This window comes from Cryptomeria japonica, chromosome 3 (assembly GCF_030272615.1).
Source record: "Cryptomeria japonica chromosome 3, Sugi_1.0, whole genome shotgun sequence".
Classification (NCBI taxonomy): Eukaryota; Viridiplantae; Streptophyta; class Pinopsida; order Cupressales; family Cupressaceae; genus Cryptomeria; species Cryptomeria japonica.
This window is the reverse complement of record NC_081407.1, coordinates 812,341,916-812,486,094: the sequence shown is the minus strand read 5'-3', so window position 1 is coordinate 812,486,094 and position 144,179 is coordinate 812,341,916.

The window sequence follows — 144,179 nt, the reverse complement described above, 5'->3', positions numbered from 1 at the left end:
GACCCCTCACCACTGGAGCTGCTCTCTCCTGTCCTCCCTCCCTCCGAGGTGCCACCTGCCTCTCTCCCACCACTCCCCTCCACCTCCGCCGGCCCCTACCTCCATCCCCTCCTCCATCATCATCATCTCCTCCACCCTCTCCATCCACTGGCTCTGCTGGATCTGTCAATCTGGGAAATGGATGCTCTGCCCAGTACGCAGAGTACTCTGCATCCATCCCTGCATCATCTACCTCTGGCCACATGTCCCATGGCATCGGCATCATCTCAGCTAACTATGTCACTGCCTGATCATATGATAACAGTGGGCCAAACTGCACCTGATCTCTGACCGTCCGGGCATACATGCCCGAGCCTCGTGGCATCCGCTGAATCCGCTCGAACTGCCTGCACACCCTGTCTACCAGCTGCCTCTCTAGAATATAGGGCGTCCGCCCCATCAGATACCTGCTCCTAAACACATATGGTAGCTCCAAGGCATCGTCCTCCCACTCCTCGCACCCCAGGTACGGCCTCCAGATCACCATGTCAATATCATCAATGACTCGCCTCCAATGCTCTAATCTCCCAATCCGAGGCTGGGATGTGATCATGTCATACAGGGGCACAAAACTCTGTCCCTGTCCTCTGCCTCTGAAATGAATGGGCCATGTGATGGGAAGGTGCTCATAGGCCCACACCTGCAAGAGAGTCACGTCGCAGCCCAAACCCACTGATCCGTGGTACACAAACTGATGCAGCTCATAATACAAATGTGCCAGGACACATGGCCCCCATGCATATCTAGTGTGCTCTGCCATCAGCGTCTCCAATGCCCCTCCCCAGCCCACTGCTAATCCTCGTGTGGCCCTGTCTGGACACAAATACCCACTGATGACTCCCCCAACAACTGCTGGCAATGCTAAACCTGTGGCAGTCATGGTATCCCAAGCTACATGACCTGCTCGCATCTCCAAATCGGGATCCTGAAAAACCCGTCTCAATGCCTCCCTGTCACCGTCACGGTCGTAGGGAATCAACTCTTCATCAATAGAAACATGCAGAATCCTATATACATCCTCTAATGTCACTGTCATCTCACCCATCGGCAGGTGAAACGTGCATGTCTCTGAGTGCCATCTCTCGGCCAATGCAGTCAGCAACCCCATGTTTGCCCGAAACTTGGGCACATAGAGCATATGTGTGAGACCCATCTCCTCAATGGAAATCATGTCCTGGATCGACAACTCTGGTCGCAATCTCTGAGTCGACGGGAATCTCTCCCGTGACTCTAACATCGGCAAATACTCCTGCAGTCACACAATCAATCTTGTCAGTTATCGTGGCATTCACTGTTTATCACAAAATGCTACTTGCTACCTAAATGCATCTGGTTATCTATCCTAGTGACACTCACTGTTCATCACAAAGTGTTGCTATCTACCCTAAGTAGTGCTCCCTGTTCATCACAAAGTACTACGTGTATGACATTCCCTGTTCAGCACAAAGTGTCACTCACATTCGCACTCCCTGTTCATCACAAAGTGCTGCCTATCTTGGTGCTCCCTGTTCATCACAAAGTGCCTGGATCTATCCTAATCTTTCTAGAGGACCTGCTTGAGTGTATCCTCTCAGCAGCTTATCCAATCGACAGCGTATGTTCATCACAGAACTGCCGATTTGACCTAAAAGACTAAAACCATGCATTTAAACACACAAACGCACTTTTACAACACACACGCGCTTTTAACTCCTAAACGCGCTTATAGACTGCACAAACGCGCTTCTGAAACACAGACGCGTTTTATGAACACAAACGTGCCTATGCCAGACACAAACGCGACCAGGGAACACAGACGTCCCTACATGACATAAACGCTCCTATAAAGCACAGACGCTGCTACATTTCACAAACGCGTCCGCATTCAACACAAACGCGGTTCCAGGCACAGACGCGCCTGGACCCGACACAGACGCGCCTGTTGGACACAGACGCGCCTGGCGCTGACACAGACGCGGTTGCGCGTTTTTGCACTTTTTAAATATCCTATTCCTAGCGCATTTATTGCTCCTAAACATGCATTTATGACAAAAACTTGAAATGCGTGAAAGTACGAGGAGGTTTTCGGGTACTTACCGGCTCTCCTGCATCGGCTGGTCACTGGAATCGACAGACACGGTCGAATCTATGAATGAATGCCATCGCTGCTGACTGCTGCTGCTCTTTTCTCGCTCTGCACTGTGATCTTCTAAGGGTGTGGATGACAATGAGGATGTCTTTTGCCCGTGGTCTATCTTATAGCCTACCCTGGCCCTGGCCTTCATTTCCCGAGTCAGTCTTTCTCATCCCGTGACTTTGTCACTTTATCCGATCAGTCCATTCTATCTCGTCTTTCTTATCGAGAGATTGTCTGCACTCTTTCCAGACTTTTTCATCCAATCTCTCGAGGGGGCATATAATTCCTTATTTTGGGGCAACTTTGTATCAGTTCATCTTATTTTCTTTGAAACAACGCGACAAGCCGCATTGTCTCAAAGAGGGGCAAAATGTAGACACTCAAAATTGTCATGTCTAATTAAATAAATATTTTATTTATTTAATTATCTAAGCCTAATTCTTCTATTAATTAAATAAATTTTTATTTAATTAATTCATTTATCCTCTTCTAGCCTTATTTCTCATTTAAATAAATATATTTATTTATTTAAATTATCCCTTTCCTAAATTAAATAAATATTTTATTTATTTAATTGTCCTATTTCTTCTATTAATTAAATAAATCTTTATTTATTTAATTAATTCATTATCTTTTTCTACACATGACACATGTCATTCATCTCTTATTTCCTACACTACCTACCTCTTTCATTATTTTGGTATTTCTTATACCTACCCTCTAATCCTAGCCGACCTCTCTTTTTACACCTCTCAATCTTAACCCTCCATTTCTTATTGTGTCTTCTATTTAAGGAGATGCTTTCTTCATTGTCAAACCCTAATGACTGATTTTGGAGTACTTGGCTACACTACAATTCCACTTGCAACCACATTCCGTTCTTTGTTGAGCTCTTGTGCATACAAAAATCTGAGAGCAAGTATATCAAGCAAGATCAATGGAGATAGGAAGAATGGAGATCAAAACCCTATTGGACATGTGATGGTATAATCTTTGTGATTTTTGAGTTATTTGCATTGTCTTAGGTTATCTTCATATGTTATGGTGGATCTTTGTTCATTGTTAGGCTAGGGTTTGGTGGTTGAATCCATTTTAGTCTTTCAATATTGTTATCATTGTTATCCATTTTCACCATATACAATATCTTCATCTCTCAAAGGCAATTATCCAAGTCCCCACATGTTCCACAAATTCCTTTTGTGCAATCTACTTGACCGATTGCATTATCATCCGATTTATCACATAAGATGGATCCTATGAATTGACTTGATCACAGGAGGAGAATTTTCATAACCATCACTATCTTCTCTAATCTTTCCAAACACCTGATAGTAGAGATCAAATTCAATGTGATAACGACAACAAGTTTCAAAGACTTTGTTTACCTTCACATAATATGACCTTAACCTTTCAAACATTGTTTGTCCAATCTTTATATGAGGATTTGATTTAGTAAAAGACACATACAATACATGTTTTTTTCTGTCTAACCAATGTTTTACATGAAGATCATAATGACCAGGGTCAATCCTATGCTTGATAACATCTCTATTGGTTGATGAGGATGAGTATTATCATTCCAAAAACTTGACACCAATTTCCTAACAACATCTTCAATCCTATCAGAACGAGGAGCTCTGCACATAATTGCTCAATTCCCTTATGAGGTAGTATCATCCAAAGTCTTTCTCATTTTCACATATTTTGATATTGTCCTTCTACTAAAACCAATCTCAAAAGACAAGAAGAGATTTGTCTTTTTTGAGACATTCTTTAATTTAGTATAGATGTCAACATCAGTCTTCTTGACATGGTCTTATCTACTGTTCGAGATTTTTTACCAATGTTCACCAAACCTTTCTTAACATTTTCAACAATAGCTTTTTGTAGCTGAGAAGTTTTCCTCTTTTTATTTGTTGTTTCTATACCCAAATGGATCTATTAACTCATTATGAGTAAGTACAATTGATAAAAATTGGGCTTTCTCTAGTGTAGTATCAAGATTATTGAAATGAGACATTATTTCTTTTGCACTTGTATTCATTGACCTCCTTTAAGTATGTCTAGGTTCGTCAATGAGATGTTTCAACTCATCCACATCCATTTCAAGTAAATGATCTAAATTTTTTATAAGATATGTTTCTCTTCAACTTTTTAGCTAGATCCACAATATTCTCATCCATACCGGTAGGAGGTAATGACATTGACCCCTCTCCTTTGACCTCCATTGATTCAACTTGGGCCTCCCCCCTATGTTCGTCAACTATAATGTGTTCTTCAACCTCGTTTGCCTCAACTCTCACTTGAGAACTTCCATCTTGTTGAGCTTGTTCTGCACACAAAAGATCACACACACACACACACACACACACACACTTATAGTAAGATAGAGGTTCTAAAAAAAGAGATCAAAAAAAGACTTAAGGATCTAGAGAGAGAGAGAGAGGTATTAAACACTTTTTAATGCATCAATTCCAAGTATAATCTGCTAATCTAGATAAAGGTCCTAGTAAAGAGATTCTAAAAAAGAAAGATCATAAAAGGATTTAAGGATCTAGAGAGAGGGGGGGGGGGGGTCTTAGAGACTTTTTAAAAGGTGAGATAAGAGAGAGAGATTCCTAAGAATACTTAAGGGGAGAGAAAGGGGTCCTAAAGATCCAAGTTAAATTACAGCTATCTATTATTTTTAATCCACCAAAATTTCAAATATAAATTGCTAATCTAGAGAGAGGTCCTAATAAGAGATCCTAAAAAGAGAGGTCCTAAATGGAATAAAGGGGAGATAGAGGGGTACTAAAAAGAAATGAGAGAGAGAGAGAGAGAGAGAGAGAGAGAGAGAGAGAGAGAGAGAGAGAGAGAGAGAGGTTAAAATAAAACAAGAATATTTTTAATGCATCAAATCCAAGTATAATTTGTTAATCTAGATAGAGGTCCTAGCAAAGAGATCCTAAAAAAGAAAGATTGTAAAAATATTTAAGGATCTAGAGAGAGGGATAGAGAGAGAGAGGGGGGTCTTAAAGAGTTTTTTAAAAGGACAGAGAAGAGAGAGTTGTAAGAAGACTTAAGGGGAGAGAGAGGGGTCTTAAAGATCTAAGTTAAATTAGAACTATTTATTATTTTTAATCCACCAAAATTTCAAATATAAATCGATAATATAGAGAGAGGTCCTAAAAAGAGAGGTCCTAAATGGACTTAAGGGGAGATAGAGGGGTACTAAAAAGAAATAAGAGAGAGAGAGAGAGAGGTTCTTAATGGACTTAAGGGGAGGTAGAAAGAGAGAGAGTGAAAGAGATGTTAAATTAAAACAAGAATATTTTTGATGCATCAATTCCAAGTATAATTTGTTAATCTAGATAGAGGTCCTAGTAAAGAGATCCTAAAAAACAAGGATCATAAAAAGATTTAAGGATCTAGAGAGAGAGAGGGGGGGGTCTTAAATAATTTTTAAAAGGAGAGAGAAGAGAGAGAGAGTTGTAAGAAGACTTAAGGGGAGAGAGGGGTCCTAAAGATCTAAGTTAAATTAAAACTATCTATTATTTTTAATACACCAAAATTTCAAATATAAATTGCTAATCTAGAGAGAGCTCCTTATAAGAGATCCTAAAAAGAGAGGTCCTAATGGACTTAAGGGGAGAGAGAGGGATACTAAAAAGAAATAAGAGAGAGATAGAGAGGTTCTAAATGGACTTAAGGGGAGGTAGAAAGAGAGAGAGAGTGAAAGAGAAGTTAAACTAAAATAATCTAATATTTTTAATGCATCAATTCCAAGTATAATTTGTTAATCTAGATAGAGGTCCTAGTAAAGAGATCATAAAAAGATTTAAGGAGAGAGAGAGAGAGAGAGAGAGAGAGAGAGAGAGAGAGAGAGAGAGAGAGAGAGAGAGAGAGAGAGAGAGAGAGAGAGGTCTTCTTGAGACTTTTAAGGGGGGAGATAAGGAGAGAGAGAGAGAGTCCTAAGAAGACTTAAGGGGTGAGAGAGGGGTCCTAAAGATAAGTTAAATTAAAACTGGATTAATTTTAATGCACCAAAATTTCAAATATATAATTTGTTAATCTAGAGAGAGGTCCTAATAAGAGATCCTAAAAAGATAGGTCCTAAATAGACTAGAGAGAGAGAAAGAGAGAGAGAGAGAGAGAGAGAGAGAGAGAGAGAGAGAGAGAGAGAGAGAGAGAGAGAGAGAGAGAGAGAGAGAGAGACTAAATTAAAACAAGATTATTTTTAATCCCATTTCCAATTTATGTTTGTTACTCTAGATATAGAGGTCCTAATTTAAAGACATCCTAGAAAAAGAGAGGTTGTAGAGAGAGAGAGAGAGAGAGAGAGAGAGAGAGAGAGAGAGAGAGAGAGAGAGAGAGAGGTTCTTCAAAAAGAAAGAAGATAGAGATATATATTCTAAAAAGACATAAGTAGAGAGATAGGAATTATAAAAAGATTTAAGTAGAGCATGATAGATTAATTTCAAATTTGAATTTTTTTTAATGCATTTATTCAAAATGTCTCATAATTTAAAAAAGAACAAACACACTTGAAAATATTTAAAAATTATTTGAAAAGTTGATTTAATTAAATTAAAATTATTTAAAATAATTATGATAAAATTTTATGACAAAAAATATTTAACTAATCAAATAAACACAATTTTAGTTACATAATACATGTAAAATTAAATATAAATTAAGTAAAGATACATACATCCATAATATCTTTGCATTCTTCATTCTTGATATCTTTGTTCCGCGTCGGCTAAATACTTCCTTGAAGTATTATTTTGCATTGTCCTCTTGTTCCCCATGCCTTTAAAATGACCTTCAAAACCTTCAAATGTCTTCAAATGACTTAAAATTGTTGCCCTTAAAATGACCTTCAAATGTCTTCAAATTGTCGCCCTTAAAATGACCTTCAAATGTCTTCTTTCACCAAAAAATACGAATTACTTTGATAATTTGTGTTTGAAAAACTGAAATAAAGCATTTCTATTTATATGAGATTGTTAATTGTAAAAAAAATTTAATTTTGTGTTGGCTGGGGTTTGTACAAACGTCGACCGTTAGAAAAAGCCATGTTTGTACAAATCAATCAATTATGTGGTTGTTTGTGCCAATAGTGTTCGAGCGAACTATTAGTGGTTCATTCAAACCCACTTCGTTTGAAGGGGTGTTCGAACGAACCCGCTTTCTAGGCATGTCTCCCCCAATCTCTTCAAACTTTTGAGAAATTTTGGCCTTGAAACCTCTGCTTCAAGGCTCAATCGAAAAAATCTTGACAACCCAAAATGTAGGATGGTAGTGCTCAAAGTAAGCTTTCCAATGACATAATTTTATTATATTGTGAGTTTATTATGATATTGTTTTTTAAGTTTTACAAAATATTGGTTTTTTACCGAACATGAACTTCTTTGTGCAACACATTGGGGAAAATAGTAAACTAATTCAGAATTTTTTTGAAAAATATCTATGCACTACGTATTGATGCCTTCTTTTTAACAAAAAAACATTTGAATTTTGATATTTATAGAAAAAGTTATGTCTTCAAACATACACATATGTCCAAATTACAATTAGTCGGACTTCAAAACTTCATAGAATGAAAAATATTCAACATATCACTATCAAACCAACTTCATGTAGTGGATATTGGTGTTACAAACCAAAATTCGAAAGAACTGAGTTTTTGTCATTTTTAGAAAAAAAAGTTATGCATTTGGGGATGAACATAACTCTTAAAAAATGTTGTTTGTTATAAAAAACTATTTTTCAAGGGAGATGGAAAAATCAATACAATTTTCTTCAAAAAAATTAAAAAAAATATTTATATAATCTACACACAAGATGTTACAAATTACTAATTTACATCATCTTCAAATTCTTAACGGTTTAAAAGTTATAGGCATCAGAAAGTGAAGATTTTTTTCAAAATGTTCATCTGAGTGTCAAAGTTGGCAAAAAAGTGGGAACCATTGTTGTCAGTTCACCCTACTAGGGGTCTTCTTCTTTAATGTCCTTATCAAAATCATCCAAATGACAAAAGTAAAAAGTTTTTCTTTGATCAATCACTTCATGACTATCTTCTATTTGTTCTTTTCCTTTCCCCTTATTGGAAAACATATAACTTCTTTCAGAACTAGTATCCTCTAATTGAATTGTCTCCACTTTATTTTCTTGTCTTGTTGAAGGCTTTCTCTTTCGAAGGCGAGTAGACTTCCGTCAGGAGCTTTGTTTAGCCTTGGCACCTTCAACCTTTTTCTATGGTCGAGATTGTCTCTTAATTTTTGAAGGCCTACATTCTCCTACTAGTTTCTTCTTTATTTCCAAGTCTTTTGTTTTCTCCTCTACCTTCTTTCCCTTCTCCATCAAGGATGTCTTCTGAAATTGCCTCACTACTTTTTACCTTGTAATTAAGCATTCCCCCATGGTGGAAGGAGAAGCAGGTTCTTTCCTTTTCTTCAGTGAGGTTTTCTGTTTCAATGGCGGGGATTTTGTTTCTTGTGATGCTGCATGCACTTCCTACATTGTTGTAGGTGGGTTTTCTGGCTCGTTAATATCAACATTCCCTTGTTCTAAAATTGTTTATTGTTGAATATTATATTTATTGGAAGAAGAATCATTCACACCTCCAATTGTAACCCTGGAGGGTTCTCCAACTAGGGTTTTAGTTTCTACCCTAGACTCTTGTTGTTCTTATCCTTTGTAGGCTCTGGAGCATACCTTAATAGTCTATTGTGAATATTGTCATATTCATTGAATTCTTCTCATGTCACATTAGGAAACTAAGATGATTGACCCCTTTTTATCAACAATGCCACTAAACAATAATGTGATAAAGAGGCGAGTTTCCTTTTTTCCTTGTATTTCATTGATATAATAGTAAGCATACGATACAAATAATTGGGAACATTCACTAATCTATTATGTCTCAAGTGTCTTAACAACTTAAAATGAACATTATATAGCATAGAATGGCTATCGTCACAAGTGAAATATCGTATGACAGGAAGCACAACTTTTTGCCACAATTCAGGTTGGGAGAAACGTGTCATACCTTGTGAAGTGGACTGAAAAACTTCATTTGGAAAGGCAAATTCAGCTCTCACTGACTTGGGATCAGAGGAAATTGGAAAATTTTCCCCTATTCTTGGAAAACTGCTCACTTTCACAATTGTAGCTTTAGAAGCATATACACTTAATCCCCTTACCATTGCTTCATCATTTATCAGTGTAGAGGAATTTTTTTTTGTCATTTCTTCATTGAATTCATAAGACATAGACAATAATGAATCCAACCTACTCGCTCAAAAAATGAAAGATTATCCGCATCCCTGAGTAGTAGGGTATGATTTGTTGGATCCTGCCTAATAGGATCTCCTCCCATTATTTCCCTCGGCTAAAAATGTTGGTTTCACTGAATAGTTACTGCAGAAATTGCGAAGATTCTTTCCTATGGCAGCAATTACCAACAATTCTATCCACTTCCACTTCTCAAAATGATCGCAATCCTCTACAAATTTTAGGAATGCCTTTTTGGAAATAACTAAATGACTATACTAAAAGCATGTGTCTATGAAACTAACACTTAGTTCTATTCCAATGGATGATAATGACCTCTTTAAAGAAATCAAACTCATATGACTAGTCATATCATTTTTTGCATTATAACAAGTCATACCAAACAATAATAGCAATCAATTTTTTTGAAATACTAATAGGACAAGGTGTAGATAATAATGACATTGAAAGTATAACAATGACATAAAATTCACATCAAATGTGTTATAACCATAGAGTCACATCATATATTACACCAATTCCCCTCCCCCCCCCAACTTAAATTCCTATGTGTCCTCTATGTGAAGAATTATAAGTAATATACAATGTACAAAATGATATGCTTAAAATACACTAAATAAAGTAAATATTTGGTTTATGTGGTACATACCTATAATATTTCCAAGACACATGCAGATGTATATGCAATTATGATGCATGTGAATGATGTGAGAGAAGGCAACAAATTTGAATATTGAATGAAAAGACAATGATATGGTTGATATGAATGGAATGACTACACGGAAGAATGGCTTGATGCAAAGAATACGTGGTCTGCAAAAATGAACCAGGTCCCGCTGCAAAATAGAATTAGGTCCCACTAATGTCTTGTTGTAACCAAAAAGTGAAAAGTGAACTAAAAAGAAATGAGTGTAGTGTGTGCATTTGAGATTAAGAAGTTATTATGTAGAGGGAGTAGTTGTGGGTGAACTAGATGGTTCATCAGTAGATGGAAAATGGTCCTCTATTATTGATGGAATGGATGGTGTGGAAGATGATGCATGATTTGGGATAGATGGAAATGTTGGAGGGGTGGGTGATGGAAAATCCAGTTGAGTGGGTGAATCAGGTATTGTAAATTGTTGGTGAAGAGCCTACATGAATTATGCTTTGTTTAAAAGGTTTCTTGTATAACTTTAGTCTATGTCCATTGACAATCAATTTAAGCCTAATAGGATCAATGGTGATCAGTTGAACAACAACGTTAGGGTAAGTGTTTGTAATTTACTTGTGATATCCTTGTACTGTGAATTATATAACAAGGACCAATCACCCTCGGTGATTTTTTTTTCATGTATTGGTCGTGCCATTTTATCCTCTATTTATGTACCAGTTCAATATGTTGCAGGGATTCTATCCTCATCTCATCTAGTGCATTAAGTTGATGTAATCTATTCTATTGTGCTTGATCAAGATGCATCCCAAGTTCCATATCTATTCTTAAGGTTTTATATTCAAACTCAATAGGGATGAGTGCCTTTGCACCAAACATCAACTCATAGGGTGTAAACCCTGTAATTGAATTCCATGTAAGTCAATATGCCCATATTGCTTCTGAGACTCTGGATGCCCAATCTCTCCTATGTACCTATATAGTATTTGTTAGAATTGCTTCCAACTCCCTATTAGTAACCTCCACCTAACCATTTTACTACATGTGATAGGGAGTGGTCTTCCTATGATGTATCTCATATTCTTTAACCAACTTGGAAATCAGATCATAGGTAAATTGTGGTCCTTGATTTGTAACCAATTCTCTAGGTACTCCATATCTGAAAAATATGTCTACATACAAAAACCATGCTAGCTTGACATCTCTAGCATTCCTAAGAGCTTTTACTTCAACCCATTTAGTCAGGTAGTCAATACAAACCAGTATGTATGTCTTACCATTTTATGTTGGCTCAATAGGCCCAATAAAATCTAGGCCACATTTATCAAATGGTGCAAGTGAAATATGTGGATGCAAGGTTGGCATCTCATCACTTCTTTTAGGTATTGATCTAGTGTATTGAACTACGTCCTTGTGTATAGTGGGCCAATAATAGCCCGAATTAATTATTTTCATAACAATCCTCTCAGTAGCAAAGTGTCCACCACAAGGCTCATCATGACAGACCCTAAGTATGTCATATGTTTCATCCTCTCTTAGGCATCTCCTCATTACATTGTCAAGCCCGGTGTGAAATAAGTATCCAACTATCCAGCAGTAGAAAAGATTGCAATGTATTAGCTATCTTTTCTCCCTAGGAAAGAAATGTTGAGGTGTCCTTCCCACCACCATATAGTTGGCAATATCTACATACCAGGGTGAGTAGACTAATAAGGAAAATAGGTTTCCATTAGGGAATTATTTATCTACAAATTAATCCCCTGCAATATTAGGAAATCTTGAAAGAAAATTTGCAACAACATTGTCTTTCCCTAGTTTATCAACTATAGTGACATCAAACTCCTGAAGTAAAAGCAACCACCTTACAAGTCTACTGGAGACCACTGGTTTATTCATTAAATATGTAATGGCTACATGGTTAGTATGGGTGAAAACAAAGTATCTTGTGATGTAATGCCTAAACTTATTGATTGCATAGATAAAAACAAGCATTTCTTTCTCTATAATTGTATATTTAGCTTTAGCACCTTGAAGGTTTTTACTAGCATAATAAATTGCAGCTTGCCTTCTTTCTATCCCAATACTGCATCTACTACAAAGTCAGATGCATCAATGTGAATGTGGGAAGATAGATTCCAACCAGGTCGTCTTAACATTAGTGCTTGCGTGAGGGAAGATTTGAGTGCATCAAATGCTATCTGACAATTGGGGGTCTAGTTAAATTATAAATCCTTTGTAAGCAAAGCATACATTGGTGAAGCTATATTGCTTAAATCTTTGATGAAACGCCTACAGTATCCAATATGGCCAAGAAACCTTCTGACATCCCTCTAATTCTATGGAACTTGCAACTCTGAGATTATAGAGATTTTAGCTGGGTCAACTTGAATCCCATTGGAAAAGATAAAGTGTCCCAATACAACTTCTTCCATCATCATAAAACACTTTTCATGGTTGAGGGAAAGGTTATGATCTTGGCATCTTTGTAATACCTTTTCTAAATTGATCAATTCTTCATCATAGGTATTACAATAAGTTGTGAAATCATCCATATAAATCACCATTGCATCATTTGCAAAATCAGAGAATACGTTTAGAACAACTCTTTGAAAAGCGGTCAGTGCATTGCATAATCCAAATGGAAGAACTGAATAATCATACATTGCCCAGTGAGATTTGAATGTAGTCTTATCTTAATCCTCAGGTACAATTTTTAATTCATTAAATCCATTGAAACCATCAAGAAAAGAAAAGTATCTCTTACTATCCAATGAGTCAAGAACTTGATCAATGAAGGGAAGCGGAAAATGATCTTTGAGTGTAGTAGCATTTAATTCTATATAATCAATACTCACATGCCATTTACCACCTTTCATAGGCACAATAACTAGAGCTGAAACCTACTCGCTATCTAGGATAGTGTAGCATCATAAAAAGTCACCGGGTCAATTTACACCTCATGTTTGTGCCCCTACTTCAGTGTGTCTCCTTCTCATCTCCTATCTAAGTCTGTTTAGTGCCTTAACTCTAATTTTTATGCCATATGCACCTACAAAATGATTCTCTCGAGGGGTGTCCTCTTCTCTAGGCCTTAATTTTGGTCCCTAATTGAGGAGGACTAGGGTGCTGGCATCTTGGTCCTAGGACTAGAGTGCCCATCGCCCTGGTCACCCTTAAAGGGGCCCAACTTTCTCTCTGACGAGAAATGAAATTGGTGGCTTTATATGACCATTGGAGGTCAGACTAATCGAAAAATTGACCTAGATCCTTGTATATAAAAAAAATTGATCAACCTAATTTCATCCTAGAAAGCATTATAAGTCTCCATATCCAATGAATCAAGCATTAAAGCATTGAAGTGTTCATCATCAATAATTTTAAGAGATCTTCAAGGCTACCTTTCTTTCATTCAACCATTGTGGAGCAAAATTACATCATTCATATGGAAGCATGTGTGTGTGATTAGGGTTTTGTCATGTTCATGCAATTTCATACAACATATGTGATTACATTTAAAAAGAACAGTATCATTATCAATCATTGTAGATCTGAGGTATATCTTTCCATTGTTTATTTCAATATTTGCTATATTTCATTCAAGGTTAATTCCTAAACTGGGGTTTGACTTAGACAAACCCCTATTCCCAACCTATTTCCCCTTCTTTCTATGTGTAGGAAGTAGGTACAGAGTTGTGATCTTCAAGATAAGCTTTATTTACAGAGACAAATAGATTCCCCTTTGGACGAAGAAAAGTGTGGAGGACCGGTGCGACGAGCATACCGGTCCCAACATTTTAGGAGCTCGTTTTGGGAATAGATCTGAATACACTTACATTTCTCAGATCTAGGTTTGTGGCTCGCTCTAATGATTGAAACTCACTTTTCACACATAATTACTTCAATTCTAACATATTTGCCCTACTTTCAATATTTTCACAATTTAACTTAAAAGAGGACAGTCAAGTCAGATACAGTAAAACCAATAGAATTATCAGCCCTATCCTTACTGATTTGTGGCTAGATCCATTGGGTTTACCCCTCTTTTAATGCAATGGTCCCTAAGTAAAAATTAGTGGTTTTCATATATCTAATTGTGGAAACCCTAATATTTTCACCATTATAGATAGGATAAATGAATCATGTATTCAATTTTTTTTGTAAATTCAGCTTGCACTATTTCTTGGAGTGCTGGATTCATGTGCCTTTGTTGTTGTGTAACTAGTCCATATCCTTTATTGATGTAAATTTTAAGCATGCAGAGGTCTAAATAAATGTCATTCATATCTTGGTATTCCCATGCAAATATTGAACTATGGTTTTGCAACATCTACAACAATTGAGCTCTTTGTTGTGTTGTTAACTTGTTACTAATATTAAGTGTTCTTCCTAGGCTAATTTCTACAATAGTAGCAGCTCCTGAGATAGAAGAAAGGTCAAGACCAACAATTTTAGGCTGCAATTATTAGGTAACACACTTGTCATCATAGATGATTCATCGTAATCCTCATTTTGGGTAAAGCTATGGACTAGACATGTGAAAATTGACAAGAATTATTCTTTTTCTAGATCTAATCCATAAGAATTCTGAATATTCTTAGCAAGAACAGTGTCCTCATCCTATGTTTCCAGCATTGGCATCCTATCTATCACCATGAGTTTACAAAGTGAGCATTGCTCATCTTCTTCCATACTAGGCCAAATTGCTTAGTCTGAGTCCACATAAGGTTGAGTTGGGGGATATAAAATTATTTGTTTTGTTTTATCCTAAATGGATATGATATGCAACCAATAAATGCATCAGTTGTTGGCAACCATGGTCTTCCTAAGATCAATGGACACCCCCTCAAATGGGCATTAAGTTTTAGTACCACAAAATGAGTAGGATAATAACAAGAATCTATGATTATTATTGTCTTAAATAATTCCTTGTAGCACAATTGGAGTAGGTGTAATGTTGTTCAATTGCAAATCATCCATTGTTTGCTTGGTCATGACATTGATGGCTACTCCGAGGTCTATTAAAGCACCTTTTATAAGAGTTCCTTTTATACTAATGTCAACAATAAGACTTCCTAGATCTAAATATTTTGGAACTATAATGTTTCCTAACATGATTTTGGCTAATTGCCCAATAACATGAACTGTCTTAGGGTCCTGTTTCTTCCTGCCAATCTTGTTAAGACACAATTCCCTAATGGATTTAGTGTAAATTGGGACATCCTTGAAAGCTTGTAGGAGAGGTATTTTAACACAAACATCTTTAGGCTATCCTAAGAGATCAAATTCAGTTGTAGTTGGACTTTTCTCAATGGCTAGCCTCTCAGGAAAAGGTGATCTTTACAAAGGGTTTCCTCATGTAGTTGAGTCTTGCTCAAATCTTCTTGAGTGGAAAGTTGCACATCATCAAATACTTCAATAATTTGTGGCAGAATAAGACTAGTAAGAGTCTTACCTTAACATAAATGTACATTACTTACTTCCAATGTATAAGTTGGGTAATGCATTGGCTCACTTAAAAAAGGTTGATGAGAAGGCTTATTATTAGGATTAGGAACTAGTTGAGCAAGCAATTGGGGTGATCTAGGTGTAGCAAATGAAGGTGGAGCTAGGTTAGGTATTATAGCTTGTTGTTGTGGGTATGCACTAGTAAGTAAAGCAAATTGCTAAAGTAAATTCTATGGCAGTTGTGGGTAATTGACAATGGGTTGGTGCCAAATTGTTGATTCATGTGCCATGGTTGGGACCATGGAGTTTGAGAAGCTTGCCAATAATTAGAAGCATGAATTTGGTTTTTCAGGTGGCCAATTATTCCGTTGATGCATCAAATTTGATGAATTACCTTGCCATGGTTGATTTTGCACTATATTCCAAGGCTGAGAGTTTTAATTTACAACATTGTGCTAAAATTAAGAAAATGAAGGATTAAAAGATAATGGGTTTGTAGCATCCTAAATTGTACTCCCTTAAAATATTGTCCTCACTTAGGCCCTCACTTTGTCTTTCATTCCCTAAGGCCTAATTGAAGCTCTGATTCTGCTCACACCTATCACCAAACTCAAATTTGCATCATCTACATTTCTCTCCCTAAGATCTTGTGACCCTGATGTCTAAGACCATGGCGCTAGGCTCTATGGCCCTCCCAAAAAAGGATCCATTTTGGGGCCTCATAACGCTACACAAATTGAGCGAGAACCTAGATCCCGTGTCAGCCTGTGTCAAAAAAATAATTTTTTTTGACTAGAAAGTATAAAAGGAGGTCTACCCCTCTCACTTTGATATATACGACACATTCATAATTCAAATTCACCATCAATCAAAATTGAGATCTACATTCAAGTGAGCAAGCAAGTGGTATTCTATAAAGCATTGGAGCAGAAGTAAAGTCAAGATTCAAGCATTGGAGACGATATTCATCTTCTATATTTTACGAATATTATCTACATGAAACTCTAATTCATTGGGAAGACGAGCAAAACTTCATTAAAAGGTATTTCATTAGTGCTTCAAACATTTTTAGCCTTTCCCTCAAAAGGAAAGCATTTCCATTACAATACTTTATTTACATTTCAATTCTATTTCATGGTTGATTCCAAAACCAGGGTTTGACCTAGGGAAAATCCCTATTCCCAACCATTTCCCCCTTTCTACTATGTGTAGGAATAGGTATATAGTTGTGTTTCAGAGGATCAACAAGATTTGCAAAGATGAACAAGTTCCCTTTTGGATGGCGAAAATTTTGGAGGACCATGGCAACCATCACCATAGTCCTGACAATTTAGGTCAAGTTTTTGGGAACAAATTTGAATCTTCATCTACTACTCATATCTAGGTTTGTGGCTCTGTTTGATGAATGTAGCTCACTTTTCTTGCATAAATGCTTAAATTTTTACACATCTGCCCTAATTTCTGCATCTTTAATTAATTCAAATCAATTTAAGGGAAAGAAGAGTTTTTACTTAGGAAACCAAGAATTTGATTAGAATCAAGATCTATCAAGGCTAGATCTATCAAAATGATATCTCTCCCTAATGTAATGGTCCCTAAGAAAAAAATAGTGGTTTTACTACATCCCATGGTGAAACCCTAATTTCTCACCATAACAGGATCTATAGGCATACCTTGTTTTAGTTGTCATGGCTCACGTTGGGCTATGCAGAATACTTGTCCATTATCTGATAGTTCTGATACTTAAAGATAAGTACAGATGCCAAGCTAATAAGATGAGAGGGGGGGGGGTGAATCATACAAACTTAATCTTCCATAAAAACATCAGATTCAACCTCGGTAACATATACTTTAGTAATATACCCAAAACTGGTAAACATGCAAACTCAAAAGCATATAAACATCATAACACTCATAACACCAGATTTAACATGGAAACCCAAATAGGGAAAAACCACTGTGGGATTTCAGACCCACTAAGAAATATACTCTTCTAGAGTATGCTCAGTTAAAAGCAAATCCTGTTAAATATTACAAACACATTGCTAGTGTGACCCAATTAAGGGATTTCCCTTAGATCTGCTAGGATCTTCACCTTGTTAGAAGTGACCTTGTTAAAGGATTTCAAACACTCAATCAGAATGTCACCTTGCTAGAGGGTTTTACAAATAAGACTGTTAAGTCCACTCGGTTAAGAGATTTTCTGTCTCTTTCACAAAATAACAGTAATAAAAATCTATCTGCAACTTCACATCTAAAAATGCTAAAGCAGATTCTTATTTGCTCAATACAATATAGACATAGAATTAATCTTGTCCAGCTGCTGGGCTCTATACTCTGTTTATTCAAAACAAGTCTTCAAGCTTCTGTGCTCAGTAATCACTATGTAGCATCCTTGTGCATACACTTGCCCGCATACATTGTTTATCAACAGTTCCCTATTTATAAACAATTCGCCAACCGCTTAATCTCCTTGATCACATTTCCCATGATCAATCATAGCCATCAGATCTTCAAACTTTGTCCAGGTTCAATGTATCCTTCGATCTGAAAATGTTTTACCCTGCCTTGGAACTTGCATAAATTTCTTGGAACTAGTGCTAGGGTATTGCGGTTCAATCTAAGCTATAGATCTTCCTACCGATTTTCCTTTGCCATAGATTCTTTAACAAACTTTATTCATGACATACTAATCATTTAATCATGGCCAGCTCATCAGCTTCCTTCATTAAATAACGCTTGTAATCATTTAATGCATTCTGTTACAGCTCGGTTACAACTCGGTTACAACTCAGTGAATACTAAACTTTACTCGGTAGACATTCTGCCTTCATTAACCGATAGTGATAACCTTAGGGTTTATCGACTAGGTTCTTTGCTCGGTAACATAGTATAGTATTAACCTTACAATTAATACAATATGTATGATATCAAAACAATCTAAACATCATGATCTCATCATTGTCTAACTCGGTAATAGTTTCCCATTAAATAACTTATTTCTCCGCTTATTCATCATATTCTTTCTGTGTCTTTTACTGACATCTTTATACTCATCAAATCGTACTTCTCAAGATATGGCAACATCATACTGAATTAGAAAATCAATTTCTTGACATCAATGACAAAATAATAATATTAAGACAGTAAACATCCTTAATCAGTTATATCCATAATCATCAACAACCTTCTCAATATCCTTATTGAAATGCCAACAATCTCCCATTGTCTGTTATAATGCCAAATGCCAACAATCTCCCCCTTTGGCATTGATGGAAAAACCAATTGATTTGACCTAATTGATTCGGATTGCTGTGCTGAAATGCTCTCCTTCTGTCATCAGAATCCTCTCCCATACATTAGTCTTCTCCTCTTTTCTCAGTATTTATTTTTTGCTTTTCTCCAGACTTCTCCAGTCTTCTCCCCCTTTGACAACAATGCCAAAATGTAAAGAACTAAAACATAATTTCTTCCTATATGAAGTGATTTCTTGCTGTGATGTGTCAATTTTAGTCTTGGTCAGAGCATTTTGTTTTCAATTCCTAGTCCTTGTATTGTTTCCTATACTGCACACCTTTAGAAAACATCCTAAAGTGTGTAAATCAACATCAACTCATAAAAGATATTTAATAGAGTCATTGAATTGATGCTTTCACTGAACTCGGTCAGTGAGTAGAAGATAGGGGTAGGACCTCTAACTTACTTCTGAGATACTCAAAAGTGTCCCTTGGCAATGGCTTGGTGAAGATATCTGCTATTTGTTCCTTTGTGCTAACATACTCCAACACCACTTTCTTCTCTTGAGCTTCTTCTCTAAGATAATGATATTTGATAGAGATGTGCTTTGTCTTAGAGTGCATAACAAGATTCTTTGAAATGTTAATGGCACTAGTATTGTCACAGAATATAGTTGCTGGCTTGGTAACTTTCTAATGTATACCTTCCAACAATTGTTTGATCCATGCTATGTTGGTACAATTCAATGCTGTAGCAACGTATTCAGCTTCTGCTATTGACTGTGAAACACATCCTTGTTTCTTGCTAAGCCAACTCACTAGTCTTTCTCCTAAAAAGAAAGCTCCTCCACTTGTGCTTTTTCTGTCATCAATGTTGCCTGCCAATCAACATCAGTATAAACTTTTAAATCAAAATCATTTCTTTTCTGATATACTAAGCCATAATCTTCAGTGCCTTTCAAGTATCTAAAAATTCTCTTGATTGCTGTCATGTGTGTTTCCTTAGGATCTGCAAAGAATCTTGCAACTATACCTACTGCATGTGCTATGTCTGGCCTGCTGTGAACAACATACTGTAGCTTTCCAATCATGGATCGGTAAAGTGGCTCATCAACAAATGCAGATTCATCATTCTTTGATAGTTTACAGTTGGTAGTCATAGGAGTACTTACTGGTTTTGAATCCTCCATTCCAAATTTCTTCAAGATTTCCTTTATGTACTTGGATTGAGTAATGAAAATCTCATCTTTCATTTGCAGTATCTGTAAACCTATAAAATACTTTATCTCACCGATTAATGACATCTCAAATTCTTTGCTCATTTCATTTCCAAAGTTTTTACATAGAGAGTCATTCCCACAAAATATAATATCATCAACAAATATGGTTGAGATCAGTATTCTATTTTCATCATTCTTCATGTAAATATTGTTGTTCTCACTTGTCCTTATAAAACCAATCTTAATCAAATAAGAGTGAAATCTTTCATACCATGCTCTAGGTGCTTGTTTCAGACCATATAAAGCTTTGTTCAATTTACATACCTGATCTTTATTATTGTCTTCAGCAAATCCTTCAGGTTGTTCAATAAAAACTTCTTCTTCTAATACTCCATTCAGAAATGCAGATTTGACATCCATTTGATATACCTTGAAATTCTTGTAAGCAGCATATGCCAACAATGTTCTTACTCCTTCAAGTCTTGCCACAGGTGCAAAAGTCTCACCATAATCAATTCCTTCTTCTTGGGCATAACCTTTGCAAACTAGTCTTGCTTTATTCCGAATGACCTCTCCTTTTTCATTCAGCCTGTTTCTGAAAATCCATTTTGTACCGATTATATTTTTATCCTTCGGTCTTGGGACCGATGTCCATGTGTCAATATTCTTGATTTGATCAATCTCTTCTGTCATAGCATTTATCCAATCTTCACTGTTAAATGCCTCTTTGACTATTCTTAGTTCAAATTCAGATATCAGACATGTGTTCTGTCTCAGTTTGTTCCTTGTCATCACTGGATCATCCTTATCTCCTATAATCTGACTTGGTGCATGATGTCTTCTGACAGGCTCAGTAGGCTCTGTATGATCTTCTTCATCACTTGGTAACTAGATATTCTCTTCATTTCCTTCTGCAGTTTTCTCGGTAGGACTTGTCGGTTGAACATAGACAAATTCATCATAATCTTCTGGTTTCTTGGAATTTCCTTCATCATTTCTTTCTGCAAATTCATCAATTTTCACATTTGCACTTTCTACTATTTTGTTAGATGATTTGATCAGACATTTAAATGCTTTACATCTAGAAGAATAACCAAGAAATGTTCCTTCTTCACTTTTCTAATCAAACTTTCCATTTCTATCATCCTTGTGTACATAGCATCTACTTCCAAAGATTTTAAAATAACTTACATTAGGTTTCTTGTCATACCAGATTTCATATGGTGTCTTCAAAGTATCATTCTTCAGTTGTAGTTGGTTTAGGGTGTAAACTGCTATGCTTATTGCTTCTCTCCAAAATGTTTGTGGCACTTTCTTTTCAATCATCAGGGTTCTGGCACAATCCATAATAGATTTGTTTCTTCTCTCAGCAATTCCATTTTGTTGTGGAGTTCTCGGTGCAGAGACTTGTCTTTTTATACCATGATCATTGCAGAATAACTTGAACTCATCAGATGTGAACTCTCCTCCTCTATCTGATCTAAGACATTTCAGTTGTCTTCCTGTTTCATTTTCAACTCTTGCCTTGTACCATTTAAACATTTGAAAAGCTTCTAATTTTTCTTTTCAAAACATTACTGACATCATCCTTGAGTAATCATCCACAAATAATATGAAATATTTGTCACCATAATAACTTTGAACTTTCATAGGACCACAAAGATTAGTGTGCACAAGATCTAAAATTCCCTTAGAGGTGTAAGACTTACTTGTAAAGCTTGATCTTGTCATTTTACCCATCTGGCATCCTTGACACATAGCATTCTCAGGTTTTTCAAGACTCGGTAGACCTCTTACTCGGTGCTTCTTGCTTATTTTGATCAGATTATCAAAATTTACATGACAAAAAATTTTATGCCATAACCAGGTATCATCTATCTTTGCATATAGACATTTATTCCGAGTTGAGTCAAGGTGAAATGTGTTACCTTTTGTTTGTGTCCCAGTAGCAGCTAACTTTCCATGCTTGTCATGAACTTTGACAATTCCTTTCTGAAATTCTATTCAGTATCCTGTATTGTTTAGCTATGCTACACTCAACAAATTGTATTTCAAACCTTCAACCCAATAAACATCATTGCATCTTGCATTGTCAAGAAGTGTTATGGATCCTTTACCTCTTACCAGACATGGTGCATCATTACCAAATCTTACATAGCCTGCATCATAGTCTTCTAACATAAAAAACTTGTGTTTATCACCTGTCATGTGATGTGAGCATCCACTATCTATGATCCAAGAATCATTAGTATTTATGTGAGATATTAGGGCTTTTTCTTCATACCTTTCTTCATCTGATCCATCTTTGATAGCCACATAAATTACTTCCTCTGAATTAGTTTCATCTGATTTATCATCATTGGATTCCTCATCGACTATTAAGCATGACTTTCTATCTCTTCTTCTGAAGTCTCGGTGTCCTCTGTAATGATTATTTTTCTATCTATCATCTCAGTAATCTCTCTTTTTAGTAGATTCTTTGTCAGGACATTTAGAAGCCATATGTCCTATCTTATCACAATTGAAACATTTCAAAGATAGTTTTCCTTTATACTTGCCTTTGCCTCTCAGTAACCTTCTGGCTAATAGTGCTTCAAACTCTTCTTGCTTTCTGATTTCCTCATACAGTTTGTGTACTTCCTCCATGTTCTTGCGAAATCTTTCACTTGCTCCACTGTGATCTCCTTCAGAGTACTTATACTTTCTTTCATTGTAATCATTAGATTCATCAAGATGAAAAGAACTAAATGCAAATTCAACTTTATTTACCGATGACCCACTGTTATCAAAGTTACTTAACTCAAATGCATGTAGCTTACCAATAGTAGAATCTAAAGAAACTGACATATTAGGTACAAACCTCAATTCATTGATTGTAGAGACTCGGATTGCATAAGCCGGTAGAAGGGTTCTTAACAACTTACTTGTTATATCCTTTTCTTCAATAGTTCCACCTGCTCCTTTGATTTGATTGACAATCTCCTTTAGTCTTGTACTATACTGGGTTATGTTCTCTCCTTCATTCATCCTCATAGATTCAAGTTGTCCTCTTAGACTATCCACTTTTTCTCTTTAAACATGTTCATCTCCTCCATACACTGATATGAGCTTGTCCCACATTGCCTTTGCATCATTGCAACCTTCTAGATCATTAAACTCTGAATCGGTCAATGCAGATGTTATTTCAATCATTGCTTGGATATGTTCTTGCTTTGCCTTTATCTCTTCCATTGTCAATGGATAGGTCCTTGGTGTAATGAAATCATTCTCTAGATAATATACATAATATTCTCCAACTCCTAATAGGTGCAGCTTCATCCTTTTCTGCCATGTAGAGAAAATTGATTTGTTCAGCTTCGATGCATCCCTCTTATACATCTTTGGATCTTTGCCTCAAGTACCCTTAAACTTTTCCTTCCGGAGTCCAAAGCTTTGATACCAATTGATAGTTCTGATACTTAAAGATAAGTACAGATGCCAAGCTAATAAGATGAGAGGGGGGGGGGTGAATCATACAAACTTAATCTTCCATAAAAACATCAGATTCAACCTCGATAACATATACTTCAGTAATATACCCAAAACTGGTAAACATGCAAACTCAAAAGCATATAAACATCATAACACTCATAACACCAGATTTAACGTGGAAACCCAAATAGGGAAAAACCACTATGGGATTTCAGACCCACTAAGAAATATACTCTTCTAGAGTATGTTTGGTTAAAAGCAAATCCTGTTAAAGATTACAAACACATTGCTAGATGTGACCCGGTTAAGGGATTTCCCTTAGATCTATTAGGATCTTCACCTTGTTAGAAGTGACCTTGCTAAAGGATTTCAAACACTCAATCAGAATGTTACCTTGCTAGAGGGTTTTACAAATAAGACTGTTAAGTCCACTCGGTTAAGAGATTTTCTGTCACTTCACAAAATAACAGTAATAAAAATCTATCTGCAACTTCACATCTAAAATGCTAAAGCAAATTCCTATTTGCTCAATGCAATTTAGGACTTATCTTGTCCATCTGTTGGGCTCTATACTCTATTATTCAAACAGGTCTTCAAGATTTTGTGCTCGGTAATCACTATGTAGCATCTCTGTGCATACACTTGCCCGCATACATTGTTTATCAACAGTTCCCTATTTATAAACAATTTGCCAACTGCTTAATCTCCTTGATCACATTTACCATGATCAATCATAGCCATCAGATCTTCAAACTTTGTCCAGGTTCAATGTATCCTTCGATCTGAAAATGTTTTACCCTACCTTGGAACTTGCATACATTTCTTGGAACTTGTGCTAGGGTATTGCAGTTCAATCTAAGCTGTAGATCTTCCTGCCGATTTCCTTTGCCATAGATTCTTTAACAAACTTCATTCACAACATACTAATCATTTAATCATGGCCAACTCATCATCTTCCTTCATTAAATAACGCTTGTAATCATTTAATGCATTCTGTTACAGTTCGGTTACAACTCGGTTACAACTTGGTGAATACTAAACTTTACTCGGTAGACATTCTGCCTTCATTAACTGATAGCGATAACCTTAGGGTTTACCGACTAGGTTCCTTAGGGTTTACTGACTAGGATCTTTGCTCAGTAACATAATATAGTATTAACCTTACAATTAATAGCATATGTATGATATCAAAACAATCTAAACATCATGATCTCATCATTGTCTAACTCGGTAATAGTTGCCCATTGAATAACTTATTTCTCCCCTTATTCATCATATTATTTCTGTGTCTTTTACCGACATCTTTATACTCACCAAATCATACTTCTCAAGATATGGCAACATCATACTGAATTATAAAATCAATTTCTTGACATCAATGACAAAATAATAATATTAAGACAGTAAACATCCTTAATCAGTTATATCCATAATCATCAACAACCTTCTCAATATCCTTATTGAAATGCCAACAATCTCCCATTGTCTGTTATAATGCCAAATGCCAACATTATCATCTTCTACTGCATGGAAGTCTGGATGGACAATCTTCTCTTATAATATTGTAGCAAGATTTTTATCTACAGTTGGACCATTTTTGTCTATAATGAGCATAGTATTCTACAAGTGTTGAATCTACTTCCTCTTGCTTCCTTTTAAGATGAAGAGTGTCCAACTTAGTTGTAAGATGACCTATTATATATTCCTTCATGTTGAACAATAGGTTACTTAATTCCACTCTTGAGACACTCGTGGTTGTCTTGGGAAGCAGCCTAAAACTTCTATCCTTCCTTAAAGTGGACCTAGAATAATTCCTTGCCAACTTGCACATATCATCAAATTTGCTTTTGTGATGTCACCTCCACCCATAAGATTGAGTGAATCAATGCACTCATCATTTAAACCCCTGAGAAATACTAGGTTCAAAGATTATGGAGTACTTTTGTTTTGTTTAGACTTTTTGAGACATAATTCAAATCTTTATATATAATCTTCTAGGGGCTTATCCTCCCTTTGAGACATCCTAAAGATGTCTTCTTTCCTTGTGTCTCCACCCCTGTAGTAATCTTGATACTTCTATAAGAATTTATCCTTTATACCTATCTAAGTAGTGATAGTATTACTTCCTGGCTCCATGAACCATCTCACTGTTGAACCTTTCAAGGTGGCTAGAAATAGCTTTAAACGATAAGTGTCAGTCACATAATCATAGCTTCTACAAAGCACACCAAACTCAAACATAAATGTATTAGGATCTTAGGTGATTGATCCATAAAAATTAGGAAGGGAATTGGGAGGTATATTATATAATTGTGTACCCCTCTCTTGGTCAAAAATTGGGAATGCAAAGGTAACTGGTGTGTCAATATTTTCTACTATAGTTTTAGCATCACCCATGGTTGGCACTTCTTTTTATGGACAAGTAGGCTCTTCTTGATTAGTGTTGAATCTATATGAACACTTAATTGATCTTATGATATCTTTGTTGTATCTGTGGACTCTTTCTCTCCCTCTATTAAAGCAAAGGAGCCTCCTACATGACTATTGTAGGGAAGAAACCTTCCTCAAGCATCCCTCTTTCGGTGCATGCAATGGTAGTACCAAGCTTGTAGTTGTATTTCCTGCACTTGTTAGTGAAAAATTTGATTCCAAATTCAATTACCTAATACTTAATAATAAAAAAATATTCAAGAAAACAATCTTAAACTCGCAAACCCTTAAACTTAGCACCATCCTCGGAAATAGTACCAAAAATGACTGGTCTCCACTATGTTCAATTGGTTTGGAACATTTTACCATGTACTCAACCTGGTTGAAGTGCTCAAGGGGTAACTAACTAACTTAAATAAAGGCTCATTTAAATTATTGACCAAGGATGTATCTCAAAGATGGTATTGGCACCATATGTACAGTGAAGGGTTCCAACTCTTATCATGGCATACAAAAAGTACATTACATATAAATAAGATTAAAGAAATTGAAATTAATTGGCCAACATTAGCTGCGGGTACTTCTGTAACAACACAGTAGTGGTTACAGGTGCAAAAATATTCCTAAAACTAAACAACTATGCAACTATGGATGGTTGAAACCAAATTAACTAACTATACCAACTTCATTATCAACAAGCTAAAGTTATAACAACTGTAGATCAACGTGAATTAATCCTTTCATGCATGCAAACAAACAAATGAAAATAAAAAGGAGAGTTCCATGTTACCTCAAGTGGTCTGCTTGAGTAATGTGGTCCCTCTTTGAGATAAAAATACTACTTATGAAACATTCACCAATTCCTTATTATAACATCTGTGTAAAGTAACATCAAAATAGTTACAGAGAATCTAGATCAAAATATTTTATTCATTCTCATAAATCTGGTAATAACTGAGTACAAAACAAAGTGAAAACTAACAAAATAAGTCCTCTTTCTTTCGTATCAACTAATTGTTTACATAGAACAACATATCTCAATTTAAACATTGAGGAAGAATTTAATCATTAACTATCATTTATTTACTATTAGCTACCTATCGCTTGTGTTGAAGACTCGGGTGACTTATTCAAAAGAAGGAACCAAACTAACTATGGAAATTTTTGTTAGACTTGTGTGAATATTGTCATTGTTGTCAAACCAATTATCTGGTTTGGTCTGGATGATACATATGTTGGATGATATATATGCAGATGAGATGTGCAAATGATGTATGTAGTTTTGGTATTACTGGAAGTTAAGTATGAGATATGATGCATAGATATTCTATTGAAGTGATTTCCAAAGATTAGAAAGAAAAATATGTTGTAATATTGATGATCTGGAATCTCATGTGGCTAAGGGAGAGTTGGATGTTGTAGAGCCAAAGAAAAAGAATCTGATGATGAGTCAAATTTGCTAGAGATTGTTGGCAACGTTGATGAAATTAGGAAAATTGGTAAGATGTGGCTGACTTTTGTTGAGTCAGATAGGATTGAGAATATTGTGATAAACCATATGGTCCAGAATAGTATCAATATTGAAGATGTTACTAATGTGATTTTGAAGTCCCTGTGTGAAATTATTAAGGAGAAATTGTCTAAGCAAACTGTTGATGATGAGGTTTCAAAAGATTAAGGTATTGATATGCAAAGTATACAAGTATTGTCTTTCATGGCTGACAACTATAGTAAAGCACAAAGCTAAGATTGATGTTGTTGAGAGTGAATTAAGTTCATTAGGAAAATCTTTTGATTTTCTGAGTGACAAGGATGGAGAGTAGAGGAAAAGGATAAATCCTCTTCAAGATGAACCATTATTTCTGCAAAGAAAAAGAGAAGATTTTGTGAGCGTAATCTGGAAAGTAAAGAAAATTGCTGAAGCAAAAGTGGATCACTTTTCAACATTGCTTGATAGTGCAGTTTAGTACGAGCAGAATCCATTTTCTCTGAAATTTTTTTCCCATGCTATTGATTTGCTGGTAGAGTGCAAGAGTTGGTCAGTTAGCATTAAATTGGTTGTGAATTCTTGGGAGGTTCTTCTTCTATAACTAAAAGAGAAGTACAAGCTAATCTTTCAAAATTAGAGCAGTTGAAAATTCCTTTGGGTTGGTATGCAAGTTGAAAGTGTTCAAATCATTTTTTCTTTCTTTCTTTTTCATCAAAGACACCCTTTCACCTTGATTTCATAGGGGGAGAAAGGTAATTGGAGAAAGATTTTTGGAGTAGGAGATGTAAGGAGATATATGAGTTAGGGGGAGCTGTATGCAGATATGTTTCTTTTTGAGATGTTTTTCCATCAATGGCAAAGGGGGAGAATCTTAGACTTGTGTGAATATTGTCATCGTTATCATTGATGTCAAACCAATTATTTGGTTTGGTATGGATGATCTTAGACTTGTGTGAATATTGTCATCGTTATCATTGATGTCAAACTAGTCATCTGGTTTGGTATGGATGATATATATGCAGATGATATGTGAAGATGATGTATGCAATTTTGTTATTGTTGGAATTCAAGTATGAGATATGATACATAAATAATCTACTAGAGTGATCTCTGAAGATGGAATCCCAAGTTATGCTTATTTTGGTATCAGTTGTGTGTTCCAGTATCAGCTATTTTAGTTATGTCAGTTGTATCTTTCATGTCTTGTGGTTTGGTATATGTGGTATGCATGGTATTTGTATTTTGGAGTTGTTATGCGTGGAGTTTTGTGTTTATGGTTTAGCATCTATGGGTCTGGTTGACCCTTGTTCTATTTCGGTAATTAAGGTATATGCATCGATGAATAAATTGTGTAAAGGAAGCGTGTAGAGATCTTATGGAGGTCAACTTGGTTATCATGTTTTTTTGTTGTCTTTAGTGGATAATGTGTTGATTCAAGCAGTGTATTACTTGTGCTTGGATGACATATTATCCCGGTGTGTAAGCTTTCTGGTATATATGTAGAACTATATGTATGCATAGATTAGTGTGGTGTGGACAACTAAGAAGTAGCGTGTGAAGTGTAAGTTGTGGACAATGAAGCAGTTGGATCAGAGTTAGAGTGCAGACAGTATTGCAATAATCCCTTACTAGATTTGGTGGAGGTGTGTGTGGTCTATGGTACAAAGATCCTTTACTGTATCTACTGTGAGTTTTGTGACTTGTAATATGAGCTTAACCTGGTGTGTCGACTTGAATTTCATCATCAGGATGCTACTCGCAACATGTTAGTTTCACAAAATACAAAGGAAATGCTACAGAAAATCCAAACTCAACCAATGAAACTACATGAAATTGATATTAAAATCAAAACACTATTATTACCTTCATGATTTATGTCTCATTGTGTCCTAACTCCATTGTTCCTGGTTGCAGATGGTGTGCTCTCAAACAAGCACTGATAGCTTCCAAGATGGCATATGAAGAATGGACTGATAACTGATAGTTAACTGATACTATGATATGCAATGCTAAATGATTATGCTATTTGCTTCAAGATTAAAACTCATGGATGCATACATTTTCACAAATGATTAGCTTGCAAATTCGCTTGAAGACTAACTCTCTCTCAACTCAAACTCTTGATTTTATAGACTTTGAGAGGATAAGATGATGTGGCTCAAATCAACGGTCATGATCAGATCTGCAGATTTGGATGGTTGTGAGCAAATGTGAAGGTTGAGAGAAAGAGGGAAGGAGAAGACAAGTGTCACTCATCTCACCTTGACTGGGTTGTTGACCGAGGGAATCTAGGGATGGTTGGAGAAAATTCAGGGATGAGAGGACAAGTGGACTCAAGTCCTTCCTAAGATGTAGGGATGTTGGAGAGAATATAGAAGGAGGTTATGAAATATGTGTATGTACACAATATTTCATTAAATTTGGAGGTTGGAGATAAATGATGAATTAATATTTTCAGAAATATTAATATCTTTAGCCACGTGATTAATGCGTTGGCAAAGGAAAGATGAAGTGGAGATGGAAGGTGAGTTGGATAAGGGATTAAATAATTTAAAATAATTTAATATTTGAGACTATAGGATAGAAGAATAATCATTGGATATTAGATATTCAAATGACTGGAGGAATAATTAAATATTTAGATATTCAATTAATTGATCAGAAGAATAATTAAATATTGAATATTTAATTAATTAGAGGAATAGGATAGATGAATTAATTAATAGAATATTTCAATTAAATTAATTAATAGAAAGACACGAAATGAATTAAATAAATTAATCTTTTCAAATTAACTATTTAATAGAAGAATAAATATTAAATAAATATAAAATATTTATTTAATTGCTCATAGCCATTTTTATGTGTATACATTTTGCCCCTCTTTGAAATGATGTCGAGATAACATTGTTTCAAAGATTAAATCAAGTATTGATAATGTGCATGATGAAGATTGAAAATCCTGATTGTGTGCCCCAGATATTGTTTTTTGGATATTGATTTGATGATGATGCCCCCTCAAGAGATCGTTTGTGCATTAAAGGAATGAATGATCTCTCAATAGAAGAATAATGTTATATGAAAGATAGATGAGTGAATAGATTGCAGACTGATAAGATGAATTAGATTGACAAGATTGATTGGATTGAGATCAAGTCTGGTTTCAGGAAGGACACATCCCGTATAAGACAAAAGATGATCAAAACGTCTGGTTTCAGGAAAGATACATCCTGTATAAGACATGATAGATGATCAAAAAGTCTGGTTTCAGGAAAGATACATCCTGTATAAGACATAATAGATGATATTCGAATGAACGATGAAGATATTAAAGTGAAGAATGATTCCATTAGATGATGATGTTGGTGCAGATGCTGCAGGGGATCTAGGTGTTAGACCCACAGGTTTTGAGAGGTAGTCATGATTGTTGACTTGATTTGTATTGATGGGACTTTGTACATCATTGATTTGATATCATTGTATACATGGACTTTTTATTGTTTTATGATTACCTAAATGCAGACACGGACTCTATATGATGATCTTTTATTATGCATGTTATTCTATATGATGATGTTCTATATGCATGTTATATGGATGCAATGTTTAGATGATGATGTTATGATTGTTTTTTCTTTATTATGATAATGCTTTATATGATGATGCAATGATAAATATTTTTATTTTTTATTTTTGAATTTGATGACCTTGGATGCAACTGAAAATGATTACTAACTTAAATGACGCAAATGCAATGATCTATATGGAAATGCAAATGAATGATTATGCAATATGTTTTTCAAATATTTTTTATTTTTTATATGTAATGCTTATAATGATTATGAATATAAGTGCAAAGATGCAACTAAATAAGCTTAATAAACTTTCATGATAATGCAAATAATAATGATGATACACTACATGATTAATGAAATGCACTTAATTAAATGCAAACTAATGCAATGCTTTAAATGCAACTAAATGAAATAGATGATGATAAAAATGATTCTAAAAATGAATGCACTTGTAATGATCAAATGCAAATTGTTTTTGTTTGTCCAAGTATACTCAATCTTTATTCATGACCGTTGATCTGTGAATGAAATGAGATGTTTATAATGCAACTGATATTGAATGCTTATAATGCAGATGAATAATGAGCTAATGAAATGAGTGAACTAAAAATGATACTGCCATTCTTCATATGTTGTCTTGTAACCGTGCTTGATTTCATCATTGAGCTTTAAAATGTTGTAAGAAAATACAAGCAACTTGTGATAATGATCCAAGCTGACCTGAGTATTTCTTGCATGGATTTTGATATAGCAAGTTAATACAAGCAACTTGATATAACGAGTCAAGCTGACCTGAGTATTTCTTGCAGAACAGACAAGGATTATCTCCTTTCATGCATGACTTGGAACATCCTCCTTGATCTTTTGCCGATCATATCCTAAGACAAGTACATACCTTAATAAGAGATAAACCACAAACAGAAATCAAAGAAAAATAATCATGCTCCATCATAGCTTCTCTAGTCATGGAAATCCTCGAGTCGCATAGAGTACATGATTAGCAATAAAATCAAGATATAAACATTGAATCTTGTATGTCATTCTCATGTTCTTATGGTCATTAATTGATATAATCATCTTGACGAATGATCTTTGATAATACTTTATTACTTGTTGGTTGATTCTTCGGTTTTGGAGTTTCACGATTTAGTTCTTATAAGATGCCTTGATCTTCATTGCTTTGTTGCTCATTATATGTTTTAAAACCCTAGGTGTTTTTTATTTTTCTAAGTTTTCCAAATGTTTTGGATTTTCAAAGATTTAAAAGATCACCTTAGCAAAAGGAATTAGGATTTTGCCGCCAGCGGAAATAAAACTTTATTTGGATGTATGAATTGATAAAGATCCAAACCATGGCGGGATACAAATGCAGATTGATTGATTATGATAAAATCTAAGATAGTGACTACGACAAGTGTGTCAAAGATTGATAATTGTTGGTAAGCTGCATATTTTCTTGCTAAATGATTTAGAGCAATGGATGAGAAAGATGGAATGGATAAGCTAAGATAGATGGAAGTGATAGATGCAGTAGGAGCGGATAGGATGGAGTGAATAGGTGCACAAAGCGATCTCATTGATGGAGGAACTCACTTTTTAGATAGCGCCTGTTTACTAGGTTTTCACCATCTAAATTTATTGCATTTTTTAATTATTTATTTTGATTTTTTTGATTGATTTTTTGATTTTTCACTGTTTTTTTTCTTTTATCTCTTTTATGTTTTTTTGGGATTTTCTCTGATTTTTACTGATTTCTTCAGGGCTTTATATGCTTTTTATTGATTTTTTCTAGGACTTTATATCTCAAGCATAGAATTTATTGAGATGAATAGAATTGATAGGTTCATCAAACCAATCACCTTCAGGGGTAGATAACTTGTATGCTCCTAATCCATATGTTGCTATTATGACAAAAGGTCCTAGCCAATTTGGTTCAAATTTTCCCTTCTTTTTTCGGTCTTGCTGATTTCTTGGATTCTCCCTTAGAACTATATCTCCAATTTGAAAAATGTGCGGCTTGACTCTGTGGTTATAACTTCTTTCCATTCTTTGTTGGTATACTTTCAAATGATCTGTTGCATTTTGGTGACATTTCTGAATCGGTTCAAGTTCTTGGAGCCAAGAGACTCATTGCTCTTCTTTTGGTATAATACCTTTCAAGGATACTCGTAGAGAGGGTATCTCTACTTCTATAGGTAATATGGCTTCTGAACCATAGACCAAACAATATGGAGTTTCCCCCATGGAGTGCAGATGCTGGTTCGGTATGACCAAAGAGCAGGATTCAACTGAATGTGCCAATCTTTTCCAGCTTCATTGACTGTTTTCTTTAAAAATTTTAAGATAGTTTTGTTTGATGCCTTAGCTTGACCATTTCCCTGTGGATAATATGGAGTAGAAAACCTATGTTGGATATGAAATTTTTCACAAAGATCCTTCACATCTTTATTCTTAAATGGTCTTCCATTATCAGTGATATTGGTCATAGGAACTCCATAGTGGCAGATTATATAATTCAAAATGAATGATGATATTTGTTTTCCTGTCACTGTTGTTAGAGGTACTGCTTCAATCCATTTAGTAAAATATTCAATACCAGTCAAAATAAACTTATGTCCATTAGAAGATGAGGGATTTATCTTTCCTACCAAATCAAGGCCCCATTGAGTAAATGGCCATGATCCTATCATAGGATATAATTCTTGTGCCGGTGCATGAATGAGATTCCAATGGATCTAACATTGTTTGCATTTCCTAGTATATGTGAATGAATCTCTCTCCATAGTAGGCCAATAGTAACCCATACGAAGAAGTTTCTTAGCCAGTGTTAAGCCACTTGAGTGTGTGCCACAAATACCTGCATGAACTTCATTGAGAACTTTCTCAGCTTCTTCTTGTTCAAGACATCTCAATAAAGTACTATCTAGACCTTGTCTATATAGGATATCTGCAATAATAGTATAGCGAGAGGATTGATGGATAAAATTCCTTCTCTGATTGCAGGATAGGTCAAGAGGAAGGATATTCTATTTTAAGTACTGATAAGTTTGACCGTATAAGGATTGACTGGTTCCCAATATATGACAAATTCGGTAGATATGATGGGATTGAATGGTAGGGGTTAAGATATCTTCCATGAGAAATTTGTAATGATGTTGATTCTCTTGATTTTGCAAGAGATATGCTATTGTAGCCATTGCATCTGCTGCTTTATTCTCATTTCTTGGAATCTGGGTGAATGATATTTCTTTAAAGTGTTCTTTAAACTCCTCTACCAGTGGTTTGTATGGTTCTTTAAATGATGATTATCATCCTTAGTTTGATAATCATCATTTATTTGGCTGATGATAAGTTGTGAATCACCATAGACATGTAATTCTTTGACATTCCATTCAATGGCCATTTTAAGCCCAATAGTCAATGCTTCATATTCTGCAATATTGTTGGTGCATGGAAACCACAATCTATATGATTTCAGAATTGTGTGTCCTTGAGGTGTGATGAAAAAGATTCCTGCGCTTGATCCATATTGTGTGTAAGAACCATCAAAGTACAATTCCCAAAATTTTGTGCTTACTATCAAAATGTCCGCATCAGGAAATTCAATGTGCAAAGGCATGTCATGTTGTAAAGGTTCTTCATCCAATTGATCAGCAATGATTTGTCCTTTGATAGATTTTCGGTCAACATACTCTATATCAAATTCACTCAATATTATAACCCATTTGGCTAGTCTTCCTATCAAGGTTGACTTGCTCAACAAATACTTTAGCGGATCTATCTTTTCTATTAGTTTCACGGAATGAGTCAACATATAATGTCACAGCTTCTGAGTTGCAAACACAACTACTAGACATGTCTTCTCTATTGAGGAATAATTTAGTTCATAGCCGACAAGTGTTCTACTGATATAATGCATTGCTCTTTCTTTCCCTTCTTCATCATGTTGAGCTAGGAGAGCTCCTAATGATACATTTGTCGTTGAGATATAGAGCAACAATGGTTTCCCTTTGGTTGGTGATACTAGTATTGGAGGATTCATAAGATATTCTTTTATTTGCAAAAAAGCTTGTTCACATTTCTGATCCCATTTGAATGGAATATTCTTATTTAGAAGATGGGTGAATGGATGACATCTATTTGCTAATTGAGAGACAAATCTCTTGATTGATTGCAATCTTCCTTGTAAAGATCTCAATTGACTTATGTTCCTAGGTGACTCCATTTCCATGATGGCTTTGACCTTTTCAGGATCTACTTCAATTCCACGAGCTGATATAATGTACCCAAGAAGTTTTCCAGAGGTTACTCCAAATGCACATTTCTTTGGATTTAATCTCAACTGATATCTTTCCAGCCTGTCAAAAATCTTGCTTAAGATATTCAAATGTTCTTATCTTGTATGAGATTTTGCAAGTATATCATCTACATAATCTTCCATAAATGTATGCATCATATCATGGAAAATTGTCATCATAGCCCTTTGATAAGTCGCTCCTGCATTCTTAAGCCCAAATGACATAACATTCCAACAATAAGTTCCCCATGCACAGGTGAATGTTGTCTTTTCTTGATCTTTAGGTGCAATTATTATTTGATTATATCCCAAAAAGCCATCCATTAATGAAAACATCTCATGTCCTGCTGATAATTCCACAATTATATCAATGTTTGGTAGCGGGAAATCATCTTTGGGACATGCTTTATTCATATCTTTGAAATCTATACAAACTCTTATGCTCTTATCTGGCTTTGACACTGGTACAATACTTGAAACCCATTCTAGATAAGCAACAGGTCTTATGAAACCCACATCTAATAGTTTCTTCAGCTTGGTTTTTACAAGAAGAGCAATGTGTGGATGCATCTTTCGTAGCTTTTGCTTAACTGGTTTTGCTTTTGAATCCACATTAAGATGATGCATGATAAGATCTGGATTAATTCCTGGCATGTTTGTATAGGACCAAGCAAAATTTATTTGTCTTTGTTTAAAGAATTCTATATATTCTTTCCTCTCTTCATTTGATAATGAGGCAACATAATGAAGTATCTTAGTATCCTTTGATGTACCAATGTTTACTACTTTTGTTGGTTCTATTAGGATAGCAGATCTCTCCTGAAAAATATGCAAGAAGAATGTCAAAATTTCCATCTTCTGGCATCTCAAAGAGGTTTTTACCATCATATACGTCCTTTATTTTCCCTTTTGATTGATCTAGTGTTGCCATGAAATGGTTTTCAACAGTAGGTCTCTTTCCTTATTTTATTTCAATTTTGCGACTGGAAAGTTTGACATTCTCATGACTACAAGAAACGTTACTTGATTCTGCAATGGAAGATATCTTAGGTGTTATGGGTTTGATAGCATTAAGATACACGACTAAGTCATGATCATTGGAAAAGACATCTAATTCGGGTTTTCTAAATTATCCCAATCAATTAGTTCATGATGAAGAAGGGTTAAGTCATAATCATTGTCATCGTTAGGTGCTTCAAAGTTTATGACATAATGATCATAATTTGGCATAGTGTAGGTAATGTCATAGATTGAATGATTTTGAGAATTATCTCTCCCAAGTGTCTTCCAATTAGTTCTAACAAAATCAATATTAGTATTTTGTAGTTCACACTCAAATGGTTCTTCAGCTGATGTTTGTCCCTTAAATGAATGGATTATATCAACACACACGTCTTTAATATTGCAAATTCCATCTTGATTATTTTCAATGACTTAATTTGCATTTTGAATTTGACATACTTTTGTACATGATAAAGAGGATTCTTTTGCTATATTTTGTCTTCTTTCAAACTCAACTTCTTTTGGACTAATAGTCAATCCTACTTGACTATTTCTTAATTCTTCTATGTTTCTGCCACATCTTGATATATCGTGTTCCTTATTTGATAAAAATTTGATATTTCCATATGCTTGATCTATCTCTTTGTACTTCTTGTGGCGTTACTTATTTGTCTTTGTCATTCCCTTTCCTTTGTTGTTTTGTATATGCCTCTTTTCTCTGAATTCTGAGTTCTTCTCATTTTCTTTCTAACTCCATCTTTTGTTTTGTAATAGACAAGTCTTCCTCTGTAATAATTGTTTGTTCTTCATTATTTTCTTTACTTGATGTACTAGATAAGACATCTAGACCCCATTCATACTCATTTGAATCTGTCTCTGAACCATGGTCTAGGACTACCCCACTATACCATACGAGAATGTTGTATGGTGCAAAAAGTTCCCTGATTTCTGCCATCTCTATTTTCATTGCAATTGGAATATCTTGTTCAAATTCTACATTTTCTCATATTTCTTGAACTTGTTGACAAGATTCTTCTTTTCCTTTGATGGTAATCTCTTCTTCTTGCTTTTCATGTTCTTCTTATTTCTTTTGTTTATTGGTTACTATTTATGCTGCTTGATGTAGCTTTTCTTGCCAATTTTCTTCTTTAGAGACTGATTTCTTTCTCCACTTTGATTGTTGATAATTATGGTGCTTTTGATTTGACTTTAGGTATCCAAGTCATGACTTATCTTCTTTAGATTGCGACTGGGGACAAATTGGTTCTAAAATACCTTGATGTCGTTTACCAATTGGTCCTTTTCCTTCATATCCCATTTTTTGCACGATTTCATAACTTTTGCCATATTGTTTTATGGGAATATTAACTTCTGCAACTGTTGCTATAGTTTCATTTTCATCCTTATATAGCCAACAAAGAATGTCCTTGTCTTTGATTTCTTCATCAAGAGTTCCAGCTCTAACAAATGTTTTGTTAAACATATCTTTTGATCTCTCCGAGGTCTTTGATTGGATATTTGTAGGCTTTCCATATGACTTAGGGGAAAGTGGAAAATTATGCAAAGAATATTTTCCCATTCCTTCATCATTTAATTTGAGCTTTTTCTCAAAGGTTTCCCATAACTTTTCTTGAATTTCCTTGGTAGGATATACTGATTCTCTATTATGTGGAACTCTTGTATCTTGTGTTGGCTTCAAATTATTGCAACATTGAATAGAGTCTGCAATTATAGTGATCTCTTGTCCTTCATGAGGAAATTTTACAAATTGATGATACGTAGAAGGAACTACTTGCATATTGTGAATCCATGGCCTTCCCAGAAGAATGTTGTAAGAGCGGTTCAAATCTAAAACCTAACACAATATATTCCTTTCCACAAGTCCTATTTTACTTGGTAGCACCACAATTCCTTTAGAAGAACATTTTTCTTCATCATAAGCCTTAATGGTTATTTTCTTCTTTGGATCCACTACATTTTCTGAATATCCCAAAGCTTTTATCAAACTTAATGCACAAATGTTTAAGCCGACTCCACCATCTATGAGTACGCGTTTGACATGTTTTTTATTAATGGTGACTTCAGAATGTAAGGGAGCATTGTGAGGATATTGTAAGGATGCACCATCATTTTCAAAAAATGATAAGCAATGAGGGGCTATAAGGTGTCCCACCATGTTTTGGAATTGATCTATATCCAAGTCTTTTGAAACTGTTGTTTCCACTAAAGCTTTTTCCAAAATTTTCTTATGCATAGGTGAAACTTTGAGAAGTTCCAAAATTGATATTTGAGCGGGTATTGTTTGTAATTGCTCTACTAAATTGTATTGTTGTGAAGTGGATGTTGGGTCTTTTGTTATACTTGGAAAGGTAACCTTTGCAATTGGATCTGAAGGTGGATTATCTTTAACAATGATAACATTTACCACATCATCATATGTATAAGTGTAGTTCACTTTGTCTTTTCATTTGTCATCTTTTAATTGGGATGGTTCACCTTTGTCATAATTCAAAAGTGGAGTTCTGAAAGCTAGGTGTGATTAATTTGTCTTGTGGCTATCCACTATGATAGTTCCATTATCGATTAGATCTTGGATAAGGTGTTTCAATCTTTGACAATCATTTGTTTGGTGTCCTTTATTCTAATGGTAATTACAAAAATGATTGTCATTCCACCAATTTGACTTGACTTGTGGTTCATAGCCTCTTGCTTCTGGTAACACAATCAGTTTGTTGGCAAGAAGAGTTTTTAAAGTTGATTCCAATGGTTCTCCAATGTTTGTGAATTTCCTCCGAGGATTGGAGAAGAAGGACTTGGTTTTATTGTTTTCTTGATTGTTATTGCTTGGGATTTGACTTGATAGATTAAAAATTGGTTGTTGTTGTTTTATGGCACTATTATCGTCATTTCCTCCATTGCTGACATTCCTATTCTTTGACCAGAACTTGGGTTTGTCATTGTTGCAATTGTTGTTGTTGTCCTTGTAAGAATTATTGTAAAGTTTTAGCTCTCCTTTCTTTACCATCGCATTCTCTATTTTCAGACCATTCTCAATCATCTTGGCAAAGAAGGGAGGACATTGCATTCTTAGTCGATAACTCATTTCACTGATAAGATTATCGATGAATATGTCCATTTTTTCTTGATTAGGCACATCTCTTGGATACCTATTAAACATGTGTTTCCATCGCTGTAAGAAGATCATAAAAGATTCACCATTCTTTTGTTTAACATTGCATAAATCCAGCATTGTTATCTCATTCCTTACATTGTAGGAGTATTGTGAAATAAATCTATTCACGAGTTCTTCAAAAGATTTGATTACGGATGGTAATCTTGAAAACCACTCCATTGATTGTACATTTAAACTCCTAGGAAAAAGACACATCAGGTAAGTTTCATCATGGGAAAATTCCATACTCATAGTACAAAACTCCCTAATGTGATCCTGAGGATCAGATTTTCCATCGTATTTGTCATATTTAGGGATCTCCCAATGTTGTGGAAATGGTACCATATTCAAATTTCTATCGAAAGGATATGGGAAGATATCTTCCAATGAATACTTCTTGGAGCTTGTTCCATTTTGCATATCTTGCATCTGTTGTTGTAGAGTTTTCATTTTTTGAGTAAGGTTTAACAATAGATTATCCATATAACTTCTCTTTATTTCTTCGTAAGTTCTTTTATCACTATGCTCTTTTCTTGATCATCGCGTTCTTTTCTCGTCTCTTCATGTCCTTCTTTGTTTAGATCTTTGTTGTTTGAATCATCTGTGTTTTGGGTGTTACTTGTCTCCGCATCTTGTTTTAAGCTTTCTATGTTAAAACCTTGTGGCAATTTAGCTCCAGATTTCACTAACATCAAGAGATATTTCTCTTTTTGTTTTGCCAATAATTTTTCCATTATCCTATCAAATTTGAAATCTTGCTCAAGGTCTTTAATGGTATTATTGACTGCTTCTTCATCAACAATGGTATACCCAAAAGTTTGGAATACAAGGTTATCTTCTTCCTCCATTTATTTTTGTTGTTTTCTAGGTTGTTCATAATCAGCTCTAGTCCAAACTAGCATGTGATTATTTCAAAAAAATTGAAATTTCCAAAGGACAAAGTCAATAAGTGATTATTGGTTTATGAAGATATGCTTTGTTTATTTTACCACTATTGTTTGTTCGTTGTGATAAAGCATCTCTTTGTTGAAAAGCATGTCCTTACAAAATTTTTCCGTCAAACTCTGTCCCGCAGCCACGTAAATAGTGACGAAAATGGTGTAGGAATATCCTATGTTTTAATAAGATCTTGCGATTGATATACAAGAATCTTATTCTTTTCTGAGTAGCTTTATAACTGGGTTTTATTTTCTTAAGGCGATACTTAAAAGTCATATAAGCATCTGACAGTTTACAAGTTTGTTTGATTCCAATGTTGGTGCAATTCTGATTTTGATATAACCTAGTTTCAAAATAGGAAATATATATCCAAGATTATGAATATAGGATAAATTGATCAAGCTTCGTGATAGAGGATTTGATATGTCGTGATGAGAAACTTGACAATGATGCTGATCTTTTTCACTTAAGATGTTTGAATCAATAGCTTGTTGAATTTTTATGCTTATAGAAACCTTTCGGGAATAGCCTATTGGATTAGTGACCCAGTTGTTGAACTAGTTTGAAAATGTGTGATGGTTTAGAGACAAATCTACTCAACTAGTGTTTTGATACTGATGTTTTGAAACTTTAGTTTGATCTGGTGTTTAAATGTTGGAAAGCCTTTGTACTACCCTTTTGATCAATTTTTCCAGCAATTGGTTGGATTTTTGCTCACTCTTAGATGATAATTTTCTTCAATTTTTGATAATTTGGAGCATGTTATAGACATCGAAGACACAATGTTTAAGAAACAAAATGTATAAGCAAGTACAAATCTTATGGCAAGCTAAGGCAATAATTGTTGAATCTCACATGGGGTTTCCCTCGAGGCTACGCTATACAAAGCAAATATTTAGATGCTTGACCCCACTGGCTCCACCCTCGGCACTCACTTCTCCGGGGAAGCCAAGCACCAGTTTCCATGAAAACTCCCCATGAAAAACTTTATATCTCTACTAAGAACCATATGTGTGTGAGCCTCTTCAGAGGTCCGACCTCCTATGCCAACAACTAGAAGGATTTTGGCAACTAGTACAAGTGGTTTTTAGTAAAGGCTTCCAGTCATGTGGCCATACATGTGGCACTTTTAGCTCTGTAAATACAAAAGGTTCCTAGCCTATAGAGGTTACGCTCCATAGGGTTTATGGGGAAACATGGTGTCGGTATAAACTTATCAGCATATGTTGTTTGGGACTTTCGTCACAAACACGATTTATTTAGAGTGGATTGGAAGGACCTGGTATTAGCCCGTTTCCACTTTGGGTCATTCCCCTCTCACTAGCCCCCTCAAGGTAGGCCCTCTAAAGGTTATACATAAAAGAAAGTAGGTCTGGTTTTCTGATCATCGTATGATGGTGAGAGCATACTTACCTACTAATTCATCAAGCACATAAAACACAAGTTTATTTTAACCTTTTAAAGTCTATGTGCAACTATTTTAAAGAAGTCACTCAAAATGCAAGTTTCATGCTGTCAATTTATCCCCTTAGTTAAACTAAATGAGCAAGACATGATGTGTTACTTTCCAAAATAGAGCTCTTAATTAACTAGGTGAAAAAATGCATAAAATTTGCTTTAAACACAATCCTGCACATGCATGTCAGTAGTTTGAAAAATTTAAGCTCTTGGACATTCAAACCTGCAAGGAAATTCTGTCAGTTGCAAATGAAAGCACTATTCTAACAAATGTGCTATCTTTCACCCCAGAAGTGCTAATCTACAGGGCAAAAGCACTAACCTGCACTACAAAAGTGCTGCTCTATGGACTAAGTGTTACTACTTATCAAGTTTCCATTAGTTTTATATTCAAAGTCATACTATACATTCTAGTCGGTTAAGCACTACCGAATCATGCAGTCGGTATACACACAGAGAAGTCGGTATGCACAGTCTAGTCAGTTACAGAAGAAAGCAGTTACAGAACGCAATATACACCGAGCTGTCTACCAAGTATCTTTTTGAGACTACTGAGCAGTAAAGATGACACACCGAGTTGATATTCATCGAGTGAAACGTGTTACTAGATACATTGAACCTGGACATGCATATGAAAACATGTTACAAGATCGAGGCACATCTAACCATTATTACATTGGAAATTGCACCAGAAGATTGTGTATGATTACAAGGACAATCTAACCAGTGAAATATTTTGTATAGTTATTCATTCGATAAATCTTGTTTGTAAGATCGAAGCAATGAATTGGATCACCGTTTTAAGAGATCTATTTATACAACATGAGTTAAGAGCAAGGTGTGTGCATGTATGAATGAAGGAAGATTATTACAGAGACACAGAGGTCACCAAGAAGGTTTTTAGAGAACAGTCGAAGAACAGAGTAAACAGAAGGGTTTACCGAGTTACTATATGGGTTACCGAGGTATGCTATAAGCAAGGTAATCTTATTCTGAGCACATAGAATCTGCTATAACATTTTAGATGTAAAGATGCAGATATTTGTAATGATTTTATTGTAATATTGTGAAGTTGAAAGAGAAACCTTTAACAAGGTAAAAGACTCTAACCAAGTCTATAAATTGTAAAGCCTCTAACCAGGTGCAGCATTTAGAATAAATATTGTAAAATCCTTTAGCAAGGTAGATCTAACATATCTTGATACTCCTAACAGGGTAAGCTATTAGAAATAGCTAAATGTAGCTCTAACCGAGCATTCTTTATTATTGCAGTAGTGAAGTTGTGGGTGCCATCCCCAATGCAGTTTTTCTCTCTAACCAAGAGTTTATGCGTAACCAAAATATATGTGTTATGGAGTGAATCATGTATGATTGTTACCTATTTGTTTTAACTTTATTTTATGTTATTGCACTATTCGGTTTATGCATAACAGTAAAGTTATTATTCAAGAAAATTTTTGAAGTACTAATTCACCCCTCCCCTCTCAGTACATTAGCTTTCCATATTGGGCCTAACAATTGGTATCAGAGCTTGAATCTTGAAAAGGGTTCAACTACCTAAAGAGAAATATCTTATCAATGGAAGGCTATAAACAATCTCAGAGGATTGTATATCTACAAGAAGAGATGGATCATGCAAATCGTGTGATTGCAGACATGCAAAGGCAAATGTAAAAATCTCTGAAAGTAAGAAGAAGATTATCTGATGACTTGCAGGATTCTCAAGAGTTAGTGGAACCAATTGAGACATCATCTGAGAACAGTATATCTGAAGAAACTGAAGAAATGATTGGAGTATTGAAAGAAAAGAACAAAGCATTGGCTGATCAACTAAAAGAAATGAAAAGAGAACATGAACATTTCAACACACAAATGACTGAAAATCTAGATGCATTAAGGATAGTTGAGGATAAAGCAAGAGATCTACAGAGAGAGAAACAACAACTTGAAGTCTTAGTATCTGATAAGAATGATGAAATCATAAGGTTGATTGGGATTCAAAGGTTGACTGGGATTCAACAAAATATGACAGATCAACTAGGCTATGCACATCATGAAGAAATTCTAAAGAATGATGAGAATCAAGCATTGAAACTTGAAGTATCAAGGTTGACTGATGAACTTGAAATAGAGAAGAAATCCAAAGAAACATTGAAGAAGAGTTATGAAGCATCAAAGATGTTGGATGAGCAACTAAATACAAGAAGACCCAACAAAGATGCAGGACTCGGTTACAAAGGAAAAGACTCTACCGAGAAAGGAATTCATACTACCGAGAGAGGAGAATCATCAAAGCAAGCTGAAAATAGGAATAAAATCAAAAGAAAGAAGCCTATTTGCTACTACTGTGGAAATCAAGCTCATGCTGCCAACATATGCCAGATCAGAAAAGGTAAGCAACCAAATATCACTAAGTCAAATGAGTATTGTTACAATTGCAATAAATATGGTCACACATCTAATCAATGTAGGACAAAGTCTATTAACAACCATCAGAAGGCAAAATTCAAAGGGTTTTGTAAAAACTGCAATAGATATAGACATAGTACCGAGAACTGCTAGTTTAAGCAAAAGAACCACATATGGTCTGCACACCGAGCAAACACTAGTGGTTACCGAACTCACATAGATCCTTACCGACAATATGCAACAATACCATGGGATTACAATACAAGGATATGGTGCGAATGTTGTGGAAGGTATGGACACATTAGTGCTAACTATTTTATAAGGTTTGGAATGAACAATCGAAGATCATGGAGAAATCCTGGTATGGCATGTTTTCATTGTCACAAAGTTGGACATTTAGCTGGAGATTGCAGAGATAAAAGAAAAATTCAAGATGATTTGGAAAAAGAAGGAAATCATGTCAGATGAAGAAAGCACCTTACCTACCGAGTTAGGTGCACCTATTCCAAATTAATCAGAAAAGGTATGAAGGGACTGCATTCTCTGAAGGGTAAAATCATAATAGTTCCTATTCTATTATGTACTAAATTCAAAATCTGCATATTTAAGATGCATTAGTAAGTTTGAAATTCTATCAAAAGTACTTTACAGAAAACCTGTCAAGTCGGTAAACAAGGAAATTTGGTTACTCGGTTAAAACGAAAGAAAAGAGAGTAAATTGGTTAAAGGTAAACCGAGTGCATTTAATGTTTTGACCTAACCCGCATGAAGACCGATAAGGTATTTTGTGTACTTAAAGGTATTTTCGTGTTCATTTTCATTCACCAAGTTTTCAAGAGAGCAGAGCAGAGCGAATCAAGGTGATCAAACTTCATTCAAAGCGAATCCAAGGTATTTACATCAAATCTCATCGCATTGTCAAGATGGTTTTCCGATCTTTTCAAATTGCTATTATCTACCGAGTGTGAATTGTCTGCCGTTTGTAAACCATCAAACCCTAAGGATGGTTTGCTAATTTTTATCTGAAATTTACAAATGGCACCCAAGATCCAAGATCCTATAGTTGTCAAGAATGTGGAGAAGCCCTCACTGAAATACACTTTGACTCCTAAAGTCGCCTCTGAACCGGATGACAAAACTGCCTTTTCACTTATCCCAGATCGAGTCTTGTTAGTCAAAGATCTTAGATTCTTCACCAAATGTCGTGTTGAAGAACTCGGTCATGTTAAGATTAGTGACACATATGATGAGCTATGTACTGATGGCAAAATGGATAGCAAGTTCGAGCATATCAAAATCAAGGGATTAACTGAAGCCCTAGCCTATCCCCATGTGTTCAAACCCCAATGGGTTAAGTTTGTTTTAAGCAGAGTTCATGATGATTTTATGTGGCTAGAGGAGCAACCATTCAAAATCACTAAGGAAATCATTCATGTGATCACCGGATATCCTATCTATGATCATGCACGAGCACAGAAAATGATATCACAAAAGGAGTTAATCAGTTTAACTAGAGTAGAATCTGATTACCAAGGACTGAAACTTAATAATGTCACTGATGCAGAACTTAAATTTGCAATTAGAGTAATTGGTTACTATTTCTTCCAATCAGCAAGGGAAAATAGTGTACCCTATGCAACAGTTGACTTAGCCTATAAAATAGTGAAAAAGGGAATGAAAGTAGATTTATGTGAAGTGTTATTGAAAAAATTGTTTATGAACCTGAACACAATAAGGAAGCCGAAAAAGAACAACTCGGTAAATACACTGAAGTTTGGTTCACTTCTTGTATGCATGTTTTTCTACTTTGAGAAGTTCTTTCCCTCAGTCGGTAAAGTAGTTTGGGAGCTACACCGACCTATCACCCATCAAATTAATGACTTTATCAAGAAATTGAGAGATAATTTTAATGATATCATGGATGACTACTTCAACAAATTTCAAGAAAAGATGCACAATAGGTACCAAATTCCACCATAGCTGGTAGAGAAATATAAGGATGATATATGTTTTGAGATAGACACCGATTACTGCTATGTGAATGCTGTAGAACCTAGGACTCAATCTTTGTCACCAATGGGTTACGAGATTGACTATGATATCACACAACAACAAATTGATGCATATCTTACACTGCCAAGGCATGCTACTGAACTAAGATATGGAACGTATGAAGAAGTTAAGGAAAAAGTGAAAATGAGCATTGTAGTACCTAAAGCTACAAGAAAGGCTACAAAGATGATAAAGGTTTTATCTGAGAAATTCAGAGAAGAATCATCCTTTACACCTATCAAAGGCACTCTTGCCATTATCGAAGAGGAATCTGAAGCTCAAGAGGCAGCAATAACATTGAGTACCAAGTTGCCTAAGGGGAAAGTTTTGAAAAGAAAGAAACTGGACACTACAAAGGCCCTACCGACTCCACCAACAAAGAGACCCAACACTAGAGCATCAGCTGCATCACCGAGTAAGAAATAAAAGAGTGTTACTGTTCCCAAGGTAACCAAAACCTAAAAGAAATCTACTCAGAGACTCATTTTGACAAAAGAGTCTAGTGATACAGAATTAGAAGATGCCAACAAATTCCAGATTGTAAAAAGCAAGAAGGTAAATATTCATAGTGTTGAAATTTTTTGTGCCAATCTTAAAGAATATGGTGGATTTGCAGGATTTAGATATGTCAAGTATGAGACTAGGTATAATGATGAGAAGTGACAAATTGAAGAAGCTGTCATATGCACACTTCTAAAGTTTTGGCTAGCTCCATTAGAACTAGTAAAGTCACTTCCGAGTGAATTGTACTTACATATTGATAATAGGAGGAAATATGCAATGGACTCAGAGAAACAAATTAGAGAAAGAAGTCTAGTCCATCTATTTCCTGATATGTCTGTAGCAGAAATAAAGGAGCATTTGACAACCTACAATTCTAAATTTCTTGTCAAACAGAGAGCCTTAAAATTGATGAATGGGCTATACATTGATGTAGAAAAGGAGACAAAAGCAAAGTGGCAGGAAATCTTCAAACTAAAAGATGTCGGTGAACAATCTCAAGTTGAAATTGTTGATGTCATCGAGCAAGATCCCGATGTCACCGAGCAGGGTCCTGATGCTACCAAGCAAGACCCGACTGACACTATTCAAATTGATGAAGATGTCATGGATGCAGAAGCACCGGAGCAAGAAATGATAGAAGGCACTACCTATGCAAAACTTGTATCTAGTGAATCTGTGATAGTACAAGTTTAGCCTTATCCGCCGATCAAGCCACCTATCTCTACCGAAGCTCCTAAAGATACAACACAAGGCACCGAAGGTCACAAGTCTGAAGCAGCAGAAGGTACAACTAAAGACCAGACCTCTCAAGCACTGTCAAGAATTGAAAATGTTACAGCTAAGACCCCCAATACCAAGACACCCAAGGACACCACAACGACTATAGGAACCGACCAAAGTGTTGCCTCTATCGAGCAACCTACCGAGGGTCAGCAAGCCTCACAAGCAATTGTCTTGGTACAGCCAACCAAAGGTAAAGAGAAGAAAGTGAAAAAGCATATTTTTAAAGTTGATTTAACTAAACCAATAGTGTTGCCCAATGTGGATATCTCAAAATTAAAGGGGCAAGCACTTATTGATTTCGGTGAACTATGCAAAGCAAAGGTCGAACAAGAAAAATAGATGGCCATTCAAAAGAAGAATAAAGTACTATAGAAGGTGAAAACACTGCTAACAGAAATGCTACCATCAACTACAGTGTCAATCGATGCAGCCATCCACATTCAACTGGATGAACTCCTTAAGCAAATAGAAACATCTGGAGTTGATGCATCTGAGTACTTGAGCAAGCTAAAAGATAAAGAGGTTACTGCAAAAATGATAGAAGAGGTACAAAAAGCTCTAGCTATAGGAAAAGTCAAGCTTGTCAAATTCATTGCTGAGTTGTCCCCTCAACTCAAGCATATTCTTTATTTATTTCAAAAACTTTGTACATTTTCCTTATTCATTAAAGATATCAAGAATAAAACTGATGCAATTGAGAAAGAGATCACCGATCTCTCAACTAAGTTGACCACAGAGCCAAATTCAGTTCAGAATTTTTATACCAAGCTTTAACAGCTCATGGCTCAACAGTTAGAACTCAGAAATGAAGAGCATAAGATTAGGATGGATATAATGACCCTCTAGACATTATTCCTTCCTCATCTTTCATCAGTTTAAGAACAAATTCACTGAGCTACACACCTATCTACTACACAAGAGGGAAGCACTCTTGATGGCTTAATATCACTATTGGCTGATATTCAAGCACAAAATTCTTTAATGGAAAATGTAAAGGATGCACTCTCAGTCGCACTCACTGACGCTCGGAAGAAGTATAAATCTATTTTTGATTAGTTACCACCCCCGGATGGAAATTAAGTTTTTAATGTTTGTCAAAAAAGGGGAGTAATATACTATATTTAGGGAGTGATACAGTTTTGATAATACAATTTTGAGTATTGTATACAATGGGAATACATCGAGCAGAGTATACAGAGTATGTAGAGCAAGCAGAGAGCACACAAGCACAGAACTGAGCATACAAAATCAAAGTTATGTATAGTATAATGATAAGGGGAGTATATCTGATTATACTATTTCATTGACTATTGTATATATTGTCATTTATAGTCATTTTGCAAAGTATATAGATTTTTGAGTTATGACTTTGAAAGTAGTTTTTGTCAAACATCTCAACTAATGTCAAAAGGGGAGATTGTTACTGTATATGGTGAAAATGGATAACAATAATAACAATATTGAAAGGCTAAATGAATTCAACCACAAAACCCTAGCCTAACAATCAACAAAGATCCACCATAACATATGAAGATTACCTAAGACAATGCAAATCAAATGAAATCACAAAGATTATACCATCACATGTCCAATAGGGTTTTGATCTCCATTCTTCCTATCTCCATTGATCTTGCTTGATATATTTGCTCTCAGATTTTATGTGCACAAGAGCTCAACAAAGAATGGAATGTGGTTGCAAGTAGGATCGTAGTGTAGTCAAGATGATCATTAGAATGCTTGATTAGAATCCATGATTAGGGTTTTGATAGTGAAGAAGACATCTCCTTAATATAGAAGACACAATATGAAATGGAGGGATAAGATTGAGAGGTGTAAAAGGAGGTCGGCTAAGATTAGAGGGTAGGTATAAAAAATAGTAAAATAATGAAAGGGGTAGGTAGTGTATGAATTAAGAGATGAATGACATGTGTCATGTGTAGAAAAGGTTAATGAATTAATGAAATAAATAAAGATTTATTTACTTAATAGTAGAAGTGGGATAATTAAATAAATTAAATATTTATTTAATTTAGAAAAAGGATAATTTAAATAAATAAATGTATTTATTTAAATGAGAAATAAGGCTAGAAGAGGATAAATGAATTAATTAAATAAATAAGGATTTATTTAATTAATAGAAGAATTAGGCTTAAATAATTAAATAAATAAAATATTTATTTAATTAGACCGGACAATTTTAGGTGTCTACATTTTGCCCCTCTTTAAGACAATGCGGCTTGTCGCGTTGTTTCAAAGAAGATAAGATGAGCTGATACAGAGTTGCCCCAGGATGGGAATGATATGCCCCCTCGAGAGATTGGATGAAAAAGTCTGGAAAGATTGCAGACAATCTCTCGATAAGAAAGAAAGGCTAGAATGGAATGGTCGGATAAAGTGACAAAGTCACGGGATAATGAAGACTGACTCAGGAAATGAAGGCGAGGGCTAGGGTAGGCTATAAGATAGACCACGGGCAAAAGACATCCTCATTGTCATCTACACCTTCACGAGATCACAGTGCAGAGCGAGAAAAAGAGCAGCAGCAGTCAGCAACGATGGCTTTCGTACACAGATTCGACCGCGTTCGCCGATTTCAGAGACCAGCAGAGGCAGGAGAGCCGGTAAGTATCACCAAACCTCCTCGTACTTTGACGCATTCAATTTTGTCATTAATGCATGCTAGTTAGCAATAAATGCACTTAGGAATAGGGCACAAAAAAAGTGCAAAAACGTGCAACCGTGTCTGCGTCGGTACCAGGCGCGTCTGTGTCTGCCAGACGCGTCTGTGTCGGTGCCATACGCGTCTGTGTTTGGAACCGCGTTTGTGTCTAATGCGGGCGCGTCTGCGTCCTGAAGGGGCGTTTGTGTTGCAAAGTCGCGTTTGTGACAAATGTAGGCACGTTTATGTCAATCAAGCGCGTATGTATTGTTCAGGCGCGCTTGTGCAGTCTATAGGCACGTTTGTGAGTTAGAAACGCGTTTGTGTCTGAAAATGCAAGGTTTTGGTCTTCTAGGTCAAATCGGCAGTTCTGTGATGAACATACGCTGTCGATTGGATAAGCTGCTGAGAGGATACACTCAAGCAGGTCCTCTAGGAAGACTAGGATAGATCAAGGCACTTTGTGATGAACAGGGAGCACCAAGATAGAGTACTTTGTGATGAACAGGGAGTACCCAAAGTATGAGCAACACTTTGTGATGAACAGGGAGTGCAAAATGTGAGTAACACTTTGTGATGAACAGGGAATGTCACACACGTAGTACTTTGTGATGAACAGGGAGCACTACTAGGATAGATAGCAACACTTTGTGATGAACAGTGAGTGTCACTAGAATAGATAACCATATGCATCTAGATAGCGAGTAGCATTTTGTGATGAACAGGGAATGCCACCATGACTGACATGATTGATTTGTTTGACTGCAGGAGTATTTGCCTATGCTAGAGTCACGGGAGAGATTACCGTCCACACAGAGGTTGCGACCGGAGTTGTCTTTTCAGGATAGAGCTGCCATCGAGGAGATGGGTTTGAGACACGTATTGTATGTGCCTGAGTTTCGGGCAAACATGGGTTTGCTGACTGCGCTGGCCGAGAGATGGCATTCAAAGACATGCATATTTCATTTGCCAATGGGTGAGATGACAGTCACCCTCGAGGATGTCTACCGGATTATGCGGATACCGATTGATGGAGAGCTAATTCCATATGATCGTGACGGAGACAGGGAGGCTTTGAGACGAGTGTTCCAGGATCCCGGACTAGAGATGAGAGCAGGACATGTGGCATGGGATACCATGACTGCGACAGGGTTAGCTTTGCCAACTGTGATTGGAGGAGCTATCAGTGGGTTCCTGTGTCCGGATAGGGCGACACGGGGATTGGCAATGGGCTGGGGTGGAGCATTGGAGACATTGGTGACGTAGCACACCAGATATGCATGGGGTCCATGTGTTTTGGCCCACCTATATTATGAGCTTCACCAGTTTGTCTACCATGGATCAGTGGGACTGGGTTGTGGAGTGACACTATTGCAGGTTTGGGCATACAAGCATCTGCCTATCACGCGGCCGATACATTTCAAAGGCAGGGGTCATGGATGGAGTTTTGTTCATCTGTACGACATGATCACGTCACAGCCTCGGATTGGCAGGTTAGAGTATTGGCGGTGAGTGATAGATGACATTGATGTCGTCATCTGGAGGCCGTATCTAGGATGTGAGGAGTGGGAGGATGACGCAGTGGAGCTGCCTTACACCTTCAGGAGCAGATATTTGATTGGGCGGACGCCCTATATATTAGAGAGACAGCTGGTGGATAGGGTTGGCCGACAGTTTGGCTGGATCCAGCAGATGCCATGAGGCTCGGGTATGTATGCCCGTACAGTTAGGGATCAGGCGCAGTTCGGGCCGTTGTTGTCATATGATCAGATAGTCACACAGCTGGCAGAGATGATACCCCTTCCTTGGGACATGTGGCTTGAGATTGAGGACATCGGGATGGATGCAGAGTATACAGCGTATTGGGCCGAGCATCCATTCCCCCAATTGACAGATCCAGGAGAGCTACTGGATGGAGATGGAGGAGGAGATGATGATGACGATGGTGGGGGTGATGGGGGTAGAGGCCGACGACGGTGGAGGGGAGTAGTTGGGGAGAGGAGGGTGGCACCTCAGAGAGAGGGTGGACAGGAGGGATAGGCCCAGGTGGTGAGGGGTCGCGATGGAGTGCCCCTGCAGGTACCAGCATCATAGGGTCCTAGAGCACAGGGAAGAGATAGGGACAGGTGCAGGGACAGGTGCCAGTACAGGCACCGGGATAGAGACAGGTACAGGGACCTAGGCATGTACCGAGACAGGTACCTGTTCAGGCACTAGTACAGGTACAGGGAGAGGTACAGGGGCAGGCACCCGCAGAGGGAGAGCCACGGGCAGAGGCAGAGGCAGAGGGGGGTGACCCAATGGAGGCTGAGCTGCTAGATCTGAGGGAGATCTGCCAGGGCCAGGCATATGAGATTCAGGATCTAGAGAGGGAGAGGGATCGGCTCAGGACCAGGTTCAGGGATATTGAGCGAGAGTGGGATCAGGCTATCCAGCGCTACACAGAGGCTGAGACAGCGCTGAGGGCAGGGAGGCAGGCGGCGGAGGACACAGGAGTAGGCTACGCATATGTCCTGCGAGCCGGAGAGGAGATTGCCTACTAGAGGGACCTGTATTATGGTGCCGTGCCAGCAGATCAGCGGGCGAGGAGCTTCCATAGACCATCGCAGACAGCGACAGCTACGGGAGGGAGCCGAAGGAGACAGGCATCGAGTGGTGGGGTCATGGGTCCTCCACCACCACCAGATAGGCAGGGTGATCCTGGAGCGGGTCCTTCTAGGGCTCAAATTCCGTCGAGGCCAGGCGGCTCCGAGGGAGGGAGTTCATCATAGCCATAGAGGGCTCCCTTGTATCAGTATTTGTACCATTTTTTGTATTGTAGACACCTGCAGGTGATTGTAGCCATATGATTTTTTTGACATCATTGTATCATGACATTTTTTATTATATATATATGAGAGATGATTCATTTTTGCGGCAGTTATATGCATGTGTACCTATGTGATGAGATGTTCTTATGTGATGCTTATGATATGGATGCAAATATTTACATGATGCAATGCAATATTTTTGTTCTTTTATGATTCTATATGTTATGCTAATGCAAATGTGAATGTATGTAATGCAGATGAATATGATAATGCAAATGTAAATTGTGCTAACAGGTGTTGTGTGCAGGATGTGATGCAATTGTGATATCTATATGTATGTATGAAATACTTATATGTGGTAATGCAGGTGCAACTACATGAAATGCAAATGTTTTTGGTGTGTCATTATACTTAGTCATGTGATAGTAGGCTACGCGGACTCGAGAAGGACGCTGGAAGTCAATCAAGAAAGGGGGGATGAAAGATAGAAGATATGAAAGTGAAAGAGCTTCTTGTGCGTTATCATCATTGAGCTTATTATGGCAAGTAGGTTATGACAATCGAGGCATGTGTTTGACCCAGAAAGTCATTGTACCTATTTGCATGGAGATAAGACAATCACAAACAAGGAATGCCCCGGTTCATACTAGACTCACAATGTCCTCATATCCTTGGACAAGTCATAGCATTACTAAGAGACAATCCACAGACAGCAAATACAAATAGGTGACGATACCCCATCCTCGCCTTTCTAGTCAAAGACATCCTGGAGATAGAATCTTTAGTCAGAGACATCCCGGAAAAGCTAAAAGACATGTCACCAAAAAAAGATGAAATCAAAAGAAAGCCAAGACTCGACACCAAAATCCACTGTAGTCCTCAAGTTTAGTGTCTCTTGTCACTTGTATAAGTCGTATTTGATTGTGGTCACAATGTTTACTTTCACAGAAAGGATAGCTAGCACTGAACCATAATGTTGTCTGAGTCTGTTGAAAGATTTGATTTGTTGAAGCCCATTGTTGCTGCTGTGTCTCATCTAAAACTGACTGAATCCATGAAACCGATACTTTATTGCGGATCTGTGATGCAAATGTTGCTTTATTGCGGATTGTGCGCGGACAGATTGAAGGAAGCTGGAAGAAACTGTACTCCTCGAAACATGTGATGTTCTCAGTTCCACACCCATCACTAGACGTAGGATTTGCCTTAGCCACAGATAGGGTCTGATTTGTTATGGATGGAAAGGGATGCGAAAAGGGGGGTTTATTATGAATGGCTAACCAATCTTAGGTAGATCAATAACAAGCCATGATGGGACTGGGTAAGTTTATTATGAACGAATTGGTCGTGAGTGTGTGCAAAGTGAAAGGATGAAAGAGAATCCTGAAGGAGGGAGGAACAATGTCTCTACGCATGGCGCTGGGAATCCAGTTTTCACCATGGTACTTGCCCAGGGTGCCACCGAAGTGGTTTTCACCGTTGGATGAAATTATTTCTCTTTACTTTTTGATTTTTTCAATGTTTTTTGTGTCACAAGGCGCCTGTTTGCCAGGTTTTCACCAAGTAACGATTTTTTTGTTTTTACGATTTTTTTTTTTTGTGTTTTTGAATTAGGATATTTCGATGAGCTATGTGTAGAACCTGCAAAGATGCATGCTATTGATAGGATCCTCCAAAGGTTCACCTTCTGTAGTAGAGAGCTGATATGCCCCAGAGCCATATACTACTGTGATGATGTAAGGACCAAGCCAGTTTGGTTCAAACTTACCCTTCTTCTCTTTGTCTTGCTGATTCTTGGGGTTTTCTCTGAGAACCAAGTCACCTACCTCAAATGTGCGAGGCTTGACCTTGTGATTGTAGCTGCGACTCATTCGTTGTTGGTAAGCCTTGAGATGATTAAAAGAAATTTGTCTCCGTTCATCCAGCAATTCTAGTTCTTGTAAGCAAGAGACCCTGTAGTCTTCATCAGTGATGATGTTTTGCAAAGAGACCCGTAAAGAGGGTAACTCGACCTCAATAGGCAAGATGGCTTCAGCGCCGTAGATAAGTGAATATGGTGTAGCTCTTGTAGGTGTTCGGACACTTGTGCGGTAGGCCCAAAGTGCAGGATTAAGTTGGATATGCCAGTTACGGCCAGCGTCGTCGACTGTCTTCTTGAGGATTTTAAGGATTGTTTTATTAGATGCCTCAGCTTGGCCATTACCTTGGGGGTAATATGGTGTGGAGAAATGATGGGAAATATGGAAGCGGTCACAGAGTTCACGAACATCCTGATTTTTGAAGGGACACCCGTTATCAGTAATAATGGACTTAGGAATACCATATCGGCAAATGATATAGTTAAGGATGAAAGTAGCAATTTGTTTTCCAGTGACTTGTGTGAGAGGCACGACTTCAATCCATTTTGTAAAATACTCTGTGGCAGTGATAATGAATTTATGACCATTGGAAGAAGGAGGGTGAATCTTGCCTATGAGATCGAGTCCCCACTGACAAAAGGGCCAAGGAGACGCAAGTGGTTGTAGTTCTTGTGCTGGCGCATATATGAGGTCTCCATGAATTTGACATTGCTTACATTTCTTGACAAACTGATATGAGTCTTTCTCCATATTGGGCCAGTAATATCCAATCCTGATGAGTTTCTTGGCCAAGGTAGGACCACTAGCATGTGGACCACATATGCCTTCATGCACTTCACGTAACGCAATCTGAGCTTCGTCGCTTTCTAGACATCTAAGAAGAGTGCCATCTAGACCTCGTCGGTATAGGATATTAGCTAGAATGACATATCGAGAGGATTGGCGAATGAAAGTGCGGCGTTGGTTGTTTGATAGATCAGGAGGTAAGATATTGTCGCGAAGGTATGTGAAGATGGAGCCATATAACTGGGATTCAGGACCAACAACGCATATCATTTCAGTAGGAGTGATCTCATATGAAGGAACCAACAGGTTGTCTACCAAGAACTCATAGCAGGTCTCATTTTGAGGTAAATCAATTAGTGAAGCAATTGTAGCCATGGCATCTGCAGCGCAATTCTACTCTCTTCGTATCTGCTCAAAGTCTATCTTTGTAAAGTGTTGTTTCAGATCATCCACCATTTGCTTGTAAGGCAGTAATTTTTCATCTTTTGTTTGGTAATCATCAGTTGCTTGATGGATAACAAGTTGGGAGTCTCCAAAAACACGAAGTTCCTGGATCTTCCATTGAACTACAATTCGTAATCCTGTTGTTAATGCCTCATATTCCGCTATATTGTTAGTGCAAGGAAATGATAAGCGGTATGATTTTGGTATAGAATCACCTTGAGGAGTTATAAAGAGAATACCAGCTCCTGCCCCATGCTGTGTGTATGAGCCATCGAAGTACAGTTGCCATGGCTTTGCACGTGACACTGTTAAAATGGATTCATCTGGAAATTCTGAATTTAAAGGAACATCTTCTATTATGGGAGCATCTGCTAATTGATCTGCGATGGCTTGTCCTTTTATTACTTTTTTGTCCACATACTCAATGTCGAATTCACTCAGGATCATTACCCACTTGGCCAGTCACCCAGTAAGTGTAGCTTTGTTGAGAAGGTATTTTAATGGATCAATTCTTGCAATCAACTTAGTCTTGTGAGTGAGCATATAATGTCGTAATTTCTGTGAAGCAAAGACCACAGTGAGACATGCACGCTCGATTGGTGTGTAGTTTAGCTCATATCCCACGAATGTGCGACTGATATAGTATACTGCTTTTTCCTTGCTGTCAGCAATTTGTTGCGCTAAGAGTGCCCCCAGTGCTGTTGGAGTAGCTGAAATGTATAATAACAGTGGTTGATCTGGAACTGGTGGCATCAGAACTGGTGGATTTAGGAGATAGTCTTTGAGTGTCTGGAAATCCTGTTGACAGTTATCATCCCATTTGAATTTGATGTTTTTATGTAGCAAGTGTTGAAAAGGATTGCACTTATCCGCCAGTTGTGCTATGAATCTTCGGATGGACTGGAGTCTGCCTTGTAAGGATCAAAGTTGACTGATATTTCTTGGTGGTTGCATTTCCAAGATAGCTTTGACTTTTGCTGGATCCGCTTCAATTCCTCTTTTGGACACGATGAATCCTAGGAGTTTCCCGGAGGTTACTCCAAAGACACATTTCTTGGGGTTTAATCTTACCTTGTACTTTTCCAACCGATCAAAGGCAACTGAAAGTATGTCCAAATGTGTATTTCTGTCTATTGATTTGACCAAGAGATCGTCAACATAATCTTCCACAGTTACATGCATGAGATCATGAAAAATAGTAGTCATAGCTCTTTGATATGTAGCACCTGCATTTTTCAGCCCAAAGGGCATGACATTCCAACAGAAAGTTCCCCACGAACAAGTGAATGATGTTTTATGTTGATCCTCGAGTGCAATTCTTATCTGATTATAGCCAGAGAATCCATCCATTAATGATAGCATTTCATGACCTGCTGTGAGATCAACAATCAAGTCAATGTTTGGTAATGGGAAGTCATCCTTTGGACAAGCTTTGTTGATGTCTCTGAAATCTGTGCAAATTCTAATGCTGCGATCTGGTTTACTGACAGGTACCAAATTGGAGATCCATTCGGGGTAATCAATTGGGCGTATGAATCCGACATCGAGTAATTTCTCAAGCTCTGCTTTGACTAGTAATGCCACTTGTGGATGCATTTTCCTTAATTTCTATTTCACTGGCTTTGCCCCCGGTTTGACTGTCAAATGATGCATTACCAAATCCCGATCCAGTCCAGGCATATCAGCGTATGACCATGCAAAGTTGATTTGTTGTTCTTTGAAGAAGCTTATGAATTTTGATCTTTCGGACTCTGTTAATGATTGAGCCAGGAATATGTTGTGTGGAACCTCTTCTGTACCAATGTTTGTTTTGATAGTCTCCTCTACCAACATGGATGATTTTTCCTCATATGATGCTGGGAGAATGTCGAGCCTTCCATCTTCGAGCGCCTCAGAGAGGTTTTCACCCTCAGATACATCCTTTCTTTTTACTTTTTTGGGATCAGATAGCGCCACAGCGTGGTTTTCACCATAAGACCCTTGATTTGTTCTTATTTTCACATTTTTGCGACTGGAAGGTCCGACACCCTCACCAAAATATGCCATGTTGTTGAGTTCTATGGTGTATCCTGCTTTGTGGTCCCCAAGGGGAAGATCATCTCGTATGCCAAGATAGTCAATAATAGCTTCGTCATTCTGAAATGTGTCAAATTGTGCTGGTCCTTCATAATCCCAGTCAATGAGTTGGTGGTGAACAAGGGGAAGGCCTTTAATGTTTTCAGAGTTTGCGGGTCTAAGAGTGAAGATGTGGTTATACTCGGGTATATTGAGGCAATCGTCGAGGTCATCGATGGCACTCTCCTCATCAGTCTCGATCACGAGCGAGTCCAAATTATCATTACTAGTAGCGCATTCTGGAATAGGTGTTCTCATCCTATGTGATTTCAACCTAGAACCTTGAGACAAGGACTGTGTAGACTCCTCATGGGTTGTTTCTTGACCAACTCTGAATTTGTTATAAAACTCCTCCTCTTCTGTGGGTTCATCTGGCTCTCTAAATGTCTCGGTGAGCTCGTAGTCATTGGAGGATTTGTCTGAACCCCATTCCCATTCATTGGAGTCTGTGGAATAGCAATCCTCTTGTTGAATTTTGGCAATTTTGATTCATGATGCCTCTTCTGTCCTTTTAGTGTGGATCTTGGAAGTTAGAAAACCAAGTCCCTTTGAGCGTTCTCTTCTTATAGTCAATTCAGGTTGTAGGGGTTCCATGACGCCTTCTTTGTGTAACCCAAGAGGGCTTTTTCCATCATACTCGAATTTTTGTAGAATCTTGAAGCCTTTGCCATATTTCTCACAGGGTATATTGATCTGATCTTGTGTGTCATCTTCAATGTCTTTGTAGAGCATTTTGTATAAACCCTCCTCTTCCAGTTCGCCCCATCTTTGAAAGGTAGTAGGATCCCATTTGAGCGTCATGATGAATGTTTGCTTTTAGGATGTGGCCTTCCAAATTCTTTTGGAGAGCTCATGACTTGTCGTAAATACATGGTCTGATTTAAAGTGTATTCTCCCATGCCCTTGTCCTGAAATCTGCCTTTAAGTTCACCTTGTTTTGATGTCGAAGGTTTTAATGACTCAGGGTCAATGTATGCCGAAGAAGGAACAGCTTCACGATTAGTGGAAATGATGGTCTCCGTATGTGATCTCAGGTTATTGCAATATATGAACGGATTAGGATCACCGTTAGCTGTTACCTCGACTCCATTATGAGGAAACTTAATGCATTGGTGAAATGTCAATGGGACTGCCCTCATTTCATGAATCCAAGGACGTCCTAGCAATATATTATAAGTGAGATCTAAATCCAGGACCTGACAAACCACATCCTTCGTAACTGGCCCAATTCTTAGAGGTAAGGTAACCGTGCCCTTGGATGAGCGTTCTTCATCATCATATGCCTTGATGGTAATTTGATTCTTTGAATTCATAGCTTTATCGGAATATCCTAATTGTTTAATGGTGCTCAATGTACAAATGTTTAGACCAGCTCCTCCATCTATCAGGACTCGCTTTATTCGATGCTTGTGTATGAAGGCTTCAATATGTAATGGTGCATTATGTGGCTGACTTATGGAGGCGTCATCAGCTTCTGTAAATGTAAGGGAATGTGGAATGGATAGGTATCCCACCATGGCTTGAAACTGGTCCACGTTCAAATCAGTAGGAACGGCGGTGTCTCTCAAGATTTTGTCAAGAATAGCTTTATGAGTGGGGGATATGCGTAAGAGCTCAAGGATGGAGATGAGCGCGGGTGTCCTCCCTAACTGTTCTACAAGGTCATACTCAGGTTTAGTAGATGAAGAAGAGGTGTTTTTAGTGGAGGCACCTGGCAAAGTAATTTTACCTTGATGAGTTGTAACATGACATTCAGAGGCAGGCTCAGAAGAAGATCCAACACCTCTTAGGACAATCTTGGGTCTTTGAGGAGGATTCTCAGGATTTTTGTTCTTGATGGTAATAGTAGAGATATGATTATCCATTGAGATGTGATTGATAGTTGAGTCATAGTTGTAAGGTGCTCTAGTATAGTTGGCCTGATCATCTGTGACTTGGGCTTTTCCTTTGTCATGCTTTGGGAATGGTTCCTTAAACATCTCATGTTCTTGATTAGACGAATGTCCCTCAATCTCAATGTCACCTCTATCAATGAGATCTTGCACGATATTCTTCAGTCGATGGCAATTTCCTGTCTTATGACCCTTGCTCTTATGAAACTCACAATACTCATCATCATTCCACCAATTTGGTTTGACCGTTGGTTCATATGGAGGAAAATCTGGAACTGTGATCACTTTGTTTGCCACTAGCTTTTTGAAGACTGATTCAAGTGGTTCTCCCAATGGAGTGTACTTCCTTCGTGATCTGGAAGTTGTTTGAGTATTCACTTGATTGTTTGTAGAACTTGATCCTGAAAAGATGAACTTGGGTCTCACTGTATTGGCATCAACAACGCCATCATTGACTGTGTTCTTGTTTTTATTCCAAAATCTTGGCTTGTCTTTTCCTTTAAAGTCATCTTTGTTTTCCTTGAATAGCTTGATGACTCCTTGTTCAATTAGGACCTTTTCTGTTGCTAAGCCCTTTTCAATAACATCCTTGAAGGTGGACAAACAAGCTTTCCTTAGATCATAGCCAATATCCTTGTTAACATTTTGAGTGAACATTTCTACCATTTGTTTTTGGGGAATTTCACAAGAGCATCTGCTGGCTAGATTTCTCCATCTTTGTAAAAATGACGCAAAAGATTCTCCCTCCTTTTGCTTAGTATTGCACAAAGTAGTGACTGAGATATCTGTTTCTATGTTGTAGGAGAAATGCTAAATAAATGCCTCTGCTAAGTCACCCCATGACTTAATACCAGGAGGTAATTGAGAGAACCATTCCATAGCTTGATCGCCTAAGCTTTGCGAGAATAACCTCATCAAATATGTTTCTTCTGCCGCTACCTCTATGCAAGCTGTGAAAAATTGTCGTATGTGTGCCTTGGGGTCTCCTTTTCCTCTGTACTTGTCAAATTTTGGCCTCACAAAGTGTGCCGGAAATGGAGGCATTGGAATGCTCTTATCAAATGGATAAGGACATATGTCTCTCATAGTGTATGTTGGTTTTGGTGTACTCATGTCCTCCATTTTCTTTTGTAAATCTCTGATTTGTTGCTCCAAATTATTCTTAGGTGGCGATCGATTTCTTGTAGCATACCCCATGTTTGGGACACCAATTTGAGGAGGAGCTTGTTGCATGTATGGATGATATTGATCATAGACATGTTCATATGGAGGAGGCTTATATTGATGCAGCATATAGGGAGCACTTGGTATAGCTTCATGTTGAGGAACCCCATATCTATTTTGTGCATATATACCATATTCTATAGGCACGTTGGGTTCTATTGTGTTGCCCCCAAATTTGACATGAGGTTTCCTTGTGTCCAAATTTTGAGCATGCCTTTGAGTGTCCACTTGTTTTGATTGATCCATAGCTTGAGCATGTGATTGAGCATATCTATCTGCATAAAGCTTCCATAATGGTCTTCGAAGGTAAGTATCATATGTTTGACCATGTGTATGTGAGACCTCTGGTTTTTGAAGCAAAGCTAATGGTGATTCAGGTACCATGTGTGGTTCTCTATTTCCTCCACTATTGGGTCTCCTTTGATCCATGTTGGAGTGAGTTTGTTGCGAGGTTCGGTTTTCCATAAGTTGAGACATGTCAAAGTCATGAGGTATTTTAGCTCCACTCTGTGCCATCATGTGTAAGAAGTATTGTCTATCCCTCTTCATTATCTCTACAACCAATCTATTGAAATGAGGATTCATTATGGATTCTTCTATATCTGCTGATTGTATTGAAAAGTTGTCCACATTGTCATTGTGTGTAGCCTTGTTGTCTGTAGTGTCTGCGTTTTCCACATTTGGAATGTGTCTATAAACATCCATGTCAGGCAATGTAGTGTGCTCAGGATTGAAAAATAAATCATTGTCATACTCATAAGAACTCATGTTGGCGGACCCTTGAGCTTCTTTATCTTTTCTCCTAGATTTTTGAAGACGGGTTTCAACCATGAACTAAGTGTTTGACCAAGATGTGTAAGATTAGATGAATAAAATGGAAAGAGTATGGAAGACCAAGAGTTGAATGGAATGTAAATGAGTCTGAAGTGTACTTGCAATGTCCAAAGTGTAAGACCAAGTATGTAAGTAGTAGAGTAGGTGTGACTTCCAAAGAGAGGATAGTTTCTCTTGATGAGGTAAGTTGACCTTGACTCTAAGTAAAACCAAATGAGACCCAAAGGTAAGAAACCTTGATGAGGGACCACTTAGCAAAGTGTAGTTGTAGTATGTTGACAAAGTATGATGAGGACAAGCAAGTGACCTTTGGACTCAAGTTTAGACAAGTATGAATGTAAAATGAGATGTGAAGCAATGATGGACTGTATGAGACCCAGAGACAGGTTGAATGCTAGATGAAACCTGAAGAAACAACCTAGGAAGCTCAAGTATTCCGAAACTGATTTCTCTTGTTTGTTGGACTCTGAAATTTTCTTGCAATTTTGAACACAGACGCGACTGTATCCTTCACAGACGCAGTTTCTGGACACAGACGCTACTATGTTTAACCCAGACGCGCTTCTGCGATTTTCTTGTTTATGTTTACTGGACTGTAAAGTTTTTGCAATTCTGGACACAGACGCGACTGTATACTGCACAGATGCGGTTACCCGACATAGACGCTACCCTGCTTAACACAGACGTTGTTATAAACACAGATGCTATTCTTCACAAAAGCGCTTAGACAACACAGACGCAGTTAAAATAGACACAGACACGTTTCTGTAAACTTCGTGTAATTTTTCCAATCTGTGAAGTTGTTTTGTTGTGACCAAATCCGACTGTTTGACTGTTTTTCGTGACAAGAGGACACAATGTTGATGAGGACTCAATGTTTGCAAATGTTTAGACTCCAAAAGTGTGTTGTTTGATGTAAAATGTTTTGCATACACTTGAAGACACAAAAGACACAATGTTTTTCTATTTGATCTTGAATGCTTTGAATGTTTAACATAAGTCAAGCACAATTCTTATGGCTAGCCAAGACAATAGTTGTTGATCCCACATAGGGTTTTACCCCCGAGGCTACGCTATTCAGAGCGGATACTTAGATGCTTGACCTCACTGGCTCCACCCTCGGCACTCACTTCTCGGGTCAGCCAAGCATCAGTCCCCACGAAAACTCCCCGTGGCGAACTTTGTATCTCTACTAAGAACCGTATGTGTGTGGGCCGCTACCAGAGGTCTGACCTCCTGCCCCAACAACTAGAAGGATTTGGGCCTCTAAAACAAAATGGTGATAGTAAGGGCATCCGCTCGTGTGGCCATACATGCGGCACTTTCAGCTCTGTAAATACAAAAGGCTCCCAGCCGGTAGGGGTTACGCCCTACAAATGATCAAATAAATTTGATCAAACGGGTTTATGGGGAGACATAGTGTCGGTATGAACTAATCAGCACACGTTATCCATAGTTTTCACCATGAATACATTTGATTATAGTGGTTCGGATGAGGTGGGTTTTCCTCACTACCACTTGGGTCGTTCTCTTCTCACTAGTAGTCCTAATGACCACACGGGAAGACAGACCCTCTAAAGAATAAACAAAAAGAGCCTATTGCTCAAGACACAAAAGACAATGATTCAATTTTAGTGCACCAATGGAAGTGTTTGCTAGTCTATGAAAACAAGTCACACAACAAAATTTCAAAAACCCTAGCCAAGGACCTGCAACAAAATTTGTTAGTAGTTTGGGTTGTTTCAAATGATCACCCCTTCCTGCAAGCACACAAGTTAGGTAAATTTTAGAAACCCAAAAGACTTTGTGAAAGAGGGGCCTTCAACCAAAACATTTTAGCTTCCAAGGCGAGCTGCACCAACTTAGTTAGCTAGATCTGAAAGGGTTAGTCCAAAAATAAACCAGATCTGAAACCCTAAGTACGAAATCCGAAAACCGAATCAAGGAAAATTTGAAAATTTTGAAACATTCAAAACACAGACGCTGTTACCTAAAACACAGATGCGTCTGTATGACACAGACGCTGTTACCTAAAACACAGATGCATCTGTATGACACAGACGCGGTTCTGTGACTCACGGACGCGGTCAAAAATCACAGACGCCCTTATCGGACACAGACGCGATCAAAAACAACACAGACGCGCTTAGAAAATACAGACGCCCCTGTCTGAGACCTGCAAAATAAAATTTGTCAAAAACACAGACGCGACTCCAGTATCTGCAGACGCTCCTGAAAATCAGAGACGCGATCCAAAAGTTCGCAGACGCGAAAAAAACCTAAAATGTCGTCGAAAAAAGTCCGATCTGCAACTTCAAAAATGCAAAATCTGCAACAAAAAAGGTTAAATGCAAAGGGACAAGATGTCCCACTGGGCGTGCCAAAATGTATATGGTGAAAATGGATAACAATAATAACAATATTGAAAGGCTAAATGAATTCAACCACAAAACCCTAGCCTAACAATCAACAAAGATCCACCATAACATATGAAGATTACCTAAGACAATGCAAATCAAATGAAATCACAAAGATTATACCATCACATGTCCAATAGGGTTTTGATCTCCATTCTTCCTATCTCCATTGATCTTGCTTGATATATTTGCTCTCAGATTTTATGTGCACAAGAGCTCAACAAAGAATGGAATGTGGTTGCAAGTAGGATCGTAGTGTAGTCAAGATGATCATTAGAATGCTTGATTAGAATCCATGATTAGGGTTTTGATAGTGAAGAAGACATCTCCTTAATATAGAAGACACAATATGAAATGGAGGGATAAGATTGAGAGGTGTAAAAGGAGGTCGGCTAAGATTAGAGGGTAGGTATAAGAAATAGTAAAATAATGAAAGGGGTAGGTAGTGTATGAATTAAGAGATGAATGACATGTGTCATGTGTAGAAAAGGTTAATGAACTAATTAAATAAATAAAGATTTATTTACTTAATAGTAGAAGTGGGATAATTAAATAAATTAAATATTTATTTAATTTAGAAAAAGGATAATTTAAATAAATAAATGTATTTATTTAAATGAGAAATAAGGCTAGAAGAGGATAAATGAATTAATTAAATAAATAAGGATTTATTTAATTAATAGAAGAATTAGGCTTAAATAATTAAATAAATAAAATATTTATTTAATTAGTCCGGACAATTTTAGGTGTCTACAGTTACTACTTATCAAGTTGCCATTAGTTTTATATTCAAAGTCATACTATACATTCTAGTCGGTTAAGCACTACCGAATCATGCAGTTGGTATACACACAGAGAAGTCGGTATGCACAGTCTAGTCGGTTATAGAAGAAAGTAGTTACAGAACACAATATACACCAAGCTATCTACCGAGTATCTTTTTGAGACTACTGAGCAGTAAAGATGACACATCGAGTTGATATTCACTGAGTGAAACGTGTTACCAGATACATTGAACCTGGACATGCATATGAAAACGTGTTACAAGATCGAGGCACATCTAACCATTATTACATTGGAAATTGCACCAGAAGATTGTGTATGATTACAAGGACAATCTAACCAATGAAATATTTTGTATAGTTATTCATTCGATAAATCTTGTTTGTAAGATCAAAGCAATGAATTGGATCACCGTTTTAAGAGATCTATTTATACAGCATGAGTTAAGAGCAAGGTGTGTGCATGTATGGATGAAGGAAGATTGTTACAGAGACACAGAGTAAACAGAAGGGTTTACCGAGTTACTATATGGGTTACCGAGGTATGCTATAAGCAAGGTAATCTTATTCTGAGCACATAGAATCTGCTATAACATTTCAGATGTAAAGATGCAGATATTTGTAATGATTTTATTGTTATATTGTGAAGTTGAAAGAGAAAACTTTAACAGGGTAAAAGACTCTAACCAAGTCTATAAATTGTAAAGCCTCTAACCAGGTGCAACATTCAGAATAAATGTTGTAAAATCCTTTAGCAAGGTAGATCTAGCAGATCTTGATACTCCTAACAAGGTAAGCTATCAGAAATAGCTAAATGTATCTCTAACCGAGCATTCTTTATTATTGCAGTAGTGAAGTTGTGGGTGCCATCCCCACTGCAGTTTTTCTCTCTAACCAAGAGTTTCTATGTAACCAAAATATATGTGTTATGGAGTGAATCATGTATGATTGTTACCTATTTGTTTTAACTTTATTTTATGTTACTACACTATTCGATTTATGCATAATAGTAAAGTTATTATTTAAGAAAAGTTTTGAAGTATTGATTCATCACTCCCCTCTCAGTACATTAGCTTTCCATATTGGACCTAACACTAAGAAGCGAGAATTCTCTAACAAAAGCGTTAACCAAACTGATAAATGCGCTAACCTATAGGACAAAAATGCTAACCTAAAGGACAAAAGCACTAACCTAAAGATTAAATGTGTGGATTCTCGGACAAAAGCGCTAACTTACATGACAGATGCACTAACCTGAAGGATAAATGCGCTAACCTATCAAACAAAAGCACTGTCAGAATTCACACATGCATGAATCTGCATTACAAATGCATTAAATTTGCTTTTGCGGGAATATTAAAAGTATATGCGAGGTCCTATAGCCCCACGGTGGGTGCCAAAATATGCCGACTTGAATTTCATCATCAAAATGCTACCTGCAACATGTTAGTTTCACAAAATACGAAGGAAATGCTACAAGAAATCCAAACCCAACCAATGAAACTGCATGAAATTGATATTAAAATAAAAACACTATTATTACCTTCATGATTTATGTCTCATGGTGTCCTAACTCCACTGTTCCTGGTTGCAGATGGTGTGCTCTCAGACAAGCACTAATAGCTTCCAAGATGGCATATGAAGAATGGACTGATAACTGATAGTTAACTGATACTATGCTATGTAATGCTAAATGATTATGCTATTTGCTTCAAGATTAAAACTCACGGATGCATAAGTTTTCACAAATGATTAGCTTGCAAATTCACTTGAAGACTAACTTGAAGACTAACTCTATCTCAACTCAAACTCTTGATTTTATAGACTTTGAGAGGATAAAATGATGTGGCTCAAATCAACGGTCATGATCAAATCTGCAGATTTGGATGACTGTGAGCAAAGGTGAAGGTTGAGAGAAAGGGGGAAGGAGAAGACAAGTGTCACTCATCTCACCTTGACTGGGTTGCTGACTTAGGGAATCTAGGGACGGTTGGAGAAAATTTAGGCATGAGAGGACAAGTGGACTCAAGGCCTTCCTAAGATGTAGGGATGTTGGAGAGAATATAGAAGGAGGTTATGAAATATGTGTACGTACACAATATTTCATTAAATTTGGAGGTTGGAGATAAATGATGAATTAATAGTTTAAGAAATATTAATATCTTTAGCCACATGATTAATGAGTTGGCAAAGGAAAGATGAAGTGGAGATGGAAGGTGAGTTGGATAAGGGATTAAATAATTTAGAATTATTTAATATTTGAGACTATAGGATAGAAGAATAATCATTATATATTATATATTCAAATGATTGCAGGAATAATTAAATATTTAGATATTCAATTAATTGATCAGAAGAATTATTAAATATTGGATATTTAATTAATTAGAGGAATAGGATAGATGAATTAATTAATAAAATATTTCAATTAAATTAATTAATAGAAAGACACAAAATGAATTAAATAAATTAATCTTTTCAAATTAACTATTTAATAGAAGAATAAATATTAAATAAATATAAAATATTTATTTAATTGCTCATAGCCATTTTTATGTGTATACACCTGGAACTGATTTCATGCATTTGGAGATGCAACTTTCCTCACTTCATTATTATCTATTGCAGTGAGCTTTCCAGTGCTGAGCCATTTTTTTAATTTTGTAGTGAGCCACCCATTTTGTAAACATATATAACTAGTTATATTATCTTGAGAGTTAACACTCTTTGTGGTTTTTCCCTTTTTAGGTTTTCCACATATAGAATTTGATGTTCCATTTGTGGTTGTGTTTTCCATTTGGTATTTCATGTTGATGTGCTTAATTGATAAATCTAATATATCTATAAAAGGCTAAGGAGTTGTGAGAAAGTTTTTTTTAATAGGTGGGTATACTGATTCACCCCCCTCTCAGTATTTTTGTCCTTTCAACCGATCCAACAATTTTATACAGAAGAAACTCCTTTATTAAACAATTACAATAGAACATAAATGAATCCTTCCCATCACTTTGGAAGTAATGGCACATAACAGAAGAATGATTCAAACAACAATTACATTTAAAAAGAGGCAGAGTCCACAAAGACTTCTCTTCTCTTACTTTGACTATTCCTGACCTTAGTTGTCCCATGTACACGTGCATTCAATTCCTCCTCTTTGACTAGCACAACAAAATTTTCCCTTCCTTCATTCAAATTCATGCTCATGTACCACGTTAGTACTAGACAAAAATAACACACACAAAAACCATTATTCACAATCATTTAGTGCCAAGTCTTCATCAAGCTCATAGTATATATATACCATCATGCCAAATGTATATATATATATATATATATATATATATATATATATATATATATATATATATATATATATATATATATATATATATATATATATATATATATATATATATATATATATATATATATATATATATATTAACAATAATTGCATCTTTTAAATAAATAAAGTATAAAGAAGTCTTAAGTAAAGTCGAAAAGTGGTATTAACTAGAGACATCAAACTATAAAATGTAGGACATTAGACAGACTCATCAATCACGAGCCTTGCAAGATGTGGGTTTTTAGTGCTAATTATATAGGTGGTATTGATAGGAAAACAATTCTTAGCTATGCTAAGTGCTTGAGATTAAGGATTTTAAGATCAACTAGGTTAGGACCATTAATAATCATAGAGCCATCACTACTACCATTACTAGGGTCATTAGTAGGAGAGGGATCTAGCCAGAGCTATCAAATAGACAGCTATACGAGGAGACAATTTTGATTTATGCTTTTGAAAATATTTTGGACATGTATATATCAATGCTCTATGAAGAAATTTTACATTCATTTTCATGTATTGATATATTTGTACCATTACATTACTAATGATACATGAGATGATTTTATAGACCAAGTAGATGCATTATGTGATGTGTTATAAAGATGAATGAGTATGCTTATGATCATGGATGATTACATGATGCTTATTATTATATGTGATTTTAGATGTTTATGATTGATGTTGTGATGATTTATGCATGATGTTTATTTGTATGGATATGTGTGTGATTATGATGCATATGGTTTATGATCTATAAATACATGGTGCGATGGTATTTTGAATGATGGGTGCTATGATGTGATTGATGGTATATATGGTTATATTTATGTGATGGAGGTGGATGGTTATACATTTGATGTATGTGATTTATTGGATTTTATGATGATTTTGATTATAGTGTATATGTGTTTATATGATGGATGTTTTATGTGATGCATTAATGTTTTGATGATGGTAGGTGATTATTATGATTAGTACCTAATTTTATGTGAGTGACTTGAGTATGATATGAGATATTGTGATTATGATTATGTATGAATGAAGGATATGTATGATGGATGTAGGCTTAGTAGATGGAGTAAGCGACGTAGATATATTAGGCCTGATAGATATAGCTTATTGTTCTCATGAATTTGAGGAGGGGAATAAATTATATGGTGGGGAATGTGGTGGGATGTAGGTGATATGTCATGGTACAATTAGAATAGAGAGAGGATGTAAAAAAGATGGGGAGATGTATGAAAGATCAGGGGTGGATGAAAATCAAATTTCCATGAGAGTAAGGTGTAACCAAGGGAAGTATAGGATGGGAGGACATGATAGGTAACAATATGAGACAAGGGACTTAAAGTAGGATGAGATTGGGGATATAGGTAGTATTGAATGGTGGAATGGTTTTGTTTAATGCAATTTTTTGAAATGTAGTGAGCACTTAATTTGATATAACATGTGATATTATGCACCAAGATATAAATAACCAAGGTGATGGTGCATCCCATACATAAGATGAATTCAATAACTAAAAGGTTAGTCCTACACCTCACTAGGTCTCAAAAGGTCTTGATGGATATAGTGTGAATAACCACAAATAGAAGGAATATATAAATATAACACAAGATTGAAATGGGGCTTGGTGGGTACAATATGAGAAAATTATACAAGCACATCATAATATGATGCAGGAGCACATGAGTAGTTCAAACCGACACCTTGATTTGATCCTGATGAGACACCGATACTGGTATTGGCTCGGTATTGGTGTGCTCGTACCAGTTGGTTTTGGTTGTGAATGGAATCGGGTTGCGAGTGATTTCTGTGACTTGCAGATCATTGAGCGATGTTGTTTTGGGCCTTGTTTGATGTTCCCAGAGGACTTCGTGAATTTTTTATGCATTTGAAGATGTTCTTGGTGATTTGGGCCGACATGTTATCGTTTGCATGTTTCGTCATGAACCGGTTGGTCTTTGGCCGACTTGATCTAGTTGTTAATGCTTGCGAGTGGTATAAAGGGAAAGTTTAGAGATTCATTTCAGGACAAAAGACAAAGGACAGAGATCAGAGAAAATAGAGATCGAGGAAGATGTAGTTTTCAGAAAGATTCTAGTCTGGGGGGACTAAAGTCCGGAGGGACTCAAGTCTGGATCAATGTAGATTAATGCAGACTATTATCAGAGACCTATTTGTCGAGAAGAAGATCTGTAGATCATAGATTTGTGTTGCATGGATTGTATTGTTATCCTAGGCTGCGGTCCAGCATGTGTAGTCAGTAAAGGCTTATGTAACTCTTTGAATGGTTGTAATGATGGTTTTATTTGTTATCGGTTAGACCTTATGTTCTGTTATCGGTTGTCGGTATCTTGCAGAGTGTTTTGTGTTAAGCCGATATCTTTCATGGAGTTTTGTGTTATGAGATTCAAGGCAGGGATGTCCTTCATTGGATTTCCCTACCTTGACTGCACCAAGTGGTATCAGAGCTAGTTTGTGAACCTGTTGATCGAGGAAGACCTGTTGTGAACTGGTTGGTTGCAAAGGAAGTTGAGGCAACTTGTAGACTTGTTCAGATCGTCTAACGTGAGGCAGTGCAAGGCTTACAAGTAGACCATCAAACCTAGAGCTTGAGCTTGACATAGTTAGTGGGTGAAAACTTGAATAGATTGCCGAACTGAGGTAGGCTATTGAGTGGATCGGTAGATTGCTGAGGAGAGGCAACCAGAATCTGTAGACAGACTGCCGAAACCCTGAGGCAGTTGCAAGTACCTACTGACAGATCATCGAACCAGATCAAGTGATGGGACTCACTTTTCAAATAACCCCGAGAGTTTGGTGCAGGAGCACCAGAGTAGTTCAAACCAACACCTTGATTTGATCTTGGTGAGACATCGATCCTGATATTGGCCCGGTATTGGTGTGCTCTTACCGGTTGTTTTGGCTGTGAATGGAATCAGGTTGCGGATGATTTCCATGACTTGGGGATCGTTGAGCAATGTTGTTTTGGGCCTTGTCTGATGTTCTCAGAGGACCACATGAAGTTTTATGCATTTGAAGATGTTCTTGGTGATTTGGGCCAACATGTTATTGTTTGCACGTTTCATCATGAACCGGTTGGTCTTTGGCCAACTTGATCCAGTTGTTAATGCTTGTGGATGGTATAAAGGGAAATTTTAGAGATTCATTTCAAGACAAAAGACAGAGGATAGAGATCTAGCAAGATGTAGTTTCCAGAGAGATTCTGGTCTAGGGGGACTGAAGTTCGGATTAGTGTAGAACAATGCCGACTATTACCTAAGACCTATTTGTTGAGCAAAAGATCTGTGGATCTTAGATTTGTATTGCATGGATTGTATTATAATCATGGGCTACAATCCAACATGTGTAGTTGTTGGAGGCTTATGTAAATTTTTGAATGGTTGTAATTATAGTTTTATTTGTTACCAGTTATATTGTGTGTTGCTTCTATCGGTTAGGGTTTCTTGCCAGTTAGACCTTGTGTTCTGTTACCAGTTGCTGGTATCTTGCAGAGTTTTTTGTGTTAAGCTAGTATCTTTTGTGGAGTTTTGTGTTATGAGTTGCAAGGCGGGGATGTCCTTCATTGGATTTCCCTACCTTGATTGCACCATAATCTAAAGATCAAGAACCTACCCTAGGGTATACCAAACAAGTCACATCATGATATGAGTGATCATGGTGACATTAAGTAGGTAAAATAGGAAGAATAAATGAAATCAAAATAAAAATATAAAAGTGAAAATGAACTAACATACACCATTATTCTTTGTGTACCTAGACCAACCACTCTACTAAATTTGTAGCGGCCTACAACAACTTGAAACTTGCTCATTCTCAAGGTTATCATAAGATATGGCTAGATGGTGATTCCCTTAATATTATCTAATATCTGAAGAAGGTTCATAGCCCTAGTTGGTCTATAGAAACTCTCATCAAGGACTGCTTACTTCTCCTTAATTCTTTTGATAAGCACCATATATCCCACATTTATATGGAAGTAAATGGTCTTGTTGACGCCTTCACCAATTAAGGGATTTCAAATATTTACCCTTTAATATCCAAGCTATTATTAATTATGATGTACACACATTGGAATTTTTAATTAATGTTATGATGACCCTAAGTCATTTCACATATATTATCGGTGTTTTTTTGGGTCTCCTCTATTTTCATCAATGGGGTTGACATTTTCTTCTAGTTTTCCTATTAGCATTCTTGATGTTTACTAAGATGGGTGGTGATAGGAACAGAGTTGAACCAGTCTCTTGTGAGGCATTTAGGAGAAAAGGGATTGTATGGAAGATTCTTAAGGAAGGTGGATGTCTACCTTGCCAATTAGAACATTAACTAGACTTAAAGTCTTAACTCAGGGATTGGTCATCCATTCTAAGTAGCTATCATTTCCATGACTGAGGTTCATTTAATTTTCAACCTAGGGACGTATTACTTGAAATGGGCCTGCTTTGTTTATGCACTAAGTTCCGGTATAAGAGTCACTCTATTCTACTGCAACAACTGAATCTCCTGAAATAAATATGCGGAAATATAGCAATTCTGAATTGCTATAGGAAATATTAACATTAACAGATGAATCTAAATAAATAAATGTTATCTAAGTTCAAAGCTAACAAATAGGGACTACTCTATCTGCTTTGGCTGTAGGAACAATCACAGGATTTGGTTCCAATGGCTGCACGAAAAGAAAACTTAACTTAACAATTACACAGGTATACTCACCAAGTGGGCCCCCTTGGACGAGTGTATCCAAATCTCAAAAAAATTCTATATCCTCAAAATAACAGTCTTTATTTATTATCTCCAAAAGTTGATACAATACATAAAATAAGAGAAACTACTTCTAACTCTAAAAACTATGTCTCTCTCTAACCTCTGTGAAGAGGTGCAGATCTTTATTTATAAGAAAGTTATAATAATCTTTCAACTACTTAGATCGTGTCCATAAAATTAGGCAGAAACATTTATTACAATAAGAAGAAGAAGTCAACCACAAAGATCATGGGACTTCGTTATCATGTGGCCAAGAATATAGCGTGACGGTTTCTATTATATTGTTGCTTGCTGAAGACACTCATAAATAGGTCTGGTACTGCCTCGCTATTCCATTTCTTCTTCACTTGAACACCATCTTCTTCACTATCTTAAATGCTCTCAACCACCTCAAAATATCTCTTAACTATTTGTATGGCATGATTTTGCATTTGGCTTAACTTGACCGCTTTTGCAATAACTTATTTACTCCTGCATCAAAGGTTAGAACATACAAGCACATATATATCCATTTTCATCAATCACAACACTTATACATCTAGACATAAAATTACCATAGTAATCCACATAGGTATAGAAATATTTTGTCAAAACAATACAAGGTTCAATGGATTTAGATATCATTTAATATGCACACAATCAAAACTCTGATATAGCCTATGACCTTCACATTGTCCCATTATGCAACTTAAAACACAAGAAAAACTTATCAGTCATATATATAAAAGAGCTATTGTTTTAGCTCATCAATGGAGTGACTACTTACTTGGAAAAATTCCATGAGAATGACCCTAAGGTGACGAAGGCCTTCATGAAGGGTTGGAAGGACACTACTCTTTTGTTGGATGGTAAGGTGATGGCCATTTCTAAATACCTCATTGCAAAGATCACTAATCTCTCTACCCAAGTGATGAATATTTTTTGAGATGGAAAAGCTTTCGAGGATGTCATATGTAGTACTTGAAGCACAATGAGCAGAGAAACTAGTTAAGCTTACATGCGGTGGATATGATAGGCTCTCAATCAAACTTGTTAGGGTGGAAATTTTTAAGGTAACAATGCATTACTTCACCCTACATGGTATATTCACAACTATTTATGGCTTCCATTTCATTTTGCTAAATAATTTTTGCCACAAGAATCTTGTTTATTTCCCCGATTACCTCCTTACTCCTTTAAAATTTGGTTTAAAAGAGCACTAAAGGAATGCTAACCTACCTATTTTATGTGAGGGTCTCATATTGTTGTATAATGGAGCATTTTAAAACCCTGCCCTCGCTTTTTGAGATCAAGAAACATGTACCTAGTAGTAGGAAGCATCCCCATGTTGTTTCCTATAATCCAAAGATAAAGATTAAGGAGTTTTATGAAGATGACGAATAGAGGATTAGGAATGAGATTGCAATTTATTCCAATCCTTTATTGGACGAAGAAAAAGCTAAGAAGGTAAAATCTACTAAGAAGATGAACCTGGCCTAGATGTCTTGAAGGAATGACTCCAATACAGGTGAAAACCAAATTTCAACTATTGAGATCTATGAAAAAAGATTAAATTCTGGTGATGAAAAGGCGAGAGTCCATCCCAAAGGAAAAATTAAGATGGAAAAGATTGTAAAAGTCACACTGGTAAATTTCGTAAAAGCCAAATTTAACAACCTGATAATGCAAGAGGGGATCAGGGTATTTATCTGAAATTTTTTTTGGAGAATTTCCCCCAAATTAACACTAACAGAGAGGAAATGTATAATGACCTTGGTCTAGCTAGAGATGGTGTGGTTTGTCAATTCAATCTCACTAGATGGTTCTTTTTGAAACTGAATCAAATTAATGTGAAGTTGTGGTCAATGCAAAACATGATCAGCTCTAATAGGGGAATTGAAAGTTCTCTAAGAGACAAAGAAGATGATAAAGAGATACATTATTTTTTGGATACATTAACTACAAACTTTATCCCGATGAAAATTGAATTTAAGAGTTGCATTAAGGGGTTGGAGGAGAAAATGCAATAGGTTAACCATAATTTGGAAAGGGTTATCAAGGTCAGTCAATGCATTCTCCATAATAGTTTTGAAGGTATCTAAATATTGACTAATAAATTGAAGGAGCTCAAAGAAGAGCATATTGTAGGTTCTATTAATGTTAGGGAGAAGACTGGTGGTGATAATAAGGTAAGGATAAATAGAGTAACCTTGCTCAGTAGGGGCTGAGTGTTATAACGCATGCCAAGCAGAAGTCTTTTGAAGATGAAAATAAATAATTGTTGAATTCGGTAGATCTTCATAAAAAAAAAATCTTTAGGAGCTAGATTCAACCAATACTCTTTAAAAGTTACAATAATTTCCTTGATGCCATTGTCTCTTTTATGTTGTGTTATTTCTTGTTTGTTGTCAGTAGGTTGTTGATTGGCTTTGTTTATTTTATAAGAAACACTTTGTAAAAAGGGTTTTGGGTCTCTTCAAAACCTATTTCACACTTAAGAAATCACACCTCAAATTATTAAATTTTTCTAAGTATAATTGCACAAGATGATGTTGCTTGATGTGAGGAATAATATGTTCTATGAAGGAAAAAGATGGATGGATAAGACATAGGACTCAATGGAAAAGGGGACTCATGTACATGACATTGAAGGGACTAAGGGATAAAATGTAAGCTAGGGATTATGGGGAGTTCTTGTAGGTATGTTGATTTCAAATCTTTAAATTTTACATTAATGTTGTCAAAATATGTGTTAGGATTTAAAATGTGATGAGACTTTAGTGTGCTTTGGATGAGTTGGATGCAAATGTGAAATCTAAGAATATTTATTGTAAATGGATGTGGACGAGGGATGGATATGCACATGAAGGCCTAGGGTGTCCATAATGTATGAGAGAAATGATCCCTTCACCTTAATGTTTACAAATGCTCAAATTAATACTCATAATTCAAGTAGCATACTTCATAAATAATCATTTAATTAGAAAACATACAAGATATTCATATCATAGTAATCAATGAGCCTGTATCTCAAGAATCATGGTATAGTACACTTGAGTGTGAAGTGGAAAGGATGCAATGAACAATAATTAGGATTGATAGAAATATGATCTCCTCAGCCTAATGTGTGAAGAATGTGTTAATTAATACTCATAGTTTGAACAACATACATGCATGAAATATACACAATAAATTAAATTTTGTGAGCCTAAAATAGTTCTAATACAAGGAGACAATAATTTAAATGATTGAAAAGTGTAAATAAATAGATAGATGCATGGGTGAGTCAAGAGAGTGCAAACCAAATACAATCATTTTATGAAATTTATGTGAGACAAGGAGAATTAGCATATGTGTGGGGACAAATATCATATGAAACGGGTTTTAAAAAACTATAATCTGCTCATCCTAAGATCTAAATAATTCTCAAACTTTTCTCATAATATGAACAACATGCATACACACTGTAATGCCCGCCAAAACACCCTAGAGAAACTAAGCAACTAACATACTAAATGGAGATAATAATTTTTTTTAATATCAACTAATACAACACATAACATCATCTATAATTACATCCGTTAACATTAGTCATTATGAAAATGAATTATAAACTCATTAACTAATTACGCAAGAGGAATAACAACACAATTATTACTACTATCTCTATAGGGTACCTTAACGTCATTACTTATTACAACTATCATAAGCAATAACATTCCACTCATTTGATTACCACACTTATTATTGATTAATCCTTAATCTTATTTGAATGCAACTTATACACTTCCTTTCGTTACGATATGCAATCTACTTGATTATTTAACCATTATGAGATGCACTCTACTCTATCAGCCAACTAATATGATATGCATACTTTCCATGCAAGAGAAATCCCTTTTCTTGAGTTCATTTTATAACCAAATCCAAATGTGCCTAAACCCTTAACCATATCCTATCTACATGATCTTTAACCATTCATAACAATAATACAACATAGTTATCTTATCCATGCCTCTAATGCATAGAAATTCCTAACATGATCATTTTCTTTAACATAAGTTACAAATGCATAATGCAAGAACCCTAATACTTTCCTTAGATACATGCCATGCATAATCTGCTATCTTATCAATGCAATCACATAAATGACATCATTACCTAACATGAAATTAATTAAAAATCTCAATTCCTACATTTAAACATTCTATTCTCTTAAGGTCTTTCAGGTATTAATCCACATCCTAAATGAGAACCATGGAATCTAAAAATAGTACAAGTAATAACATAAATTAGTTCCCTTCCAAATCTAAATCTATTACAAAGATGACAATTTTCATTAAACCATTTACTTCCATTATATAAGGTCATCACCATACATTTCATAGTCTCATTATTACAAATCATGTAATAATCCTAAGATACCAACTACAATGCAATTACATTTACAATCATATGAATAATACATCATGAGCATGGCTCTTCCTAATGCATCTACATCTCCACATGATAATACATTACAAGAATCCAAGATATCCATTACATAAATCTGCTACAAGGAACATCCATAACTGCTGAAGAATCCAATAGAATATCCCAATGGTTGAAAAGCACCAACCACCCAACCATGTGGAACCAAAGGAACCACCCCTCGTGCTAGGAGATGACACAAGGTACCAACACACACTCTAGACCTAGGATGGCACCTTACAACCAAAGAGACTAACTATACAAGGACTCTCAAGCAAGTACCAACCACAAGCAATCACAAGAAGATACTCCCAAAGGCTTACAAATAAACAAGTCATAAATTCAAATCAACAAGGGGACACATGTAGGAGTGGAGTGTCATCACATGCCATCCTCAACATAGCGAATACTATAACACAAGCATAAGCTTTATGGACATGTGGATCCATCTCAACCTATGAGAGATCAGGGGATATTGACTTACCATTGCAATGGCCTTGCCAAGCTTATCCTAAAACATCCTCCCTAGGATCAAGTCATGGGGCTCAACTATTCATTATCTTGATTAGTGAATTATTTACCCATCTCATTAATTTATTATCATGTTATCACTCGTTTACATCATGGTAAACTTCCAATGTGCCCTGACGATCTATACTTCATGCATCCTTACAAGGAACCTCATGCAAGCCTATCTCTCGTGACTGCGATCATCATAAGGAAGCCCACTCCCCCTAACATGTTCCCAAAACATAAAGATAACAAGAGGCTCATAATCAACATATAAATCCAAAAACCATATTCACATCATGCAACCATACGCATACATGGTCATCCAATAATCATAATGCCAATTAAACAAAAAGGAGCCTCATAGCATAATAAAGCATCAAATCCATAATAAGGAAATCAAATCTGTACAAAACAATGAAATAATTCCAACAAAAAGGCACATCAACTTGTTGATCTGAAATCAATAAATCAACCCTGTCTAGCATGACTTCTCAACATGATAGAGGGAACCAACCCAAAATAGTGAAGCACAACATCATATAGAAGCATAAACTATAAAAGAATCATCAATCTAATAAATTATAAAATCTGGAAATGTCCACAGACTACCAAAATGCCTTTGGTACAAGATCAGATCATAAAATGACATCACAGACTGACAAACTAGAGAAATACTCAAATAAACCAGATTAGTGCATTTGATTAACAGAATGGCGCATCTGACAAACCCTAAGGCACATTTGATTAGTTCTGAAATGCTTTTGATCAGTCTTGAAGCACATCTGGTCAATGTTTTAGCGCATATACCAAACAAAATGGCGCATATATCAAACAGAATGGTGCATATGCTAAATTAAGTAGCACATTTGATGAATAAAGTAGCACACATGGTAAATGAAATAGCACATTTGACACAGAATGCAAAAATACGAAAAATGGCTAAGTTACAAATTCAATTTAAAAATTAGATAAAAATAATCTCAAGTCCCGAAGCAAGAAGATTTAATGACACCCTACCAAGATGAAATAAACACAACAAACGGATTGCAAATGCATAAGTACATGGAGGGTAAATCGCAATTCAAAACCATAAAATATTTCAACCTATTAACATAGTAAACACTTATATAACAACTCCATCCAAATTTGAAACACATTCTCCAATCAATACCAAAACTTAGGGAGATAAAAAGCTAAATGGAATCAAACAATGACAAAGAAATAAGGAGAAAATCACTAAATCCATTCTTCCACGGCCATGCCAGACAAATAAAACTCACATACTAAACCAACAATTCCCAAATCTCTTCTAAAACAACCAGATTCATAATGAAGCCAAAGCCAACATCATTCTTAGGAAAAGAACAAGATTTCATCATGAATAAGAATATGAAAATGCATAGAATTGTGCGCCCACGACAAAACTCCCAACCAATCAATATTAAGTATTTTCCCCAATTCCTAAAGTTACACTATATAATATAGTTTATGCAGGGAAATATTTATCCCAAGACTATAGTTCAAACTATATAGAATAATATTTTTCCCAAAAAACACACGCATACAACCATACTTCTGCAGAAATGAAGAATACACAAATGTTGAAAATAAAATCTCAAAGGAAAGACCTCCAACCTAGATTAGAAGTGATGGAAGAAGGTTGAAGAAGCGCCCATAAAAATCTAGCAAAACTCCAAAGCCAAAGCCCAAGCTCAAAGTGAAAATTTGCAAAAGTATTCAAAAGATGGTAACCCGACAAAAAGCTCAAGCTTCCGAATAAAATGAAAACCAAACCAAAACCCTAGCCTCCAAGACAAAACCCTAACCTCAAAATAAACCAATGAGAATAGAGGGTAGGTAGAGATAATATAAAACACTTTTATAAATATAAGTGGGATGTAAAAAGAATATAACATAAGATACTTTATTACCCCCTCGTAGTAAATAATTAAACTATATAAATAACTATATGCTAAGATTAAATTGATAACTCAATGATGAACAAATAGTACCAAACTGGTACTAAGAGGGGGGGGTGAATCAGTACAGACAAAATCCAGTCTTAAACCAGTTCAGCAACAATTACTCCAAATGACTGGGAAACAGTGACACCGGTTTGAAACAGAGTGCAACTGGTAAAACCCAGAACAACTAAAACAATCATAAACCGGTTACTCACCTAGCTTTCCACTCAACTCAAAACTACACTACCATTTCACCCTTATGCATGAACAGGTAATCTATCATCATATCTTCACAACAACTAGTTCAACATCTTTTATTGACAGGCATAAAACACAGAACCATCATATGCTTAACAGGCAATAACAAATTATCACAAGATAAAAGCATCACACATGACACACATATTTTTCACGTGGAAACCCAACTGGGAAAAACCATGGTGGGGATGAATACCCACAAGTTGTTTTTGAACTCTTTGGAAGTCCACTCTATTAGGAGCCTTGTCCGGTTAAAGACATTACAAAAGGTTCTGCTAGGAACCGATCCTGGTAGAGAACACCCGGTTAAGGGATGGCTACAATACCCAGTTAAGGGTTAAACCCTGTTAAGGGTACCTTGTTAGAGGATTTCAAGAACTCAATAGCTAAAGGATTTCCAGAGCTCTCTAGCTTTCCAGATCTCAATAACTTCGAGTTACCCTGTTAAGGGATTTACAGCAAGTTGGTTAAGGCTACCCTGTTAGGGGATTTCACAATTGTTGAAGTGGTTAAAGATCAATAGGTATATCAATGACCTGATAATAGCACTCAATGCCAATGCAGATCCGATTAAGCTCCTCTTCACCTTTTGCACTTACTCTCTGCAGATATAACTTCTCTCCTCTGGTCTAGCAAGAATCACGTATCTCTTCTCTTAGATACATACAAACAACTTTTGCCAACAACCCTAGAAAGATTCACAACGTCGACCTTATAGGACAACAGACAGGTCAGTAGCATAAACCCTGAACCCTAGACCTATTAGGTTAAGGAATTCAAATAGTTCAATCCTGAACGTTGATCATACTATATTAAATGCAGCAGATCTTGAATAAATCTCAAGACATTCTCCATCGTTCATTATCCACCGATTTCATGGCGGCTGATAATCCATCACGCGTTTTCACCATTTACAAACTTTGCACATTCTCGAGGTAGATAGGGATAGTCTTCTTCATGCAAGATCCTTCACGCGCACAAGGCTGACATGGCAACATGATCTGTTCTTTGTTATACTGCTTACTCATTACACAAAGATCACCGGTTGAGCCATATAGGCTTGAAGCACTTCAACCGGAAACCCTGAAGTTGAGACTACCAACCGGTAGTCATACAACGCTTTCATGTGGCAGTTCCCATAACCATATGCTAGTTCACGGTGTTATACCAGTTCTCACATATGCCGGTTCACACCTCTGCAACATATTGACATCAATGACAACATACAATGTCATTATGTCCTCATACCGGTTCACATAATGCCAACAATCTCCCCCTTTGGCATTGATGGCAATATACAAAGATATCTCTCCGCTTCACTTCTTCTCCCAAATTTTTGCAGATATCATCTTCGTCTTCGTTTCACATCTTCTCCCCCTTTGACAAAAATGCCAAAGTGGAGGCACAAGCTTCCTTGTTCCATTATGTTGCTCCCCTTGAGGAGTAGCATCCTTCAACACATCAATCCAAAATAAATTTGACTATGGAATACATGACTGATATGGAGAATATACCTTTAGTTCACCTCTTGAAGGGGCTGTACCCCTAATTCACCTCTTAAGTGTGTAAATGTAGTCTTTGGAAGAGGCTTGGTGAATATGTCTTCTAACTGCTCCTTACTGGACACATGCTCTAGTTTAATCTCTTTGTTCTGAACCTTTTCCCTTAAGAATTGATACTTAAGCTCAAAGTGCTTGGTTCTAGAATGTAAAACCAGATTCTTTGAAATATTGATAGCACTTGTGTTATCACAGAATATACTTACCAATTCAAGTACAGGGATTTTGAAGCCTTTCAGTACATGCTTCATCCAAATTGTCTGAGTGCAGTTCATGAAAGCCGCAACATACTCTGCTTCCACTGTAGACTAAGAGATACAGCTCTGCTTCTTACTCATCCATGAGACCAGTCTACCACCGAGAAAGAATGCACCACCAGTTGTGCTTTTCCGATCATCCACATTACCTGCCCAATTAGCATCTGTGAATACTTTCAGGTTGAAATCATTGTTGTATGGGTACCACAATCCATAGTCAACTATTCCCTTCAGATACCTAAGAATCTGCTTGACTGCAACCAAGTGGGATTCTCTTGGACTTTTTTGGAACCTTGCAGTAATGCCAACTACATGTGCAATATCCGGTCTGCTATGCACTACATAATGCAATTTACCAATCATTGATTGGTATTCCTTCTCATCAACCAATGCTGAGTCATCCTCTTTTGATAATTTGCAACCGATCACATCGGTGTACCAACCGGTTTGCTATCTTCCATGCCAAAGGTCTTCAACACCTCTTTGACATATTTGGACTAAGTGATAAAGATTCCATCTTTCATCTGTTGGATCTGCAGTCCAATGAAGAATTTAATCTCCTCTATAAGTGACATCTCAAACTCTTCCTTCATCTCATCAGTGAACTCATGACTCATCTTGTCATCTCCACCAAAGATAATGTCATCAACAAAAACTTCAAAGATCAGGATCTGATCTCCTTCAGATTTCAAGTAGATATTGCTATCTTCACTTGTTCTCTCAAATCCAATCTTCATAAGATGGGAATGTAGACGTTCATACCATGCCCTAGGTGCTTTCTTTAGACCATATAAGGCTTTATGTAGCCTACATACCATGTCACTGTCTTTAGATAGGGCAAACCCATCTGGTTGCTCAATATATACCTCCTCTTCAAGTACACCATTTAGGAATGCAGATTTTACATCCATTTGATATACTTTGAAGCCTTTAAAAGATGCATATGCAAGAAGCATATGAACTCCTTCCAATCTGGCTACAGGAGCAAAGGTTTCTCCATAGTCTTCTCCTTCTTCTTGAGCATATCCTTTGCACACCAATCTGTCTTTGTTCCTAATCACTGTGTCATCCTCATTCAACTTGTTTCTGAACACCCATTTGGTGCCAATGACATTTTTATGTTCTGGTCTAGGTACCAAGGACCATGTACCATTTTTCTCTATCTGGTCAAGTTCCTCTTCCATTGCCTTGATCCAATCTTCATCTTTATGAGCCTCTTTGAATGACTTAGGCTCAAATTCAAAGATCAAACATGAGTTTTCTCTGATCTTTCTTCTTGTAAGGATTCTTGCGTCCTTATCTCCTATGATCTTCTTAGGATCATGATTCAGCTTGACATACCGAGGAATAGTCTTCACTAGTTCTTCTTGCTTTTCCTCTTCATCCTCATCTTCATCAGTTTCAACATTCACTGGTTCAGGAACACTGTTACTAGTACTTGGTTGACTGACAACTGGTTCGTAGAAGGTTGCAACCAGTTCATTTACAACTTGCTCAATGCCTGTTTCCTCCAGTTTCTCAGAGGTTTCATCAACTCTCACATTGATACTTTCCATAATTCTCTGAGTCCTATTATTGAAACACTTGAGAGCTTTACTCTTGGTGGAATATCCTAGGAATATTCCCTCATCACATTTAGCTTCAAACTTGCTCTGATGTTCACTCCTCTTGATGTAACATTTGCTACCAAATACCCTAAAGTAGCTAACCATAGGTGTCTTACCGGTCCAATACTCATAAGGAGTTTTGTCCTTACCTTTCTTGATGAGTACCCAGTTCATTGTGTAGACTGTAGTGCTCACCGCTTCTCTCCAAAAGGCGTGAGCTACCTTTCCTTGAATCAATATGGTTCTAGCTGCTTCAACCATAGTCTGGTTATTCCTCTCTACTAGGCCATTCTGTTGTGGAGTCCGGGGGGCAGACAGTTGCCTCTTGATGCCAAATTCTCTACAATACTTGTTTAATTCACCGGAAGTGAATTCCCCTCCTTGATTAGTTCTCAGACACTTGATCCTTTTACCGCTTTCCTTCTCCACTAATGCTCTGAAAGCTTTAAACTTTACAAAGGCTTCAGACTTGTCTTTCAAGAATGTGACCCACATCATTCTTAAGCAGTCATCAGTGAGAATCATGAAGTACCTATCACCCTGCACACTACTAGTTTTCATAGGACCACACAAATCAGTATGCACAAGATCAAGCAAGTTGTCAGCAGTGAAAGATTTACCTTTAAAGGTTGAGGAAGACATTTTCCCCCATTGACATTCTCTGCACAAGGTATTGTCCGGTTTTCTTAGCACTGGCAATCCTCTAGCTGCCTTGATCTTACTGGCCTTTACAATGTTATCAAAGCTTACATGGCAGAGTCTCCTATGCCATATCCAGCTATCATCAAATTTGGCCATAAGACATGTGCTTATATTTGCACTCAGCTGAAATAGATTACCTTTGGTCTGCATGCCAATGGCCATCAATTCACCATCTTTTCCCTTGATTCCGCAAACTCCATTCTTGAATTCCAGAGTGAGGCCACTATCATTCAGCTGGGCAACACTCAGAAGGTTGTGTCTGAGACCATCAACCTAGTACACATTGTCAGCACTACTCTTTCCATTAAGAGAGATGGACCCTCTACCTTTGACCATGCATGGTGCATCATTGCCAAAGCGAACCACACCACCATCATGCTCCTCCAAGGATAGAAACTTGCTCTAGTCACCAGTCATATGGTGAGAACAACCACTGTGAATGATCCACTCATTGGAATTATCAAACCGGGAGACAAGAGCCTTCTTGTCTGACACATCTTCTTTGACAACAACAAACACAATATCTTCATTTTCTTCATCCTCTGATTCCTTATCTGTGACACCTTCATCAACTTCCACAAAACAGTTTCTCTGGTTTCCTCCTTTGAATTTCCTGAACCTTTCCAGTTTGTCCTTGATATCGCCATTAGGATAGTTTATAGAAATATGTCCTATCCAATTGCAAGAAAAGCATTTCAAAGGTAGCTTACCTTTGTATTTACCGGTTCCTTTAGGAAGCTTCCTGGTAAGTAGAGCTTCAAATTCCATCAGAAACTCCTCATCATCCATTACTCTGCTCTGTCTTGGTTCACCACTAGTGCTTGCCTCTTTTCCTTTCCTGGATGGTACATCAGAAGCTCTGAAAGCTGATTCAATCTTTTGAACACTACCATCAAAACTATTTAGCTCATAGGCTTTCAAATTTTCTATGATGGAGTCCAAGGATACCTTAGTCTTGTCTATTGATCTCAGCTCCTAAATAGCAGCAACCCATATTGCATAGACCGGCAATAGGGATCTCAGGACTTTGCTTACCACAGTGGAGTCTTCTATTTTACCACCTGCACTCTTAATTTCTCCAACAACTGTTTTGATTCTTATTCCATACTGCTGAATGGTCTCACCTTCAACCATCTGCATATCTTCAAACTTCCCTCTCAGGTTTTCTTCCTTAGCCTATTTTACATGTTCATCACCACCATAGATATTTTCAAGAGCATCCCATACCTCTTTGGGATTTACCTTGTCCTGAACATCAATAAACTCAATGTCAGATAGACTACTAATGAGAGCTTCTATGACTTGCCCATTTTCTTGTATCTCTCTCTTTTGGTCATCGGTGAGAGTACTGGTAGGGACAACATAGATGTTCTCAACATAACTCCAGATTTGAGCACCCATGCTTCTGATGAATATCTTCATCCTATCTTTCCATATACCGAAATTTTCCCTGTTAAATTTTGGACCTTCCCTCTTCATCATTTGACTAGGATCTTTACCTCAAGCGGTTAAGCTTATAACACAGAGGACCTGGAAGATGCTCTGATACCAATTGATAACTCAATGATGAACGAATAGTACCAAACTGGTACTGAGAGGGGGGGGGTGAATCAGTATAGACAAAATCCAGTCTTAAACTGGTTCAGCAACAATTACTCCAAATGACTGGGAAACAGTGACACCGGTTTGAAATAGAGTGCAACTTGTAAAACCTAGAACAACTAAAACAATCATAAACCGGTTACTCACTTAGCTTTCCACTCAACTCAAAACTACACTACCATTTCACCCTTATGCATGAACAGGTAATCTATCATCATATCTTCACAACAACTAGTTCAACATCTTTTATTGACAGGCATAAAACACAAAACCATCATATGCTTAACAGGCAATAACAAAGTATCACAAGATAAAAGCATCACACATGACACACATATTTTTCACGTGGAAACCCAATTGGAAAAAACCACGGTGGGGATGAATACCCACAAGCTGTTTTTGAACTCTTTGGAAGTCCACTCTATTAGGAGCCTTGTCCGGTTAAAGACATTACAAAAGGTTCTGCTAGGAACCAATCCTATTAGAGATCACCCGGTTAAGGGATGGCTACAATACCCAGTTAAGGGTTAAACCCTGTTAAGGGTACCTTGTTAGAGGATTTAAAGAACTCAATAGCTAAAGGATTTCCAGAGCTCTCTAGCTTTCCAGATCTCAATAACTTCAAGTTACCCTGTTAAGGGATTTACAGCAAGCCGGTTAAGGCTACCCTGTTAGGGGATTTCACAATTGTTGAAGTGGTTAAAGATCAACAGGTATATCAATGACTTGATAATAGCACTCAATGCCAATGCAGATCTGCTTAAGCTCCTCTTCACCTTCTGCACTTACTCTCTGCAAATATAACTTCTCTCCTCTGGTCTGGCAAGAATCACGTATCTCTTCTCTTAGATACACACAAACAAATTTTACCAACAACCCTAGAAAGAGTCACAACGTTGACCTTATAGGACAACAGACAAGTCGGTAGCATAAACCCTAACCCCTGGACCTGTTAGGTTGAGGAATTCAAATAGTTCAATCCTAACCATTGATCATACTGTATTAAATGCAGCAGATCTTGAATAAATCTCAAGACATTCTTCATCATTCATTATCCACCGATTTCATGGCGGCTGATAATCCATCACGCGTTTTCACCATTTACAAACTTCGCACATTCCCAAGGTAGATAGGGATAGTCTTCTTCATGCAAGATCCTTCACGCGCACAAGGCTGATGTGGCAACACGATCTGTTCTTTGTTATACTGCTTACTCATTACACAAAGATCACCGGTTGAGCCATACAGGCTTGAAGCACTTCAATCGGAAACCCTAAAGTTGAGACTACCAACCGGTAGTCATACAATGCTTCCATGGGCCGGTTCCCATAACCATATGTCGGTTCACAGTGTTATACCGGTTCTCACATATTGACATCAATGATAACATACAATGTCATTATGTCCTCATACCGGTTCACATAATGCCAACATAAATAAATCAAATGGGTAATTTAAATAAATAACCCAAAGGCTAATAAAACAATTAAATAACCTTCAATAAATATTACTCAACATTAAAGCTAAAAGGCATTAATAAACAATAAATAATTAAGCCACAAATATTAAACACTAAATAAATAAATAAACCACAAATATAAATTAAACAATAAATATTAAATAATTAAATACTCAAAAGGCCAATTAATCTCATAAATTAAATTAAACATTAATAACTATAAAATCACACACCAATTAATTAAATAAATCAATAAACAGTTGCATTCTCACAAAGCCACAACTCACTAACTGACATGGCGAATTACGCCAAGACGCTGATGACTCAAAGTGAACAACTTAGACCTAGAGTATGTGAGGGGAACCCATGCCATCTCCGAACCACATGCCATTGGGATTTAAAGACACGCTTAGACCTGTGGAGCCAGGTGGAGTCGTTGTCTGGTACCTGCAAGTCCTGCAACCACGAAGCAACGATACAACACACACACACACACACACACACACACACATCATAACGGGGAAGTGATAGGGAATCGCAATGGCACATCCCGCTCGCAATGAGTGATGTGACATCGTCCCTCTAATGAAGACAATCATACAATGATCAAACACATCTCATAATCAACTCATCACATGTAACCATGAAATAGGGGTAGGGTAATCATAATAACATCAAATCCATCAACATAGTAATGCAATTAGAATCCATCAAACACATATATCCATCAAATCTCATGGTCAATAATGATAGTCTGGTCATCCATATGAATCATCAAATTAGCATATGTCCAATAATGTCTAGCAACATAATGAGTAACTAAAACACATATATAATCATAATCCAAAACATCATAAATATTCTAGATAAGTCTATCATGCATGAAATAAAATTCAAGTCAAGGGTGGACACTACACACACAATGTAATCACATTATTAAATTTCATGAGCCTAAAATATCTATGGTACAAGCGAGGATAATTTAAATGGTTGAAACATGTAGATTAATAGGATGGACAAGAGTACATGAGACTAAGAACATGAATATGTGAGGGGTTGGAGTTTTGAAAGTGCCAAGCCATATGTGATAGTTTATAAAATTGTGATTGCGTATATTAGGACCAAAAGATATTTCTATGAAGTTCATGTTGTTGGCATATGTGCAGAATATGTTGACAAGAAGATATTGTGTTGTCATTGATGTCAATATGCTGAAAGAATGAACCGGTAATATACTCAAGAAAGAACCGGTAATATGCTAAAAGAGAACCGGTAATATGCTGAAGAGTGAACTGGTAACATGATGAAGAGTGAACTGGTATAATGATGAGAACTGGTATATGTGCTAAAGGTGAAGCGGTTTAATATGGTATGACTACTGGTTGGTAGTCTCAGCTTCAGGGTTTTTGATTGAATTGTTTAGATCCTGTGTGGATTCAACCGATGGCATTGTGTGATGAGTTGGCATTGTAATGGAGATCAGATCGTGTTGCCATGTCAGCGTCATGCATGAGAAGGATCCTGCATGAAGGAGATTGATCCTTGATGAATACTAAGAGGGGGGGGTGAATTAGTATGCCAAAAAATATTATACTTAAACACTTTACTAGACTACCAGTAAACCGGTAAAACAGTTTAGCAAACAAACCAGTTAGCACACATGCAAACCAAATAGAAAATAATGCCTTCACCCACAAAAGCACAAACACCATAACATGAGATATTTTGACGTGGAAACCTAAATGGGAAAAACCACGGTGAGATGGAATTCACAAGTAACTATCTGCAGAATAGGAACCAGACCAGTTAAGGTCATACAATGTTCTTTACCAGAACAGATCCTGTTAGGAATTGCCATCTCTGTTAGGAGATAAGTCCAATTAAAGACTACCTTGCTACAGGATTTTAGATCCACAGATGTGAACCACCTTGTTAGAGGATTTACAAAAGGCTTTTGGGCCTACTCGGTTATGGGCTTCAGAATTGTCGAAGATGTGAGTAATCAACAAGTGAGTGATCTAGCAAATAGCATAGATTGCTTGGTTAGATCCTTGATAGCTCATTCCTAATGCATTCCAGCATTACTTCAGTTTTCAACACATTCACACTCTGCCTCTTCTCACAGACCTCAACTTCTCTCCTATGTTCACACTTACAAAAACTCTTCAACCACCTTAAACCCTAGCAACAGCCTAAAACCCTAGACATGATGTCCTTATAAAGGAATCTGATTTCATGTTGGTCCAATAGGATTACAATACAATTTCCTAGGTTCAATGCATCTAGACATATTTGTTAACACGACACAAAAAGCACCGTTAAAGTGTCGGCACTGCCAAACAATCAGTGGATGGTAACTCATCACAGAGTATTACCGACTCATACAGAGTACCGGTTTAATCAAAATACCAGTTGTCAGTTTGACAAAATGAAGAGTGGGAAATATGAGTTGTGTCACTTCGTTCCTTCGTACCGCTTGAGATCCTCGAACTGCTTGGGATCTTCATACAGCTTCATATCAGTAAACACTTTCTGCAAAACACCGATAGTCTAAAGACTATAATACATCATACCAGTTGGAACAAATATCGGTTGAGCTTTAACTTATACATACAAAAAGTGATCTCAAATCAAGTGTGTGTCCATCAATGATAATCACAACATCAATCATCAAAAATGCCAACAATCTCCCCCTTTGGCATTGATGGCAACACTTAGGAAAATTTTGACATCTAAATGTTTTACAACAAAAATATGCCATAATCAAAATTACTCCCCCTAAGCATATACACTATCCCTTTTGTAGAAAATACAATGTATACTACTCCTTAACAAAAATAACATGAAAGTATACATCAAAACATTCAAAATTTATACTTCTCCCCCTTTGCCAACAATGACAAAAGTATTGCAGACTAACCCCTATTTCATTAAAATAATAAGTGTTTATGACAGTAAAGAGTAAAACTTGTCAAAAACTGATTTAAAGTCCTGCAAAAATTGCTTCATGGATAAGGACCATGAGTCAAGTAGGGAGGTAGCCACCTCTTTCTCTGTCTGCATCTGGGAGACCTATTCTTCCATGGCATCTATCGTGCTCATCTCTTGAGCGACCGTTAGGGCATCAAGATTTAGGTAGCATTTCTGGAGAATTTGCAGCCTTGGCAGTAGGACCAGTTGAAGTTCCTACAAATTTCGTGTCTGGTTGCTTATCTTTGCCTCTAGTCTTGCAGACTGCAGTTGAAGCCGATGAACAGTTTGTCCATATGTGGAAAAGCAATCATATGGCATCTTGAAGGTGCTAATAAATGATTGCATATCAGATTGCAGTTTGTTCTTCTGAGTGAGCACATCATCACAGAATAAATGAGGTTGGCAAATCTTGTTGAGTAGAAGATTGCCCTCATTCATTGCATCTCTAATGGCCTTTTGTGCCTTTTGGAGATCAGACCAGAGCTCTGTTCGCTTTTTCACTAGGGCAGTGTCCAGAGCCTTTTGATGTGCCTTCTTGGCATTTTCTTCTGCGACCTCTTCCAGGATTTGTACCTGGTCTTCTACAACTGTGCATAGGAGCTTCAATTGTGCAAGTGAGGAATCTGTACTGGGACGGTTTGTACCAGTTATCAAACTGGTAAGTGTTTCCACCGTAATTTGGATAACATCTTCCTCCTTTTTCCTCCTTAGAGCATCCAATCGCTCTTGATAAAGCTTAATGTATCAATACACTTCTCTGGTCTAGCAACAATCAAGTATCTCTTTACTTGGATACACACATAGAATTTTCCAACAACCTCAAAATGAAAAACATCATCAACCTTATAGGAAACAGATAGGTTGGTAGCATAAACCCTAAACCCTAAACATTTAGGTTTAACAATTCAATCTATTCAATCTTGTCCATTAATCATACTGCATTGAATACAACAGTCTTGAACATATCTCAAGACGTTCTCCATCATTCATTCTTTGTTGCTTCAGGAAGTTGATAACCCATCACGTGCTCTCCACCATTTACAGAGACTTCGCACATTCCCGATGTAGATAGGATCAATCTCCATGCAAGATCCTCAAGGAAATCCTTCACGTGCACAAGGCTGATGTGGCAACACAATCTGATCTTCATTACAGTGCTAACTTCATCACAAGATGTCATCGGTTGAATCACACAGGCTTGGAATGCATCAACCGGAAACCCTGAAGCTGAGACTACCAACCGGTAGTCAAGCCAAATGAAACCCCGATACAAAACTTCCCATATACCAGTTCTCATTCGAACATACCGCTTCACTTTTTCCCATATATCAGTTCACAATATCATACCGGTTCTCTTGCCAGTTTGCTTACTTCAATATACCGGTTCATACTTCAACATATTGACATCAATGACAACATACAATATCATCATGTCATCAAGCTCTGCACATATGCCAACACTCTATACTTCTCAAATTTGATTTCATGTTATTAGGTGAATGGAATAAATTTGTATGATCAACAATGAAATTCGTATATCCATACTACTAGTGGTTTGTTGATTGCAGACTTGCCTTGCGTAGTCAACTGGAATCATTCATCTTAAGCTTTCCTCACAAGATCACACTAATCTTGTGGAGATGATCCTAGGATGTCAAAGCAAGACTTAGTTATAATTTCATCAAAGGTCATTCATTTCTCTTACATTCTTAGTGTTAGAAATAGATCCCATTCCAACCCTTATCCTTTTTCCTTATTTCAAAATCAAGGGCCGGTGACATTCCACATTCCAGTAATATCCAAAGCAAATCAGATGCTCAGGTCATCGAAAGTAAGTCCCCTTGTGATTCCAGCAAAATCACATCATACCGCAAGAGCTTATCCACACGTAGAGAACCTACAATCAGAACCTTGGAGCTACTCCGATTGATCCTTCGGTGAGATCTTCAGCAATCGGGAAACTTTGTTCAAGAGAGGATAAGATACCTTGGTATTTTATTCTGTGTTCGCATGTGCATAAAAACACATCAACACAATCTTATTCCAAAAAACTAAATAGTTGTGCCTATATTTTATAGTTAAATCAGAGATGTCATCTGTACCAGATATATTTTATAGTTAACACCATTTGCAAAGTAATACTAGCATATAGTCAAGAACATTCAGGAAGTTGATAACCCATCACACACTCTCCACCATTTACAGAGACTTCGCACATTCCTGAGGTAGATAGGATCAATCTCCATGCAAGATCCTCAAGGAAATCCTTCACACACACAAGGCTGATATGGAAACACTATCTGGTCTTCATTACAATGCTAACTCATCACAAGATGTCATCGGTTGAATCACACAAGCTATGCATCAACCGAAAACCCTGAAGCTGAGACTACCAACCGGTAGTCATGCCAAATGAAACCCCATACAAAACTTCCATATACTGGTTCTCATTCCAACATACTGGTTCACCTTGAACAAACATACCGCTTCACTTTTTCACATATACCGGTTTACATCATCATACCGGTTCTATTGCCAATTAGATTACTACAATATATCAGTTCATACTTCAACATATTGACATCAATGACAACATACAATATCATCATGTCATCATGCTCTGCACATATGCCAACAATCTCCCCCTTTGGCATTAATGGCAATATACAAAGATATCTATCTGCTTCACATCTTCTTCTCCCCAATACTGCAGATATCTTCTCCGCTTCACATATTCTCCCCCTTTGACAACAATGCCAAAGTGGATGCACAAATAACTATGTCCCACTATGTTTCTCCCCTTAAGGAGTAGCATCTTCCAACACACCAATCCTAAAAAAGATTTATCAATTCAATACCTGACTGATGTGGAGCACACACCTTTAGTTCACCTCTTGAAGGGGCAACACCCCTAATTCACCTCTCAAATAGGTAAAGGAAGCCTTCGGTAGAGGCTTGGTGAATATGTCTGCTAACTGCTCCTTACTGGAAACATGTTCCAGTACAACCTCTTTGTTCTAAACCTTCTCCCTCAAGAAATGATACTTTAGCTCCAAATGCTTGGTTCTACCATGTAAAACCGGATTCTTGGAAATGTTAATTGCACTTGTGTTGTCACAAAATATACTTACCGGTTCAGATACAGGAACTTTGAAGCCACTTAATACATGCTTCATCCAGATTGTCTGGGTGCAGTTCATAAATGCTGCAACATATTCTGCTTCTACTATAGACTGAGAGATACAACTCTACTTCTTACTCATCCATGAGACCAGTCTACCACCAAGAAAGAATGCACCACTGGTTGTGCTTTTCTGGTCGTCCACATTACCAGCCCAATCAGCATCTGTAAACACTTTCAGGTTGAAATCATTATTGTATGGATACAATAATCCATAGTCAATAGTTCCCTTCAGATATCTAAGAATCCGCTTGACTGCTACCAAGTGGGATTCTCTTGGACTTTTTTGGAACCATGCAGTAATGCCTACTGCATGTGCAATGTACGGTCTGCTATGTACTACATAGTGCAACTTACCAATCATTGATTTGTATTCTTGCTCATTCACCAGCACCGAGTCATCCTCCTTTGATAGTTTAGAATCGGTCACCATCAGTGTACCAACCAGTTTGTTGTCTTCCATGCCAAAGGCCTTCAACACCTCTTTGACATACTTGGACTGAGTGATAAAGATAGCACCTTTCATTTGTTGAATCTAGAGTCCAATGAATAACTTAATCTCCCCTATAAGTGATATCTCAAATTCCTTCTTCATCTCATCTACAAAATCATGACTCATCTTGTCATCTCCACCAAAATTATGTCATCAACAAATACCTCATAGATCAGAATCTGATCTCCTTCTGACTTCAGATAGATATTGCTATCTTCACTTGTTCTTTCAAGTCCAATCTTCACAAGATGGGAGTGTAAGTGTTCATACCATTCTCTAGGTGCTTGCTTCAATCCATATAGGGCTTTATGTAGCCTACACACCGTGTCACTATCTTCTGATAGGGAAAACCCATCTGGTTGCTCTATATACACCTCCTCTTCAAGTATTCCATTCAAAAATGTAGATTTTACATCCATTTGATATACTTTGAATCCCTTGAAGGCTGCATATGCAAGCAACATATGAAATCCTTCCAATCTAGCTACTAGAGCAAAGGTTTCTCCATAGTCTTCTCCTTCTTCTTGAGCATATCCCTTACACACCAATCTGGCTTTGTTTCTTACCACTATTCCATCTTCATTCAACTTATTTCTGAAAATGCATTTGGTGTGAATGACATGTTTATGCTCAGGTCTGGGTACCAAAGACCATGTACCATTCTTTTCTATTTGGTCAATTTCCTCTTCCATTGCGTTGATCCAATCTTCATCTTTATGTGCCTCTTTAAATGTTCTAGGCTCAAATTTAGAGATCATGCAAGAGTTTTCTCTGACCTTTCTTCTTGTAAAAATTCCTGCATCCTTGTCTCCTATGATCTGCTTTGGATCATGCTTCAGCTTTACATACCTAGGAAAGATCTTAGCTGTTTCTTCTTGCTTTTCTTCTTCATCCTCATCTTCATCAGTATCGGCATCTACCGGTGTAGGAGCATTGTTACTGGTGCTAGGTTATTTTGCAACCGGTTCCCAGAAGGTTACAACCGGTTCATCTACCACTCGCTCACTGTCAGTTTCCTCAAATTTCTCAAAGGTTTCATAAACTCTGACATTAATACTTTCAACAATTTTCTGAGTCCTATTGTTGAAACACTTAAGAGCTTTACTCTTGGTGGAATATCCTAGGAATATTCCCTCATCACATTTTGCTCTGATGTTCACTCCTCTCTATATAACATTTGCTACCAAGCACTCTAAAGTAGCTTACCACTAGTGTCTTACCGATCCAATACTCATAAGGATTTTTATCCTTACCTTTCTTGATGAGTACCCAGTTCATTATGTAGACTGTAGTGCCCATCGCTTCTCTCTAGAAGGTGTGAGAAACCTTCCCTTGAATCAACATCATTCTGGCTGCTTCAACTACAGTTTGGTTGTTCCTCTCTGCTAGGCCATTTTGCTGTGGAGTCCGGGGGGTAGACAATTGCCTCTTGATGTCATTCTCTTCACAGTGCTTGTTGAATTCACTGGAAGTGAATTCTCCTCCTTGATAAGTTTTCATAGGACCACACAACTCAGTATGCACAAGATCAAGTAAATTGTCTACAGTGAAAGAATTACCTTTGAAGATTGAGGAAGATGTTTTCCCCAGTTGACACTCTCTACACAAAGGATTCTCCAGTTTGCTCAGCACAAGCAATCCTCTAACTGCCTTGATCTTACTGGCCTTCACAATATTATCAAAGTTTACATGGTAGAGTCTCCTGTGCTATATCCAGCTATCATCAAACTTAGCCATTAGACATGTACTGATATTTGCATTCAGCTGAAATAAGTTACCTCTGGTCTACATACCGGTGGCCATCAGTTCACCACTCTTTCCTTTTATTTTGAACACTCCATCTTTGAATTCCATAGTGATTCCATTATCATTTAGCTAGGCAACACTCAAAAGGTTGTGTCTGAGACCTTCTACCCAATACACATTATCAGCATTGTTTTTTCCATTTAGAGAGATGGACCCTCTGCCTTTTACCATACATGTGATAAATACTAAGAGGGGGGGGGGGGGTGAATTAGTATGTCAATAATCAATGTACTAAAACCCTTAAACAGTCTGAAGATAAACCGATAAAGCAGTTTAATAGATAGACTGGTTAACACACATGTAAACCAAAATGCAAATAAGGCATTCACCCACAAAAACAATACAACCATAACACAAGATATTTGATGTGGAAACCCAATTGGGAAAAAAACCACGGTGAGATGGAACTCACAAGTCACTATCTGCAGAATAGAAACCAGACCGGTTAAGGTCTTACAATGTTCTTCACTAGAACAGATCCAGTTAGGAATCTCAATCTCTGTTAGGAGATAAGTTCGATTAAAGACTACCTTGCTAGAGGATTTTAGATTCACAGAGGTGAACCACCTTGTTAGAGGATTTTACAAAAGGCTTTTGGGCCTACCCGGTTAAGGGCTACAGACTTGTCAAAGATGTGAGTAATCAACAAGTGTTTGATCTATCTAATAGCACAAACTACTTGGTTAGATCCAGTATAGCTCACTGCTAATGCATCCCAGCATTACTTCAGTCTTCTTTATCTCTCACTCAGTTACAACTTGATCTTCTCAGATAAGATCTCTCTAACAACTAATCAACCACCTTAAACCCTAGTCACAGCATAAACCCTTTTTCAACAACAACCTAAAACCCTAGACATAATGTCCTTTTAAAGGAATCTGATTTCATGTCGGTCCAATAGGATTACATTGCAATTTCCTAGGTTCAATGAATCTAGACATACTCAATAACACGACACAAGAAGCACCGTCAAACAATCGGTGGATTGGTAACTCATCACAGAGTATTACCGGTTCATACAAAATACCGGTTGCCAGTTTGACAAATGAAGACTGGTAAGAATGTGTTGTGCTGCTTAGCTCCCTCGTACCACTTGAGATCTATGAACCACTTGGGGTCAACATGTCGCTCCAGACTGGGAAACACATTCTACAAAATCACCAATAGTCTAAAGACTAGAATACAACATATCGGTTGGAACAGATACCGGTTGAGCTCTAGCTCATACATATAAAGTGGATCTTAATGCAAGTGTGTGTCCATCAATGAAAATCACAACATAAACATAAAAAATGCCAACAACATGGTGCATCATTACCAAATCAGACCACACCACCATCATACTCTTCCAGAGACAGAAACTTACTCCGGTCACCAGTCATGTGGTGAGAACAACCACTGTCAATAATAATTATCAAAGTGGGAGACAAGAGCCTTCTTGTCTGACACATCTTCCTTAACTACTACAAACACAATGTCTTCACTTTCTTAATCTTCTAATTCCTCATCAGTGACACCTTCATCAACTGCTACAAAATAGTTTCTCTTGTTTCTTCCTTTAAACTTCTTGAACTTCTCTGATTTGTCCTTATTATCACCATTAGGATAGTTTACATCAATGTGTCCTATCCTATTGCAAGAAAAGCATTTCAAAGGGAGCTTACCTATGTATTTACCAGTTCCCTTAGGAAGTCTCTTGGCAAGAAGAGCTTCAAATTCCATCAGGATCTCCTCATCATCCATTTCTCTGCTTTGTCTTGGTTCACAACTGGTACTAGCTTCTTTACCCTTTCTAGATGGTGTTGCAGATGCTCTAAAGGTTGATTCAGTCTTCTGAATACTGCCATCATAATTATTTAGCTCATAAGTTGTCAACTTAGCAATGATGGAGTCTAGGGATACCTTTGTCTTGTCTATAGACCTCAAATCCTGAATAGAAACAACCCTTATTGCATAGACCGGTAATAAGGATCTCAAGACTTTGCTAACAATAGTGGAATCGTCTATTTTACCACCTGCACTCTTGATGTCTCCAACAATAGTTTTAATTCTTATTCCATATTGTTGAATGGTCTCTCCTTCAACCATCTGCATGTCTTCAAACTTTCCCCTAAGGATCTCTTCCTTAGCTTGTTTCACATGCTCATCACCGCCATAGATATTCTCCAAAGCATGCCATACTTCTTTGGGATTATCTTTATCCTGAACATCAATAAACTCAATGTCAGATAGACTACTAATTAGGGCTTCCATGACTTGCCCATTCTCCTGAATCTCTCCTCTTTGGTCATCGGTGAGAGTACCGGTAGGAGTAACATAAGCATTCTCAACATAGCTCCAGTGTTGAGCACCCATGCTTCTAATGTAGATCTTCATTTTGTCATTCCATATCTTAAAGTTATCTCTATTGAACTTTGGACCTTCCCTCTTCATCATTAGAGTGGGATCTTTTCCTCAAGCGGTTAAGCTTACAACACAGAGGACCTGGAAGATGCTATGATACCAGTTGATGAATAACGATGAACAGTAAGTACCAAACCGGTACTGAGAGGGGGGGGGTGAATCAGTACAGACAAAAACTTTCCCTCAACTAGTTTGACTGCAAAGACTACACTTAACTAGTAAACCGTAACATCGGTCTAAATCAAGGCACTACCGATTACACACAATGAGAGTATGAATAACATAAACCGGTAAACACTTAGATCTCTACACAATCTAATATCTTATTTCCACTTCACCCTTATGCATAAACAAGTAATATATCATCAGAAATATAATGACTGTCGGTTCAACTTGCTTTACCACTTAACTGAAAATATTAAAGCATCACATGAAAAGCATCACCCATGACACACAAATGTTTCACGTGGAAATCCAACTGGGAAAAACCACGGTGGTGATGAATACCCACAAGTTGATCTTTGAACTCTTTTGAAGTCCACTCTGTTAGGAGCCTAGTCCGGTTAAAGACTTTTACAATAGGTTTTGCTAGGAACCGATCCTGCTAGGGATCACCCGGTTAAGGGATGGCTAAATACCCGGTTAAAGGTTAGAACCCTGTTAAAGGTTACCTCGCAAGAGCATTTGAAGAACTCATTGAATTGAGTCACCCTATTAAAGGATTTACACAAAAGCCTATTAAAGCTACCCGGTTAAGGGATTTTCCAACTACTGAAATGGTTAGAAGTTAACAAGTAATACACTGATCTGATAACAACACTCAATGCCAAGGTAGATCCACTTTAACTCCTTTTCTTCTACAATCACACTCTGCAAGTATCAATACTCTTCTTCAGTCTGGCAAGAATCAAGTATCTCTTTACTTGGATACACACATAGCATTTGCCAACAACCTCAAAATGAAAAACATCATTGACCTTATAGGAAACAGATAGTTCGATAGCATAAACCCTAAACCCTAAACATTTAGGTTTAACAATTCAATCGGTTCAATCCTGACCGTTAATCATACTACATTGAATACAACAGTCTTGAACATATCTCAAGACGTTCTCCAACGTTCATTCTTTGCCACTTCAGGAAGTTGATAACCCATCACGCGCTCTCCACCGTTTACAGAGACTTCACATATTCTCGAGGTAGATATGATCAGTCTCCATGCAAGATCCTCAAGGAAATACTTCACGTGCACAAGGCTGACCTGGCAACACTATCTGGTCTTCATTACAATTCTAACTCATCACAAGATGTCATTGGTTGAATCACACAAGCTATGCATCAACCGGAAACCCTGAAGCTGAGACTACCAACCGGTAGTCATGCCAAATGAAACCCCGATACAGAACTTCCATATACCTGTTCTTATTCCAACATACTAGTTCACCTCGAACAAACATACCGCTTCACTTTTTCATAGTGTCAAACCTAACACCTCTAGCAATTACCATAGCACCCTTAATCATCTTACGTCCTACTTCATAAAATACTACCCGCACACCCTCATCTATTAGTTTTCTCATAGATAACAGATTTCATTTTAATCTAGGGATATGCAACACACCATTAATCCTTTTTATTTTACCATCAAAAAACCTGATTCTAACTTTACCTCGACCAACAATGTCTAAATGTGAATCATCACCCAAGTACACCTTACCTCCATTAAATTATTCATATTCAAAAAACCAATCTCTATTGGAAGTCATATGAAAAGATGCACCTGAGTCAATTAACCAGGCATCATTACCCGCATGAGTCGCCAAAGTTGCAATGAATGCATCACCATCTTCCTTCTTGGACTCAGAATCAGAATCAAACTTTATCTTTTTCTTCTTTTCTTCTTTGCAGTCTTTACGGATGTGACCTGGTTTATCGCAATTCCAACAAATGAATTTGGACTTTCCAGGATATTTCAATCTCCCTCTAGATTTGGACTTATCACGCTTCTCATTCTTGTTGCCTTTCTCCTTAGGTCTTCTAGGAACAGTTAGGGCTTATTTTGAACCTATAGATACCTTCCTTCGCATCTCTTCACCAAGTAGGGCACCCACCACATCTTCGGATTTTAAAATAATAGAAGTCCTACCGATAGCCATAACAAGAGAATCCAACGAATCAAACAAACAACAAAGCAAGATTTGACATTTCTCCTCTTCATCCATCTTAACACTAACAGATACCAATTGAGCCTCCAATATATTTAATCCTTCTAGGTGGTCTGTAATTCATCCACCCTCTTCCATCTTCAAGGAATACAATTTCTTCCTTAATAAATTTTATTTAATAAATATTTCGCTTGATACATTTCACCAAGCTTAGTCCATAGTTTCTTTGTAAAGTTTTCTTCATGGACATTTATTAGAACAAAGTCTACCAGGCATAGTTTGATTAGACCCTTGGCTTTTCAGTCCATAACATCACACTGAGCTGTTGCAGTAGGATCTAAGGGTCTTTGGACATTCACATCAACAACATCCCATAGATCTCAATCTATTAGCAGATCTTCCAGCTTCAGCTTCCACATTTCAAAATTCATTCCATTGAGTTTCTCTACCTCTATTTTCCCTAACAAACTTTCCATCTGAAAATTCCTACAACAAGACCAAAAAGTGTCTTCTGCACAAGCTCCTACTTAAATTCGAATTAGTTCAAAAAACCCAACAACCCACAACTGAAACCAAAGGTGATCAGGTTTTGATACCACTTGTAAGGAAGTTAAGTAGCAGAACAACTTCCTACACTAACTTTGAGAGGAGGGTAATGCAAATATTTTTACAGATCATCACAACAATTAAATAAAATAGAAATAGACATAATAACATTCAAACCATAACACAGTAATTTATGTGGTGAAAACCCTTTTAGGAGAAAAACCCACACTCCAAAAGCCGCTCAAGATATTATTCAACAATAAAAAACATATTACAATATACTTGTAGAGAAAGCTCTTTGTGGGAGTACCACTAATCAGAGATTCAAAGGTAACTCAATAGCCATAAGACTCTTACACACAACCTCTATCTCGCGCACCTCATATATAGGAGATATGGGTTGAAACCACCCAATATAGTATATCCGACCTTATCTCCAATCTATATTCCCTATGATGTGTTAAAACACACATCAACACGTGTCCCTCCCTTTTACAACTCATTTATGTGTCTGATGTATATTTATATTTCCTATTTCAGGATTACAAACTTCCGGATGCCATAACTTGAGAATCATGTGTCCTATTGATGAATCGTTTGAAGCCACTAAACTACTTACACCCAATTTTTCAGGATTTTTTGAGGCCTCTAAATCTCTCAAAATTAAATTTAAACCTTTCATTGCACCCTTCCAAAATGAAAAAATTTCATATCTTCAAAACTAGTTGTGATCTTGCAGCGTAACTTTATCATAATGCTTACCTAGCCAACCAGAAGCTTCAGGGAGTATTTCACACAATTTCATGCTTAAATAAAAAATTACTATAAATAGTAACCTCATGTAAATGCAAGGTTGAGACGTCATTTTACCAACAATGGGGAGAGATAGCCTCTCTAGATGCATCAACCGCTTCGATTAAAACAAGGATAGAAAAAGAGCATAAGTCGAAGAGTGAGATCAAGGCACAATTGCAGCAATATAGGTATCTCCTCATCACGATGTCCAAACCATTGGACTCAAGGTCCGGGGTGCTCTGCCTTCCACTTCATCACTCCCACAGGAAGAGGTGAAAGTAGTATATAAAATGAGAAGGGTTGTGTCGACTCTTAAGACTTGGACCATTGATGAACTTAGTAAGGTGAGGATGTTTCTTCAAGATGCTATGGAAATATATGAAGATTCTCATCTCTTGGAGAATGGTCTTATCCTTTGTAGAAAATAGTGGAAGACTCAATTAGATGTATTCACAAAGGTAACCAAATTGTTGAAGAAGATTAAAGGATTGGGCGAGAATGTAATAAAAGGAGAAGATATATTGGGAGGTGAAGACCTCAGAAATCTACAAAGACACGTTGATGTCTTGGAGTTGAAGGTGGACAAAATAGACCAATATTGGATAAAAGTACTTAAGGAGCATCAACCTTTCCTAGATCTTTTGGAGTGCTATGAGCAATATTAGTGGAATTAATAGGCAAATATGGTAGGGGTCTAATGCAAGCTAAAGAGCTCAAGTGTGAGATGGTGATTAAACAATGTGAAGTATACATTGCCGTATTCTTCTCCTCGACCATTGAATTTAACATTGAAGTCATGGACAGGTACATACACATGATCTTCCAATCCCACCAAGAAACCCAACTGATTGATAGCTTGGTTGATAAAGTGGATGACATGAAAGAAGCACTAAGGGTGGCTAAGTTCCACATTGAATACGTATTTGACCCACCACTCACATCAATAGACTTCTACATAAGCAACTACCTCAGCTATAGGAAGAGCAAGAAATAAACAAGTAGTTAACATACAAATTCATATACAAGAAGGTGTGGCCTTGGGGGATCACTGTAGTTCACCAATAGTATTCCCATTACACCTATCATGCACCAGCACCACCATTAAGGGAAATTGTACACATGGAAGTTACAAAGAAATAGCACCCATAAGACAACTTATTGATAACTCTAGTTTAATGATAGTAAAGTGGAGTTCTAAAGGCAATGACATGCATGTCGACTGCAACTCCCATCACTTTGTAGCTGAGTTAAAGGCATAGTTTACTCTTGGGTTATAGGGATTGTAGTACTATAAATTGTAAGGGATTGGGCCATTTTAGGGGTTCGAAAATTAAAGATTTGAGGCCCTAGCTTAGGATTTCTTTTCATTTTCAGTATTTAGTTTTAAACTTTGTTGAGTATTAGTGCTTGATGTTACATTTATTCTTTCATGAATGATAAATACAAGCTACTCTTGTAGATTGTATGTTCTATAATATATGTTTAATTGAGTTAGTATTCCTACCATTTGATATATTCTCTTAATTTGGATGGCATGAATGTTCTAAATGTTATGAGTTTCATTGTTATGCATTTGAGGTTGTTTAACTAGCTCCACTTGCACGTGAGATCATAGACCTCATGTGTGGATGGAAGTTTCATGTGATGGTATTTGAATTTTGTTATTGATAATATCTAGTCATTGGAATCATTTTGTCTAATTCAACTAGCTTGTGTGGTTATTTTTGCTCTCTTTTTCCCTTATGTGTTTTGCATTTTCTTTTTAAGAACCCCGTGTAAGTATCTTTTGTAACCAACAATACCACCTTAATGAACAATTTACATAGACTCTAAGTTACCCAAGCATCGTTGTGACCCAACAAACATGACCTTGGGGAGCACAAATTTCGTAATCCTAGCTCTTTTCAAGTGAGGCTCCGCATTTGTGAAGCATGCATGTAGGTGAGTATAAAAGGCTCATCAACAAATATATTGTGCTAAGACTTTATGGATCATAATTAGAGTCCTACAAAATTCCAATACAAGTGACCAATAGGGTTTTTGCATTGGAATATATATGATAGATGGACAATACAGATCAACTATACTTTGTTATTAAACAAAAGAAGAGCACATTTCCTTTGCTACCATTTTCCTATAGATGGTTAGCATTTGAGAGAAAAACATTCAATATAGTAAATGAATTTTTTATTTTTTATTTTTTATTTTGATATTAACTTTCATTGGAAGTATGCCTTGTGTGATGTGACTAAATCTAGGCTTTTGGCCTATAAGAATGTTGGAATTAGAATTCAACATCAAAGTAAAACCTTGATAGAAAAATTTAAAAAATAATAATTATTGGGATAAGGAAAAAAATAATGGAGGAAACAAATGTTGAGAAAGGTATTTATTCAGAACAATTGTCAACAAAAATAATGACATTACACCCTAAAAAAGTAGTAGAGATTCCAATTAGGAGGTATAAAGTTTTTTAATAAATGAGTTGTTAAGCCATCTACTACAAAAAAATTTGCTTGACTCTTTAAGAGTAGCTTTCACATAGGCAGGGTGGAAAAATTTAAAAATTAATGTCTTTTAGTCTATGTGGAAGGAAAAATCAACAATGAAGGAAAACTGAGAGGGAGGGGGGGTGAATCAGTTTTCACTGGAATAAGCAAATTAAGCACAATCTCAAATTTCAATCAACTTCAACAAGAATAAAGATAAACACAATAACAACAACACACATAACACCAATATTTTGACATAAAAACCTAGTTAAGGGAAAAACCACGATGGGAACCTACCCACAATAAGATGATACTCTATAGTGGTATGTGTAAATATTACAATGGGAATGCACATGCATTCAGGCACACTGCCAAGAGCTTACTACTCAAGATATAATGACCCAGAAGGCTCCAACCCTCAGGGATACCTTACAATAATGATCGAACTACAATCCAGATTACATGAACTACAAAGATAACATCTAATGCATGATGACAGTTCCAGTTAAGCTCATTTGTTTGCCCTAAAATATTATCTGCTCAATACTCCATATCAAAAGATAAATTTGCTTATGCACACATACAACACTCTCTGACAATGCAAACACCACATCCACACAAATTTAATGAATCTAACACCTATTTATACAATTCATCAACCTTGACTACAAGGTCGGCCAAACTCTCAATCCTCAATTATAAAATTACATCACACAATATATAAATATACCACCAAACCAATATAATGTCATAGATGATATATCATGGACCTAAACCAAATCTCCAAACATGCATCACCACTAGAAAACTCACCACGGTCAACGACAACACACTACACCACCAGAAATACTGCATAACATGAAGAATAACACTAGATCAGAAAAAACACCAATACCACACACAAGGATCAATCCAAACCACCAAAAAAAATAGGACACAACCAGGAAACACCAACAAGCACATTAGAACCACCCGCAGTAGCTACACCAACACCACTTATTCAAATCTTCATCTATCAATGTGCTAACTCACAAGAACACTCATCAGTAGTAATTCAGACTAGAAAGATGACTTACAGAGCACCAAATCATGAACCATCTAAAATGAAGATACACATGAATATCTAAAACATTCTCCCAAATCCACAATCAAAGATATGATCACACCAGAGCACAATGGATCAAATACCAAAATCTACCAACCACTGAACAAAAAGACTAAAGTTCAAAATGGATCAAATGATATGATCAAGTAAACTTTAGGATCACTGAAACCAATAAGGAATGAAGTATTCCAGCATCCCAAACAGATAAACCAACCATATCAACTCAAAGCAAACATTGTATCATCAAACAACTTTCTGCAACACCAGAACAAAAGAATATGTTGACATCAATGACAACAACATATCTTAGCAACAACAATATTCGACAGATTCAATTTACTATCATAGGTCTTAAAGGGATCTTAGAAGATAAATAATTTAACAATTTGTTCAATATAGACCATCCCTCTAAAGCAACCAATGATGAATCTAAATATGATAGGGAACCAAAAAACAAACCCTTGGATCCCAATCCTAGTGTAGAATATTCAAACAAACTTGGTTTGAGTGGGACAACAAAAAAAACATATACTTCAAGGGAAACCATAGTAAAAATTTGGGTTATGAAGGTGGTGGCTTAAGGTTCAAAGGACAAGGTAGTACTTGAATGATAACATAGGAAGACCCTAGAAAAACTGGTCATTTTTTATGCATTGGAACTTATAAAAAAGACTAATAGAATACATGAACAAATGATGCAATTCAATTTGTTATAACTTTAAATCACAAGAAGTGCCACAAGGGTTTCCAAATCTTCAAGATGCTCATTAAATATATTGACATGGTGGAGAATCTAGTGCTACTGGTGGTGATGGAATAGGCAGAAGTAGATGTCAACACGTGTTATAACAACAAACTACTCACAAGAGGAAAACACTAGAAGATGTTGTACAAAATCTTGATGACAAAGGCATTCATAAGAAGTAAATTATAATAATAGAAAGTATAACTACCTCCATTTCCACCATTAATGAATTATTTCTACAAGGCACCCCTCTAGTTGTTAGTGTGGTTGGGACAAGAAATGGATAATCATCAACCTGCAAGTACTTTTTGTCATTTAAGCATTTGATTGTGTCAATAATCCTAAATTTTGATTACCAAGTTGAGTTTAAAAGGAAAAAATAAAAGCATAAATAACAAAAGAAAAAAGTGCTAGAGAGTATAATTATTGTAACTTAGAGCCTACAACAACCAAGGTATTTCCCACATGTGACCCAAATACAAAACCATACATGTTTGATGTCCAAAATAAATCAAGAGCATAAAGTGTATTGCTTTGAATATGAGGTAAGCATTATCCAAATAAACTTTTTTTTGACAAAACTAATGTATCAAAAAAGAACAACAAAGCAGTGTACACATCATTGCTAAAGAAAGAGATTGATAAAAATAGGTTGCAGACTCAAAAAGAAAAGTTACATGAAGACCTATCAAATAAGAAAGTAAAGAGGAAAACAACAAGTATCAAGAGCATTGAATCATAGAAAAGGATAAAGAAATATACCTTTACATATACAAGAAAAGAGAATGAATAGATAGAGGTGGAAGTCAATGGACTGAAGAAAAGGTTAGAGGAAAGCTCAACAAATATAATAACAAGAGATTCAATTCAAAAAAATTACAATTAAGTTTGATGAAAGTCAATGTCTTAGAAAATACATTAAATTTTAAATTGGATCAATTGAAAGAAAAATCATTAGGATGTGAACATAAAATAAAGGAATAAGGAATAAACAATGAAAATATCATGCAAGAGCTGAAGAAAGTAGAAAAATTCTTCCCAAAACAAGGGTTTTGAGTTTTGTGGAAAAATAGTGAGGTATATATAATATAAGATTTGGGAGGAAATAATACAAATTACTGAACAATTGTGTTAATTTTTTGAATTGATTGGTGGTTTGACAATACATATTATGAAGCTCAAATATATGTTCTTGATAACAAAAAAGTGAAATCAAGAGAGAAAATTGTAAATCAAAATTTCTAGTCTACCAAAAATAGTAACAATGAATTGGTTCTGTCTTTTTGTTGTCTTTGTGCTTTCCTTTCACTGTCTGTTATGGGTTTATAATGATATGTTATGTTAGTTGATCCCTTTCAGTGGGATCATTTTGTCTTTCTGAACTGATCAGGCACTTTTTTCTAGCAGTTCTGTTCTCCTGGCTTGTACAAGGTTCGGGTACCTTTCAAATACCCGCTTTTACTTAATCAAAACAATGAATTGCACCCAAAAGAATTCATAATTAGATTGTTCCAAATATTATCATTCATGTCAAAAGAGCATATCAAACGAACAATTAGGATTAATTTTTTTGGATCCTTGCTATTGGTAGCACTGTTGCAAATTTTAGGGTTCATGCTTACTTGTTAGGGTTATCCTTTTGTCTTATTCCAAAAACCCTAAAGTAGTTCAAACCCTACTTGCTTTTTGTCATATTTTGGAGGTAGACCTTTTTGGCCTATATTTGGTCATTTAACTTAAGCCTCATTTTTATGCATATTGTCCTTTCTATCCTATTCTTACTATTTGTCTCGATCACCTCAATTTTTTTTTAATTTTCCACATGGACATATGTGTCCCTCTAGCTCATAATAGGAAGTCAACCCACTGTGTAGGACTTGACTGATGAGTTGTGAAGTTTGACTTTTTCATGGCAATTCCTGATTGGTTGATGACTATCAATGCAACATTTTATCCAAGATAAAATATTTGAATCTGGTCAAGGATTGCAATTACCATTGATCCCACCCAAACAATTCAAATAAACAACTAATATAAATAAACACAAGAATGGTCTAATAGGGTTTACTAATTCAACATTTATGTCACTTTTGGTATGATGAAAGAGTGAACCCTATCCTCAATTCCTTAATTTTTGATAGTTAATTATTTTTTGATGACCAAATAAGGGGTTTAATGGATGAATTTTTAAATTATTTCTTTTAGTCAACATAAGACGCATTTTTTTTATTAATTTAATCATTTCGAGGCCAAAGTTTGTGTGGAAATTCAAGTGTGAGGATTGATATATAAAGAAAGAATTTTTGGGTCATTGTGAAATGGTGAATGTATGACTTATCTTTGTGCAAGAATAAAGTTTCTCCATTCAAAGATAAAGAAGAGAAAATGCATAGCAAAGACAATCTTTTAGCATGAGCAGAAGGTGGGTGAGGAAGAAAAAGACTTTTGTAGGGTTAAGAAGAGATAAATTAATCAGAATCAAATCACAACAAATCCTATAGTAAGAGAAAAATGTTTATTATTAACTGGAAAATGAATTTTTAGAAAATAATAAGAGATTGGTGCCTCCTATCAAAACAAATCAAGGTGTCTTTTGTTGGGCTGGTGCTTAATTGTGGCGAATAGTGTTTCTAATAGGTTAGTGCCTAAATTTTTTTTTAAGTGGGGATTGGTGTCTCCAGTGGGTTGGTTCCAATAAATGTTATAAGCTGATTTTATCTGAGTTGTAGCTAGATTTGGATAGTAACTCCAAGCAGTCTTTTTTCTCCATGGTTTTTCTTAAAAGGGTTTGCACTTAAATTTGGTGTTCTTAATTCTATGGATCTTGTGTGGTTTTTGTTATTTATTTTATTAATATTATAAACATTATGATTGTTAAGTTTTGAATTGAGTGAAAAGATTACCTTATACTAATTCACCACTTCTCACTATAAGTGTGTGCTCATCAACTAGTATCAAAGAAGGTTCCTATTGTGCAACTTAACTGCTGAAAGGTAGATCTCTAAAGCACACATGGCCTATAAAGAAGGATTTTCCTCTAAAAGAGCTCCACTATTTGATGGATCAAATCATCCATTCTAGAGTCTAACAATATGAACTTATTTGATGAGTCTAGGGTTTGATACATGGAAATTTGTTATGATTAGTTATCAAGCTCCAACAACCCCACCATCAGATCCAATTGGAAAGAAGACTAGTAAAAATGCAAAAGCCATGAATGACATCTTGTGTAGTCTAGAAAGATTAGGGTTTTCCAAATGAATACGTTATCAGTAAAATAGATGTAGATTTTAGAGCTTCTATGAAGGTGATGATTAAAGTAAAGAAGGCCAAGATCCAAACTCATAGAAGGTAGTTAAAAATCTTGAAATTGAAGGATGAAGAAAATGTTGCTACATACCTCTTTTGTGTAGATGAATTTATTATCAACTCCATCATAGGCCTTGGTGAAAAAGTTGATGAACAAGTGATTGTAGAAAAAGTGCTAAGATCCCTCCATGTATTTTCCATTAAAGAAGTGAAAGATCTAAATATATTAACAATGGATGAATTGCATGGAATTCCTCCTACATATGAAAGGGGGCTAAACAAGAGAAGCCATCAATGCATGAAGCCTTCAAAGATTCAAAGAAGTTAAAGGATAAAGAATCTGAAAAAAGCATTGAATCAAGTGATGAGAAGATCATTTTATGAGAAACCTTAAGAAAGGATTTGGGAAATAGAAAGGTAAGTTACTATTTAATTTTTTAATCATGGTAAGATATGACATTTCACTACTGATTGTCCATATTCGTAAAATGATAATAGTGATGATGAAGAAGATCATAATAAGAAGAACGAGAGAACACATCAACAATACAAAAAGGGCCACAAAAAAACATGAAAAGAAGAAGATCTTCTAAAAGCACAGGAAAAGCCTCTATTGCAAAGTGGACAACAACTCATCTAAGAAGAGTGTTGAATGTATCTCAAGCAATTAAAGGGAATAAAATATATTCATTGCAATAGAGATGAAGAGTGATGTCATGAAAGCAACAAAAATATGAGAGAAGAAAAAGAAAATATGGAATCAGATGAGAAAATTGAAGGAGAAGTAGATCTCAAAGAAGAACTTATTTGTTTCCTAAGTGAAATAAAAATGCTTAAGAAAAAAAATTTGGAGCAAAAGTTAAAGTTGTAAAAATTTAACCAAGAGAACTATGATTCAAAGACAAATTGCCCCAAAGCATAAAGTAATTAAAAAAAATTATTATCAGCCTAAAGGTTCGATTGGAAGAGTCTAGAAAGATATAATAAGCTATGAGAATTCGGCCCAAGAAAAAGGAGGAAGAATATGAGAAGCTTGAATTTGAAATTGTCTCTTAGTGTAAGGTTTTGGAGAAAGCCAATGACCAGTTGAAAATAAGCTTCAAGTTTTAAAAGAGTACATGATATCATAAATAGTCAAAAGCCACCATTCATCAATATGGGTCTTGATCATGATGAAAGCCAGAAAAATGCCAAAGCAAATCAACATTCAAAGGCTATTTAACCTTCAAAGAAGCAAAATAAAAAACCCATTTAATATCTATAGGTATTCTCTCAAAGGATATAAGACAACAAGAATAAATAAAATGACATTCCTTAAAAAACTAGCAAGGATAACAAGGACCTTTCAAAGATCAATTCCTACAAGATAGTCTCATATGACTAGGTTCAATAGTTCTTTCTTTCTTTTTTTTTCTTTTTTCTTTTTATTTTTCGATCATAAGGAGGTAGAATGTAGGGCATATGCTAGGAACGGTGTGGGAAAAAAATTAGAAATTCCCATGGGTTACTAAATAGAAACTATAATTTATTTCCTCATTTATTATATTACAATGTTTATGTTACAAGTGTAATGACTTTGTCATTTAGCACATTTTTATATGAGTGTTTTTATAGAACCTTCTAGACAAGACAAGAAAATGGATATCCCTAATAAACAAAAAGAAAAACCTAAAACATTCTAGAAAAGGAAGAAGGAGCAAGATAGACAAAATAAGGAGCAATCTATGCTTGTGCAAATAACATTTTATTCCCTACATGAAGGAAAACAATGGTTAGACAATGAATAGGTCCTAACTAATGAATAGCTAGATAATGTGTCTTATTATTGACAAAGGGCGAAACTAGCTAAGAAATATCCATGTTCACACTAACAATATCTACTATTGCTAATTCACAGTCCCTAGTCTTTGGAATGGAAGCTATCTTTTCAATTGAAGGTGAGTGCACATTATTATATATTTCTATGAAAAATATTATTAGTGAATTGTACACTTATATCAGCTAGAAATCCTAGACTAAAATTCCTCAATGCTTTCAATCACCTACAGGTCTACAAAAATCTACTCCATAGAAGATACAATAAAAATATCCAGCCCAAATAATTCCAAATTGGTTACCTTGAACTAAAAAAATTAAAAGAATGTTTGAGATCAAGAAAAGGAAGAAAAAATTGAGACTAATTAGTTACCTCACTATGTCATCACAACCAAATATGGATCTAGTGCTTCCAAAAATGCAAGTCCAAAAGGGTAAAATTTGGATGAACAACTTAACACAATTCATCTCAAATGGTTCTATGCTTAATGTGTGAAATATCCCATTCTAAATTTTGAAAAATATAATTTTTTTTTTAAAATATCAATACCAAAAATAAGTAAAGATAAATGATTCATCTTATGATGAAAATCACTCTTTCTCACATCTTCACCAAGTATCATGGTGAAAAATTCATAAATAAATGACATGTGTAGAAGGTGGTTCCATTATCTTTTAGGTCCTTCTATTATTCTCATTTCATCCACTATCACTCTCATCATATCTTATCCTACACGTCCCCCCACCCACCCACCATATCTCCTCCCTAGTTGATCATTCTATATCTTGGATATATTTTTTCCATATTGATTTGAGTTTCATACATGTGATAACACAATGATGAACAGTGAGTACCAAACCGATACTGAGAGGGGTGGGGGGGGTGAATCAGTACAGGTACAAAAACTTTTCTTGAACCAGTTTGACTGCCAACAGTGAACTTGACTGCCAATCACTAACACCGGTCATAAAACAAAATACTACTGGTCAAGCACAATGAGACTGTGAAAGATATAAACCGGAAACACTTATCTTACCACACAACCTACACCCTCATTTCCATATTATACTTGTGCATAGACAGGTAATCTATCAACAAAGATATAATAACTTGCTAGATCAACATGATTCATCGCTTGACAGAAAACAACAAAACATCACATGAAAAAGACATCACATATGACACACATATTTTTCACGTGGAAACCCAACTGGGAAAAACCACGATGGGGATGAATACCCACAATCTGTTTTTGAACTCTTTAGAAGTCCACTCTGTTAGAAGCCTAGTCTGGTTAAAGACTGTTACAACAAGTTTTGTTAGCAACCGATCCTGTTAGGGATCACCCGGTTAAGGGATGGCTAGAATACCCAGTTAAGGGTTACCTTGTTAGAGGATTTTATGAACTCAATGGCTTTGAGTCACCCTGTTAAAGGATTTACAACAACCTAGTTAAAGCTACCTTGTTAAGGGATTTTCCAACTGTTGAAGTGGTTAGAGATCAATAGGTATTACAATGATCTGGTAATAGTACTTCAATGCCAATACAGATCTACTTTAGTTCTTTTCTTCTGCATACACACTTTGCAAGTATCAACCCTCTTATTTGGTCTGGCAAGAATCACACATTTTTGCACTTAGATACACACACAACATTTGCCAAAAACTTCAACATGAAACACAAGATAGACCTTATAGGAAACAAATAGGTTGGTAACATAAACCCTAAACCCTAAACATTTAGGTTGAGCAATTCAGTTGGTTCAATCCTGACCATTGAACACTTCGCATTTAAACATTTAGGATTGTTGGCATTTTTTATTATTGATGTTGTGATTATCATTGATGGACACACACTTGATTTGAGATCACTTTTTGTATGTATAAGTTAAAGCTCAACCGGTATTTGTTCCAACTGGTATGATGTATTATAGTCTTTAGACTATCGATGTTTTGCAGAAAGTGTTTACCGATCTGAAGCGGTATGAAGACCCCAAGCAGTTCGAGGATCTCAAGTGGTACAAAGGAACAAAGCGGCACAACTCATATTTCCCAGTCTTCATTTTGTCAAACTGGCAACCAGTATTTTGCTTAAACCGGTACTCTGTATGAACCGATAATAGTCTGTGATGAGTTATCATCCACCGATTGTTTGGCAGTGCCGACACTTTAACGATGCATTTTGTGTCATGTTACCAAATATGTCTAGATGCATTGAACCTAGGAAATTGTATTGTAATCCTATTGGGCCGACATGAAATCAAATTCCTTTATAAGAACATCATGTCTAGGGTTTTAGGCTATTGCTAGGGTTTAAGGTGGTTGAAGAGTTTTTGTAAGTGTGAACATAAGAGAGAAGTTGAGGTTTGCGAGAAGAGGCAGAGTGTGAATGTGTTGAAGACTAAAGTAATGCTAGAATGCATTAGGAATGAGCTATCAAGGATCTAACCAAGCAATCTGTGCTATTTTCTAGATCACTCACTTGTTGATTACTCACATCTTCAACAAGTCTGAAGCCCTTAACCAGGTAGGCCCAAAAGCCTTTTGTAAATCCTCTAACAAGGTGGTTCACATCTGTGGATCTAAAATCCTGTAGCAAGGTAGTCTTTAATTGGACTTATCTCCTAATAGAGATTGAGATTCCTAACAAGATCTGTTCTGGTAAAGAACATTGTATGACCTTAACCGGTCTGGTTCCTATTCTGCAGATAGTTACTTGTGAGTTCCATCTCACCGTGGTTTTTCCCATTTGGGTTTCCACGTCAAAATCTCTCGTGTTGTGGTGTTTGTGCTTCTATGGGTGAATGCATTATTTTCTATTTGGTTTGCATGTGTGCTAACCGGTTTGTTTGCTAAACTGTTTTACCAGTTTACTGGTAGTCTAGTAAAGTGTTTAAGTACAGTAATTTTTGGCATACTAATTCACCCCCCCCTCTTAGTATTCATCAATTGGTATCAGAGCCAACCTTTCTATAAGTCTAACCACTTGGAAAGAGATATGGGGGAATACACTATGAGGGAACTTACTCATCGGCTCACTCAATCTGAGCAAGCCTATGATGATCTTATGGTCAAATATAAGGCCTCTCAAGCAAAAAGAAGAGAACATGCTAAAAAACTAATCGAGCTATCTGAAAATAGTTCTTCTGATGAAGCGGACATGGAAGCCCTAATTCAAGAAGTAGAAAATTTGAATGAATCCAATTCCAACCTAAGAAAAGAGTCGGAAGGACTGACTATTCAAATGTGCCAAGAGCTTGAGAACCAGAGGAAAGCTGAAGATCTAGTAAAAGAAAAAGATCAAGAAATCTCCAAGCTGAAGCAAGAGATCAGTGCCCTAACTGCTCAACTCCATGCGAGAAAAGTGGAAAAGGAAGACATGCAAGGAGAACTGAACATAGCCATCTCTGAGAATGCAAACTTGATGGAAACAAATGCTGCTATTACCAAAGAACTCTTCGAGTCAAAGGAAATACTTGCTAAGTTCAACAAGAGTACTGTTAAGCTAAAGCAAAAGCTTGAATCAGCCAAACCTGTCAGGAATATTGATGGAGTTGATTACTCTGGTCATGAGGAAGGAGAGACCTCTGGTGCAAATGTTGAAGCATCGAAGAAGCAACCAACATTCAAAGGTAAAGGTAAGAAAAAGTTCAAACCTATTTTATTTAACTGTCTTAAAGAAGGACATACTACTAATGTATGTAGGAGAAAAGCCTACAATAATTTTCCTTACTTTATAAACAATGTACCTAGATCCAATAAGTTCAATGGTAATTGTTATGCATGCAACAAGTTTGGGCATAGAGCATCTGAATGCAGGTCTGTTATGAACAACACTGGAAGATATCCTCAGAGGACTCAAGGAGTTGGTCCGGAACCTTTTGAGAACCAGAATCACAATCGGTTTAATGCCTTTAATCATCAGACAGGAAGCGGTGGCTATCAAGCGGCAACCGGATGGAGAGAAAACTGTTTGATCTGTCATTGTCATGGTCATATTGCTGCAACATGCAGGAGGAAGAACGGTAACATGAATAATGGACCTTGGAGAGCACCGGGAATGGTTTTCTATCATTGCAACAAACTGGGTCACATTGCTAGATTCTACAGAACAAGAAAGAACATATCGGATGACATACCGGTCACTCCAGAAGGAAAGATTGATATTGACACTATTCAAGCAGATATGAACAAAACCTGGAAAAAGAAACCAGGAGTGTTGCAAGAAGAACCGGTCTCTGCACCTAGTGTGGAACCCACGGAACCGACAAACTAAGCATCAGAAAAGCTTAGGGGGAGCAAACATGAAATACTTCAAACCCCCAGTTTACACCAGTAAAAGACCTTAACCAGTATGAGATACCTGTCAATCGGCAGAAGACCAGAAATGGTAAAAGGAAAATTAGGGTTTACGCCCTAATATTGGAGCATTTATTATGGTAGGTGGAGAAACTGTTTAAAAGGAATTTTGAAATCATTTCTCACTTATCATTTTTTGAGCGAAGAAGTTTTTCAAGCGCAGAGCGAAGGAAAGTGATTTACACTGTGAATCAAAGAATTTATCAAATTCTCGAAGAAGAATCTGAAGCAAACATCTGTCGGAGGAGTGTAGAATGCAAAGCGGTATCTCTGCAATCAAAGGAGTGTCAAGCGAAGTTCAAATTGCGAAGCCCTAAATTTCAATTTGCGAAGGTATTTTTCATAATTCTTTGTTTATCATGGCTTCTGCATCTCATGATAGTTCTAGTGCAACTGTTGATTCTATGGACTTCATAAAGAGAAAGTCGAAATATAATGCCCTGTCTCAAGTACCAGCTGGTGTTATAGTAGAAGAAGGGATTTCTGATTACATAGACTGCAAAATCGAAGACCTAGGGTCTCTTGTGATCCATTCCCAGTTGAGCCTGTTCTATGGAAAGGATAAGAAGATTAAACCATAATTTAGCATTCTGGAAAAGAAGAAACTTCAAAATGCAGTTTACTTTCTTGAAGAATTTTTGGATGATCACATTCGCATTATTCTAAGCAGGGTACACGGTGACAAGATGTACCTAGAGCAGACGCATGATATCACACCGGAAGTGATTCATGTCGTCACTGGTTTCTGCAATATAGGGTAAGTGCCAGCCCTAAGGAAGGCCAGCAAAATTGAAATGTCCAAGCTCACCGGTTCAGTGAGTGACTCACGTGGTATGATCGTCAACTCAATCAAGGACGATCTGGTCAAGTATGTCTGCATGGTGATAGGCTACCAGACATTCTTTGCTAGCAGAATTAATTTTGTCTCTGCTGCAGCGGTAAATACCGCTTACAGGATGATCAAGGAGGATGCATCATTTGATATGTACACTTGTATGCAAAGATAACTTATGTTGAATCTTAAGTCAATCAAACAGGACAATGCACTGAGATTCAAGTTCGGACAACTACTGGTTGGGTTGTTCTTTTACTTCCAAGGTTACTTTCCAAGAGTAGGTGACATTCAGTGGTCTGTCGATCAACCGGTGACAAAACAAATCAAGGAAAGTCTACAAGAAGTTGGAACCGGCTATCCAGAAGCACTGAACAAATACTTTGATGAGTTTAGACGCAAGATGAGCCAAAGGATAAGAATATCCGATGATTTAGTCAAAAAGTATGAGGAAGACATCTGCTTCACCATCAAAGTGGATGAATGCATAATGGAGGTCGTTGAGCCTAGGCAGGAAGAAGTAGAGCCTATGGGCTATGAGGTAATGAATGATATGCTGGACGGGTATACTTCTACCCTAATTGCCTCACCCCTTGGTCCTAAGGCAAAGAGAACTGACACCTATTTGGAAAGGGTTACACCGGTTGTAGAACCCTCTGAAGAGAAAGGAAAGGTAGTGCCTTCAACATCGGCACTAGTTACTGCAGCCAGTCCCAAAGTGACCAAGCGGTCACCAGTTAAGAAGAAACTGGAAGCGGCACCTGCAAAAGTCTTTGAGAGGAAGTGAAAGACAAAAAGAAATACACCTGACTCAGAAGAAACTGTGTTAGAAGAACCGCCTAAGAAGAAGACTAGGCAAACAAAGAAAAAGACAAAGAATGAACCGGCATCATCTGCACCGATAAATATTGACATTTCTTCTTACAAACCTTTGACACATTGTCAAAGAACTATAAATAATATTAGGAGAAAAGTGTTGAATGATTTAATTGATTGTTTTGATGATTTCAATGATGATGAAAAGGAAGCAGTTGAATAGGAAATCATTAAGTATTTATGTGTAAATGACCAGTCGCCTTCATAAATTAGATCCAAGACACCAGATTCTTTGTATAATTATTTAGACAATAAATGGCACATTGCCATAGAAAAGGAACAGGAAATGAGGGAGGAAATATTTGCTCAACATTTTCCCAATTATCAAATTCAGAACTTTTCGAAGTTATGAATAAATACAAAGGCCTCTTCTTCATGAGATGAAGAAGACTCCTATTACTGGAAGGAAAGGTTAATGAAGTGATCAAAGATACACATACTCATGCTCAAGAAGCTCTTAAGATGCATCAAGTGGCTGAAGCCAGTAGAAAAGCTGAGCAAGAACCGAAAACTGGCAAACCGGATGAGGTGTATAACAGTGAAGAAGAACCAGTCACAGAACCAATGGACCCCATTGATGTTGATGACTTAGATGGTGAAAATGTTGCTCAGGATACACCATCAGAAGGAACAGGACAGGAAAAGAAGGTAGAAGAAGAAAAGAAGCAACAGGAAGCTGAAAAGAAGAAATAGGTAGATGAAGAGGATAAGAGAAAAGAAGAGGAAAAGAGGAAAGAGGAAGCGGATAAGAGTAAAGAGGAGAAAAAGAAGAAAGAGGAAGAGGATAAAAGAAAAGAAGAGGAGAAGAAGAGAAAAGAAGAGGAAAATAAGAAACAAGAGGAAGAGAGGAAGAAGAAGGACGAGGAAAAGAAAGAAGAGGAAAAGCGGAAAGAGGAAGAGGAGAAGAAGAAGGATGAAGAAGAGAAGAAGCGAAAAGATGAAGAGAAGAGACAAGATGAAGAGAAAAGAAAGAAAGAAGAAGAGGAGCAGAGGAAGGCTCAAGAAGACCAGCAAAAAGCCAAGGACAAGGAAGTAGCGGAAAAGAGCACACAGGTGGAGACTTCAATGGCAACCGGTAGTCAGGCTAAATCGGTTGCAATTATCAGTCCTATTGACCTCCAGTCTGCAAATGAATCAGAGTTGTTGTAGAGCCTGCAGAGTGTGATTGCAGAAGAAAAGGAGCTAAAGTGGATTTGTCTTGGCATTGAGTGTTGTTATCATATCAGTGTATTACCTATTGACTTCTAACCATTTCAGCAGTTGGAAAATCCCTTAACCGGGTAGCTTTAACAGGCTTTTGTGTAAATCCTTTAACAGGGTGACTCAATTCAATGAGTTCTTCAAATCCTCTTACGAGGTTTAACAGGGTTCTAACCTTTAATGAGGTATTTAGCCATCCCTTAACTGGGTGATCCCTAGCAGGATCAGTTCCTAGCAGAACCCATTGTAAAAGTCTTTAACCAGACTAGGCTCCTAACAGAGTGGACTTCAAAAGAGTTCAACAAATAGCTCATGGGTATTCATCCCCACCGTGGTTTTTCCCAGTTGGGTTTCCATGCAAAAAATCTGTGTGTCATGGGTGATTCTTTTCATGTGATGCTTTAATATTTTTTGTTAAGTGGTAAAGCATGTTGAACCCGTAGTCATTATATTTCTGATGATATATTACCTGTTTATGCATAAGTGTGAAGTGGAAATGAGATATTAGATTGTGTAGAGATCTAAGTGTTTACCGGTTTATGTTATTCATACTCTCACTGTGTGTAATCGGTAGTGCCTTGATTTAGACCGATGTTATGGTTTACTAGTTAAGTGCAATCTTTGCAGTCAAATTGGTTGAGGGAAAGTTTTTGTCTGTACTAATTCACCCCCCCTCTTAGTACCAGTTTAGTACTTATTGTTCATCATTATTCATCAGTAATAACACTTCTGTAAAAATTAAATATGTGGATACTTCGTTGGAAGATTTGAGGGTTTCACCTTCAGCAGATGGAAATAAATTTTGGGTACCTAAGGGTGTTCTTTCTTCTGAAGAAAAGTTACCTGTAGAGAAGACTACGTTATGGCAGTAGAGGCTTAGCTACATAGGAGAAAGGGGTCTAAGGACCTTGAAAAATAAAAACCTGGTTGAAGGTTTGAATGATTGTAATCTTGACTTTGATTTCTATGAGCATTGCATTTATGGAAAACAAAACTGCGTTTAGTTTTACTTGAGTTCTCATAAAACTTGTGGTGTTTTGGATCTTATTCATTCTGATGTGTTTGGTCCTATAGATGTTCATTCGATTGGAAAGTCCGCATATTATGTTTCATTTATTGATGATTTTAGTAGGACATGGGTATATTTTTTAAAGAGTAAATATGAAGTTTTCAATCGATTTAAAGAATTTAAAGCAATGGTTGAGTTGTAGGCTAGAAAAAAAATTAAATGTTTGAGGACTGATAATGGTGGTGAATTTTTCTCTAATAATTTTGATAGATTCTATAAAGAGTGTGGCATTAACAGACATAAGACAACTTCATATTCTCCACAATAGAATGGAGTTGCAAAAAGAATGAACAGAACACTGAAGTTGTTGCCACTTTTTGCTACCTGATTAACAGGTCTCCTACATTAGCTCTTGTTGATTAAACACCTATGGAAGCATGGTGGGGTCACAAGCCTTCATTGAGACATCTTAATGTTTTTGGTTGCAAGGCATATGCACATTTGCCAAAGGAGAAGCGAACAAAGTTGGAGAACAAGGCTATGAAATGTATCTTCATCGGGTACAATTATGGTGTGAAAGGATACATGCTTTGGGACCCTGTTGCACAAAAGGTAATTCATAGTAGAAGTGTTATTTTTAAAGAAATTAAGTCTCCTTTTGTTACATTATAGAAAGAACAAACTAAAAAGGAATATATGATTCAATTCCATTCTACACCTGAAAGAGTTAAATTGATACCCCTAGATAGGCAAGAAGTTGAGGAGAGCTCGTCTAGCTTTGAATCTTCATAAGAGGAGGAAGAAGCTCCAACTCAGCTTGTTTGAAGGTCTACAAGACATAGACAACCACCTGAAAGGTATTCACCTAATGATTGGAGATGTATTTTTTCTTTGAATACTAATGTGGATGAACCAAAATCTATAGAAGAGGCATTAGGTATGAATGATGAAGAATCCTAGAAGATTGCTATGGAAGAAGAAATGACAGCTTTGAAAAAGAATCCTACATGGGATCTTGTACGAGTGCCTGAATGACGAAAACCTGTTGGTTGTAAATGGGTGTTCAAGAAAAAGACTGGTTCATATGGAGGCATTGAGAAGTATAAAGAGAGGTTGGTTGGAAAAGGATACTCTGAGGTTGAGGGTGTTAATTATGGTGAGATATTTTCTCTTGTTGCAAAAATGGCATCCATTAGATTTTTGCTTTCTATTGCTCCTTATGATTTAGAGGTTGAGAAAATGCATGTGAAAACTGCTTTCCTTCATGGTGATTTGGAGGAGGATATTTATATGACACAACCAGAGCAATATGTGGTGAAAGGTAAAAGTAATTTGGTTTGTAAATTAAAGAAATCTTTGTATGGCCTCAAATAGAGTCCTGGGATGTGGTATCTGAAATTTGATACATATGTGTTGAGTTTGAGATTTGAACATTCTAAATCAGATCATTGTGTTTATTATAAATATGATGTTGATCATTTCATGTATATTGCATTGTGGTTGATGATATGTTATTCATTGGTAAAGGGAAAGGTATGATTTCAGAATTGAAGTCTCAACTTGCTGCTAAATTTGAAATGAAAGATCTTGGTGCAACAAAGCACATTCTTGGGATGGAAATTAAAAGAGATAGAGTGAACATAAAGATATGGCTAGGCCAGAGTAAGTATGTGAATTCAGTGTTACAAAGGTTCAACATGCAGGATTGCAAACCATTGTGTTCCTTTTACAGTTGAAGCGAAACTATTTGCTTCAGATTGTCCTACATCCCCACTGGAGATGGAAGACATGAGAAGAGTGCCTTACTAGAGTGCAGTTGGAAGTTTGATGTATGCTATGGTATGTACCAGACCAAACATTTCCCAAGAAGTGGGAGTTCTTTCCAGATATATGTCTAATCCTGGTAGAGTTCATTGGGATGCAGTCAAAAGAGTTTTCAAATATTTGAAGGGTACCTCAGAGTATTCTTTGTGTTATCATGGTAATTTGGTTGGAGACATTAATTCCCTTGATACTCCTGGTTATGTGGATTCAGACTGGGCAGGTGATATTAATAGCAGAAGATCCACCGGTGCATATGTGTTTACTTTATTTGGTGGCGCAATTAGTTGGATGACTAAGCGACAAGTTGTGGTTGCTTTGTCCATTACTGAAGAAGAGTATATGGCATATACTCATGCTTATAAATAATCCATTTGGCTTAAGAGACTGTGTTTAGATATTGGAATAAAACAAGCTATAATGACAATTTATTGTGACAGTCACAATGTGATCTGCCTAGCTAAGAACCCAACATTTCATGCACGGACCAAACATATTGATGTTCAGTATAATTTTCCCAAATATATGGTCGAAGATGGAAGGGAAAATTTGGTTAAGGTAGAAACTTTGATGAATGTTGCAAATGCTTTAACTAAGATTGTGAGAATAGAGAAGTTTAGATGGTGTTCGGAGGTATGGGCCTCATGGCCCCTAGCAATTGATTTACTGTGTTGATACTCCCTTTGCTCTTGCAAGGTGTTCAACAAGTGGGAGAATGTTGGGAAAATGGTGTCTCAACCTTGCATTTACATGAGGTTACTATTTATAGCAAGTTTTCATTTGAGCATGAAATGGTGTGAAATTCTCCCTGAAGCTTCTAGTTGGCTAGGTAAGTATTCTGGTAAAGTTACATCGCAAGATCACAGCTAGTTTTGAAGATATTAAAGTTTCCATTTTGGAGGGGTGAAATGAAAGGTTTAAATTTAATTTTGAGGAATTTAGAGGCCCTAAAACATCCTAAAAACTAGGTGTAAGTGGCATAGCAGCTTACAAGGCAGTAGAGCACTTCGCAAGCTTTCTGACACTTCAAACGGTCCATCAATAGGACACACGGTTCTCAAGTTATGGCCTACGGATGTTTGTACTCTTGAAATAGGAAATATAAAATACATCGAACACATAAATGAGCTTTAAAAGGGAGGGACACATGTTGATGTGTGTTTTAACACATCATAGGGCATGTAGATTGGAGATAAGGTCAACTATACTTTATTGGGTGGTTTAAGCACATGGTTTTGTAATATCGTTTGACAGTTTCTTGTATTGTATCTCCTATATATGAGGTGCATGAGATAGAGGTTGTGTGTAAGAGTCTTATGGCTATACAGTTACCTTTTAATATCTGATTAGTGGTACTCATGCGAAGAGATTTCTCTGCAAGTATATTGTAACCTATTTTTTATTGTTGAATAATATATTGGGCGGCTTTTGGAATGTGGGGTTTTTCTCCTGAAAGGGTTTTCCCCACATAAATCACTATGTTATGGTTTGAATGTTATTATGTCTCTTTTTTCTGTAACTGTTGTGATGATCTGTAAAAAAAAATTCATTACCCTCCTCTCAAGGTTAGTGTAGGAAATTGTTCCGCTACTTAACTTCCTTACACCCATTTGGTTTACTTACCTAGATTAACCTGTAAGATATGGTATTTTGGGGATAACTGAGCACCTTCTTGTTCCTCTTGCATTGGAGTTGGAATGCTGGCTATAATATCACCTAAATCACTCCTTGACAAATGATGGAGATTTTTGGCCCTTTTTACCCATGTTGGTGACTTGGTTATTGCATCTTGTACAGTGATTCTTGGAAGGACAACTTTCTTCTTCTTTTGAAAGTTGAAGGTTAACCATTGTGGCATGTTTTCATCCCAATTTCCACCTCAGTTTGTCACCTAATTTGTGAGCCTATGTGATTCCACATGCTATACCTATTCATCATCCTCTCATTTCTCTTCATCACAAAGCTGCTCATGTGATTGCTAGGATGTAGGATCTTCTTGTTGTGGGTGCAGTGAAGAGACTTATTGAGAAAGATTTGCTGAGAGAACCTATTCAATATTTTGTTGTTGGGAAAATTCTTCCAATTTTTCACCAACCTCTTGTTCAAAAGTTTCCTTTTTGGTCTCTTCTTGTTGTTTGTTCTTATCCCCTTCCAATTGCTTCAAAAGCACCTCTTAGTCTTGTGGAGTTACCACCATGCGTTCATCCTGCTCATCTACATCCATCGCTTCATCATGCCCTTCTTGTTCTCTTGTTTGATCAATATCTTCTTCTTGGTCCTTGAGTTGATCCATCGGTTGCAGTACTACATCTTCTTGACCCTGTTTGAAGGCAGTCTATCTCTACATTTGTTCACCTTTCTTCTTGTGAGCTATTACTAAAATGGGCTCGTCATCCACCTCTGAGTTAGTCTCAATGTTGTGAATAATGACCTTCTCATGAGGTGTAGTTGTGGTTGATGCAGGTGTTTGAGAGGAAGGAGGGGCCTATTTCTCAACTTCTTATGGTTGTAATGTAACTTCTCCTGGTACAATTCCAATGGCAAGCACCATAGGAGTGATTGATGCTTGAGGCACTTCTTGTAACCCTGTTGTTATCACATGTTCCAGTGCAATTTTGAGGAGTTGTGACTCCCACATTTTGGCATCAAGTTGCTTCATTGATTCATATTTACCAATCATTTGGGCAGAAACTTTGAGCTCTACAAGAGTGTTCTTTCTTGACTTAGATCTGGTCCTCCTAACATGCTCCTTGGTGGCCTTAGACTGATGATTACCAGAAGCTTTTCCTTTCTTTTTCCCCTTGGAGGCACTAGGACAAATCCTCAAATTTATCCATTGAATTGATCTGTCAACCACCTTCTCAGTTATTGTACTAATATCAATTTTCTCTTGTCCTGACCACCTAATTGGAGAAAGAGGTTTCTTATCTACCCCAATCTTCTTATAAGTTGGATCAAGTGTTTCTCCATCATCCCTGAGGTCATTAGGAATGTTTGTTTCAATATTGAAATTCGTAATCTGAGGAACTATTAGTCTGCAGTATCTTCTTTCCCTCGCTTCAAAGGTATCTAGAATACCTGCCCAAAAGTCTTCTAAAGCCGACAAGTAACCCAAGTATGATACCAACATCATTTGTTTAGCTTACCAAGTGGATCATATCTATCCCTAGCATAATCAAATTCACTTAGGCTAAGAACTTGTAATTCATGTACAACTAACTTGGCAGCTTGTATGTTTTGGCATGAATAATATCCAAGGACAAATGGGAATGTGACTCCAGTGTTATGCTTAAGATTGAAAAGGGATTGGAGGCAAAGGATTTGCCTTGCATATTCAAGAATGATTATTCGATCACTGCAATATCGGGGAAGGAGGGAGGGATTTTCTGTAATTTCGCTCACTCGAATGTAAGTAGAGTGTTGGCTCTAGAGGAAACATGTACCCCATTCTTGTACTACTACCATAACCTTAGGGGAGATGTGGTACCCTACATCACCTGTCAACTTACAAATCATTTCATAAATGAAGGCATCGTTTATTCTTTTAAAGTGGAATTTGGCATGTTGAATCGAAAAGAGTGTAATTCTCCCACACTCTTTTCTATCATGACTCCTCTACTAGACTGCCTATTGTATTTAATCTAAGGTACTTACCACTCCTTGCCACCACCCAGATTACATAAGAAGTCATAAAGAACTTCTTTGTTTCTAAAACTATGCACAATTTTTCATGGATGTCAGAAATTATTTGTGCCCAATCAAAGTACTCTTTACCTATCAATATGGTATGAATGTAATAGTTGTACATCCATAGGTGGTAGTGTCTGCAGTCCGGTTTCCCAAAGGCACAATTGATCATAACGATCAAGTCCATCGGTGCAACCTTGAAATATTTACTTAAAATATTATCAGAAGCTTTCAATCCTGATATCCTTGGCTCCTCCATCCATGCTTCATTTATATGGCATCTATGAGTTGTGGCATTCAAATTAAATATTTTGATAGCCTCATCTTCAATGGTTTAAAGAACTTTTTCAAATTGAGGGATCCCAAATGTCATTCCAAGAATGTCTACCGAGAGGTCAACTACCAAATTTCCTTTTGTATCCTTGCATTATCTGGTGTTTTTATCATAGTGTTGTGCTATGGCAAGGATCAATTCTGGTGACTGCATTGCTTTGGCAAAGATAGTTGCTTCAACTAGCCCTAATCTCTTGATCCTTTTGTATGGTGTCTCAAGGTTCGGTTGAGCTACCTCTTTCCTGATCTCCTTTATCTCAATATAACAAATTTCTATGTAAATGACCCATTGCACTTCATTCTCGAACTTCAAGACCAAGGTCCTACCCTGGTATCGGTACTTCATTGTCTGTGGATTATTTTCAAGCTTGATCTCACTCCTTGTATTCTTTCAAGGAGTAGTTGATGTTTCCATAAGATTTGCTTAGTTTGCACAAAATAATACTCATAATTTGTACCTTAAAATATTAATTTAAACAAGATACTCTGAAATCTCAGGGTTCCAAGGTCAATAGAAGCTCATTATTCAGAAATCTAGGATCTCGGGGTTCTGAGGTTTCGAGGCTTAAAAGCTCAAAAGGAGACCCATTCCGAGGTTCTGGGGTTATGATTTATGCATGGAAGATCACATCTTTGGAACCGCGGGACTCTGGAATCCTAAAGTTGGGATGAAGCAATAGGGGAGCGGCTGAGGAATCTCAAGGTTCTGAAGTTTCGAGGTGGAAACTGAGCTTCGTACTTTTGGGAATCTAGAGTCTCGAAGAGCCCCAAGAGGCAACAAAACAAACTCTGGGACTTCAGGGTTCTAGAGTTCCATAGGTAGGGGGGTCCCGAAGTTCGGAGAAAATACAAAAGGAGGGTCTGAAACTTTGAAAACCCAAAGTTATGGATCCGAAAGAAAACCCTAACTGTCAAGAAAATTGACTTATTTAGAAAAACTAAAATCTAAGCCTACGCACACGCACGAAATGAAAAGGAAAACAAGAAAAAGGAAGGAGGCCAGAAAACCAACTAGGACAAAAAGAAAAGGGGAAGACAAACGTGCACCCGAGGAAGATCAAATCATCGAGGAACATAGAGAGATCAGTAGAATGTTGCATGCAAATGAGCCTAAAGACTCATTGGAGGGCTATTTATAGCCTCCTCGGGCACAAAGAACGAAGCAGGTTCTAGGATTGCAAGGTTTTGGGGTTTTGGGGTCACAAGTTGAGTAACTTTGGGACTCTGGGGTTTTGAAGTTCCCAAGTAGAGTAAAACAAAGAGTAAGGAGATTTCGGGACTCTCGGACTCTGAAGTTTCAAAATCGGAACACGACAGATAGAAGGATTTCAGGACTCTGGGTTCCGGAGTTCCTAAATTAAAAGGGAAATGAAAGAAGGGCTGCAGGATTTTGGGAATTCGGAGTCCTAAAACCCTAAAAAAAAAAGGAAATTAAATAGACTTCAGGGTTCCCAAAATACGCAATCCTAAAGCGAACAAAGAACCAAAGGCAAACAACACACTTCAGGATCTCAGAAACTCGAGGTTCCAGAGTATGTGGAAGAAAATAAAGGACATTGGGGTTTTAGAAACCCGAAACTCTAGAGTGGCAAAACAAAAGGGAGGAAAGAGAAGGAGAACAAAGGGGGAACAAAGAAAAGAAAAAGGGGGGACCCACATTTCTTAAGGTGAAATGGAGGGGAAGAGTAAGTAGGGCATAACAAATGGTGAATTTATGGGAAAAATGACTCAAGGCATTTTAGAACTTCAGAATCTTCACCTATCTTTGACATCTAACACTAGCTTTGTCCAAGAGAAAATATAAAAGATCACCCACAGTTAAGACCAAGATAAAGATGGAGCAAGATCATATTCGTGGAGCTCGTAGGTGTGTGCTGTGATTAATTACCCTACCATGTCGACTTAAAAGGTAACTCAAGGAATTCATAAGCAAGCTACGTGAGTGAAATCATTGTATAATTCTCATGCAATGTTGTCCTGGGAAAAGATCTACTGCCAGCCAGGTGTCCATACCCCTGACAAAGGTACCTCTAGTCCCCGTCAAAAATTCCTCCACTGCCAGTTGGGCGTCTATAGCCCCAGTGGAGATACTTTAAACACCCAAGTGGGTCGAGTTATATTCTTATGTAGTTTCTTTCCTACACAATAATCTCAATATTTTTCTTTTCGAATCATTTTTTGATTTTTTTTAATGCCCTAGCAGGGAATTTCTTTTTGGTAGTTACTCAACTCTTGAAAATGAAACTTAAAATTGGGTTGGGAACCACAATGGACAATGATAGATTTCCAAATTTCAAAATTTTCACTTGAATATGAATTTCTCAAACACCTTATAAAGCCTCTTGGCATTCGTTTAAATATTTTGAAGGCATAAGCCTCTTGATTTATACCCCAAGGACACCTAAGGGTTTAACTACGAATAAGTAATAAAGTTATAAAGAGCTAAGTGCAAGTCTCCCAGAGGTTACATTGCAATGCAAAGAACACTTTCCAATCTAGCACGAACCCGAGAAATGGCTTCCCAACACAAAAGAAAGACAAACAACAAACAACAAGTAGGAAAAACCAAAGAAGCAAGCAGAAACAACAAGAGAAAAAGCAAAAGGGAGAGAAACCAACCAAGGAAAAAGACAAAGGAAATAAACTACTATGGTACAACTAGCAGGGTTTAGCAAAGGTCATCCAAAATAATGCTTGAGAAACTTACCATTCATAGGTAATTGTACAAGTTCCCCTATCAAGGTGTTGAATCCAAAGGTGTTTTCTCCTAAAATCTCAACAATATGATAAGGTCCTAGCCATAGTCTTTTGAATTTGTGGTGCTCACCCTTCTTCTCCCTAGACTTGTCCCACAATAAAACTAAGTCAGAGATTATGAAGGCTTTTATTTTGGCTCTCTTATCAAACCATCATTTCACTACAGCCTCATGTTTGGCGAAGTGTTGCAAAACATTGATCCATTGTTCATTGAGCTTCAACAAGTTGAGCAGGCAAAATTTGACCTAATCTCCAATCTCTAGGTCTTTCAAGAGTTGGAGTATTGGGATTTGGAGATTGACAGGAAAAATAGGCTCTTGACCATACACTCTTTGGGTGATCCCACATTAATCGTTCCCACTTTTACCCACGAACAAATTTCGCGGGGTGGGGAAAAAAATTTGACGGATTCATACGAACTGGGGATGTTCGAATGAACTAACCTTGGGGGTTCGCTCGAACCTAATTGCCATTTTGGGTTCGCTCAAACAACAATAAATATTTATTTTTATTGGGTTCGTTCGAACCCCCCTTTGAGCGAACCCAATAAAAAAGTTTTTTTAAACTATCTATATAAGCCGAAAATGACAGTTCAACTATCATTTTGACTTGGCATCTGGGTCCACTGAGGGGGTTAGAGTGAACCCTACGTGGACATTGTGTCACCGTACCCTGTCAGCAACAACCAGCACTCCTCAGTCATCGTCATTCGACATACATTGTTCCAAGTGCACAAAATAACTCTTTTTCTTGTTTAATAATGTATTTTTTAATTTTTTATTAAATTTATTTTTAAAATAGTAAATAATTTGTTTGTTAATTTGTTTTTTTAATTAAATAATTGTATTTTATTATTTTTTTCATCTTTTTAGAAAAACGTTAGGAAAAACTTAGAAAAACGTTTGAAAATTTTTAGAAAAACATTAGCAAAATTAAAAATTCAATAAATGTTAAAAAACTTAATTTAATGTTTTAATTTAACGGTAATTCGATTTTTTAATTAAATAATTGTATATGTATTATTTTTTTCAACATTTTAAAAAAATGTTAGGAAAAACTTAGAAAACTAAGGTACTAAATTAAAACTTAGAAAAACATTAGGAAAAACATTAGCGAAATTGAAACTTAGAAAAATGTTAGAAAACTTATATAATAAACAAAACCGTTAGAAAAATTAAATAATAAATTAACTTAGAAAAATATTAGAAAACTTAGATAATAAATTTAAACATTAGAAAAAATAGAACCTATATGACCCCTTTTCACATCCTAGTACACACAACATGACCCCTTAAGACCACATATGCCCTTGACGACACCATATGACCCCTTAGGACCATAAAGGATCACATTGTGTCCTAAGGGGTCATATGTGATCCTAAGGGGTCACGCATGTATTCTAACACATGTGTGATCCTTAGGAGAACATATGACCCCTTATAACATCCTAGTCTGTACAACATACCCCTTAGGACCCAATAGTGTCCTAAGGGATCATATGTGGTCCTAAGGGGTTACGCATGTGTTCTAACACATGTGTGACCCCTTAGGACCACATATGACCCCTTATAACATCCTAATGTGTACAACATGCCCCTTAGGATCCAATAGTGTCCTAAGGGGTCATATGTGGTCCTAAGGGGTGATGCATGTGTTAGAACACATGCATCACCCCTTAGGACCACATATGACCCCTTATAACATCCTAATGTGTACAGTGTACCCCTTAGGACCCAATTTGATGACATAGGATCACATATTGTCCTAAGGGGTCATATGTGGTCCTAAGGAGTCATGCATGTGTTAGAGCACATGTGTAACCCCTTAGGACCACTTATGACCCCTTATAACATCCTAGTATGTAAAATGTACCCCATAGGACCCAATTTCACCACATATAATCACATAGTGTCCTAAGGGGTCCTATGTGGTCCTAAGGGGTCATGCATGTGTTAGAACACATGCATGACCCCTTAGGACCACATATAACGCCTTATAACATCCTAATGTGTACTTGTACATACCCCTGAGGACCCAATAGTGTCCTAAGGGGTCATATGTGGTCCTAAGGGGTGACACATGTGTGACCCCTTAGGACCACATATGACCCCTTATAACATCCTAATGTGTACAACATACCCTTTAGTATGAAATAGTGTCCAAAGGGGTCATATGTGGTCCTAAGGGGTCACACATGTGTTCTAACACATGTGTGACCCCTTAGGACCACTTATTACCCCTTATAACATCCTAGTGTGTACAATGTACCCCTTAGGACCCAATTTAACCACAAAGGATCACATAGTGTCCTAAGGGGTCTTATGTGGTCCTAAGGGGTCACGCATGTCTTAGAACACATTTGTGACCCTTTAGGACCACATATGACCCCTTATAACATCCTAGTGTGTATAAAATACCCCTTACGACCCAATAGTGTCCTAAGGGGTCAGGTGTGTGTTCTAACACATGTGTGACCCCTTAGGACCACATTTGACCCCTTATAACATCCTAATGTGTACAGCATACCCCTTAGGATCTCATAGTGTCCTAAGGGGTCATATGTGGTCCTAAGGGGTCACGCATTTTTTCTAACACATGTGTGACCCCTTAGGACCATGTATGACCCCTTATAACATCCTAGTGTGTACAACGTACCCCTTAGGATCCAATTTGACCGCATAGGATCACATAGTGTTCTAAGGGGTCACGTGTATGTTAGAACAGATGTGTGACCACTTAGGACAACATATGACCCCTTATAACATCTTATTGTGTATTTGTACATACCCCTGAGGACCCAATAGCGTCCTAAGGGGTCACGCATGTGTTCTAACACATGCGTGACCCCTTAGGACCACATATGACCCTTATAACATCCTAATGTATACAACATACCCCTTAGGATCACATAGTGGCCTAAGGGGTCATATGTGGTCCTAAGGGGTCACACATGTGTGACCCCTTAGGACCACTTATGACCCCTTATAACATCCTAGTGTGTACAATGTACCCCTTAGGACCCAATTTGACCACATAGGATCACATAGTGTCCTAAGGGGTCTTATGTGTTCCTAAGGGGTCACACATGTGTGACCCCTTAGGACCACATATGACCCCTTATAACATCCTAGTGTGTACAACATACCCCTTAGGACCCAATAGTGTCCTATGTCCTATGGGATCATATGTGGTCCTAAGGGGTCACAAATGTGTTCTAACACATGTGTGACCCCTTAGGATCACATATGACCACTTATAACATCCTAATGTGTAGAACATACCCCTTAGGATCTCATAGTGTCTTAAGGAGTCATATGTGGTCCTAAGGGGTTACGCATGTGTTCTAACACATGTGTGACCCCTTAGGACCACTTATGACCCCTTATAACATCCTAGTGTGTACAATGTACCCCTTAGGACCCAATTTGACCACATAGGATCACATAGTATCCTAAGGGGTCCTATGTGGTCCTAAGGGGTCACGTATGTGTTAGAACACATGTGTGACCCCTTAGGACCACATATGACTCCTTATAACATCCTAGTGTGTACTTGTACATACCCTTTAGGACCTAATAGTGTCCTAAGGGGTCATATGTGGTCCTAAGGGGTCACACATGTGTAACCCCTTAGGACCATGTATGATCCCTTATAACATCCTAGTGTGTACAATGTACCCCTTAGGACTCAATTTGACTACATAGAATCACATAGTGTCCTAAGGGATCCACGTGGTCCTAAGGGGTCACGCATGTGTTAAGCACATGTGTGACCCCTTAGGACCACATATTACCCCCTATAACATCCTAGTGTGTACTTGTACATACCCCTCAGGACCCAATAGTGTCCCGAGGGGTCATATATGGTCCTAAGGGGTCACACACATGTTCTACCACATGTGTGACCTCTTAGGACCACATGTATGACACCTTATAACATCCTAATGTGTACAACATACCCATTATGATCACATAGTGTCCTAAGGGGTCATATGTGGTCCTAAGGGGTCACACATGTGTTCTAACATGTGTGACCCCTTAGGACCACTTATGATCCCTTATAACATCCTAGTGTGTACAGTGTACCCCTTAGGACCCAATTTGACCACATAGGATCACATAGTGCCCTAAGGGGTCCTATATGGTCCTAAGGGGTCACGCATGTGTTAGAACACATGCTTGACCCCTTAGGACCACATATGACCCCTTATAACATCCTAGTGTGTACAACATACCCCTTAGGACCCAATAGTGTCCTAAGGGGTCATATGTGGTCCTAATGGGTCATGCATTGTTCTAACACATTCGTGATCCCTTAGGACCACATATGACCCCTTATAACATTCTGATGTGTACAATGTGCCCCTTAGGATCATATAGTATCCTAAGGGGTTATATGTGGTCCTAAGGGGTCACACATGTGTTCTAACACATGCATGACCCCTTAGGACCACTTATGGCCCCTTATAACATCCTAGTGTGTACAATGTACCCCTTAGGACCCAATTTGACCACATAGGATCACATATAGTGTTTGAATTACTATATTATTTAGTCTTTCTCTCTCTTCCCTTAATTTTTCTCAGCATGTGTTTGAATTAGTATATATGATTTAGTCTTTCTCTCTCTTCCCTTAATTTGCTCAGCATGTACATTTTTTATTTTTAAATGTTTTAATTTAGTATAATATCATTAATGATCTCTATCTCTCTCTATCATTAATGATCTTCCTCTCTCTCTCATTAATGTTTTAATTTAACACATGTGATATATAGATAAATAATGATCTCTCTCTCACTCGCTTTAAAATAATGTATATTTAAATTTGAATTATGCGAGTTTCATGTTTTAATTTAATGTTCAAGTTAATTTTAATGATCTCTCTCTCTCTCTCTCTCTCTCTCTCTCTCTCTCTCTCTCTCTCTCTCTCTCTCTCTCTCTCTCTCTCTCTCTCTCTCTCTCTCTCTCTCTCACTCACTCACACACACACACACTTCATGTGTGTGTGTGCTTACGTAAATTCTAACTTTATGATGTACCTAGATAGATGGAGGATCAGGATCATCATGAACCTATGCCTGATCAGGATCCGCCTACACAGGCTCTTGATCAGGATGATCCCCATGCACATCCTACACAATAGGACCATCTCCCCGATATTGGGACAATATTTCATCATAGTGACCAGGAGATGCAAAAATTGAGAGTCATTTTAGATGACCCACAGACGGATGGTGTGTACAAGAATACATGACAAACCATTTATCGAAGTTTACAGACATTGAGGGATCATCTAGTGAGCCACACCTCATTTTCCCCATAGGTTATTGATTCTATTTATAGATAGTTGAGGGATGACGTAAGGGGTCCTGATACCTTGGCGGATGTGTAGAAGGTAGTCCCCAAGGAAATCATTAAGGAGCGATGTTTTCCAGAATACCAAGAGAACAGCAAGGTGAAAGGATATCAGGTCACACGATGCATAGATCCAGTAGTGGAAGAGAAGATATACCCACGCTTCTTAGCTGTTCATGGTTGTTATTCTAATAATGACCATATACCTTTATACTTTTCTCACCAGGATGTTTGTTGAGGTTCTCTTGGGTATGAGACCCAACTACCTTGACTTTCCAGGATATTATGGATAGGGGAGGGGTAGAGTTTCTTATAGAGATGCATATCGTAGGCATGATAGACAGGTGCCCACACACAGGCAGCTTATTGGTGAGAGATTTCCAAATGATAGCCCCAGCCCTCGCCCCCACAACTGATCATGTTGTGCTTGCTTCTCAAAGAGAAGCAATTGATACCATTGGAGATATTGCATCAGCAACAACCACCATTTCTTCAGATAGGCTAGGCAGATATATGATGACCCGACCACGTTCAAGATCATCCACATATGCATTTTCTAGTCACAAGGTGGTTGATTTAGATCAGTATGTTATTGTTGTCATCTCCACACCAAATGATGTAGCGACTATAGAAGGATGTGCTAGACATGTACATATATTACATTATTTATCTGAGGACCTATTACATGCATACTATTTCATTCTATCTCGACTTCGGATAACATTGGCTGATGGCAGAGATGAGATTCTTAGATACACGCAGGCTATTGCATCAACTCATACGTCGGGACAATGAAAAAATTCTCATCTCTATGTATGCTTTGGGTGACCCACCTACATATCACTTTATTATTGTAGAGGAGGAGATACGAGCTGATAGTCCATATCACAAATGAGGGCTTGGATTCATTTGAGGAGCAACTGCGATATTTGAGCTAGACTGGTTATATGAGTATGCTACTAGGTGCATCAGACACTTCATCAATGCTCGGTCATCTACATAGCCCCTTACACTCCTCACTCATTCATACCACCAAATAGAGATATGCAGATGCAACTGATGTGGCTGATATGATCACAGGATATGATCAAACTATACAAGCTCCTGATACACAAGTACATGTGCACATAATTTTTAATCACATGGTGGATACAGTTTTTATAAATTAACTAAGTATTATTTATTACATTCAAACTAATCCTAAAATACATGTATGTAATAGTTACCTCATGTCACTCCTAGCTTGAGCTCAGAGCATGTGCGTAGGCGAGATTCTTTCGATGCTACACCTCCTAGTGGACAGGTTAGTTATGGATTTTGTATATATGTACATGTTATAGTATATTTTAATAGTCTATTTGATTTAATATTCATACATGTAGAGATATTTAATTTATATTCTACTTTTGTAGGGGCCGATTAGACATCCATTAGACTAGGACTCTCACTCAGAGGGTCACTCCATTCGTGGCCAATATGATGCGGACTGATCTACCACTTTATAGTGCATGTGTGTTTATCTTTATTTCTATATTCAGACTTACTTTATATTGCTACATTCAAAATACTTTATATTGGGTACATTTAGACTTACTTTATATTGCTACATTTAATTTGCATGTGTGTGTTTGATATATACTTTATATCACATGTGTGTTTGATTAGATGTTCATTTGCATGCACGCGCGTGCATGTGTGTGTGTGTGCATTAGATGTTTACTTAAATGTTCATATATCATTCAAACTTATGTCGTATAGATTAGATGTTTATTTTTAAATTAGATATATATGCATATGTCTTAAATTTTGTACATGTCCCCTTAAGACATGTATTCAAATTTACACATGTACATGTCCTAATTTAAATCAAATTTCATACAAATGCATTTCTAATTAAATGTTCATACATATGTACATTTCCTAATTTACTTTATCTATACATGCTAAATAATTTGAATAACTTACAAATTATGAATGTGCATTTAAAATTAGATATATATACGTAAGGAGTCATACAACCCCCTTAAGACATATTCAAATTTACACGAATGTTCTAATTAAATCAAATTTCATACAAATACATTTTTAATTAAATGAATGCATGCTAAATCACACAAGCCATATATAAAAATCACACTTGAGCCATGTATAACTAAACAATTATATGGTACCGAAAAGCCATATGTATAAAAATCACAAATGTATTAAATTCAAACACTTTAATGTATTTAAAAATTGAGATCCAATTACATGTGTGTGTTTAATATATACTTTATATCACATGTGTGTTTGATTAGATGTTTAGTTCAAGAATATTTCATGTTCATTTGTGTAGATATATATCCAGATTAGATGTTTACTTTTAATGTTCATATATATCATTCAAACTTATGTCCTATAGATTACATGTTTATTTTAAAATTGGATATATATACATGTCTTAAATTTTGTGCATGTCCCCTTAAGACATGTATTCAAATTTACACATTTACATACATCTTAATTTAATATTAAATTTCATACTGTAAATGCATATAATTAAATGAATACATCCTAATTTACTTAAATACAAATACATGTACTAATAATTTGAATAACTTAGAAATTATGAATGCACATATATATATATATATATATATATATATATATATATATATATATATATATATATATATATATATATATATATATATATATATATATATATATATATATATATATATATATATATATATATATATATATATCCAAATTTACACACAAATGTCTTAATTTAAATAAAATTTCATACAAATGCATTTCTAATTAAATGTTCATACATATATGTATGTCCTAATTTACTTTATCTATACATGCTAAACAATTTGAATAAATTACAAATTATGAATGTGCATTTAAAATTAGATATATATTATCATAAGGGGTCATACAACCCCCTTAAGACATATTCAAATTTACACATGTCCTAATTTAAATAAATTTCATACAAATACATTTTTAATTAAATGTATACATGCTAAATCACACAAGCCATATAAAAATCACTCTTGAGCCATGTATAACTAAACAATATGGTCCAAAAAAGCCATATGTATAAAAATCATAGATGTATTAAATTCAAACACTTTAATGTATTTAAAAATGTATCCTGGAAGTTTCAAAAAAAGTTCTAAAGTCTTATTAAATTATTTCATGGGTTCAAACACATGTATTTTGGTGTACTAAATAGGTCATGCCACATCAAGTGGTCCAGACCGCTCTTCAATAACACTTAATATTTTCTCATGATCTTCACTATCTAGTCTCCACTTTTGAGACCGCCTGTGACGTGGAACTATATTAAGAATTAGGCCAGCAACAATGACCAAGTGGCTATATTGATATACCTTGTTGTAAATTTGGTATTTAGTGAAATGAATCCCATGTTGAACAATTTTAACTTGTTTGAAATAAATCCCTTACACTACAACAAAGCCTGCATGTATAAGAAACAACAAATTCCTCTAGGTTCAAAAATTTGTGAAAGTGTATAAAAATTAAAATTTGCATGTGCATAAAATAAGTTAATTGTCGCCCTTAAAATAACTTCAAATATCTTCTAATTGTCGCCCTTAAAATAACTTCTAAATGTCTTCATTTGTCAAGAAATATGAATTACTTTGATCATTTGTGTTTGAAAAAATAGAAAAAAACATTTCTATTTATATGTGATTGTAAATTATTATAAAAAAAAAAATTACATCGGTCTGGGTTCGTACGAACATCAATCGTTACAAAAGGTCATGTTCGTTCAAACTCATCTGTTATGTGAATGTTTGTGCCATAAGGTGCTCGAGCAAATAAGGGTCTGAACGAACCCTATAGGGTTCGAGTGAACCCCCTTTGCTTGAACCCATATTCGCATGAACCGCCTTCCTAGACATCTCTCCCCAAATTTTGAGAAATTTTGAGAAATTTTGGCCTTGAAACCTCTGGTTCAAGGCTCAAATGAAATAATCTTGACAACCCAAAAATATAGAATGGTAGTGCTCGGAGCAAGCTTTCCAACGACTATAATTTTATTAAATTGTGAATTTATTATGATCTTGTTTTTTAACTTTTACGAAATATTGGTTTTTCAACAAACATGCTTATATGTTCAACACATTGGGAAAAATAGGAAACTAATTCAAAAAAATTATAAAAAATATCTAGGACCTCCATATTGATGTCTTCTTTCTAACAAAAAAAAAAATTGAATTTCGATATATATGTAGAATAAGTTGTGTTCAAACGTACACCTATCTTTGAATCATAACTAGTCGGACTTCAAAACTTAATAAAATGAAAAATATTCAACATATTACTATCAAACCAACTTCAAGCACTGGATATTGATGTTACAAACCAAAATTCGAAAGAATTGAATTTTTATCATTTATATAAAAAAAGTTATGCGTTTCGGGAGGCACATCACTCTTAAAAAATGTTGTTTGCTGTAAAAACTACTTTTCGAGGGAGATGGAAAAAAAAAATTGAAAAATTGAAAAAAATATATTTAGAATCTAAAGACAAAATTCTACAAATCACTAATTTACATCATCTTCAAATTCTTAATAGTTTAAAAGTTATAGTTGTCGGAAGGTGAAGATTATTTTAAAAATGTTCAACTCTGTGTCAAAGTTGGCAAAAAAGTGAGAGCCATTATTGTGAGTTGACCCCCCTAGGTAATAAAGGGAGGTACCAAGGGCAGATTTAACACGGGTTCTATCATCCCATAGGGCATATTTCAACTAATTGTGTCATTCTGTGAGATTCTTCTCTAATAGTTTCTTGATCACATCGAGAAGGTTCTTGTTGGTAGATTTTGCTACCCCATTCCCTTGTGGATAGTAGTTTGATGTAAAATTGCGATTCACCTTATATTCATATGACCATTGCATTAATTGTGTTGAAGTAAAAGAAGGGTCATTATTACATACTAGAGAAAATGGCATTCCAAACTTGGTGACGATCTTATCTTCGAGGAATTTGATGACCATCTCCGTAGTGCAGTTCATGTAGGCCTGTGCTTCTGCCCACCTAGTGCAATAGTTCGTGGCAGCGAGGATAAACTTGTGTCCAGCGGACGAATTAGGATTGATGACTCCTATGAAATTCAAGGCCCACTAAGAAAATGGTCAAACTTTATATACTGGCTACAGGGGCATGGCTGGATTTCTTTCCCTATTGGCAGCGGTCTGAAAAGTATGACAATGTCAAACGTGATGATGCACATTTTTTAATATAGTGGGCCAGTAATAACCAACCTTGAGAATTTGATGGGCTATTGCATCAGCTGATTTGTGGCCCATGCCATATTTTCCATGGAATTCTTATATCATTTTCAAAGCTTGCTATCGATCTAGACACCTAAGGTAGATGCCTTCGTAATTTCTTTGGTAAAGGACAAAGCCTTTGATCATGTAATTGGTGCTTTTTAGCCTCAGTACTCTCCTCTGGGGAGAAATCAATCCTTTTAGGCACTTGTTGTTAGGAAGGATATAAATCAGATCGGTATACCAAGGATCCCTAGTGAAGGAATTCATTGTATATTGTTGGCACTTAATGTGGGGATCATTTGATGCAAGAGCCTAAGACAAACCTTGTCCTTGAACTAGTTTCATTGGTTGCATCTCGAGATCAAATTTCTGAAGGATAGCCATCCATTTGCCTCTACGCTCACCCATCTCACTCTACATCAATAATGACTTGATTTCTTGATCTGCGACTATGGCATACACTTTGCTTCTGAGGATGTAGTGCCTAAACTTCTTGACGGCACGCACCAAGGTGAATGCTTGCTTTTCCAACACGGTGTAACTTTCCTCAGCGTTATTAAAGTGTGAGCTCATGAAGGCGGTTGGCTTCTCATCTCGATTTTGCCTCTGCGTGAGCACTGCAGCGCACAAATACAAGGAAGCAAAAGAATAAATATAGAATGGTAGAGTGTAATCTGGACCAGTTACCATGGGTTCCTCTACAATTGATTGTTTAAGCTGATTGAAAGCATCCTTATCTTCTTGGTTCCACTCAATTCTTGCATCCTTATTCATCATGTCGTTGAGGGGTATGACAATCTCTACAAATCCAGTGATGAATTTGCAAACAAAGTTGATTTTTCCAAAGAAAGATCACATTTCCTTCTTATTGCTAGGCATCTGAAGTTTCAACAATGCTTTTACTCGATCACGATCAATAGATATGAATTTCTCAAAAATCACATTACCAAGTGATTTCCCTTAAGAGACCCCAAATATACATTTCTTGGGATTGAGAGATATCCCATATTTTTGACACCTTTCAAATATTTTATGGAGATGATTAGGGTGATCTTAACACCTCTTGGAATACCACGAGGTCATCCATGTATATAATAATGCACTTCACGATCAACTCCTTGACTGTGGTGTACATTTCTCTCTGAAAGGTTGTGCCAACATTTATTAGGCCGAAAGGATTACGTCGGCATGCAAAGGTACCCCACTTAGTGGTGAATGTTGTCTTTAAATGATCCTCCTAGTTGACCAGTACCAAGTTGTAGCCAGAGTAACCATCAAGGAAAGACATCATCTGCAACCCATTGACAATTTGAAGGACTTCGTCAAGAGAAGGCAATGGGTAATTTTCCTTTTCATATGCTTTGTTCAAATTACAAAAATCCACAGACAATCGGATTTCGCCACTTTTTCCGAACAGGGACCAAGTTGGCGACCTATGTTGAATGTCTAATGGGGAAGATGATCTTAGTGATTAGGAGTTTCTGCACCTCCTTGAAAATGAGGAGCTCAATGAGAGGATTGACAAGACGCTGCTTCTGTCTGAAGGGTTTCGCATTGGGTTTTAGGGGAATGGTATGTAAGGAAAGTAGAGTGCAGAAAATGCCTTCCTGGTGATAATTTCTTAAACGAAAAAGCATATATGTGTTTCAATTCAAATTACAACTTAAGATACACAATAGAAGATAAATAGAGCAACATGAAAAATACAATCACAGAGTAGTACACCAAAATTCACATGGGAAAACCCTTACGGGTAAAAAAACCACACACCAAAGCAATCTCTTCTATTATAGTAAAAAACTATTTACATACAAGTTACAAATTTTCAAGCTTTGTTCTGGTCTTTATTCAGGCAGTAGTAGTTCAGAAGATTATGTTCACAATCGGCTTTTCAATTCAACATTATAGAATTACCAATCAAATATCAACCTCTATGCACAAAGACAAGAATCAATATCTGATCAACCTATCATCCAACACAACCAACTCATTTTTATGTTCAACCATTTTTCAGATGTTTATATGTCTTTGTCGAAAAACAGTTCTATTTAGTTACCACATCTCCAACTATCGAACTTCCTCAGGTTGTCAATAACACGCCATATTTTCTCCATTGCTTTCTCTAAGTCGTTCCAATTTCTACTGATCACCTACAAACAACTTAGCAATTCATTTCACATTCAGGCGTGGTCCCCACCTCAGTCGTTTTTAGCATAACTTATCAGCTACAACCATTCTGACATCTCATGGGATGGTAGGACGAGCATATCTCTTTCTCTCCTAGTTAGTCCACAGTGCTCCTTGAGAACCCTCAGATTACCTGCGAGGTGGCGGGGAAAACAAATCGCCTTCCTTCCCTATTGGCCCCCAACATTGTTCAACCATTGTTCATCATGCGAGGTGGTGGGAAGAACCATCCCTTCGCTCTCTATCTTTATCCTGCACTACACCTGCGACCATTAGAAAACCCTCATGGAGTGACGAGGAAGATAAATTTGTCTCTCTTCTACTACCCCGCATGTTCTCATATTTGATCCTTAAAGTCCCATAGGGTGGCAGGAGGGAGACAAAGTTTCCTTCTTCCCGCTATCTTGCGACCCTATTCATTGTGCCTTTTTCAGGCTATGGGGTTAAACGGAAAAGACTAAGTTTTTTTTCCCCGCTATCTGGCAGCGTCTGCACATTGCTTCTCCAAGTGAGTATATAACACAAAGGTTATCAACTGCTTTGTCAATAACATAAAGGTTATTCAGTTCCCTTCGAAGATGATCAATAACACAAACGTTATCCACACCAGACTACTCATTTCAGAGACCAAGTGTCATATGCTCAAGATTTCAACCAATAAGTTTGAGACACCCATTCTCAACATAGTATGCATGATGATGGAAGTGTCAAAGGTATTCAAATATTCATACCCCCAAGCTATCACGTCTATGTATTCCTTCAAAATCTTGATGATTTCCTCTCTCTTAGCTTCAGTACAAGCTTTACCAATGGGACTATCTTCTCCTATCTCGCGGGACCAATATTATGTGGTTCATACTTCCCAACTTCTGACTTTGTAGTCAAATTTTATTTCACTCTAGGGTTAAAGTCAAAGAGGTGTTCAAGGGATATCATTCCCTTGGAGATGAAATTCAAAGTAAGGTTCATGATCCCTTCTTCATCTTCATTACAGACCTCTTCTCTATCATCTTCATCAATGATTTAATCTTGAAAAGCACATAAATTAGCGAGGAAGGCTAGAATATGCCTGTCATCCTAAAAGACTTGTAAATGTTTGATATTATCTAGTACAACTGGAATAGGGACTAATTCAACGAAGAATCTCTTAAGGGGTGACTCATTAACTGGTTCAAGGGTGCTAACTGCTATTGCCAATGCATCTGGTATAGAATTTTGAATTAGGGGTACTAACTGGATGTTAAAGGCATCAAAGTTTACCATGAGGCTCCACACTCAGTTTCAATAGGCAGTCAGTCTCCTATCATGACATGTGTACTGACTCCTCACTTGTTTGATAATAAGTTCATAATCACCTTGTACCTTTATGGCTTTGGATCCCTTCCTAAGAGCTAGTAGTAATCCTTTGATTAAGACTTTGTATTCAGTAACGTTGTTGGTGCATGAGAATTGAAGGTGATAAGATGCTAAAAATGCTCTACCTTTAGGATTGGTAAGCTCAATACCTTCTCTGCTACCCTGCTTTGACCTGGAGCCATCAAACTTTAGCAACCAAAGATCATTCTTTGGATTATTCTTCTTGGACTTTAGTTTGATTGGTGCTAGAACATGGGGCATAGTTTCTTGTTGTTGCTGGGTTGGAGGAAATATTTGTTCTAAATACAATGTCGGTGATGTTATACAAAGAGTTAGTGTATCATCCATTATCGGGACCCCGTCTTCAGAACTATCTTCTTCACTTTGGGGTGGGTGAGATTCTAAGGGATTGATTGCTAGATCTGACACAGTTGCAGTTTCCCATTCTTTTGGAGTTGTATCATAATCTATGTTACTTGGCTCAGATCCCATCAACTTTGTGATCTCATTCCTACAAGGGATGTAGGATACCTCTAAATTCTCTTCATGATGGATCCTATACCACTTAGGTAATAAAAATTCTTCAAGACGGACATCATCACCTAAGAGTCGGATACCTTGCTGCATCTTTGCAACAAACTTCTTGATTATTGTTTGTTGTTCGAACTATCCTTCCAAGTGTGGATCAACAATAGACGTTGTGGTCAATGTTTTGATTTTGTTTCCTTTGTACATTGATGCAGGAGCATCCCTTGTTCACAACAATCTTGCATCAACCAAAAACATTTTCCTTTTTGTTTTGCTTTTTGTTTGCGGTTTCAATTTTCCTTTCTGTGTATCTCGATTTTGTCTCACCGGATCCTGTGGAGTTGAATTCTACTTGAAGACGTGATCATCTTTCTTGCTTTCAGACCACATCACATTTGTATCACTTTTTGGCAAGATATCGCTACTGGTTTACATGACAGTTTCTTTTTACCAATTGCCTAAGACATATTCTGGTGATCTACCAGAACCCATTCCGAAGCTTGGGGAGCCTTGGATGTTGATCTCAAAGTTCCTTGGCATGTGGCCAACCTTTTCTCGTGATCTACATTTCATCCTTTGGATTTTCTAGAGGAATCTCTTGGTGGAGGCCAACCTTTGTTATTTTCATGTTAGGTCTTGTTCTTCGGGTTTTGATCCTTTTTGGGCCAACTAGATCCTTTGGATCGATATGTATATTTGTAATTATGCTTTAGAATGTAAAGGAGAGAGAATCAAGTAGCTAGATTGTGCATAGAAGATAGATCTTTAGATTCAAGGTCCCGGTTGCGACCTATTCTACCAGGCCTAAGAGTCGGTATGTTGTAACTCAGTTGTAACCGATTG